The sequence below is a fragment of the Heterocephalus glaber genome, unplaced genomic scaffold, assembly GCF_053883595.1.
Source record: "Heterocephalus glaber isolate CG9 unplaced genomic scaffold, H.glaber_assembly_v1.0 deba00000546, whole genome shotgun sequence".
Lineage (NCBI taxonomy): Eukaryota > Metazoa > Chordata > Mammalia > Rodentia > Bathyergidae > Heterocephalus > Heterocephalus glaber.
Window position 1 is genome coordinate 155,012 of NW_028258147.1, and position 131,010 is coordinate 286,021.

General features: G+C 48.0%; 1 protein-coding gene and 2 pseudogenes across 6 annotated transcripts; 1 reads left to right on the forward strand and 2 right to left on the reverse strand.

The window, feature by feature from the left end:
• The first annotated feature begins 3,780 nt into the window (after positions 1-3,780).
• Mindy4 (MINDY lysine 48 deubiquitinase 4) lies at positions 3,781-120,284 on the forward strand. 6 transcript variants are annotated; one of them, XM_021237565.2, is made up of 20 exons: positions 3,781-3,952; positions 16,729-16,848; positions 20,262-20,497; positions 23,770-24,013; positions 29,345-29,772; positions 65,126-65,184; positions 69,721-69,827; positions 72,552-72,668; positions 73,940-74,028; positions 81,131-81,232; positions 82,748-82,811; positions 83,858-83,923; positions 88,367-88,480; positions 88,949-89,016; positions 101,490-101,553; positions 104,552-104,713; positions 110,455-110,635; positions 111,187-111,259; positions 119,884-119,949; positions 120,083-120,284. In XM_021237565.2, exons 1-19 carry the CDS (start codon positions 3,890-3,892, stop codon positions 119,930-119,932), a joined length of 2,406 nt encoding a protein of 801 aa, XP_021093224.1. In that variant the 5' UTR covers positions 3,781-3,889; the 3' UTR covers positions 119,933-119,949; positions 120,083-120,284. The 6 variants fall into 6 exon arrangements, with proteins under 6 accessions (XP_021093224.1, XP_004856341.1, XP_004856344.1 ...); XM_004856284.3 differs by having other exon boundaries at positions 119,884-120,284; XM_004856287.3 differs by having other exon boundaries at positions 20,306-20,497; positions 119,884-120,284.
• LOC101711348 (spliceosome-associated protein CWC15 homolog pseudogene) lies at positions 38,936-39,687 on the reverse strand (annotated as a pseudogene).
• LOC101710982 (BTB/POZ domain-containing protein KCTD9-like) lies at positions 58,305-60,665 on the reverse strand (annotated as a pseudogene).
• Positions 120,285-131,010: the final 10,726 nt, after the last annotated feature.

Sequence of the window (131,010 nt, forward strand, 5' to 3'; positions counted from 1 at the left end):
ATGCTGTCTGTAACTGTTATGGTTTGGTTCATAAATCTCCCACCCCCAACCCCCAGCTCATGTGCTTAAGGCTCGGTTATCAGCCTGTGGTGCCACTGGGGAATGATGGAACTTTAGGAGGCAGAGCCTAGTGGAAGGAAGGGAGGTCACAAGAGATGTGTCTTTGAATGGGGTATTGGGATCCAGTCTCCTTTCCTCTTTGTTTTCTTCCTGGCTTCCACGAAGTGAATAGACTTCCTCTGCCACATGCTCCTGCCATTGTGTACTATACTACAAAGCAACAAGGCCAAATGATCATGGACTGAACCTTCTTGAAACCATGAGTCAAAATGAACCTTTCTTCCTTATATGTTGTTTGTCTCAGATATTTTGACAGAGTGATGGAAAGCTGACCCACACAGATATTTATGAAGACTTGAGTCCTTATTTGGATGACATTGTTATTTGTATCTCCAGTGTGTTATTTATAAGGAGTCATCCTTGAGGACTTTACCTCCCTTTCACCTTCAGTTGGTGAGAATGTTCCAGCTCATAGGAACAGTGTGGAGAAGTCAGGATGCCTTGGAGGGAAGCTTCGAGAAAGAATGGGACATATATTGTAATCTGGTTTCCCCAGATTTCTGTAAGGATACCTTTTGCCTTTCCCATACTGGCAAGATTGGCCCTTTTTTTTGGTACCTGGGATCAAACTCTGGTCCTTGCGCTTTCGAGGGAGGCAGCAGAACCACTGAGCTAAATCCCCGACCCCAAGATTGGCCTTTTTACTTGACACTTTAAGGTTATCATATCTCCAGGAGTCAGCTATGTGCTTGGAAGAAGAACTCACTTCTGCATCTCTTGCTTAACCATTCCACTCCAGTGTGGTAAAAAGTTTCAGAGCCAGGAGAATGTCTCACACACACACACACACACACACACACTCACTCACACACACACACACACACACACACACACACGCTCCGTATCTCTGGACTAAATTTTACCCTGATTACTAATAGTTGCAATTGTCTTAATTGGTCTCCCTGCTTCCATGCTTGTGCCTATACATGCTGTTCTCAACACAAGAACCAGAAGGGTCCTGTCAAACCTAAGCCAGACCTTTTCTCTCTTCCTCTCTCAAGGATTCCCAGTTCAGAGTAAAAGCTAGAGTCCTGATGATGGCCCTGTACAGGCCTACACAGGCAGGCCCTTGTTTCCTCAGTCTCACTGCTCCCCTCTAGCCTTGCTGTTTCACACACAGTCATGCTAGTCCCATCTCAGGGCCCTTGCATTGGCTATGTCCTCTGCTGCCTGGGGTGCTCTTCCTCCAAGATGCCTTGTCTTGGTTCTTTTTCTTATTACTGAGGTAAAATATCCCACACCTAAAGTTAGAGGAAGAAAGCTTTATTTGGCTCACAGTTTGTAGAGGCTTCAGTCCCTTGTTGGCTGGCTCCAAGGCAGGGTGGCATGGCAGAGGGGCATTGCAGAGGAGAAACAGTTCAGAAGGCAGCAAAGTAGCAAAATAGCAACAAAAGCAACCAAACCTGCCTTTATATTTCCCCCAGGCTACTTGTCCTTTGGGTGGTATCGCCCACACCCTGGGTGGGACATTCTTAATCTCAGCATCACACACTTAATCCCAGCATCACACAAGCTACATCTGGCCACCTCTGAAAAACCTTACCTATGACCACATGAGGCTTTGGGGGGACATCTAGATTTAAGCCATAACACTCTGTACGGCCCACATTCTCTCTTCCTTCAGATTTTTGCAAGGATATTACTATATGTAATCTCACCTGATGCACTTTAAAAAATGTTATTTCTATCTCCATCAAAAACTCGCTAACACTTTTGTATCTTTTTCTCTTAAATTATGATGTTTTAAAATGTCTATGACATGTTTTTAAATGTGTGTTTAAAAATTTTTATCTGTATCTCCCTATTCCCACTGACCTCCATGACTCTCCTTCCATGAAGACACAGATTTTACAGTGTTAAATCCACAGTACCTGAACATCTGAAACCCGGAAAGGCCACTACATATTTATTAATGGATAAATGAATGGATAAATGAATGACTTTTGTCTCTTTGCCCCAATTTCACTGTGATCTGCCTCCATGGGTGGAACTTTATCTTTCTTCTGACTTGTTACATAACACCTAGTATGTATGTATGCCATCTGTTACTGGACGATAATTCTGTTTTGTGTCATTTTTTTTTTTGGTACCAGGGATCAAACGTGGAACCTGGCGCTTGTAAGGCAGGAGGCAGAATCACTGAGCTAAGTCCCTGGCCCTGTTTTGTGTCATTTTTAAATTACTACACATCCATTAGTGTGTTTGGACCTGCAACAGAGCATCCCCTGTGTAAGGATCAGGTTGTCTCCTGCAGCTCTGTACCTCCACTCAACACATGTGCATAGTCTCACAGGGTACTGAATGCTTAAAGGTGCCTTCTCAGAGAACTGTGGTGGGTCAGAGGGAGAGGATGCTCATCGATTATAATGCATCATGTAACAGAGATGTCCTCAGGAGACCGTACAGCATTGTACGATTGCTGCCCAAGTGTGGCATGTGTGCCGCTGGCATGAGATGATTTTTCGATGCATGCATTCCTTTCTGGTTTTGTATTTGTTTTAATGTATATCAGAGATTTATCAAGTTCACTAGATCTATAGCTTTGTGGATATTATTGCTTGGGAATCCTTTATTTTTTAAAGAAAATTTAAAACATGGATGTCAGTTTAAAGAAAATAATAGTTAAGTAACAATATAAGTGTGATGGGCTGTGTTATGTTCCCTAAATTAATGTTAAAGTCCTGATGCCTGGTACCTCAGAATGTGACTGTATTTGGTGACAGACTCTTTAAAGAGGTGATTGAGTCAAAATGAAGTTATGATGGTGGGCTCTAATCCTACATGACTGGTGTCTAGGATGCAGACTCACACAGAGGGAAGCCCTTGGGAAGACACAGGAAGAAGATGCTAATCTATAAGCAAAAGAGAGAGGCCCTAAGAAATAACCCTATGACACATTGATCTTAGACTTCCAGACTCCCAAACTGTGCAATAACAAAGTCACTGTTGTATGTTGTTGTGATAACCCTAGCAAACTAACACAATAGGTGAGGTGCAGCTGTGGCAGAGATCGTGAAAGTGGTACCTAAGTGGCTGAGTTTGGTGAAATGATCCCAGGTAAAGATATCATCTTGGCTGGAATCCCAGCTCCTGGTTGCATGGCTTCCAGGAAAATCTTTACCTTTCTGAGTCTCAGTGTCTGGTTTTAAAGAATAGGACCAATAATGTCCACAATGCCTAGAAGCTGTAAGTATTAAAGACAGAGTCATATGTATTATATAAAGTCTCCTGAAGCTCAAAACATAGCAGTCACATTGTGGGAAAGCTGTCACCAAGGGGGACAGGAACTTGTCCTTTAATTCAGTACTCCAGAAGCAGAGTCCAGGCTACCCAGGCCAGTGGGTCAGTGAGCCCAGAAGGGGCTCCGTGCTCTGGGTGGACCATAGGGGCCACTTCACTGTGACAGTGGTCCTCTAGGAACAAGGAGGCAGGTATGCTTCCCACTTTATGTCTAGGGAAATGGAGACTCAGATTGCATCAGTAACTTGTCCTGGGGCCAGCGGATTGCAGCAGTGATTTGTCCTAGGCCCAGGTCTGGGGCCTGTACCCTTGGTTGCCTTTTGCCTCTGCCTTCTGTACTGAGAAGCCGCGTGTGAAGGAGGCTCCTCCCTTTGCCTCCGCCCTCACCGTCTGCTGGCTACCAGGGAAGGGGAGGAGCTCTCATTGGCTCAGATGCCACCGTCGCCACGGCAACGCGGCCATACTGGGCCCAACGGATTGAGGGGGCTGGGGCTGTGACGGTGGAGGCCTCGTGGGCAGAACTGGCAGCATGGACAGCCTCTTTGTAGAGGAGGTGGCCGCCTCCCTGGTCAGGGAGTTTCTCAGCAGAAAGGTAATGCTTCACCCCTCCAAAGCCCAGGTCTTGGCTCCAGTGCTGGGAAGCAGTCTGGGACTTTGCTGGCATCTTTGGGGAGGGAGTGTTCCTGGCCTGCTTCTGCTGCCTGCTTCAGAAATGCCCTCACCGGAGCTCCGCTTTCTCAGGATAGAACTACATTTCCCAGGAGCTATTTGTCACAGGCCCTGGGCACTTCCGCAAAGCTTGGTGGGGAGGTACTCCCTGTCCCTGGCCTTTCTGAAGCGTCTGCTCTCAGGAGTGGTGGGCAGCAGCCAGCTGGGGAGGGTTCTGCAGGGCAGAGCTGAGTGTTCCTGGCTCCGGGCAGGGCAGGAAGGCTGCAGCCTGAGCTGGGTTACCGGCCTCCAGGGTTACTTGCCCTAGGACCACTGGGAAAGGACTTCCCCCAAAGATCCCAAAGAGCTGAGAAAAGTTCTTGAGAGTCAAACCTTTACTCATTTTAATCAACGATGGGAGTCCCTGCTGTAGTACTAATTTTTGTAGGAGAAATTTATAAATTCTCCTTTTGTTTTTGTCCCAGAAGAGTTTTAAAGCATTTACACAGCTCTGGCAGTGATGGGGTCCAGGGTGTGGAAGGAGCTGGCTGGGGGTAACGGACAAGAGGTGCTGGGAATCATTCATTTATTCTATGAGAAGTACCTGAGGGCTATTTGCTATGGGTTCTGTTTCCCTGTGATGCACTGTTGAGTTGGGGCATTATCTGAGGTTGAACCTCCCTGCCTCCCCCCGCCCCCTTTTTGTTACTTGTTTTTTTGAGTTGGTCTCATGGTGATCCTCCCGCCTCAGCCTCCTGAGTGCTGAGATTACAGGTGTGTGGCACTATGCAGGGCTGCCACCAACTATTTGAATGGAGGAGGTTCAAATATTTGTTACTAGTTTGTAATGTGAAAGTGTAAGCTTCTGCACGTTACTCACTGCCTTAATGTCTATCTCTAAAACAGGAAAAATGAGATTCACCTTCTGCAGATTTGAAATGATCATTAATAATAATACAGTGTATGGGTAGCTCCCAGGCATTATGTCTGACACAGATAAAGTGTGCACATATGTATTAACTTTATACTTGCTTACCCATTTCTGACATACACCTGTTTTGAAAGTGTTTTTCTATGCATTTTACATTTTCTTTTTTTTGTATGTGTGATAAGAGGATTGAACTCAGGACCTTGTGTACATTTATATTTTGTTTTTATTTTTTATTTATGTATTTTTAAAAATTTTTTTAAATTAAATTCTTTTATTGGTACATTGTAGGTATACAACACAATTACATTTCTCATTGGGAATTGTACCTTTACATGATGCATCTTGGTTCTTATTTTTTCCCCATTCCTAGCCCTCCCTTCACACCCTCCACCCTTCCCTATTTACAAAGACTTTATTTCCATTTTTTCCATTTCTCATCATTTTTCCTTTCCCTTCTTTCCTTTCCCCTGCCCCTCCCACTACCCCTACCCCTTTGGACCTTTGCTTCCTATTTTACATTATCAATTATTCATTCTAATCACTGGTACATTTTAGGTATACAATACAATGACATTCATCATTGGAAATTTGCACCTTTACATGATCTCTCTTGGTTCTTATTTTTCACCCTTGCCCAGCCCTCCCTTCAACCCCTCCATTCCTCCCTATTTACAAAGATTTTGTTTCTATTTTTCCATTTTCTCATATTAATCCCATTCCCTTCTATCCTTTCCCCTAGCCTTCCCACTTCCTTCCCCTTTACCCCTTTTCTTCCTATTTCACATGACCAATTATACATTTAGTCCTTATTTACACTTTCAGTTTCTCACACCAGAGAAACTATTCGGTATTTATTCATGTGTGTCCTATTTATTTCACTTAAGAGTATCGTCTCAATGTGCATCCACTTAGCTATAAATGTCTCTAATTTCTCATTTTGTATGGCTGAGTAGTACTCCATTTTATAAAAAAACCACATTTTCTTAATCCAGTCTCCAGTTGATGGGCATTTGGGCTATTTCCAAGTTTTAGCTATTACAAACTGTGCTGCTATGAACATGGGTGCACATATATCACTGTGGTATGATTCTTTTAATTCTTCGGGGAAGATCCCCAGCAGTGGAATAGCAGGGTCAAATGGGACTTGCAGTCCTAGTTCTTTGAGGTATCTCCATACTGATTTCCACAGTGGTTGCACCAGTCTACACTCCCACCAGCAGTGGAGCAGGGTTCCTCTTTCCCCACAGCCCCGCCAGCATTTGTTATTGGTTGATTTCGTGATAGCAGCCATTCTTTCTGGAGTGAAGTGGAATCTCAGTGTTGTTTTCATTTGCATCTCTTGAAGGACCAGTGATGTTGAACATTTTTTCATGTATTTATTTGCTATTTCTACTTCTTTGTCTGAGAAATGTCTGTTCATTTCAGATGCCCATTTTTGGATTGAGTCTTTAAATTTGGGAGGTCTGATCTTTTTAAGTTCTTTATAGATTCGAGATAGTAGAACTTTGTCTGAGGAAGAGCGGGTGAAGATTTTTTCCCACATTGTAGGTTGTCTCTTTACACTGCTGGTGGTTTCTCTTGCTGTGCAGAAGCCTTTTAATAAGAAGAGATCCCACTTGCTGATTGTTTGTGCTAGTTCACAGGCAACTGAGGTTTTGTTCATAAAATCTTTTCCTACACTGATGCCTTCAAGGGTTCTACCTAACCTCTGTTCCAACTGGTTCAGAGTTTATATTTTAATATTTAGATCTTAAATCCATTTTGATTTTCGTTTAGTGCATGGTGAGAGATACAGGTCTAGTTTTAATCTTTGGCAAGTTGAAGCCCAATTTTTCCAGCACCATTTATTAAAGAGGCTATCTTTCCTCCAGTGAGGGTATTTGGCTCCCTTATAGAAGATGAGATGGCTGAGTGTGTCTGGTGTTGTTTCTGCATCTTCTAATCTGTTCCACTGGTCCTCAGGTCTGTTTCTTTGCCAGTACCATGCTGTTTTTAATCACAGTAGCTTTGTAGTAGAGTTGCAGGTTGGGGATTGTGATACCCCCTCCTATGTCTCTGTTACCTAGAATTGCTTTTGCTATTCTGGGTCTCTTCTTGTTCCAAATGAATTTTTGGATTGTTTTCTCAAGGTCCATGAAGTATGCTGCTGGGATCTCAACTGGAATTGCATTAAATCTATATAGCAGTTTTGGAAGTATGGGCATTTTCACTATATTAATCCTTCCTACCCAGGAGCAGGGTATGTCTGTCCATTTTCTGATATCATCTTCAGTCTCTCTTTTCAGAGTGCCATAGTTTTCAGAGAAGAGGTCTTTGATGTCTTTTGTTAGGTTGATTCCTAGGTATTTCAGTTTTTTGGATGCTATTGTGAAAGGAATTATTTGCCCTATTTCTCTCTCAGTGAGTCTGTCATTGGTGTAGAGGAAAGCTATTGATTTTTGTGTGTTGACCTTGTAACCAGCTACTTGACTGAATTTGGTTGCTAAGTCTAGAAGACTTTTGGTGGAGTTCTTGGGGTCTTCTATATAGAGTATCATGTCATCTGCAAATAAGGGCAATTTGACTTCTTCATTACCTATCTTTATTCCTTTTATTTCTTTCTCTTGTCTAATTGCCGTGGCTAATGTTTCCAGAACTATATTGAACAAGAGTGGTGATAGTGAACATCCTTGTCTTGTTCCTGATTTTAGTGTGAAGGATTTCAGTTTTTGACCATTTAGTATGATATTGGCTGTTGGTTTTTCATAGATGGGTTCTATCAGTTTGAGGTAGAGGCCATCTATTCCAATTTTTTGTAGGGTTTTTATCATAAATGCATGTTGGATTTTGTCAAATGCTTTTTCTGCATCTATGGAGATAATCATATGGTTTTTGTCCTTGGTTCTATTGATATAGTGTATTACATTGATTGATTTTCCTATATTGAACCATCCCTGCATCCCTGGAATGAATCCCACTTGATCAGGGTGTATGATCTTCTTGATGATCTTCTGCATTCTGTTTGCCATTATCTCATTAAGGATTTTTGCATCTATGTTCATTAGTGAGATTGGCCTATAGTTCTCTTTTTCAGTTGGGTCTTTCTCTGCTTTGGGGATCAAGGTGATGCTTGCTTCCAGGAATGAATTTGGGAGTATTGCTTCCCTTTCAATGTCATTGAAGAGTTTAAACAGTAGTGGGAGCAGTTCCTCTCTAAATGTCTTGTAGAATTCAGCAGTGAAGCCATCAGGGCCCAGGCTTTTCTTAGTTGATAAGTTTTTAATTACATTTTCAATTTCATTGGTTGATACTGGGTTGTTCAGAATTTTTAGGACTTTCGTTCAACTTTGGTAATTCATATGTATCTAGGAATCTGTCCATTTCTTCTGTGTTGTCCATCTTATTGGTGTATAGGTTCTGGAAGTAGGTATTGATGATCCTCTGGATTTCTGCTCAGTCTGTTGTGATTTCACCCTTTTCATTCCTAATTGCATGGATTTGGGCCTTTTCTTTCCTTTTTCTGACAAGGTTGGCTAAGGGTTTGTCAATTTTGTTGATTCTTTTGAAGAACCAACTCTTGGCTTCATTGATTTTTTTGTATCGTTCTCTTAGTCTCCATTGCACTGATTTCTCCTCTGATCTTTATAATTTCCTCCCTTGTATGAGCTTTGGGATTGTCCTGCTCTTCTTTTTCTAGAAGCTTGAGGTTCAGCATCAGGTTGTTTAATTGGGCTCATTCTGTTTTCCTAATATGCGTATTCACTGCTATGAATTTCCCTCGTAAGACTGCTTTCATTGTGTCCCATAGATTCCGATATGTTGTCTTGCCATTGTCATTTAATTGTAGGAAGTGTCTGATTTCTTCTTTAATTTCCTCTGTGATCCATTGGTTATTCAGAAGTGTGTTGTTCAATTTCCATGTGTTTATGAAATTTTTTGAGTTTCTTTTGCTATGGATCTCCAATTTCATCGCACTATATTCTGATAATATACAAGGGATAACTTCAGTTCCTTTGCACTTACTTAAACATGTTCTCTGTGTGAGTATGTGGTCTATTTTGGAGAATGACCCATGTGCAGCTGAGAAGAATATGTATTCTGATTTTGTGGGGTGGAACACTCTGTAAACATCTGTTAAGTTCCTTTCTTCAAGAGGTCCATTGAGTTCTAGTATTTCATTCCTTATTTTTAGTCTAGTTGATCTATCTATTTGTGACAGTGGGGTGTTGAGATCCCCCACTCCAATTGTATTAGTGCATATATGACTTTTCATGTCCGTTAATATTTGTTTCATATAGTTGGGTGCACTAGTGTTTGGTGCATAGATATTTATGATTGTCATCTCTTCCTCTTGGATTCTTCCCTTTACAAGGATGTAGTGTCCTTCTTCATCTCTCTTAATCAATGTTGGTTTGAAATCCACTTGACCTTCAAAGATTATAGCTACTCCTGCTTTTTTTCAGGTTCCCGGCTCATGGTGTATTGTTTTCCACCCTTTAACTTTCAGTCTATGAGTTTCCTTTTGAATTAAGTGTGTTTCTTGTATGCAGCATATTGTTGGATTTTGCTTCTTAACCCATTCTGCCAGTCTATTTCTTTTGATTGGTGAATTGAGACCATTAACATTGATGGTTCTAACTGAAATGTATTGACTTGTCATTGCCATGACTTTTTCTTTTTGTTGGGTTCTCTCCCTTTACATTTAATTTCTTGTCACGCCAGATGGGTTCATTCTGCTTTGCTTCGTGGGGTTGTGATCCTCAATGTCTGTTCCTAGGCTATTGTGTCAAATTCTTTGGAGTGCTGGTTTGGTATTCACGAAGTTCCTAAAGTGCTCTTTGTCATGAAAGTATCTTATTTCTCCATCCATTTTGAAAGGTAGTTTTGCAAGGTACATCAATCTGGTTTGGAGGCTGTTTTCTTTTAGGGCTTGGAATATGTCACCCCAAGCTCTTCTTGCCTTGATGGTTTGTGTTGAGAAGTCTGCTGTGATTCTGTTGGGCTTTCCTTTGTATGTGATTTGTTTCTTTTCTCTAACTGCTTGGAGAACTTTGTTCTTCTGTTGTGTTTCTGGAATCTTAACAATTATATGCCTATGTGTAGATTTTTTTTGATCAAGGCTATTTGGAGTCCTATATGCCTCCCTTTTCTGTATGTCAAGCTCTTTTCCCCTGCTTGGGAAGTTTTCTGCCATTATTTCGGTGAAGAGATTTTTTATGTCATCTCCACTCTCTCCTGTTTCTTCATTGAGTCCAATCAGTCTTATGTTATTCTTCTTTGCATCATCTAGCAGCTGCTGGATTGATTTCTCATGTTCCCTTAGAATTTTGAAGCAATTTTTCTTTTCCTGGTCACTAATTGCAGTCTTATCTTCTAATTCTGAAATTCTGTCCTCACATTGGCTCATTCTGCTGTGTAGACTTTCAGTGGAGTTTTTCATGTCCTGGAAATCTATTTGCATCTGTTTTATGGATTCCATTTGTTTCTTATGTTGGGATTCCATCATGTTCCTGAGCTCCTCTCTAGATTTATTAATCATGTCTTGCACTAGGGGCACAATTTCTCCTGTTATGTGAGAAATTATTTCTGATTTCATTTTTTCAGATCCCCTTTTGTTCCCAGTTCAGTGCGTCCAGGTGGTTGAGTATCAGAGTGTTCCATCTCATTTCCCTTTGGGGTTGCTCTAGGTGATAGTCTGGTTTTGAGACTTATTTACATGTTTTCTCATTTCGACTGGCGCGGGGGGCTGTTAGCACCTGCACGGATTACCTCCTCTGAGCTGGGAGAGGTGGGACAGGGGCTGGGAGCAGCAGTATGGATGATGGCCCAAAAGCCCTTTCCTCTGGGCTGGGAGCAGCAGGAGGGATGGTGGCTGGGAAGCCCTTTCCTCTGGGCCAGGAGCAGCAGGACAGAAGGTGGCCCAAAAGCCCTTTCCTCTGGGCTGGGAGCAGTGGGAGGGATGGTGACTGGGAAGCCCCTTCCTCTGGACCTGGAGCAGTGGGTCTGCAGCTCAGAAGCACCTACCTCTGGGCCGGGAGCAGCAGGACTCAGTACCGTGGTCTGGTGTCCTTTGCATCTTTGTAGTGTGGAACCAGGTAGCTGACTGTCTGCAGCAGGTTGATTCGGCATCTTCCATGTGACTCGGGAGGTCGGTAGGGCATGCACAGACCTGCCTGTCTGCAGCGGGCTGATTCTGTGTGATCTGCACAGCTCGGGACCTCGGTAGGGTGTGGGCAGGCCTGCCTGCCTGCAGCGGGGTGATTCGGTGTCTTCCACTCGACTCGGGACCTCGGTAGGGCGTGCACAGCCCTGCCTGTCTGCAGCAGGATGATTCAGCATGTTCCCTGGGACTCGGGACCTCGGTAGGGCATGCACAGCCCTGCCTGTCTGCAGCGGGCTGATTCAGCATGTTCCTATATTTTGTTTTTATTCAAAATGTTTTAATCTATCTGGCTTCCTCATACCTGCCTTGACCTTCCATCACTGGCCCCAACTACATTGTGGGCATCAGCAACACACCCTGGGAGGCTGACCACTACCAGTGTTTCCTTTATATCTGAGCATCAGGCAGAACTCTCAGTGAGGGCTTCCTCATGCCTTTTCTTTCTTGGACACAGACAAGATCAAAGTCCTTGCAGACATCCATGGATGCCTGACAGCACAACCCCAGCTTACCATCCCACCCTTTCTTGCTTCTCCCCTATTTTTTCCCCTGATCTACCCAGGCCCACCCCAACCACATGCCATCTCCCAGAGCCCTCAGATGTCTCCAGCCTGAGTGATCCTTGACTCATCTTGTCTGTGTGTGCTCATTGGTGCTTCTGTTACAGTTAATACATCCACCTGTGTCACCGTCCACACAGGGCCTCAGAGCTGACCCCTGAACCTGGCAGCACCTTGGAGGCTGCCTTGTCCTCTTGGCCTCCTCTGCCTCCCATGTCTCATCTTCACACATGAAGGTCTTGAGAGTAGAAAGAAGTGGCCCAAGTCACTCAGGAAGTCACAGAGAGCTGGGTGATACCGGTCTCACTCAGCTCAGTGCTTCTGCACAGGCTTCACATGGGCAGGTACTCAGCAGTCATGAGCAGAATTCCCATCATGGCACCAGGCACTTGCTGGATGCTGTCTGTTTTCTCAAATTCTTGTAAGTGTCCTGAGAATTAAGTATAATTTCATTGTTCATTTCCACATGGGATGATTGTGAGACTAGGAGGCCAAAAAACTTACCTAGGGTGAGCAGGCCAGACCATATCACTACCCCTCTCCATCCTCCTCTGGCTTCCCATCACTATTTGACTATGAGGTCCTTCAAGACCTGGCTACCCTCTAGACTTCCTCTTCTGAAGCAGAACTTAAATGGAAACAAGTTTTTCCAGCCTTGGATCCCCCAACTATAACTCCTTGTTCTGGTACAGATAAAATTGGCAACTATGTCCTATACACAAATTTTATGTCATCTTATTCTCACAAGATTCACAAGGCTCTGCCTTCTTTCAAGGCTAAATTACAAAACTATCTGCCCTTGTCCTGTAAACTCTCTTGCTACATCACTAGAAAGACCAACTCCTTTGACCGAATGTATAAATTGGAAACTTTCCTTTGTTCTCCACTCAACCTTTGGATGTTAGTCCGTTGAGTCGGTGTTCACCTAAAACCTAAATGAATCTTCCTGTTTCCCAGTGGTCTCTCCAGCCTCTTCAATCCCACACACTTCCACTATGGCTTCTGTATTCCTCTACCCTCCAGCCACAATGGTGTCCTTGGACTCACTAAGTGTAGTCTGCCTTCAAGGAGACTCCTGAGAAGCCTCTGGTGATGTCAAGGTTCAGTGACTCCTCTGGTTCGATGGCCTCTTGGTTCTGTGATTCCTCCTGCAGCGATCCGACCCCCATCTGACAACCTTTCCTGGGGTAATGGCCTAGGCTTGTTCATACTAGCACTGTAACCTTTTTGTGATCTCAATTCCAAGGATCTCACCTTTCCTATTTCCAATACGTCCCTCTTCTCAGCCCCACACAACCTATTCTTTAACCTTATCTGCATGTGCATCCATTGTTCCTGCCAACTTTTCAGTCCCCCAGCTCACACCTTACCCACCCATTGTCATAATCACATGCTTCATAACCTGCTCCATAGTCTTGCCCTTTTCTCCTCTTTCCCTTATTCTCCTCTGAGCCGGGTAAAAGTCAACTCAGCCTACTCCATGTCTGCCTCTGCAGAGCTGAATGAGATTGCAGAACATCACCACCAAGCTGACGGCATCACTTTAAGGTCATGGGCACTCAAACTGTGGTTTCCCAGAGGTGCCTGTATACCTGGTCACACCTGTTCAGCCTGATCACTCTCTCAAATCCTGGATGGCCATCTCACACCTTCTCTTTCCTCATGCCAAAGCTCCTTTCTCATCTAAGTTCACTGAGAATGCAGAAGTAGTCATGAGAAGTGAGAATGGTCCAACAGGCTCCCACACCCTCATGTATAAACCTTTCTGGGCCCAAGCCAATCACTTCATCCCAGCTTGTGTTCCTGGGAGATGAATCCTCTGTGCCTGGGTCAGGCAGCCTGTGTCCTCATACATGCTTTGGGGCACATCATGTGCCCATGCCCTGCATGCTCCCCTCTCCACTGGGGTATTCTTATCAGTACGTATATGGGCTCCTACTGCACCTCAGCTTGACCTGCAAGCCCTGTGGCTACGAGACTTTATTTCTTCCTTGTACAGCCACACCCCATGAAAGAGCTAGCTGTATACTCTGATTCCATCTCTGCCTCCAACTTTCTCAGGCTCATTTTAATTGGGCTTTTGTCTCCACATTCCTGGGAGACTGCTCTTAGCAAACTCATCATTGATCTCTCATTTTCACTATTTGCTCTTCTTGAACTGAGAATTGTGTTTGTCACAGATGATTATGTTCTTCTTCTTGGCTCCCAGGTAACATTTGCTTTTGGCTTTCTCTCACCATCTCTGGTGGCTCCTTCTCAGAGTCTTTGTCCCTCACCCCTTCCCTGATTTGTGCTGTGAATGCTGGTGGTGTCAAAGATTCACTATATGGCCATTTTCCCTTCTACTTTCCATCTATTCTTTAGGTATCTCAGCCAGTCTTAAGGGTTCCGGTATCATCTATCTGCAGATTATCCTAAAATGTCTATCTCCAGCTGACCTCACCCTGAATTGATCTCTTTGAGTATGCTATATTCCCACATGCATGTCTAATTATCATCTCTACCTGCCTCTGATAGTGGCTCAACTCACAATATTTATGGCACCAAATGTGCACCCCCCACCCCATAACAACCAGGTTTCCAACACTTTGCACACCAGCTGAGTGTCCTACAGTTCAACTCAATTTTGACACTACCTAGAGTCAGCACAGACCCTACAGGTTAGGGGCTCTTTTCCTTTTTATGCACCTACATGCAGTCCATCAGCCAGTCTGCTGGCTTTACCACCAGAGCACATACAGAAAGCAGCCACTTCTTACCACCTCTGACCTGATACATGTCACCCCTGTCTGTTATGTGAACTGTGAATTGTTCAGTGGACCCCTAAGTGGTTTTTGCTTAATCACCCACCTCCTATATTCTGTTTTTAACCTAGCAGCCAAATGATCCTTTAAAATTATGTTAGTCCCTCACCTACCTTTTCTCAAATCCTCCTGTAGCCTTTCCCACTTCACCAAAGCCTATTTGCTTTTTCCTTGTCAGGCCCTGGCCCACCTCTCTGACCTAATGTCTTCTCTTTGTCCCTTGGCCATAAAGCTATAGATGCACTGGCTCTTGCAATTGCCACAGGTCCTTTGAACTTGCTGTTTCTTGCCTGGAACACTACTCTCCCAAGGTCTGTCTGGGCTGCCCCTCATTTCCTTCATGTCTCTGCTCATTGTCACCCAATCAATGAAGCTTTTCCTGACCATTTTTCATAAAATAGCATCCCTTCCCCATACCAGCTCCTGAGTCTCTCTGTTTTCCTACCTTGCTATATATATCTTTCTCCCCACAGCATATTAGACTTGTTGTCATTCCCCTATAGAATGTAAGCTGTAGGAGGATGGGACTTTGATCTGTTCACTCCTCTGCATCTAGCAGCTGGACTAGTAAATGAGTGGTTCATGCCTTTCAACTCACAAATGGGGAAACCAGAAGACAAGAGAGCACATGGGTGATGCTGAACAAATAGCTGCTTATCTAAAATAGTGCCCCATGTGGGCTGGGGATTTAGCTCAGTGGTTTCACCACCTGCTGCGCAAGTGCAAGGACCCAAGTTCAATCCCCGGTACCAAAATAAATAAATAAATAAATAAATAAATAAATAAATAAATAAAATAGTGCCCCTTGTCTTTGTATTTGCTTTCCCTGTATTGTTTTCCACAGCGGTGCATATTAGCAGCTGCAAGACTGAATACTTACCATTGATTTATGGTCTGATTTCCCCAAAGAATGTTAGCTCTTATTCTTTCTGCTTCCCCTACATCTACAACAGAGCCTGAAACATAGTAGGTATAGGGCAAAGGTTTGTGAGTGAAGATTGAGCGGAATGGATGGGGCTGAGGGCTGGTTGACTCCTGAGAACATCCTTGTAAACTTCCTCAAGTGCTGGTATCCTTCACATGGAGGGGGTGTTAAATGTACCAACACTTGGTGATTGGAGCTATTGATGAACTTACAGATATCCACCAGAGAGGGAGGATCCTTCTATATAGACTATTCCATAACATATGTTAGGTGGGAAAGCCGTGGTTAAGCCCACATGATCCACAAGAGGTTGCTTTTGAGCCCTACCTCTCCTTCCAGTTGACTCTCCCCAATGTACCTCATCCACCTTTCTCCAACACACACATCCAGTTCTTTCTGTGCCCTTTCTTGCAGAACTCCTTTTCACTCTCTTTGGTTCAAGGCCATGTGCATTCTTCTTGTTTCTCAAATGAACCTTCTTACCAAAATTCATGGCAGACAGTAGGTTTTGTCTTGTTTTCTGAGCAGCTAGAGTCTCTACGAAATTCTGAATACAAAGGCTAGGGGAGAAGTCAAGCCCTGTCCAGCACTGAAAGTCTGGGATCCATCTGGAACAAGGAATCCCTGTGACATAGGCTGAGTGGTTTGTGAGGCATCTTCTCATCCTGCGGACATTTGAGAACCACAGTGGCTCCTAGGAGTATAGGCAGCAGCTCCTGGGGTTGTTTTTCCAAATAGAAGCCAGGTGCTTGTGATAGGAGAGTAATTTCCCAGTTTACCATTGTCAGGACCTCAGTCTTTGGGCCAGGGTGGGATGAGGGACAGTGGCTTTTCTGGCTACCCACTACACATTTACCAGGGGCTCCCCATGGGTCAGGGTCCCAGAATCACAGGTTCACAGGCTGGAGTGGTCAGTTGTGTGATTCTCCTGTGTAGCTGGACAAACCCTCCTTGTCTTCTGGTTTCTCCATTTGGGAAATGAAGGGAATGAATATTGGCCTTGTGCTTATTTTTTTCTTTTGTTTATTTTTAAAGCTTCATACTCCACAGCCCCAACTGTAGGGCCAAACTCCTGGCCTCAGAGCTGGCTCTGGGTGTCCAGGTTCCCTGGATTTTACTCCTTGCCTATACAAAGGGCTGAGAACCCCAGCCTTAGCTGACCCCACAGGGCTGTTGTAAAATTCAGAACAATTGTGGAGGTGATGTCAAGTGTAAGGTTTAAATAAAAATGAATTCTTAAGTCAGTGTTTGAGAATGATCATAATGAAGCACATCGGTTGTCTCTTGTTTTCCTTGCGTCAGAAGACAGAAGGTTTTGATTTAAAGAAGGAAACAGTAATTCAGACATCTTCCTTCAGGGCCTAAAGAAGACATGTGTGACCATGGACCAGGAACGCCCTCGCTCTGACCTCAGCATAAACAGCAGAAATGATCTCCGGAAAGTTTTGCATCTTGAGCTTCTCTACAAGGAGAACAAGGTGTGTACTTACTAAGGTGGGGTGTGGAGTCTGGAACTGAGTCTGCAGCACCCATGGGGTAGGTGCCTGGAGTTGGGCTGCCCTAGGGATTTCCTCTTCTGCCGGCTCTGTGCTTCTGGTTGGCATGTTACGTGTGGAGTTGTTTTGTGTTTGATTCAAACCCCAGCCTGTGGCTGTGCCCAGCCTCCCACTGTTGTTCTTGTGTGCTCTCCTCCCTACATGAGGCTATTTTTAGTAAGATTCTACTTAGGAATATAATATTGTTATACTAAAATTTTCCATTTCCTGCCTACAGAAGATTTTCCTTCTTCTGCTCTGAGTAACACCTTGGTCTTAAGTCTGCTGTGACATATAATTCAGGCAGAAGTGGTAATTGGGTTCATCTTACCCACATGCTTTGGAGTCAAAGCAAAAGGAACACACTTGCTCCAGTGGGGGCGGCCTTCCCCGATCCCCAGGCTCCATCCACTTACAAGCTGTTACAGGTTTTCACGGTGCCTGATAGATTTGTCACATTTGTAATAGGATATTTATATGATTGTTTAGTTAATATCTGCCTCTCCCATGAACTTGGATGCTGTAGAAAGCTAGAGACAATCTCTCTTTTGTACACTCTTGTGTCCTTATAATTAACTTATTGTCTGGTGATATAGTGAAGCATCAGTATGTTTTTGTGAAATGAATGAGTGGCTGAATGAATGAGTATATGAATGAATGAAGCTATAATTACAACTTAATTGATCTTTCTGTTAGGAATACAGAATTTTCTAATTCATTTATAGAAGAATTTCCCTAGCACATGTTGCCTTGTGGTTGGGCATAGTGTCAGAGTCAGAAAGAAACTCATGATTGCCCATGTAGTTCTGCATTTACCATAATTTAAAAACCAAGGCAATAAAATGATATCTCACACAGAACTTCAGTATACAAAACAAAGAAAGGAGGATGCTCTATTGGAAGTAGGGACAGGGAGATGGTCCTGCTTACTTGGCCTTCTGGGACAGTCCTCAGGGCCCAGTAAACCAGCCTTTAAACCACTGATTTAATGAGACCCTCCCTGTCCCCAGAGGGAAGCTGTGAGCTGGAGCATTGTGGCTGTGTGAAGTCTCAGTCACTTACAGGGTAGGGACTCAGATTCCCAAATCCATCACTGTAATAGTGATCAAGCTTATTATTTGTCACTCTTTTTTTTTTTCCGTACTGGGGATCGAACTTGGGACCTTGCGCTTGCAAGGCAGGCGCCGGAACCACTGAGCTAAATCCCTGGCCCTGTCACTCTGTTTTTAAGTAACATTTCAGCAGATTATATTAACAAAGAAGTGAGACCAAGGTTATTTCTAAGATACCCAGAAGAACCTCCAAACCCCTTGAAAACCATCTAATGGGACAGAGAGGATCTTAGGCCTGGTTTCGAGTCATAAAGTGAAACAGAATTTCAGGCAAATCTGTAAACCTCAACCAACAGGTCCCCCACCCTCCTGGTGCTCTGTGCTTGCCAGAAACCCTTGTGCTCCCTGTTCCCCCTTGAGGAGAAAAAAGTCGAGGCAGCCAAGTGAAGTCATCTCAGAGGCTGGGTAAGACATCACCCAGCTGGCCTTGATCCTCTGGGTCTGGTGTGACACACTACACCTCCTTTTCCTGAGTGCACTCATGGACACAGTGCTGGAGGAGGAAGACCTTCAACCCCAGCAGCAGATACTCGAACCTTCTGTCTGGTAGATTCTGAGGCAGGAGCATTGGCCACACTAATTAGGGATATTCTGCACAGGGAGTAAGATAGAGGCCCAGAAAACTTAACTAACCCTTCTGATCCATTGAGATTTTATGGAAAATCACCTTTACCTAGGTTCCAAGAAGTACTTTTGCCATTCAAATTATATTTATTTCCTTGCCATAATATAGTATGTTATCTTAAAATACCTAAGATATTTTCATTAGCCCTTGGTAAGTGCCCTGATTATTTAATTTAAATAGTAGTTATTAGCTGTGACACAATAAATTGGAGCCTGTATTTAAAAGAAACATGGGCTTATTAGTCCATTTATTGCATGATAATTTTGTCATTCACTCAGCCCAGGCTAGTATGATCCTAGGAAAGTCCTGCAATTTAATGTTAATATTTCTAGTAACTTGTTTTTCCCTATGAGGAATATGGTAAATCTAAATGCCTAAGTAAAATTGAAGTTTTGAAAAACAGTATCTAGATTCATATAAAGGCTGTGTGCCTGCTGTGAGCAAGTGATATGAAAACCATTAAGGTATTATTCAGACAGTCCAGGGCCATACATCTCTCTTACTGAGAGAAAAAGCAAGAAATTGAAATAAATTCTATAATATCTTTCCCTTGACTCTCTTCGTTGTAAGCTTCAGACTTAAGCAAAATTGTCTCTTTTCTTTTCTTTGGTATCTTGCGAAAAGAAAGTGTGCAAGTGAACAAATAAAACTGCCCCTTGATCTTATCTGATAAGGCTGTTGCATTTGGTCACAGTCCCTTGGCATGGTCTTGTTCTGAATTTTGTGGTCAGATCAGAAGAATAGCAGGGGAGGGACTGGGCACATGCTGAAGACTGCTCTGCCCCAGGCTCTTTGTTGGATGCTTTACTACTAATAGATTGCAGAATCCCTGAACGCCCCTTGTCTGGCCACAGCTCAGCAGAGCTGGGGTATTTGCAGGGTCTTGGGGTGGAGACTGATGAATAGCAGGTGCCCGAGGCCAGTCTGTTTGGATAGCTATGTCTGCCCAAATGACTGGGGCAATTTTATAATCCTGACTGCCTCTGTATACTTTTCATTTTTTGAAACAGCACAACAGTTTCTGGCAACCCCCTTTTTTGTTTGTTTGTTCGCTTTGTAATTCAGACTGGTCTTGAACTCACCATGGAGCCCTGGCTGGCCTTGACCTTGTGGTGATCCTCTTGCCTCAGCCTCCCAGATGCCACCATATCTGACTGAATTCTAGGCATGTGCCACCATATCTGACTTTTTATGCTTTTCATATTAACTTTCTGCTTCATGTGGAGGTCACACATTAAGAAAATATTCAGGCCCCAAATGTTTCTAGATCTACAGAGTTAGTGTTTTCTATAGACCTAAATTTTTTTTTAAATGAAAGGATAGGTATTTTATAGTTATTCCTAGGAGAATTTGCATATAGAGGAAATTTGCTTGGGAACTCCACCATTCACATTACATAATATTGTAATTGTTCACTGGATTGCCTGACCCATGTTTTATGTAGCAGTTCTTTTAGGGTAGAGATTTTTGTCTTCATCTCTGTATCCCTATACAACACAGCACCTGGCTTATGCAATAGCATTCACTGAAAGCATGTATGAATGAGTGAGAAGTCAATAAAACTTATGTCAAAGAATTTGTATCTATGATTAATGATTTTTCCCAACTCCCAATGATAGGCAAAGGAAAAGCCTCTAAAAACAAGCCTTGAACTCATTACTAGATACTTTTTGGATTACTCTGGAAATGTGGATAAAAATTTAAACCAAGAAACTCCAATCCCTGCACTCTCAATTCCAAAGAAAGATAACAAATTGCTGGCAAGATGCTCAGAGACCACGCTGGTGAATATATATGACCTTTCAGATGAAGACACAGGTTGGAGAACATCACTGGCAGAAACAAGCAAGGCCAGGTATCTCTTCCCATTTACTCTGTATAGTAGCTTCCTATGCTGCTCTAACTTAGTGGTTTTATCAGCAGGTGTTCTCCTGAGAAATAGAATCAGTAGCATATACAAATGCTTTTTGACTTGTGATGGTGTTATGTCCTAATAAACCCATTGTAAGTTGAAAAATCATGTTGAAAAAGCATTTAATTCACTTGGCCTGCAAAACTTCAAAGCATAGCAGCACCATACACTGTAGAGTACGGATTGTTTCCTGTTGTGACCCTGTGGCTGACTAGATACCAAAGCTTCCTGCTACTCACCAGCATCCAGAGAGTACTGTATTACACGTCACTAGAAAAGGTCAACATTCAAAATTCAAAGTATGGTTTTGGTTGAGTGTGTATTGCTTTCACACCATTGTCAAATTGAAAAACTGTAAGCTGAACTATTGTAGGCCAGGACTGCCTGTGTATGTAGATGTGTGCACACACATACAGGTAAGTATATATAAAGAGATTTATTTTAAGGAGGTGACTCATACAATTGTGGGCGCTGGCAAGTCTATAGTTTAGGGCAGGGCCTGATGGCTGGAGATTCAGACAGGATTCCTGTGTTATGGTCTTGAGGAAGAATTACTTCTTCTCTGAGAAGCCTCAGGTTTTGCTCTTAAGGTCTTCAATTAATAGATCAGGTCCACCTGCATCATGGAGAACACTAATCTGTTTTCCTTAAAGTCAACTGGCTGTAAATGTCTCTTATAATGCAAATTGATTCTGGAGGTCCTGAGTCCAGACACAGTCCCACCGCATAGAGGCGAGGTGTCTGAGGGCCAGTCCATTTGAGGTTTTGCTTTGAGGGCCAAACCCACCACCTCTCTTTTCTCGCCTCCTAAGGGCCTGCCTTCCTTGGCTCCTGGCCCCTTTCTCCGCCTTCGGGCATACCCCTCGAGCTTGCCTTGTTGCATCGCCTAACTACTACTAAAAGAGGTTTATTTTCTTTACTACTTTCATCCTCCTGTCTCCTTCCAAGAAGGACCACAGTGATTGCACTGGGCCCACCAAATAATCCACAATGATCTGCCCAACTCAATGTGCTTAATTTAACCATGTCTACAAATTATCTTTTACCATGGAAGGTGATATAGTCACAGATTACACAGATCAGGACTTGGACATTTTGGGGGAGTCATTATTCAGCTTCCTATACTCTGTGTTTCACAATCTCTGCTGTGGAGCCCCATTATTTTCTTCTAGAGGTCATGAGAATGAAGCACTTTGTGATGGAGGACACTGATTATTAAAATTGTATATTTTATATTCTGAAACATCTAAGGTTCAGGGTCCTGCTTTGTTTGACTTTTTCAAGAACAGGAGTATAATATTGTAAAAGGCAATGAAACATTGTAGAAGTGGAGAAAATCTGAAAGATAAAAGTCTATGGAACTCTCAGGAAGAAAATGATTAGGCATTCTTAATGGAACCTCTATTATCTGGAGAATATTAACTGACAACCGTCACACCCTACCTTACCAGCAGTCCCCCATACAGTCCCCCATAGCGAGTTTAACTTCTGGGGAAAGGGTCTTTTTTTCCCCCACTGAGCAGAAAAGCATCTCATTTCCTAGGGCAGCTGAAGCTCAGGGCCTGGATGTCAAACTGCAAAAGGATGGGACCATTACAAATCATTATCTCAAGTTATGAAGAAGGTGGTTCCTCCTTCAGAGGCGTTTACTTGCCTGAAAAATTAAGTATTTCTGAGAAACCAAAAAAAAAGTAGCACTGCAGAAGTTTAAGCCCAGCACTTGGGTATCTTCCCTTACTCTCCTCCTTCCCTGTCATTTTCTGTTTCCTTGGGTCTTGTCAGCTCCCTAGTGACACCTGCCATTCCACCCCACCCTCTCTTCACTGCTGCCAAGGGCCTCATTCCCACCCCCACCCTCATTCCCTGTGCACCTCTTCTTAAATCCAGCCCTCACACAAGATGGTGGGAGCTTCCCACAAAACAAGTCTGGCCAGGCTGCTCCTTCCCAAAAGACTGATGGATGGACATTCCTTGCAGCTTTTAGGAGAAAAGCCAAACTCCTTAGGTTAACTTGCAAAGCCCCATGTGAGACCAGTGCCCCCTGCTTGCCTGGGCATGTCCTGCCTTACAGGCCTGTCTGCTCAGCCCGGTGCTGTCTCTTGGGGCTTTCTCGCCTGGTCAGTCTCTTGATACAGGGCACCTTTCACTGAAGCCCTGCTGGCACTCGCCAGGATGGCTCCAGTCCCTTCTGCCTGACGTGCTCCCATCATAGCACACGTGACTGCTGCTCTCACGTGTGACTCAGCCCTGGAGGGTAGTGTGGCAGAGAGCAGGTGTCAGTGTTCATCCACGCCCAGGGGCACAGCAAAGCTGGGCCGTCAGAGAGTGCTGCCTCTGCGCAGCCCCAGGAAGGCTCCACTTCACCTGAGTCTCTTGCTTCATATCTTGGGCTCTCTTGATCTTTTTTGCTACTTGCTTGTTTTCACTCTCAACAACTTCCTCTTCTTCTTCTCCTTCTTCTTCTTCTCCTCCTCCCCCTCCCCTCCTCTTTTCTTCTTCTTCCCCTTCCCTCCCCTCCCCCTCCTCCCCTCCCCCCTCCTCTTCTTCTTCCTCCTCTTCTCCTTCTCCTCCTCCTTCTCCTCCTCCTCCTCTTCCTCCTCCTTCTCTCTCTCTCTCACACACATACACACACACACACACACCACACACTCATACACAAACACACATGAAGACATTGGCACACCTGTAAAACTTTCCTGGATAGGCAGGGAATGCTAAGTTTGCCATGGGTTTTATCCACCACTCTCAGGTGGGTGCAGTAGAGCCAAACTCCACACATCCCAGGCTTGTACTGCAGGATTCTGTTTTTCCTGGACCACTCAGGTCTGGATAAGCAAGGACTTGAGGGATGCTATTACGGACCCTCATTTCTGATTTTGTTTGCTTGTTTTCTGTGTCTGCTTGTTATTTTATAGGCTAGAATGCTCTGATACCAGAGTGTTGTTTTTTTTTTTTTTGCAGTACCAGGGATCGAACTCTGGTCCTTGCGCTTGTGAGGCAGGCGGCGGAACCACTGAGCTAAATCCCTGGCCCTACCAGAGTATTTTCTGTTACTTACCTTTCATCATATCACACTGGTTAGGAGATATATATATATATATATGAATTGGATTGATCTGAGTGATCATGGTTGTGGGATTTATTATCATAATATATTATCGGCATTACTGATTCCTTTTGGGGAGTGTTTCAATGGAGTTATTTCTTTTTTACAGACAAGACAGTCTTGATGGAGATATACCTGGTAATTTATCATGCAAAAGGCCCCCACACAAGAGTAAGCCTGGGCACATAGTACCAGATGGAAGCACCCCTTTGGCATCTGCATGGGAGAAGGTGGACAAGCTGCACTTGCTGGATCCTTGCACTGATGTGAAGAAGGCAGGAGAGAAGGCCAGACCCAAGTCTGGCCTGATTTTCCGAGGGATGATGGCTGGACCCATGGACAGTTCCTCACAGGTGGGGCCACTCTCCCTTGCTGTGAGATTGGGGAGTGAGAACAGGGCTAGAGCACCGCCTGCGTTTATTGGGTGCCCCCTGGACAGAAGGGGGATTCTGAGCATGGGAAGAGTACTTGCCTGTTTCTTCCCTGGCTCTCACATCATCAATGCCTGGGCCTTGGACAAGCCTCATCTCCTTCCCTGCCTTCAGTTTACCCTTTATATCAATGAGGTGTCATTGTTTTATATTTCTTTGTGGATTGGAAACACATTCCAAGTTTGTCTTTGCAATTCAGAAGTAGGGGACCTATCCAAATCTGGAGAACATTTAAAAAAAATTTTTTTTAAAACATGATAGTTAAAGGAGAATACAAACCCTAAACTTTATAGTCTCACTTATTCTGCTTTTTGTCTTTTAAGAAGAATGTGAAAATTTAACGTCAGTGTTTCCTAGTCTTTTTTAAGGAGAGACTATGGTATGGTCTCATTAGAAGGGGAGATTAAACCAAATGGAGAAAAGTGCAAAAGGAGTTTACAAAACAATAAACTGGAAAATGAAGCTAAATTAAACACAGAGCATACAGTGCAACGTCAGGAGCCTGAGCAAAGCTGAGAGAGATTGTGTGAGATCTCGGCTGCCACCGCACTCATACTTACCTGCATATGTTTGATGAAGCGTGGGTGCCGGCCCTGTTCTCCTAACTCATTTGGGATCAGGACAGAAAGTGGATTGTCTCCCTGCTTCTGCATCTGTCCTGTGGGGTCTCTGATCCAGGTTTTATTTCTCTTGGCTTTGATATCTTTGGTTAGGTGATTGTCTAAGGCCCTTGGGGTCTGGGTTGTCCATGCTTTTGTGATCTTGCATCTTTGTGTCCAGATCAAGGCAGAGAGAATCTGCTTCTCATTGCATAATTCAGGCCACACCTTGATGCCTTGTCCTGTCCTAAGTGTCTCATTGTTGAAGGACATTCATGAACTAACTAGACCATGTCCAGAAGAAAGGGTGTGGGGAGGTGAATAGTAGAGACAGTTGTAAGATTTGGAGATGTTTAATCTTGTGAAGAGAAATCTTGCTGGCAGAATGTAAGGGATTTCTTCAAACATGGAGGTAGGAATAGCTTAGTCTCTGAGTGGCCAAGGTGGGCTTCCTGACTGCCTCTCTCATGCTGTGCCTGTGGCTCAGTGCTCTTTTTTTATCAAACCTGGATGGGATTTTCAGAACCTCCTGGGTACCCTGAGTGGTTGCTTCTGGTGGGTAGACTGGAGTGGCATAGGGACTCCTTTGGGCTTGGTTTGTAAGCTCCCTGAGAGCAGGGATTATATCCTGTTTGTGTGTAGAACATGGTGTGTGCTTGCTAATCTTGTTGGATTGAGTGATATAGACTTGCCTAATGGCTCCAGAAAGCACAGCTGGCCCCCATGCTGGAGTGAGTCAGAGCCACTTCAGCAGGAGGACAGGTTGTTTTGGAAGGGACAGGACTAGCTGTGTCAAAGAGAATCGCCATCGACTGGGGACATAGTGGAAATAGTCCTGTGTGGTAGAGAGATTACAGCAGCAGCTCTCAGGGTTTATAGTCTCAGGATCTCTTCATACTCTTAAACTTATTGAGGAGCCCAAGAGCTTTTGTTTGTGTGGATGATGTCTATTGAAATTTCCTGTATTAGAAATTAAAAATGAAAAATTAAAAAACATTTACTTTTTAAACCATTAAAATAGCAGTAATAGTAGTAAACTCATTATATTTAACAGAACCTATTTTAATAAAAAACCTCTACATTATCCAAACCAAAAGAAAAAATAATTAGTGAGATGAGTAACATTGTTTTACATTTGTTTTTCAAATGTCTTCACTATCTGGCCTAGTAGAAGTCAATTCAATTCTCATTTTTGTTTCAGAATTTGGTCTGTTGCAATATGGTATTTTGATTGAAGTGCATGAAGAAAATTTGGAAAAGTATTTTAAAAATATTAAAAAGTGCTTTAACACAGGCTTTTCAGAAAACTAGGGGTATTCTTCTTTGATACCACCCTAAAACTAGACAAATTGTAGTTACTTAATGTGGAATCTTAAACCACATCAGCAAACTTCTGTATTTTATAAATTTCCACTGGTCTCTCTTACACTTTGAGTTTTTATCCCTGCATAATTTATTAACATGATGAATTGATCATTTGGAAAATATTGGTTACTGAGTTATATACATCATCCAAGTATGAACACATTTCATTTTACGAAAAAAAATTCTCATCTGTTGATGTTATCATCCAACTTATCATAAAAGTTATTAAGTACTCCAAAGCTGTCAGGCTCACAGGATATGAATTCTCAAATTCTTATTTTTACTCAACAGCTTGTATTTTGTTACTAATAATAATACACCATTTGTTTGCCTTGACATGACAGACTCAATTTATTTTTAAGAAATTCATGCCCATAACCCAAGTCTGAATCACCATGGTTTGTCTTTCAGTGGTTCCATGAAAATAACAGCAAATTTGCTCAGAATTTAGATGGTCACTCAAGTGCTTACCACCATCCTTCCCACTCAGCAGATGTTGAGCCTAGATCGAATAAAGTTAATAATTCTTATGAGTCAGCATGGACATTCTTGAGTGAAGTAGGCTTTTTATTCATTCGTTTTTATTGCCAGGTTATAACAGTGAAGAATACCTTAAGCTTTGGCAAAGTTTGGTACCTGTATTAGGTACTTGTCTTGTTGCTGAGGTAAAATACCCAACACCCAAAGTTAAAGGAGGAAAGGTTTATTGTAGCTTACAGTTTGTAGAGGTTTTAGTTCATAGTTAGCTGGCTCCAAGGCAGGGTGGCATGACAGAGGGCATTGCAGAGGAGTTCATGGCAGTTCTTGGCAGGCAGAAGGCAGCAAGGCACCAAGCAGCAAGTAAGCAGTGACCCTCTTTCTATCCCTTATAGCCTATCTAGGCTACCCACCCTTAGGGGGGGTAGCATTCACACCCAGGGTGGGGCAGCCTTAATCCTAACATTGAACCATGAATCAATCCTAGTATCACATGCTTGACCCCAGCATCACACACCCTAGACCCAACCACCTCCAAAAAGCCCCATTTATGACCACATGAGGCTTTGGAGGGACATCTAGATATAAGCCATAACAGTGTCACTGCCTTGATTCACATTCAGAGCCAATAGTTTCCCCCGCTATTGGTTTGCGCAGAAAGCAAACAACATGAAAAAGGCAAATTGTATAATTACTGACTAATTTGGTTTTTCTGTTGCAATAACAAAATACCTAATTCTGGGTAAAGTATAAAAAGAGGATTGTTTAGCTCATGTGAAGGCTGAAAGTCTCAGATTGGAGGCCCCATCTTCTTGGGCTCTGGTGAGGGCCTTCTGGCTATATCACAATATGATGGCATCGTGGTGGCAGTACATGTAGGAGGGCCAGGATGTGTGAACAGAAGAGGGACTCAGGGCAGGTGCCAGACTCCTTGTAACAACCCATTCTTATGGGAACTAACCCAGTCCCACAAGTCCTGCATTGATCCTTTTCAAAGATGGTGCCTCCATGACCCCATGCTTTCTGCTAGGCTGCATCTCTTGAAGGTTTCATTGCCTCAACACTACAACATTGGCAACCAAGCTTCCAGCATGTGAACCTTTGAGGGATATACTCAAATCATATCTGAACCATAGCAATGACTATGAAAATAGTTTTTAGTTCTCTAACATCTAGGAACCCCAAGCGTTGTTGGACCACACTTTGAGAACCAGTGGACCAGATGAACACCAGAGTCCTGTCTTACCATGACATTCTAATTATTCAGTGTGTGCAGTTGAGAATGCCTTCATAACTGTGGTGTAAGGAGGTGGTGTGAACCTGCCTTACTACCAAAGGTGTTGCTGCAAACCTCTCCTTTTGGTAATTGAGGAGCTAAAGTTTACCCCTGTGGCACCTGAATCCTGTGAAAGAGATCAAAGGGTGGGTTTCTGTAAATTTCCCTAGATTTTCTGGAAGATATTTTGTGCTTTGGCCATATCTATTGGTTGCTCAAGAGAAAGGAGCCAAAGTTTGCTAGGATTTCATCAGTTTTTACCACTAGATGAGCACCATTCTTAAGGACGAGGTAAGAGATTGTGCTCATCCTATGCCCGAAATTTGAGTGTCCTTGGGAATGGTTGTAATGTTTTTCTTGCTCTGGACAGGGGATGCCCTTCACAGCTTTTGGAGCAGGTTCACAGTGCCTAGTAATTTCCACTAGGCCAGAACACTATGAAATTAGCTCTCCTTATTCTATCCTAGGCTTCCATTTGGCTCTGAATTATTTCTGGAAAAGCTGAATAGTCCTGAAATTTAAACCATGGAGAAGCTCAGTAGGTTTATTTTTATCCTTCTGCTCTCCCCTGCCCTCTGTGGAGTAGTAACAGGGGTTCCCATTTCCTCATTTAGTCATTGATTGGAAGAGAGCATTCCAGTTGGCTCCTTTGGGATTCTTTCATTTCAAAAACTACGCAAATCTTGACTGCTTATGCAGTATAGGCTGCTGAGCTGGGGGAAGTGCTGTGGACACTAGAGATGAGTGTAGAATGGCTTCTGCCATTACTTGGCTACCATGGGTGGGGAGGGCCATATGGCAATAAAAAGGGGCAAGTAAGTGGAGCAGGGACCATGTTGACTGCTGTGGTGTGCCTGGCTAACACCTCACCATGAACTTGCAGGAAGTAAATACCACAGGCTCCTCATTCCCTTTGGGGCCAGATGTATTTTGGAAGTACTTTGACTTCAGTATATAAGTAGAGTGCATAAACCACATAATGCTTGTAGCAGGGTTTGTAGTAATCTCCAGTAAGCAAAAGCATAAACATGAAAATATTCATACTTTATAAAGACTAGAATCAACCTTACCATCATTTAAAAGGATTTACCACAGGAATTCAAAGGGATCCCCCCCCACCCCGCCCCGAGGTTTGGGTGTTTAGAAATGGCAGACGACTGAACTGTGGTTCCATTACCAGGTGAGGACATGAGAGACAGAGAATTTAAATAGCTGCCACAGATGACCCAGCTGGTAGGGGGGTGCAGGACTTAGAAACTGGAGCAATACTTCTTCTACCACCTACACGTGCTCTGGGCAGGGTCATGAGAAGTTGTAGGTGCTCTGGGGTTTTTGTGCAGGTGGGTGCACATCAGCCAGAGCATCTGTGTTGGTAGCATTTGAATGGCTCCCCATAGACTAGGTAGGATTTTAAGGGAAAGAGTTGGGGATGGGAACAGATATTCCTGGGGAGGGGCCACCATGGGCAAATGAATAATATATTTCTCCAGCTTTCCCAGAAGGGGATCCTCACTATTTCTGTCCTGGCCCCCACAGGATTCTTTCCACAAACGCTCTCTGAGATGGTCCCTGACCTCAAGCAGCAAGACTCAACGCCAGGAGGAAGAGAACCCCATGGTGCCTGACCTCTCTGGTGGCACCCCAGCACGTCTAGCCCCACAGGTGGTCCCTGCTTCCAGTAATGACTCCATCTCCAGGAGCCCCCTAGGCCAGCTTAGCGAACCATCCAAGGAAAAGCAGAAAACCACCCCCAGCAGCCCTTCCCACCTGCCCAGCAAAGGGCTGCTCCCACGAGATAGAGCACCATTCAGAGGTCTTTCAGGGGATGAGCCAGCAGTGGATGGCCACACAGAGGGGGAGAGGATTTCCCCGAAGTTGTACTTGCCTGGTGGAAATCCCAGGGTGATCCAAGAGAGGCTGGAAAGAGCGTTCAAGCATCAGGGCAGCCAGCCCTCACCTCTCAGGTGAGCTTGCCAAGGTCATGGCTTCTTATAGAGAAGCACCACCTTGTCCAGGCCCGAATGGCTCCTTAGTCTTTCATGGAAAGCCTGTGGAGCAGGGATGCTCTGTGTCAGTCACCAAGAGAATGGAGCCCTGAGGTCACATATCCTGGAAGCTGCAGGGAACCTTCCTAGTCCTCACTCACTTCTTTCCACAGCTGAGGAAGGCATTAGCAGATAGTCCCAAAACATATCTGGAGCCACATAGCCTGGCTGGCACGGTAACACATGTTTCCTGTGTTTCTAGATACCATGGTGAGTCAGCTCCCACAGAGCTCCTTTTGGCATTTTTATTTTATTTCTTTGCCTTATCCTTACTTTTATTTTTTCGGAATAGATTTGGATGATTCCTATGCTGATTGATTTTGAATGTAGAACCAACCTTATGCTTTGGGATAAACTCCACTTGGCTATGATATCTTATCTTTTTATATATCATTGGATTTATTAATATTTTGTGCATAGGTCCACAAATTGGCTGGCAAATTTTCCAACGTGCACCATCCTTGCCAGATCTGGCCTCCACATTATGCAAGTTAATATGTTATATATTCATATAACTTAGTTAAATTCTTTTATCATTCCTATTGTGATTTCTTCTTTGACTTATGTGCTATTTAGCTATATATTGATTAATTCAAAGTATTTGGAGGTATTTTTCTGGTTACTGTTTTGTTTTTGATTTCTAGCTTATTTCTACTCTGGTTATACTAAGTGTGACCTAAAACTATAGTAAAAGTTTAAATAAAAACTTGTTGCAATAAGGTACATTTCCATTAATCTCCCTCAAAATACTCCCCCTTCACTTTGAACATGCTATCTCATTGTCCTTGTCACTTTCTGAAGCAGTTCTGGAAGTCCCCTTTTGTGAATGTTGTTAGTTGTGCTGTCAGGGCTCCCTTGATGTCCTGAATTGATTCAAAACATTTACCTTTCATGGTCATTTTGACTTGAGAGAACAGCCAGAAGTCATATGGTGCCAGATCTAGTGAATAAGGTAGATGAGGACACACCTTAATGTTTCTGTGAGCCTGCATTTCCATTAGGTAACAGTAGGCAGTAGTATTCACCTTATTTTTCATCACGACTCATAAAAACGAGAAAGAGTATAACTGCTTCAGAAAGTGGCAAGAATGAGGGGATAAGTGTGTTTGAAGTGAGAGAAGTACTTTGATTAATGGCAATGTGTCTTACTGTTATCTATTAAAAATTGTAAACATTCATTGTATATTTTGATATGGCGGGGGGGAGCTTATGTATTCTTTTTCTTTTCTTGAGATGTGATCTTAACAGGGTATGTTGCCCAGGCTGCTCTTGGACACCTGACATCTGTCATCCTCTTGTTACAGGCAAGTGCCACTGTACCTGGCTTGTACTCTTTGCTGTGTCAGTTTGCTGAACTGAAATGGCTTATGGTGTAGTATATTTACATCTTATCAGCATCATACATTTGAATTTTTAATCTACTGTGATGGTTTTCTTTTTTATTGGAATGATTATTACATTTACAAAGAACTCCCTTTAGTATTTTTTGTAGCAGGTGCATTAAGCTTTTAAACCAGTTTTCATTTGGAAATGTCTTCATTTTACTTTTATTTTTGAAGGTAATTATAATGAGTATAGAATTGATTGGTGGTTTATTGCTTTATCCTTTTAGACATGTCATTCCTTGCTTTAGAGTTTCATTATGGCTCTTTATAAGTCAGTCCATAGTTTTATTTTTGCTCTTTTAAAGGGAGTGTATCCATTTTAAAAAGCCTCTGTATGCTTCCTCACCCCAGCTTTTTAAAATACTTTTTGCTTTCTTTGATTTCGACTGGTTTGGTTATGAAGTCCCTACATGTAGCTTTCTTCTTTTTTTTTTTTTAATTAAATTCTTTTATTGGTACATTGTAGGTATACAACACAATTACATTTCTCATTGGGAATTGTACCTTTACATAATGCATCTTGGTTCTTATTTTTTCCTCATTCCTAGCCCTCCCTTCAACCCCTCCACCCTTCCCTATTTACAAAGGCTTTATTTCCATTTTTTCCATTTCTCATCATTTTTCCTTTCCCTTCTTTCCTTTCCCCTGCCCCTCCCACTACCCCTACCCCTTTGGACCTTTGCTTCCTATTTTACATTATCAATTATTCATTCTAATCATTGGTACATTTTAGGTATACAATATAATGACATTCATCATTGGAAATTTGCACCTTTACATAGACTCTCTTGGTTCTTATTTTTCACCGTTGCCCAGCCCTCCCTTCAACTCCTCCATTCCTTCCTATTTACAAAGATTTTGTTCCTATTTTTCCATTTTCTCATATTAATCCCATTCCCTTCTATCCTTTCCCGTAGCCCTCCCATTTCCTTCCCCTTTGCCCCTTTTCTTCCTATTTCACATGACCTATTATACATTTAGTCCTTATTTACACTTTCAGTTTCTCACACCAGAGAAACTATTCGGTATTTATTCATATGTGTCCTATTTATTTCACTTAAGTGTATTGCCTCATTGTGCATCCTCTTAGCTATAAATGTCTCTAATTTCTCATTTTTTATGGCTGAGTAGTACTTCATTTTATAAAAAAACCACATTTTCTTGATCCAGTCTCCAGTCGATGGGCATTTGGGCTGTTTCCAAGTTTTAGCTATTACAAACTGTGCTGCTATGAACATGGGTGCACATATATCAGTGTGGTATGTTTCTTTTAATTCTTTGGGGAAGATCCCCAGCAGTGGAATAGCAGGGTCAAATGGGACTTGCAGTCCTAGTTCTTTGAGGTATCTCCATACTGATTTCCACAGTGGTTGCACCAGTCTACACTCCCACCAGCAGTGGAGCAGGGTTCCTCTTTCCCCACAGCCCTGCCAGCATTTGTTATTGGTTGTTTTCATGATAGCAGCCATTCTTTCTGGAGTGAAGTGGAATCTCAGTGTTGTTTTCATTTGCATCTCTTGAAGGACCAGTGATGTTGAACATTTTTTCATGTATTTATTTGCTATTTCTACTTCTTTGTCTGAGAAATGTCTGCTCATTTCAGATGCCCATTTTTGGATTGAGTCTTTAAATTTGGGAAGTCTGATCTATTCTTTATAGATTCGAGATAGTAGACCTTTGTCTGAGGAAGAGTGGGTGAAGATTTTTTCCCACATTATGGGTTGTCTCTTCACACTGCTGGTGGTTTCTCTTGCTGTGCAGAAGCCTTTTAATAAGAAGAGATCCCACTTGTTGGTTGTTTGTGCTAGTTCACAGGCAACTGAGGTTTTGTTCATAAGATCTTTTCCTACACCGATGTCTTCAAGAGTTCTACCTAACCTCTGTTCCAACTGGTTCAGAGTTTCTATTTTAATATTTAGATCTTTAATCCATTTTGATTTTAGTTTAGTGCATGGCGAGAAATACAGGTCTAGTTTTAATCTTTGGCAAGTTGAAGCCCAATTTTTCCAGCACCATTTATTAAAGAGGCTATCTCTCTTCCAGTGAGGGTGTTTGACTCCCTTATCGAAGATGAGATGGCTGAGTGTGTCTGGCGTTGTTTCTGCATCTTCTAATCTGTTCCACTGGTCCTCAGATCTGTTTCTTTGCCAGTACCATGCTGTTTTTATCACAGTAGCTTTGTAGTAGAGTTGCAGATTGGGGATTGTGATACCCCCTCCTATGTCTCTGTTACCTAGAATTGCTTTTGCTATTCTGGGTCTCTTCTTGTTTCAAATGAATTTTTGGATTGTTTTCTCAAGGTCCATGAAGTATGCTGCTGGGATCTCAACTGGAATTGCATTAAATCTATATAGCAGTTTTGGAAGTATGGGCATTTTCACTATATTAATCCTTCCTACCCAGGAGCAGGGTATGTCTGTCCATTTTCTGATATCATCTTCAGTCTCTCTTTTCAGAGTGCCATAGTTTTCAGAGAAGAGGTCTTTGATGTCTTTTGTTAGGTTGATTCCTAGGTATTTCAGTTTTTTGGATGCTATTGTGAAAGGAATTATTTGCCCTATTTCTCTCTCAGTGAGTCTGTCATTGGTGTAGAGGAAAGCTATTGATTTTTGTGTGTTGACCTTGTAACCAGCTACTTGACTGAATTTGGTTGCTAAGTCTAGAAGACTTTTGGTGGAGTTCTTGGGGTCTTCTATATAGAGTATCATGTCATCTGCAAATAAGGGCAATTTGACTTCTTCATTACCTATCTTTATTCCTTTTATTTCTTTCTCTTGTCTAATTGCCGTGGCTAATGTTTCCAGAACTATATTGAACAAGAGTGGTGATAGTAGACATCCGTGTCTTTTTCCTGATTTTAGTGTGAAGGATTTCAGTTTTTGACCATTTAGTATGATATTGGCTGTTGGTTTTTCATAGATGGGTTCTATCAGTTTGAGGTAGAGGCCATCTATTCCAATTTTTTGTAGGGTTTTTATCATAAATACATGTTGGATTTTGTCAAATGCTTTTTCTGCATCTATTGAGATAATCATATGGTTTTTGTCCTTGGCTCTATTGATACAGTGTACTACATTGATTGATTTTCCTATATTGAACCATCCCTGCATCCCTGGAATGAATCCCACTTGATCAGGGTGTATGATCTTCTTGGTGATCTTCTGCATTCTGTTTGCCAGTATCTTTTTAAGGATTTTTGCATCTATGTTCATTAGTGAGATTGGCCTATAGTTCTCTTTTTCAGTTGGGTCTTTCTCTGCTTTGGGGATCAAGGTGATGCTTGCTTCCAGGAATGAATTTGGGAGTATTGCTTCCCTTTCAATTTCATTGAAGAGTTTAAACAGTAGTGGGAGCAGTTCCTCTCTAAATGTCTTGTAGAATTCAGCAGTGAAGCCATCAGGGCCTGGGCTTTTCTTAGTTGATAAGTTTTTAATTACGTTTTCAATTTCATTGGTTGATATTGAGTTGTTCAGAATTTTTAGGTCTTTTTTGTTCAACTTTGGTAATTCATACGTATCTAGGAATCTGTCCATTTCTTCTGTGTTGTCCATCTTATTGGCGTATAGGTTTTGGAAGTAGGTATTGATGATCCTCTGGATTTCTGCTCGGTCTGTTGTACTTTCACCCTTTTCATTCCTAATTGCATGGATGTGGGCCTTTTCTTTCCTTTTTCTGACAAGGTTGGCTAAGGGTATGTCAATTTTGTTGATTCTTTTGAAGAACCAACTCTTGGCTTCATTGATTTTTTTGTATCATTCTCTTAGTCTCCATTGCATTGATTTCTCCTCTGATCTTTGTAATTTCCTCCCTTGTATGAGCTTTGGGATTGTCCTGCTCTTCTTTTTCTAGAAGCTTGAGGTTCAGCATCAGGTTGTTTAATTGGGCTCATTCTGTTTTCCTAATATGCATATTCACTGCTATGAATTTCCCTCGTAAGACTGCTTTCATTGTGTCCCATAGATTCCGATATGTTGTATTGCCATTGTCATTTAATTGTAGGAAGTGTCTGATTTCTTCTTTAATTTCCTCTGTGACCCATTGGTTATTCAGAAGTGTGTTGTTCAATTTCCATGTGTTTATGAAATTGTTTGAGTTTCTTTTTCTATGGATCTCCAATTTCATTGCACTATGTTCTGATAATATTCAGGGGATAACTTTAATTCCTTTGCACTTACTTAAACATGTTCTGTGTGTGAGTATGTGGTCTGTTTTTGAGAATGACCCATGTGCAGCTGAGAAGAATGTGTATTCTGATTTTATGGGGTGGAAGACTGTGAAAAAATCTGTTAAGTTCTTTTGTTCAAGAGTTTGATTGAGTTCTAGTATTTCGTTACTTATTTTTTGTCTAGTTGATCTATCTATTTGTGACAGTGGGGTGTTGAGGTCCGCCACTACAATTGTATTAGTGCATATATGACTTTTTATGTCCATTAGTATTTGTTTTATGTAGTTGGGTGCACTAGTGTTTGGTGCACAGATATTTATGATTGTCATCTCTTCCTCTTGGATTCTTCCCTTTACAAGGATGTAGTGTCCTTCTTCATCTCTCTTAATTAGTGTTGGTTTGAAATCTACTTGATCTGCCAAGAGGATAGCTACTCCTTCTTTTATTCGGGTTCCTGTCGCATGCAGTATTGTTTTCCACCCTTTAACTTTCAATCTATGAGTTTCCTTTTGAATTAAGTGTATTTCTTGAATGCAGCATGTTGTTGGATTTTGCTTCTTGACCCATTCTGCCAGTCTATTTCTTTTGATTGGTGAATTGAGACCATTAACATTGATGGTTCTAACTGAAATGTATTGACTTGTCATTGCCATGACTTTTTCTTTTTGTTGGGTTCTCTCCCTTTACATTTAATTTCTTGTCACGCCAGATGGGTTCATTCTGCTTTGCTTCGTGGGGTTGTGATCCTCAATGTCTGTTCCTAGGCTATTGTGTAAAATTCTTTGGAGTGCTGGTTTGGTATTCACGAAGTTCCTAAAGTGCTCTTTGTCATGAAAGTATCTTATTTCTCCATCCATTTTGAAAGGTAGTTTTGCAGGGTACATCAATCTGGGTTGGAGGCTGTTTTCTTTTAGGGCTTGGAATATGTCACCCCAAGCTCTTCTTGCCTTGATGGTTTGTGTTGAGAAGTCTCCTGTGGTTCTGATGGGCTTTCCTTTGTATGTGATTTGTTTCTTTTCTCTGACTGCTTGGAGAACTTTGTTCTTCTGTTGTGTTTCTGGAATCTTAACAATTATATGCCAATGTGTAGATTTTTTTTTTGATCAAGGCTATTTGGAGTCCTATATGCCTCCCTTTGCTGTATGTCAAGCTCTTTTCCCCTGCTTGGGAAGTTTTCTGCCATTATTTCGGTGAAGAGATTTTTTATGTCATCTCCACTCTCTCCTGTTTCTTCATTGAGTCCAATCAGTCTTATGTTATTCTTCTTTGCATCATCTAGCAGCTGCTGGATTGATTTCTCATGTTCCCTTAGAATTTTGAAGCAATTTTTCTTTTCCTGGTCACTAATTGCAATCTTATCTTCTATATCTGAAATTCTGTCCTCACATTGGCTCATTCTGCTGTGTAGACTTTCAGTGGAGTTTTTCATGTCCTGGAAATCTATTTGCATCTGTTTTATGGATTCCATTTGTTTCTTATGTTGGGATTTCATCATGTTCCTGAGCGCCTCTCTAGATTTATTAATCATGTCTTGCACTAGGGGCGCAAATTCTCCTGTTATCTGAGAAATTATTTCTGATTTCATTTTTTCCAGATTCCCTTTTGTTGCCAGTTCATTGGGTCCAGGTGATTGAGTATCAGAGGCTGTTAACACCTGCATGGATTACCTCCTCTGAGCTGGGAGAAGTGGGACAGGGGCCAGGAGCAGCGGCAGGGATGTTGACCCAAAAGCCCTTTCCTGTGGGCTGGAGCAGCGGGAGGGTTGGTGGCCGGGAAGCCCCTTCCTCTGGACCAGGAGCAGTGGGATGGTGGCTCAGAAGCCCCTACCTCTGGGCTGGGAGTCGTGGGAGGGATGGTGGCCCAGAAGCCCCTTCCTCTGGGCCAGGAGCAGCGGGACAGAAGGTGGCCCAAAAGTCCTTTCTTCTGGGCTGGGAGCAGCAGGAGGGATGGTGACCAGGAAGCCCCTTCCTCTGGATCAGGAGCAGTGGGACGGCGGCTCAGAAGCCCCTACCTCTGGGCCGGGAGCAGCAGGACTCAGTACTGTGGTCTGGTGGTCTGGTGTCCTCTGCGTCTTTGTAGTGTGGAAGCAGGTGGCTGCCTGTCTGCAGGGGGGTGATTCGGCATCTTCCGCAGGACTCGGGACCTCCATAGGGCGTGCACATACCTGCTTGTCTGCAGTGGGCTGATTTGGCGTGTCCTGTGCCACACGGGACCTCGGTAGGGTGTGGGCAGACCTGCTGGTCTGCAGCAGGGTGATTCGGTGTCTTCCACGCGACTCTACATGTAGTTTTCTTTGATGATTCTGCTTGGGATACATACAGCTTCTTGAAGTCATGGGTTTTGAAAAACTATTGTCCATCGTCTTTTAAAATATTGCTTTTGTTCCCTCTTATCTTTTTTTCTCCTGGCACTCTAGTTACATATGTAATGGATCTTTTCATTCTGTTTGTATTCTGTAGTTTTAAATATTCTTTCCCATTTTTCTCTCTGTATTTCCAATTTGGATATTTTCTCTTCATCTATTTTCCAATTCATGTTTCTTCTCTTCTATCATGTCTGATATGCTGTTAAACTTATTTAATGAATTCTTAATTTTATTTAATTTTTCTATTTTAGAATTTTTATTTTAACCAATAGATTTCAGTCCTTTTTGAAATTCTCCTTCTTTACTCTTATTTTCTTGAGCATACTATTGATTATCATTTTAAAGTCTCCATCTAGTAACTGATATCTGGATCACCTGGGGGTCTGCTGCTATTATCTTTTTTTTTTTGGTACCAGGGATTGAACTCAGGACCATGTGCTTTTGAGGCAGGTAGTGGAACCATGGAGCTAAATCCCCAGCCTGCTATTGTCTATTTTTATTTTTATTTTCAATCATTCTGTCCTATTTCTTTACATTCCTGGTACTTTTGACTAAATCCAGACATTATGTATGGATAATTGCATAAGCTTTGGTTAATGTTGCCTCCCTTAAAAGAGTACTTAATTTCCTTTCAGTAGATATTGATTTCTTGTTAGTTTTAGACTTTGTAAAATACCCTTTCTCATTCTTCATTCTGTTACTTTTCTAACAATTTTGTTTCTCATGGGTTTTTTTAACATAAATTCTTTATTTTGACATAACTAATCTCTCTTTTGGCATACTATTTACATTTTTTAAAGTTTTCTTTATTATGTTCTTGATTTTAGTTTTCAATGATACTTTCCTCTTTTTTCTATTAACTTTATAGTCCTATCTTTCACATTCATGTATTTAATCTATTGTATCTGTTGAGATGATTGTTGAGATGTTGTTTTTCTCTTTTAGTAATAAGACAGTTTTCTCAGTGACATCTACTCTACAATCTGTTCTTTCTCCATTGATTTGTGAAACCACTTTTCCTCTTCGCTAAGTTCTCACATAGACATATGGGTGTCTTTGAGCTGTCTGGTCCATTTCCTTGATTTCCCTCTCTCCTTTTTTTCCTTTCCTTTCTTTTTTTTTTTTTTTTAACATTTTATAGAATTTAATTAAGCACATAAAACTGTACTAAATATATTTCTCCATGAACTTTTTGTAAAATTCAGATAACAGTGTATCATTTACAAATCTTTTGTCTTTCTTCTGATCATGTACACCTTTTGCACAATTCTTGAAGACAACATCATCATCCCACCTTCTTTTAACTTTGAAGTTGGCCTGCGGCTGGGATGGACCAGTGAGATTAAGGGGAGGATTTCCACTAAGAATGTTTTCCATACGAATCCTTTTGTCTTCAGCTTTTTGTTCTTGTTCCTTCCTGGCCTGCTCTTCAGCTCTTTCCTTTTTAATTCCTTCCAGTTTTGCAAGAAGAGCTGCAGTATCATTGTCATCACTCTCCTCCTCAAAATCTTCATCTTCCTCATCTGTTAGAGGATCATCTGCATCAAGGTTGGCAGTAAGAATCTGGTCTAACCGAGACTTCTTTGACACTGAGGAGGAGGTTGTGTGTTCTCAGGTTGGATGATCCCTATTTTTCTCTCTTGCAGCAGCTCTCTCTCTCTCTTCCAATTCTCTCCTAAAGTCACGATTATGAACCTCTTCAGGGGGATCCTGAGTAGTTTGTCTGTATTTTATCTTTGTATGAGAGGGAAGGTCCCTACTTGAATACTGTTTTGAGAGTTGGCTCAAATCACCTTCTCCTTTTCCTCTTCCACCTCCTGCAGGTTCAAAAGTTGGCTTGGCTGCTGTTGTCATTTTTATGCCCGTATAAGGAGAATATATCGCAATCCTCTTGCTGCATACTTGGGCTCAAATACAAAACAGCAGCTTCTGTAGATCATATAAACACCATGGCTATGCCTGGCTCCCAGCTTTCTTTCCTTTCTTGAAACCACATTCCTATGGCCTTACCTCATTCTCCCCTGTTCTTTCAGGGTGGGCCTAGCTATCTACAGGTCTGTTCTTTATATCAACCTGTTTTGTTTCTGTTGACTCAACCCATCTTGCTTGTACCTGCATGAGAGCAGCCTGCTTGACCTCTTTGCTGCGTAGGCCCCATTGTTCTCTAATCATCTCGCCACTGTCCATTCCCTACCAGTCAGAAATTCTTGCTCAGAGTGGTTTTCTTTGACTAATTCACCTCCATGCTATCATCTCCATCCTGTTTTATTGTTTTCATAGCACCCGTCATTGCCTGAGATTCTTTTAGTTATTTACTTATCTATTATTTGTCTTTTCCATAGTACATAATAAGTTTCCCCAAAGCAGGGATCTTTGTATTCTTTGCAGGAAGAGCAGGGCCTTATCACAGAAGACAGTCAGTGAAGATTGCTCCATGCCAACGTTATTGCTACTAACACCAACATTAGCGGCAAAAAAGATAAACTTTTGATATTAGCCTATTTTTAAAAATAAAACACCATTCTAAGTCTTTAGGTAAATTTATTTTAATTTTATAAATTTTCTGTGAGAGCAATATTATTATAACTCATTTTACAGATGAGGAAATTTAGAGAAGTTATTTTATTTGCCCAGGTTTAAAAACTTCGTAAGGGACAGAGCAGGCATTTGAACCAGAAAACCAGCTCTAGAGTCTGCTGAACACATGAACAAATGGTGTTTCCTCCAGCCCTTAGGAAAAGTCCTCTCCATAGCCTTTAGGTGATGACTGGCCTCAGCTTGAACAACTCCAATGATAGGGAGCTCACTTCTACAGCACCATTGCATGTTTCTGACTGTTAAAGTCTTCTTCACGTGGAGTTAAAATCTGCTTGCATCTAGTTTGATTGAGAGAGTCTTGCTTTTTCCTCCAGTGCTGGGACAAGTTTGCCCTAGAAAAGTGAAATTATCTCAAATGAACCATGAGGGTGCATTCTGGGCTATAGTAGTCTGGTAGAGTGACCTGGAGAAGTTGAGGAGGATCTACAGGACCAGGTGGCCAGGGGTCTCTAAGCCTCCTGTGTCTTCACTTTATCTTCACTCACTGATTGACTCTGGATTATGATGTGGATTTGCAGTGTTTTCCAAAGGCCATGTGTTGAAGGCTCTGTCCCCAGTTGATGGTTCTCTTGAGAGATGATGGAACCTTTAGGAAGTGAGGTCTAGTAGAAAGAACTGAGGCGTGCTCTCACAGGGGATATTGGGACCCCAGACCCTTCCTTTCTCTCTCTGCATTCTGGGCTCCATGAGGCGAACAATTTTGCTCCACCCCATACTACCTGCCATGATGTTCTGCTTTACTGCAAGCTCAAAGCAACAGACCAAGTGACCATTGACTAAAACCTCTTAAATTGTGAGCCAAAATGAACCTTTCCTCCTCTTAGGTTGATTTTTTGCAGGTATTTTGTCACAAAAGTGAAATGCTGACAAACAACCTTGGATTCGTCATTTTCTCTGTGGGTTTCAGTGCCCTTGACTATCAAACTTGACCACTGTGGGAGATGATTTCCAAGCATCTTTCCAGCTCATACATTTCTCTGGCTAAGATTCTTACTTCCAGAGTTATTCTGTACTCTATTTGTGAATTGCCAGATACTGACTGAGAACCTACTGCTTTTGTTTTGAAAATTTTTATTTTTCAGTACTAGGGACTGAGCCTGAGACCTTTGGACCAAGTTACAAATTATTTGAGACAGGATCTTGCTAAGTCACTAAGTTTCCCAGGGTGGGGTCAAGTTAGTGATCCTCTTGCCGCAGCCTCCCAGAGTGCTGGGATTACAGATGTGCACTGCCACATGGGTCCTTATTTTTAATAGGTTCTAGAGTCTAATGGTCTGAATTAGCAAGGCTGCTCTGCCCTTTCTAACTTCTGCAGCCTTGGACTGGTTATTATACTTTGAGAGGTAGTAGGAACTTTGCCTTCTAGGAAGAGGGTAGCAGGTAAAAATGCATCCATATCCCACTCCCTGTCAATATCAGGTAAAGCATAACCAGTATGCTTAACATATGTTTAATAGTGTTGACCTTTATATTGGTCAATCAACATACATCTCTGGCCTGCCCCTTCTTCTGCTGCTTCTGCTTCACCTATGACTTACTCCCTGTTTGTTGGGCACCATACTAAGTGTATCTGTTATCTCATTTGTTGTTTATAAGAACAATTGAGGCAGATATAATTGTTGGCTTTTTAAAAAGGCAGCTATGTTGGCTGAATCCCCCTCAGGCTGCCATTTGTCTGATTTGCTCCCCTTCTTCCCTCTTTCACATATAAGGACCCTATAATGACACTGGGCCCCCCCTGCATAACCCAGGCTGCTCTCCCCACCTCAAGGCCAGCTTATTAGCAACCTTGATCCCATCTGCACCTTAATTCCCCCTTGTCATATAACCTAACATGTTCAGGGCTTCAGGGATTAGCATGGGGACATATTTAGGGGAGGAAGGGCTTATTATTCTGCTTACTACGGAGGGCAACCATTTCTTTTTTCTTTTTGGTATAGGGATTGAACTCAGGACTTTTCGATTGCGAGGTAGGCACAGCGCCACTGAGCTAAATCCCCGGCCCTGGGCAACCATTTCTTGCAACATTAAAAATTTCTTTTAGTCTCACTATATGTTTTAAAATGTTCATCTTCTACCCTCCCCATCTCCCTTCCTATCACTCTCAGAAGGATTTTTGTTATTTTCACCTTTCCAGGCATTTTCCTCTGATTGTCCCACCTATCTTTTTCACCTGGGCTCTGTGTGGGTAAGGAAACAGGAAACTCACAGCTGTGTGATCCCCACGGCCAGCAGGATTAGGCCAGGGGAGGTGTCTGGCTACAGGGCCTGCCATGGTGGGTCTAGGGAGCTCTGGGTAGTTGTTAATTCTGTGAGTATTTATGGATTTCACTTTGAGGAAAGTGGATATTTTTTCAGAACAGAGTAGAACATTGAAGTATGACAGAGTCCATGGAATGAAAGTTTAATTTAGTAAAATTTTTTTCTTTGAACAATTTTTAAGTTGGGTGTTTCAAAAGGCACAGTGGAAGAGATGCTCCTTTAAGACTCATTTGAATTCAGTGTCATAGACTGTCAGAGCTGGGAAGGTCTTTGATGCCTAGCCCTTTACACGGTGGACAGGACAGCAGCCCCGAAGGGCAGGGGATGGCTCTGGGGCCCTTGCAAGTGAGGTGCGGCCACTGCATAAAAACTATTCCCACCTTCCAGGTAGCCCTTCAACTTGGGCTGTCACTGTTTATGTTCCTCCCTGTGCTCATTAAGTCTTTGTCACAGCTGTCATCAGCCACATGTGATATCCTGTTCTTCATGTACTATTCCCTGATTTAGGGTAGACTTCTTTCAGATCCTCAGTTCCCAAGCAAGAGGAAATCAGAAAGGGTGATAGGACAGGGGAGATGCTTCATGAAAAGTAGCTGGGGAAAGCTTTTCTGCTAGGCAGACCCCTGGGAGAATCCAGAAGGAAGACGAGGACAATCCCTCAGAACTCTGGGAGAGAGAGCAGGCCCTGTGGGGCAGCACAGTGCTTGTTTAAGGCTGGCATGGATGCAGGAGAAGGGAGGGAGTGAAAGAGGAAGTCAGGACTTGGTGTAGAGCCTTTGAGGCCACTGAGAGTACTGGTGTTTACTTTAGGACACGAGGGTCCTTGGGGCTGAGCAGAGGCATGCTGTGATCTGACTTGTGTTTCCTTAGGATTCCCGGGGCTGCTGCCTTGAGAATGGACTCAAGGGGGCAAGTGTGGATGCAGGAAGATCAATTAAGAGGTGATTAGAGTGGTGCAGAAGGGAGTTAATGGTGGCTGCACTCAGGGCAATGTCAGTGAAGGTGGTAGGACTCAGGCTGGGGTAGATAGGAGATATTAGAGTTTGCCTGTGGATGAGATGCACAGTATTAAAGAAAGATGGGCAGGGATGACTCCAAGGGTTTTGGCTGAGCAGCCACAGGAAGTGGGTAGCTTTTCCCTGAAATGAGAAAGACTGGGGAAGCAGGTTTAGGCCATGGTCACAGGGCCACAACCTATACCTCTGGTCCACCATGCTACTTCTATTGGGCCAGTGGGTTTTTTGTTATTGTTGTTTGGCCTCCCTCTGGCCTGTGGTCTGCACACATGTGCTTGGCACCCATAGAAGTGAGGAGTGAGCTGCCCCATGGGCTGTCTTTCAGGCTCTGTGACAGGATGGTGGTTCCCTTCTGGCCTCGGTGTCCTACTGAAGCCATTCAGGGTTGTCTTTCACCCCAAGACTACTCTAGAGCCCCAGTTAGTAGGATTTTTGTGTGTCTCTTCTCTGATGGCAGCAAAAGTGCCCTCTGCCTTGCCTTTAAGCAGAGAGCTTATTTTTCCTCTGCCTGCAGGTTGGATTCTGCCTTGATGAGGGCTCCAGAGCTCCCAGGACCTCTGTGGTGTTGTCTGCAGGTGAAGGTTGTGGAGGGACTGCTCTTCCAGGGGGTCCTCCCATGCTGACATTCTCACTCTATTTTCTACACACGGGCTAGGATGTGCTCAAACTAAATTGCTGACCTCCCTGTGAGCTGAGAATGACAGCCCATTCACCTGACTTTTGAGGCTCATCCTGTGTGAAAGACGAGCATATTACTCAGGGCCCGTGACTATGGAGTCCCTCAGATGCAGGATCCTCTTGCTCCTATAGATGAAAAGTACAAGAATTTAGAGCTCAGCATCCTAGAATATCCCCCAGGATAGAGCATGTGGACATGTCTCTGGAGGCCTGAGGTTCTAATGTTCCTGGCTACAGGTGGCTACAGGAGCTGGGAGGTGGACTGACACGTGCAAGGTCAAATTCTGCCATCTCTAATCTCTTTGCTTGTTACTGATTGGGTGATTTCTGTCTCTGGTTAGTCTCTCAGGAACAGTGACTCTCAAACTGTAATCCTTGTGCATAGCATTTGCCTTACCTGGGAACTTGTTAAAAACACAGCCTGTCTAAGCAGCTGATCAAGAATTTTGGAGGCACACCCAGAGACCTGTGTTTTCACAAGCCCTTCAGGTGGTATGATGCATGGTAGGCAGAGTTTCTAATGCACATACTTTCAGGACTTGAGGATATACTTTCAGCACAAAGGGAGAGTAGACAGTGGGATATGCAGGAACAGGAGCTTGGCAAAGATATGGGGTCTCAGGCTAATTCTACGGGGCGACGTGGAGCATAAATTGTCCCCTAGGTGGTTCCACTTTTAAGTAAGGGGTTGACTTTTTGTACTCTATGCCAGTCATTGGCTATGAGCTGCCCATCACGGGGAGGGCAGGCAGTGTGCCACCTCCTAGGTGAGTTTGAGGAATGGTAATTCTCCAGAAAAGGGAACAGCTCTGGACATTTAGCAACTGAGATTGATAGCATCTGAGATGGTTGTGCCCAGTCCCAGGCATCGTGGCGGGCCATGGTTTCCACGTCTGTTCTTATTCCTTGTGCATTCATCCACCACTTGCATGCTACAAGAACAGTTAATAGCCTGCAGGGCCTGTTTATGGATATCAATTTGATGTGTAGGGTATACTGCTGAGGGAGGCCAAGTAGGGGTCTTTCACAAATAAAGTACAGATTCCAAAGGGGAGACTGGAACATTTTCTAGTACATTGGAAGGTTCTCCTGTCATGGCACTTACAGTCTTCTTTGGAAGAGTGTGGTGTTAATGAATCACTGACTTCAAGTCTGGGGTATGTCCAACTGTGTCAACTAGATGAGGTGTTTCTTGAGCCCCTCTTGGTGTCCCAGGGCTGCCAGGGCCTTGGGATGTTGAAGGATGAGCCAGCTCCCTGCCTCTGCAAGCCCAGGGCCACTGTGAGACCCTCTGTAACTCGCCGTTAAATTGTGGCCCTCACAGAGGAGGGAAGGTCAAAGAGCACTAGAGAGTGCAGTTGAGGGTGCAGGACAGCTTGGGTTTGGAGTGGAGTATTTCCTACAGAAGACTTCATGGTGTACCAGTGACATTTGGAAGTGACTGTGAGTTCAGTTCACAGATACAGGTGTGAACAGACTAGTGTAACTTGTCCTGTGTGTGGGAACTCTTTGCAGTCTTGAAACCTTGCCTTCAAAAGCTTAGTGCCCCACTTTGTCCAGACCAGTGGATTCTAAGGATTTAGCTTTTCTAACTTGGTGGTGTCTGGAAGGTTTTGGGGGTTTTGCAGGAGAATGAACAGTAGGCGGCAGCAGATCCTCATTCATCTTCCTGACTCTTGCAATGTAGTGGGTCTGGTAGCTTTTGGTATGTAATTTCATCAGAGGCCCTTACCAGGCATGTTTCATAAGCACTCTGGGGCAGTTGGGGAGCGGGAGATGAGTCCCTCTCAGGGGCCCCCAGACCAGGCTCTGAGGGCACAGACACAGATGCCTGTCCATGTCCTGAGAGGGAATGAATAATGCCAGCTGGGGCTTGCCAGAGGTTTAGCAGAGAATGTGGCATTCGAGGTTTATTGATTATCTCTTGAACTGGAGCACCCTGGGTCTGACAGCATCTGCAGCACGTGGGACAAGTAATGGATAGTTTCCATTTTAATTTGTCTCTACACATTTGGACTTTACGTCTGACTCTGGAGGTTCCAACTGGGTTGCCTCTTGAGACCCATACAATGACTAGATGCTTTTCTGCTGGTCATCCTGTGCGACAGGGACCTACTGGGGCTTAGGCTCACCTGTATAACCTGTTCTGGACACCTGTCTTCTGTGGCCAGTATGGCTCCTCTCCACACCCACCATCCATGCCCTTAGCAGACTCACCTTCCTATCTCTCAGTGTGGGGCCACATTTTATCCAATTCATGTGTCCCAGCCCACAGCAGAGCACCATTCCCCTCTCCTTCCCAATGCCAGCCTCTCTAGGCTTCTTCAGTATGCAGATCTTTGATCCCATGCATCTCTCAGAGGAAAGAGACTTCTCATGACTCAGATTTCCTTTGAGATCAAGAAAGTGTGGCTAAAGAGTGTCCACATGTGCTAATCCTAAAACTGGATAAAGATAATAGAAGAAAAAAGTATGAACATAGATAGAAATACTCATCACTTACCTCACTTTCTTCCAAGCCTCAGATTTTCCAGGAAAGATTGGGTTGAATCCCTAAGGTCTCATTCCTAAAGATGAGGCAGCTATCTTGTCCTTTCTGTGCCCTGTGTTGGGTTCTGCTGCCTTTGGAGATATGTGTGGAGATATGTATGGATGGAGGTGTGCATCATGATGGGTCATGGATCCTCCTGAGGATCAAAAAAGGGCACTGATTTAGGAAAAGTCAGCATTCCTGTTCCCATTGTGAGTCTCACTGATAGGCTGGATGCCTTGGGGGCTGGAGTAGACTGAGCGAAATTTAGATCCTGACAAATTTCATTCAATTCTGTTGGAGTGGATACCTTCCCTCATGTTTCCCTAGATGATTTTCCCAAATGTATGGTGGAAATCTGCTGTTACTCACTCAGGGCTGGTGTCCTCACTTTGGAAAGGTGGCCTTTGAAGCTGAGTTCTGTCAGGCATTTTGGGCAGAGTTCTTCAAATCGCAAAGATGATCTGCCAGGGCAACTTCCTGTATAGCTAGATTTCGTGTGTGTGCCTCATTCCAAAAAATTCTACTTTGTTTTCTTGTCATTCCACAAGAAGTTACTAAAGCCATGGGATTTCTTTCATTTCCTGTTGAGGCCAGTTTCGTGGCCACGGGTCTTTCAGAAGTGAGGCCTCTTCCTGATAGAGTAAACAGTTTTTGATCTCAATCTAAATACATGGTATTTCATTTTGTTCAGCTCAACAAAACATTTGTAGCGTGTCTCTTCCTTGTTCAAAAGGTGTTGGGGAGAGTGATGCTGAAGATGAAGTGCCTGCCAAGAGGTTAAGACATCTGTACAAATAGGTACCACAGGATTAAGAGGGAAGGAAGAAAAGATGAGTGACAAGAGACACCACAGAGTGCCACGAGACACCACAGAGTGCCACATGGAGGGGATAATTAAGCTGTTGATATTACTATGTACTCACTCTTTGACAGGCTCTGTTGTAAAAGCTTGAGTGTCATTATTCAACCCTGACAGCAACTTAGGAGGGTTATAGGTCCCATTTGACAGTTGGGAAATTGAGGCACTGCATGACCAGTGTGAGTTCACTATCCTTAGGCCCTGCTAAGAAGGCCTGTGGAGGTGCAAAGACTCAAAGGTGGGTCTGATAATTCATGGAGTGGAGAATCTCAAGCTGGGGAGGTAGTGTGAGCAAGACAAAAGGGGCAAGTTGATATAGCTGGAACACAGGGCTATGTGGGAACTACAGCAGAGAGAGGACTGGAGGACTGACTAGTCAGATGTGTAGAAAGCCAGGCTCCCTTCTCCAGGCAACAGAGAAATAAAAAGTCTCCTGCACGTGTAGTTTCTTTTTAACCGAGTGAGCCATGCTTCAGGAGGATTAGTCTGGGGGTTCAGGAATGAGCAGTGTGGCTGGCCCCAAAGCCCCAGCCCAGGAGCAGACTCTGATCTGACTGTGTCAGAGGGGCAAGGAGCCGAAGTCTAAAAGAAACAGTAGAATGTGGGTGCAAGGATGGTTATGGGCCTCGAGATCCAGGGGTTTAGGCATGCAGTTAGGGAGACACTGTCCCTGCTGGTTGGGTAAAGAAGATGAGGAACCTATTTCTGGACACTTCCAGTGGAGCTTTTGTTCCCACAGTCAAGCGCAAGGCCGAGGTGCCATTCTAGGGAAAGTTTGTTGAGAGGCTGGGGGAGAGGACATCAGGGAGGCAGATGAAGTGCTTGGGTGGACATGGCCAAGAGTGACTGAATCCTGCAGGAGAGACCACATGCTTGGTGTGGACAAGGAAAGGGTGTGTCCAGAGCAGAAGGAGGATGGAGGAGCCCAGCGCAGCCCAGAGGAGTGCAGAGATGGTCTCCAGAAGGCAAGAGGCTGAGGCACTGGCCACCTCGGAGAGGTCAGGAAGGTCGCTGGGTCTGGTGAGGAGGGTGGGGTGGGTAATCCTCTGTGGCTTTGAAGAGCACACTTTGATAGAGTGCTGGAAATCAGAAGGTTGACTGTGAGGTGTGGAGGAAGAGGAGGGATGGAGTCACACGAGAATTGGGAGCTCTTCTGAAGGAAGATTGGAAGTGTTGGGAAACATCAGGACTGGTTGCCACTCAAGGTGGTGGAGAGTTAGGGAACCAGGTCCTTCTTCATGTCGGGTGAGATGTGAGCATATGTGCCAGCCAGGAGCTGGGTGCTAGCTGCAGGGAGCAGAAATCCATCACCACAGAGCCTCTGAAGGAGGCAGCTGGGCATATGCCGAGGTTGGGCTGGTGATGAGGGCAGCACTGACAATATTGTATTCATTTTCTTCCATGCTTTATGATGATAATTGATGTCCATAATGATGGGCCTGGGACATTACAGTTTCCCAAAGTCCCCTTTAAATTCCCAATGAAAGAGTCAATTCTGCTCTGGAGAGTTTTTGAGCAACTTGAAATTCATTTCAAATAAGCAAAGCTTTGTTAAGTAAAGTTGTTAAAAATTGCTATTTGGGAAACATTGCTTTTATTGTATTGTGAGCCTTTGAAACTCAGCTCACAATCTTTAACATATTTAGTAACTCTTGGCATGATGAGGTTGAAAGGGTCTTGGATTTAGAATCAAATAGATTTGAGTTTAAATCCCAGCTCTGCCATAAGCTAACAGGATGATCCTGAGCAATTTTTTAAAGAACCTCTTTGTAGGTTAACTTTTTCATCTAGAGCGCTGGAACATGTAATGATAACTGGCAATGTAGCTCAGTGGTAGGGTACTTGCCTAGCATGTGAAGGCCTTGGGTTAGACCCGAGTACTGTAAAAAAACCCCAAAACAATAATAATACCTACCTTTATGAGATTATTATAAATTTTAAGTAAATAATGTATAAAATATTTGGTCCCAATAGTTACTTTAATGAAGGTTAGTTCTCCCCTCCACTATTTGGTTAAACAAAGCACTTGTTTTTTTAAAAAAGAGATGATATATTCCTGTACCCATAGGACTTTTGTGAGGAGGATGGGAAGTAGGGCTGGTGTCAGATTATCAAAGACTGTTCTAGTGGCAGAGAAATGTTCAGACTCAGTGTGAGGGCTGTGGGCAAGGGAAGAGGAGTCTGAGGTTCTGTTCTTGTGACTCTGGGCAAAACTCTCCCAAGGGCCTAGGAACACAGTAGGCTTCAGACGCATGTGTGGATTGAATGGATTTGCCCTCCCTTTGCAGAGAAGGTCATGGGGAAGCTGGGTCCAGCTGACAGCTCTGGGCGTGGTGAACACCGGGCCCACAAAGTCATGGTCCTCCATCTGCCTTACTGCTTCTGCCTTGGGCCCAAGACAGATGCAGTCTTTGAGAGGTAACTGACATTCCTAGAAGTGATAACGTGGCTCCTTGTGGTCACTGGGTCATTTGTTCCACCTGTCACCCTTCCAATAAAATTTCTTTTGGATGGGAAGAAAAGATAATGAAGCACCCTAAAAACCTCACTGATGGAGAGCAGATCAAGTCCTCTGCCCCATCTGAGCCCTGGAGGCTCTATTATTTCACATCCACCTCTGCACAGAGCAGAGCCACATTGAGTGTTCAACTTCCAGAAGCTACTCTGTGGGTCAAATGAACTCACAGGAGCATTTTGCTAGGTGCTCAGGAGCCAGCCCTGAAGCTGCCAAGGATACGGGACCATACCATAGACTTCTACAGCCCAGAGCCTCTCTTTCCCCTCACCAGTTCCTCGACAGATCTCGTCACTTCTCAGTCTAGATGTGAAGGATCAGAGGTCTTTAAAAGCTAATACTCTACAGGGGGCTGTGAAAGGAAGAAAAAAGAAACGGAAAGTATCCATTTTAGATAAAAAGGCAGATATGGCCCATTTAATATTTAATAAAGACATTACAGCTGATTGCTTATTCTTCTTCTTGTTGAAGACAGTAACTCCAAAGGGGCATATGTCCCAGATGTAGGGGTCTGGGAGTGCTTAGATAAGGACATTGGTTTTAAAAAGTGTTGTCATACAAATGTAGCCCATTCAGATTATGAAGGTGCAAGCCCTTGTTCTGAGGAGAGGCAGGCTGGAGTGTTTAGTGGTGGTGTGCATGGTGTGGCAGCTGGCTTTCAAATGGTTCAGCAGCAAGGGAAAAACAAAACAAAAACTGCAGAGGGGTGTGTGTGTGTGTGTGTGTGTGTGTGTGTGTGTGTGTGTGCATGCGCGTGCCGAGAGAGGAAACTAATTCGGCAAATGTTAACTGTCATTATAAGCACTTACCCTTGTGGTTTAACAGTTCTCAGAATAAGGGGAAATATTAAGCACATGGACCTGATAGGGAAAAATTAATCATTAATGGAGTCTGTCTTTTACCTTTGGAGAAAGAAGATCATAAAGGAGTGTAACAAGGTCATAATGTGTGTCATAAATGCTGGAATTTGGGTCAGGTGATGGCATACCCCAGGAAACCCAAGCCCCTCCCTTTGTGACACATGGGCATCCTGAAGCCTGTGACCAACCAAGGGCTCCAAGGACCCAGAGGCTCTTACAGAAGTGACAACTGACACTTATTTCCAAATTCACAGAAAGCACCCTGTTTTAGGTTGTCCTGTGGGCCCTGGGAAGCTAGTTCCCCTCCACCCGCCCCAGATCCATCACAGTTTATCCACCCTGCTAGGACTGGAATCCTTTCCCAACCCTCTGAATGTTTTCTTAGAACCCCTGATCTTTTGATTACATCCACATTGTGAGGCTCAACGTGACATTTCCAACAGGAGACTGCCTGACGTGGTTCTAGCTGCTTCAGATGGTTTTGTATTTGTTCTGGAAAGAGCTCCAGATACCTTTGGTCAAAGCTCTTCCTGTTGGCTGCATTTCTGGGGCCACTTCTTGCCCACATGATCTGGAAGGGGCTGCAGCCTGTGGGTCCCTGCACGCCAGCCCCACCCGGAAGGGGGAGATGGCAGGAGGGTGCAGTTCAGGGAAGCCAGGACTCAAGGGGATTTGGGAAGAGTTATGCTTTCAGCCACAGGCCTGTGTTACTTAGAGTCAGATCCTTAGAAACCAGAGAACCCAGAGCTCTGCTAGAGGGCTTTATGCTGCTTCTGCAGAAATTTCACTGTTAAGGAGAAAAGCACTGGGCTGTTAGGTTTGTTTCCCCTGACTCTTACAACCTCATGTGAAATACTGTTACTCTTAGGGACCTAGAGGGGAAGCTTCCCCTGCACTAATATTTTAAATCCTCATGTCCTGACTTCTTGGTGAGGTGAGGCTTGTGCTCCACTGCTTTGGGGTTCACGGAAAGTTTCAGCATTGATTTCCTCTCTTGAGTGGCTGGATTCTCAGCCATGTCCCTGCTGCTCAGTGCATACCCTGACCTGCTGGGCTCCCACCCATGAGCTACCCACTGGAAGAGCTGGGAACCCTCATTAGAGGCAGGAAGCTGCTCTCCAGATGAGCAAGGAGGGAGACCCCCAACACCAAGTTGGTACCCAAGGACCTCACACCCATTTCAAGTGAAAGCAGCTTCCTGGAGGGCCCAGAGGAGGACTCCCTGGCTCAGGGACACATCTAATTTTAGCCAGGGTGTGCTGGTCCCAAGTAGGGGCTGGCTCACTCATGTAAATTCCACCACTCTCTGGTTTTATGTGTATGAGTGGTGTAATGCTCAAAATGTGTAAAACTAACTTGAATTCAAAACAACGTGTTTCTTTTTCCTTTTTCTAAGAAATGCCCAGAAAACTGCAGTCATCTGTGTTTTGGGGAATAGGTCAAAATTTCTTGGATATTCTTTTTCCATGAGGGCAGTGTTGGATAGAAGGAAGAGTGGCTGTAGGAGCCAGTCTTGGCATGGACTTTCTTCTGTACAAACTAGAGCAAGACAGACAATCCCAGGGTCTCTGGGTCTGAGGAGTCTTGGGTCATCCACCTGGTGCCGTGAGTGAGTCATGGACACTAGGGATGGATTCATGTGTCAGTAAAATATATTAATTAAAAAGTACTGGAGAATCATTTCAGGTTCACAGGCAGATCCAGACCCATAGTCTGAAACATATACAATCTGGGTGGCTTCTTTAAGAGAAATAATATAAAAGTATCTCATTTTTGCAAATTTCCAGAAATACAGGACCATATGAACACATTTCCAGGGCCTCTTGGAAGGGAGAGTCCCTAAAGCTTAAGCCCCATTAACTTCATGGCAAATCAGGCACTATTCAGGTTATTATTATTTTTAATGTCATTAATTTCAAAAAGTTAGGACAGATGTAATCTTGAAATAAAATGGACAAAGTAAGCTTTTGGGAAACATTTCACGGTATTTTTAGTTTCCATATGTCACCATGGACCTGTGTGTTGTGAACAGGTTTGCAGTAGACGGTTGACAGTCTTCTGAACCTCAGTAAAAATAGGGCTAAAAAGTCCCTATGCTGCTTCCCACACAGAACTTTTGTAAGAATTAAATTTAGAAATGTGCTTTGCAAGTGTTTGGGAAAGTAGAAGGTACTTTCCAGATAAGCCTTACTATTGTAAGGGCAAAACTATAGTATATTTAGAACCCCAGGAATGTCACAGAAAGGGAAATTGAAGCCCAGGAAAGGTACCTATTTACCCAGGGCCACTTGGAGAAGGTCATGAGCCCCCCAAATAAGTGCTTTTAAGTGTGAGCACCTTCAGCTTTCTAAAAGCAATGCAACCCACATTTCCCTCTTTCCGAATGGCAGTGGAGTTGATCTTGGGCCCAGACAGTGCTGCTTCAAACATGATGCTCACAGATCCTTAATGAATGCTTATGGAGAGGAATGTTTTGTGAGTTTAGAATGAAATACTTCATTTGAATAGTTGTTTCACTCTACCCTTTGGCATGTTTAACCAAACATCCTAAGTGGATTGAATATTTGATAGGCTTGGGAGAAAGTCATCCTGACTCCTTGGTGTGGTTCACTTCCACAAGGTGTTGGTTGGCCTTTTTTGAGACAGTTAAAGGCAGGACTGCCCCCAAAGTGGCTTTTCCTAAAAGCTGAAAAAAAATCACATAGCTTTCCAGTCCAGCACGGAACCCAGCAGCAACTCTTACATAATGCCTTTTAGGTGGCCTTCCCTTTTATAACTCCAGCAATGACTTTAGGATTCTTGGGGCAAGGCCAGGATTGTAGATGTAATCCTTTCCATACCAGTCTTAGGGAGTCAGAGATGGACCTTGTCCCTGCTATAGTCATTTCCATTGTGTTCTCACTCCCTTGAAGGAGAGGTCAGGCTGCTGAGTATCCCTGGTCAGAGGCAGCCTCAGTGGTCCTCTGGCTAGCTGTGCAGTCTGGGCCCTGCTCACACTTGGGACCACCATGGGATGGGCCAGGCTTACATCTTTACCACTGACATCTCCTGGTGGGTTACCCGGATTCCTGTGCCAGTGCACAGAGGGGCAGAGGCAAGACCAAGATGAACCCATGATCCAACACCATTATGCTTGGTGAACTGCCTGGCTGAGGAGGGAGAATGATTGCCCAGTGAACTTGGCCACATTGCAGGGATGAACTCCATAGAGGCCACTTTTCTCTTAAGGAGATATTTGTTCCCTGAAGTAACATCACCTCTGCACACATTCTTGCTGTCTTTTGAGCAACTCCTAATCATGCCACTTCAGCCCCAGAACAGGCAGGGAGATCTGTCTTGGGAGGATAACGAAGTCCTGCTAGATTGTGTCTTCCTGAGAGAAAAGCAACCTGTCCTAGTGCATTTTAGATTTGAAGCAAATGCAACCAGTGCTTCTAACATCCAGATGGGATACAAGCAAATGACCAAACTGAGGGTCTGCAGCCTACAATTCCATGTCTGGCTTTACCTACTACCCAGAGGGCTGCAGGGAAAGCTCTATCCCTCTTGAAGCCCCTACTGGATTACCTGGTTGGATCAGTTATGGTAAACCTTTCAGTTATACAAACAGCCCACTGTAGCAGGTGTGCCATGGATTCACACCCACTGGACTAGGTGGTCTGGATTAGCTTTCTAGCCTTTCAAGCCCACAAGCTGTACCCAGGTGAACTCTGAGTTCTCCTTGGTTTCCAGAGGGAGCATTCATTAAAGACCAGTTGTATGCCTAGGCCTTGAGCCAAATTGGAAGATTAGCAGAATAATATTGGGGAAGGTCATATGTAGTACAGTTTTGTTTTGCAAACTGTGTGCCCTCGAAGGAACCCTCTGAATCTGAGACTAGGGTAAATTTATTTGCTGTTCCTGGAATGTTCCAGAACCCAGCGTGACTCATGGAGAAGATATACAGGAAGGAGCAATGTTGGACATGATTTTGGATCCTGCTCTGGCTCTGCATGCTTCTTGTCCAGGGTTTGTGCCAAGACCTGTTGGGAGGGACACATACGGAAAGAGAGTTAATAGCACTGAGAAATCATCCCCAAAGAACAATGGTTCAGGAGGCCGGGGTACAGCCTGTGTTCTCTCCAGGCCACCAGCCCAGCCCAGTGGCTTTTCCAGGAGGATGTAGACCATCCGTGGCTCCACCCCCAATCCATCTTTACCGGGCGATCCCTATCTTTCCAATCTTCGTCATCATGGACCCTGATGAGAGAGAGCTGGGAATGCAGCTCAATTCCCAGTTAGGGATTTTCACTTGTATCAGGAAGATAGTTTATTTGGGTTGAATTGTTAAAGCAGGTTGTTTTTACAGTATTCCAAGCAGAGAACTTTCTTACAGGAAATGTTAGACCGGGCAATTTTAGTCAGGTTTTCCACATCCTTGAGAGCAAAGGAGAGAGAGAGAGAGAGAGAGAGAGAGAGAGAGAGAGAGAGAGAGAGAGAGAGAGACAGACAGACAGACAGAGAGAGAGACAGAGAGAGAGAGAGAGACAGAGAGAGAGAGAGACAGAGAGAGAGAGACAGAGAGAGAGAGAAACTGGGGTTTTTATATGTTGAAGGTCAGTAATTGGAGAACTGGGAACTGCAGGGTATAAGCTGAGAACTGTTAAAGTCGCTACACATTGTCACGGGTAGTGCACACAATGACTTCTCCATAATCCAGTCCCCCATGAGACCTCATGTTCTTGTGGCTTAATTTTAAAACTGCCTGCCTATCTGGTGGCCGAGGGAAGTAGAGGAAGCCCATGCAGAGGCCTGAACCCCTCCCATCCGTCATACTGAACACAGAGGTGAAGACACTGGAAACACTCCCTTCTGTCCCCAAGAGCTCGCTTTCCTTGTCCTTCATCCGTGACACCAGTGATTATGCCAGGTGACCTCCCAGTGCTGCCCAAGTCTGACCACACTTCTGTACCTCATCTTTCCCTCAGGGCTATGGCTGGGAGTGCTCCATAGGAAGCCCAAGAGAAATGGGGAGCAGGAAAGTGAAAAGAAAAAATATTTTCTTTTGTGAAGATTTCTTCTTTACAAATCCCTTAAAAAAAATATTAGCTTGCTCTCAGATGTGTAGCTTGCTCTCAGATGTGTGACTTGCAAAGACTTACTGCTGCTGGGGGCGAGGGTCAGTCTGTAATAAGCGCCTTCAGTGCAAGGGGGTGCGCAAAGACACTATTGGGGATTGGGGAAAGAGCACCACACGGCCACCTCCAGAGTGCTTGGGGTGGGACTGGGAGTCCAGAGGGCTGGGATCACCAGATGTCCTTGTCTCTTCAGCTCTGAGTCAGGCTAAAGGGAAAGTGAGATTGAATGAGCCGATTGGCAGGTGGTGTTAATCTCTGAGCTTCGCTGCTGTGTGGGTTGTTTGTCCAGCTCCTCTATGTCAGGGGACCTGGACACTGCCCCTGGGGTGGTCAGGCCCTGTTGTCTTGTTACACTGCCTGTAGTGCAACTCGAGTCTCATGCTGTGTACTGTGGGTGGATGTCGGACATGCTCATCTTGTTACAGTGTTAAGTAGAACATTCTGTACCATTTGAATGCATGTCGTAGGGAAGAAAAAAGCCTTCCCCTATCTACCTTGAGCTTGCTAAGAGTTAATTTTTAAACACCATCTACAAGTATTTATTTTTTTAAAGGCTTTCTCTGCATAGACTATTAAGATTATTTTACGATTTTTTTTTTTTTGGGGTACCAGGGATCGAACTTGGGTCCTTGCGCTTACAATTTTTAAACTCAGTAAAGTATTTGTGTGCATTCTAGGATTGAGAAAGGCTATATGTTTTAAATTAATGTTTTAAAATAGGTATTTATTTATTTTGGGGGACAGAGTTCTTACTGTGCTGCCTAGGCTGGTCTCAAACATGTGGGCTCAAGTGATCTTCCTGCCTCAGCTTCCTGATTATCTGAGATTATGTGTGTGTGCCATTATGTGTGGCAAGGATTTTTAAATTATGGATAGTTTCAGATTTTCTGTTCATTCTTTTTTTTTTTAACATTTCATAGTGTTTATTAATGCAGTGTACCTTAGATCCAAAACCTGCAGTTTCTAAGTACACCATATTAAGATCTTTCAGATCTTTCTGCAATTTTAGATTTGTCTACGGAGGTACCCTTCAGCAAATGAACAACACATTCTGTAATTATGGAGAACATAGTACAGAGTGAAATGATTTAAATATAATTTAGGCACATATTGATTATGAAAATAGATATCTCTCAATACAATACTTCTCTGTCTTGGTAAAAATAATAAAGAAAATAATTCATTTCTAAAGTTGCTTTCCTTCACCTGTAAAGGTCCAGTCCCCTCCCACTGTGCATAAGTGCCCTTTACTGTTAAGGAAAGCTTTGCATATGTAGATATAGAAGAATAAGCTACAGAAATACTGGAAATACTGAAGATATGTCATTCTCCCAGAGGAGACAAAAGTGGTTTTCAAGTGGATGAGTCTGTAGGATTCAGAGCCCATTTGGATGCAGCTTATGTCCCTGCTCTTGGACATGAGGACGCTGGGATGTGAGTAGGGAAGTAAAGGCCCTATCTCTGCTGCTACAGAGAGATAATGACTCACGGAAGTTGGGCTAAATTTGACAAAAACCAACAGAAAAAACAAGGAAAAGAGCCACAGGTGCTAACTGGTATTATGAATCAGACCAGCCAAATTTATTCATATTTTGTGGTTATAATCATTCTGTCAATTTAAAATTCCGCATTTCCCACTGTAAGGTTTGAGCTGCAATTATGTCAACTGTTAAAAGGTGACTTTGCCATGCTTACTCATATGGCTTTAACTGCAGTGGATTTGGATTTAATGCCTATTTCTTTTTTTCTTTTTGTTTGTACCAGGGGTCAAACTCGTGACCTCGCGCTTCCGAGGCAGGCAGCGGAACCACTGAGCTAAATCCCTGGCCCCTTAATGCCTATTTCTAAGCTGGCCAGGTTTAAGCCATTTGGCATTTGAATTAAATGCAAATTAATAATGCACTTTGGGTTTTTGGTTTTGAAGTATCTTTCTGTGGTTATGTTTTACATGAGAAAACTAGACTCACAGTGTAGACAGAAAAAATTGCCTGGTCTGGTATTGAGAGGAACTTGCCTAGAATGAAATTCTGATGAATGTTCATTTAATAGTTGTAGCTACAGGAAAATTTTCTGTCCATCTGGATAGTTCCAATGTACCTTCAGTATCATCGTGATATATACAATGATATTTTTTTCCCACTCTGTCTCAATCAATAAGAGAGGGATATTTCTTAAATTTAGTTACTGTTTTGTTCTAAAAAGTAAACGTATAAAGATGAACCTGAATAGAGAGCCTTAGGGAATCTGACCTCACCATATTCATATGGAGCAACAGATATTTAAAGAGGGGAGGCATCGCTAAAGCTATCTATGAACCTGAACAATCTTTTCAAAGTTTCATAAAGTTTATCAATTTAAATATCCATACTGCATCTAGATATTCAATAAATATAGTTGCATATTTTGTGCTTTCCATAAATTAAAATTCTCGGGCTGGGGATGTAGCTCAGTGGTTCTGCCTCCTGCCTCACAAGTGCAAGGTCCTGAGTTCGACCCCTGGTACCAAAACAAAAAAAATAACCCCCCCCCCCAAAAATTAAAATTCTCAATTGCATCTTAGACCAAGATGGTGTTTCAGCATTGTGCCTATTTAAAAGCAAATATAATAGATACTATTCCCAGTCACAAAACCAGGCAAATCCCCTTACCCCATTCAAACGGCAGCAATATAATCTACTCTTCCTACATCTATTAAATGAGTCCTTTTCTTTTACATTTTCTGTGGGAAATTTTCAATTTTTTCCCCCTATGCACCTCTGAGAACAATCATAATCCTCTAAATATTTTTTAAATTCCCTTACAGTGTTATATCTTCTAGACAACTGAATGGGTGGAGAAACAAGATGATAAGGAGAACATTTCTCATCTCGGACATCTTCCTCTCTGAAACTCTCATCTGACACTCTGTGATATATGTAGTGGCATCAGCATCTCTTCAAACATGGCCCTTCACGTTGGAACCTCTCAGGTTGGCTTCCTGAAGGTCACAGCCAGATAAATCACAGTTCTCTAAGTCAGTTCCATCCAGAGTGGTTACAGTTCTTCAACGTTGCATTTTTTTAAAGTGGCAACTCTCAGGTTCATCCCTGTCATCTGACTTCCTTCCATACCCACACCTTTCAGATTAGTACCTTCTAAACTGGCTTTAAGACCAGAAGGATCCTCAAAGTTACACAGCTTCAGGGATGCACCTTCTGCATTAGAACAGAGTGTCTCTACTCCCTGGAGATTTGCACAATCAAGCACTGATCCAGAAAGATCAGCTCGTTCAAGATCTGCACAGCAGAGATTTGTGTGTGCAAGGTTGCAGCGGATTAAATTGGCCATTTTGAAGTTAATGTGTCGAAGGTCCAAGTGGGAAAGATCAGCACCACTGAAGTTTAAACCCTAGCGACTCAATTCTGACTTAGTTGGAGTTGTTAGCAGAACTCAAACAAATTCCTTTCGGGATATTGGTGAATGATCCTCTGGTGGTTCAGAATTCTTTTTTTGTTGTTGTTTTTTTGTTACCGGGGATTGAACTCGGGTCCTTGCGCTTGCACAACAGGCGGCGAAACCGCTGAGCTAAATCTCCGGCCGGTTGAGAATTCTTTATTGGTACTTCTAGGCGTTCAATCAGTGAGTCAATTCCAAAAAATCTGGCTTCTTCTAACACACCCAGTAAGTTAATGCCATCATTTACAATGAGCTGTCCATGATGTAAGTGTTTCAAAATGGGTTCAAAGTACTTAGAACTTCGATCAGTTAAGAAAGCTCCTCTATGATGTTGCTTATTTCCCCAGACACCTTTATCCTTGAACATGTGGGCCAGCATACTGCTGGGTTCTTTTTTTTTTTGGTACCAGAGATCGAACTCGGGTCCTTGCTCTTGCGAGGCAGGTGACAGAACCGCTGAGCTAAATCCCCAGCCCACTGCCAGGTTCTTTATTCACTAAAGTGCTCCTAAGAATTCAGGGAAAAAACTTGATTTCTCCATGTGTCTTTACAAACAAACATATTTAAGTCAAGAGTATACTTGATTTCAGCTGTTCTTTCAAAAAGATGCATGCTATAACCTGGTAGGAGTAATGCGTGTAGTTGTAAAGTACTGCCCTCCAACATTTCATGTTAGCCAGTCTTTGTGAGATCCTAACAATCCTTCAGGTGGTTTAGAATCTGTCTGAGGATCAATAAGTGGCTCTCCTTCACACACAAACATCATCAATCCTGATCAGAGCAATGTCATCAGTCAGTCTGCCCTTCCCATTGTACATGCTGGTGGCTTTTATCCCGAGTTTACTGCTGGCCACAGAGAACAAATCAGATAAAGTCCCATATATAGCAACCACCTTGCCATACTTGGGGGCTGCCATTGAGGAACAGGGTCATCCGCCGCATCTTGCTGCCCCCATCGTCCGGAGAGAGCTGCCACCCTCCCACTTGGCCCTCCTCCCACCTTCTCCTCCTCCTGCCCTTCCCCTCCCTCCACCCACTCGGGCTGTCCTCCCTTCGCCACCTTCCTCCTCTTGGGGACACACAGAAGTCACACTCAGTCCCACACCCAGGGTTGGCTGGTCCTCTTCTGTTCGCTCTTGAGTCAGTTTTGTGACCTTTCCACAAAATAGTTTAGTCTGTCAATTTTCAAACGTATTACTTTGAGCTCACTTGTATTGCTTTCTGCTTGCTGAAAGAATTCTATTTATAAAATTTAGTCTTATCCCTCTCTTTTATTCTTAATATTGTATATCATATTCTTTCCTTCTGTCTTTGTCAGTTTTTCCAGAATTTAAAAAATTAGTCTCTGCTATTAGTCTTTTATTAGTTTTCAGAATTATTTATTCTACTTATTTAAAATTTTGTGGTCTCACCAGATACCTCCTTAGAGTTAATTACCTCTCCATTGAATCCAATCTAAATTCTTAACTTTAAAAAAGCTCAGTCCTGCAGAAAAGTTGGAAGAATGGCATAATGGACATTTGTACATCCTTCACCTAAATTGAGCCATTGCTAAGATTTTGTCAGATTTGTTTTTTCTCTTCTCTTCTCCTCCCCAGTAAGTATTAATTGTATTAATATACACGCACATTTTGATGATGCTTTTGAAAGTTAAATTCAGACATTACGGTAACTTCCAGAAGACCTTCAGAGCCCCTTACTGGTCATGTGCCATCGGAGTAGAAATACCGAGGCTCCTACAACAGTGTAGAGAGGAACTGGCTGCTCACAGAGACTGCATGACTTCCCCAAGGCCACAGGGTATAGGGAAGAGCAGGGACAAGGTCTCCCAGTGACTCTTTCTGCTGATTGAGCCAGGGAATCAGCTGCTTAGAGGTTGAGTCCTGGTCCTTCACAGCCCTGAATACAGTGCCCTGGTCCTTGCTTTCCCTGTGGGGTGTGGAGAGAAGCTGGAGTGCAAGGTAGAGGTCTCACTCAGAGCAGGTACGCTGGATGTCTACTGCTCGACCCCATGGATTCATCAGATGCACACTTTCACACGTCTCTCGGTTCATACTTTGAAAAAGCATTTTGAATCCCTTGATTTATCTTTTTATCATTATTGTTCATAATAGTTTTCACTCAAAGGCAAGAACATGTTTTTAAGCTGACCTTTTAAACTTTGCAATGCTATGTCACAAAGGGACACATGAAAGGAACAATGAGCACATTCTCGACATGTGACCCTGCTTGAAGTCTCCTTTGGTGAGGACATTGATGGGAAATGGGTACAAAGCATCTAAGCTGCTCCTACAGCTGATGGATGGTCCCCCGGGTGGAAGTCCCATGACCAGGGAGAGGACTGGCTGTTCCCTGCTCAGTGGGCACATCATCCCCACCCTGTCACTGTGGCTGACAGCCACCAAATTGCCCTCAGGAGGTGCTGGGAACACTCAGAAGGACTGGCCTTTGTCCTGGCTCCCAGGGAGCCATGGAGGTTTCAGGACAGGAGAAGGATGTATAAATTTTAAAAAAGATCAAAGTACAGCATTTGAAGCCAGTGGCCTGTGTCTTAGTCCTGGCTCTGGCACGTCTAAGTTGTGTGACCCTGTGTAGGTCACTTAGCTTCTGTGAGAGTCACTCTGGCATTCAGCACCTGTTTATGGAGCACTAGGCTGCACACCCGGGGCATGACAGATTAGGAGAACCCCGTGGTCCTCTCTTTGCCCTTAGTTACCACTCTTGCCAGGTGTGTCACTTTTCCTTTGCTGTTTGTAGGTAATCTACCTTTTCCCTAAGACTTTTCTCTTTCTCTTTGGTATTCTGGTAGGTCCAGTATTACCAAAGTCAGTGGCTTAAAACAACATGAATTTATTATCTCACAGTTCTAGAGGGCTGAAGTCTGAAATCAGAATCAGTTCCACTGGGCTAAAGACAGGAGGTTTCCAGGGCTGGTCTCTCTGGTGGCTTGGGGGAGAGTCTGTTTCCTCATCTTTCTCATCCTGTCATGCCCACTGTATCCTTGGCTGTGGGTCTTCCTCCATCTGCAGAGCGCTCCACTCCAGTCTGCTTTTGTTACCACATTTCCTCCTCATCTGTGTCCTTCTGCTTTCCTCTCATAAGGACCCTGTGACTAGGTCTTACTTGGAGAATCCAGGAGAATCTCTCCTTCTCAAGATCTTCAACTAAATCCCATTTGCAAAAATCCTTTGCTATATAAGGTGACATTTGTGGGCTCTGGGGTCTAGGATATAGATATCTTTGTGGGCCAGTTTACCACCTCATGTCATGGATTTTATGTTTGTTTATTATATACATATAATCGTCCTTTGCACAGGAGTGAAGCCTACTAGATAACCCCACACAGGTGCTAGGTGAGTGAGTGAGGAAATGAATAAAGGCAGACTTTGAAGTTGAGGGGGAAGGAAGGTTTTGGTTAGGTTTTGGAGGATTAGTATGAGTTTGTCAAAGGATACTGTAAATGGAGCGAGCAGCTTATGAAAAGTTAGAGGTTCCTTAGGCTGAGGTGTTCGGCACAGGAAATGCAGATGGAACACAAGGGCCTAGAGTGAGATAAGCCTGAATGGTGGGTGTCCAGCTCAGGGGGAGTCCTATAGGACACTCGAATGAGCCTGGCTTTTCTTTGATAAGGAATCTGTATGTGTTGTGGTTGCTGCCATTATCTTTGGAGTTATGGCTGCTGTTTAAATTTCTGTGCTGACATTTACTTGCTGTATTACCCTGGAAAAATTTCTAAACCTCTCTGAGACTCAGTGAAATAACTGCTTCCTAAAGGTGTTCTGAGAAGCAGATGACATTTAAGGCTTGCAGGGCACTCTGCACAGTACCTGGAATGGTCAAAGGAGCCAGAGGGAATTTGTTGTAATTACTGTTGTCATTTTTATAAATATGATTATTGTTGCCGATGATGGTGATAGTGGGGATGACAGGGAACATTTGAAGACTTGCCACCAGGCGTCAGAGTCATGATCAGACTTGCTCTGTAGAAAGGTGACATGTGAAGGTGTGGGGTGCCGAAGGGTGGCCATACTGGAAATCGGGAAAGCACTAGAGGCTACTGAAATAATGTATGTGTGAAATGAGGAGCCTGAGAGCGGAAGAGGGTTCAGGAAAGATGCTGATGAACATAAGTGTTTGCAATCTGTTTTTGCCCCTGCCTGACATGGCTGATGATAGATTGTAGAGGCCATCTACCACCCCCCAGTACCTCCACCCTCATTTTTCTGATAGAGAAGAGAGAGGGGAGCGCAGGTCCTTATCCTCTGGGCAGAGCAGGTGGAGCAGGGCAGGTGTGGCCTGGCAGAGGCTTCGGAGGAAAGTGTAATTCATCCCTTCCCAGTGGGGTGCTCCGATTGGCTGCCCTTCCACATCCTTCTCCCCATCCTCTGAGCTATGACTCCTTTTCAGCTCATTCTTGCACCATTTCCCATGAGCACACCTGTAGAATCCTGGAGGGGTCAGACTCAGGTGGAGGAAATTCTCTGTGGAGTGGGAAGGACCGGGGAGGTGGAGCTGCCTAGGAGGGAGGCAGAGGAGCTTGCTGTTCTGGAGCCAGCAGAGCAACTGAGTGCAAAGCAGCATGTGATTGCACGTGGGTTGAGTACTGCACGTCCCCCCACAGTCTTCCACTCACACCCTTCATACATCTTGCGGGAGGAAACTAATTCAATGGAGTGCACCGTGGCAAGACTGCAATTGTTGCTCCAGTCCTATCTTACCCTGCAAGTATGTTGGAGGAAAATATATTTCAATGCCACATTCAAAAGAGCTGTCAGTTTTTAACATAGTAAATGGGTTTCCAGAGAGTGATGTAATATTATTATTTTTAATAAGTGGTTTTCAGAAAGTGATTTTCCTTTAGATTAGATTGATGCATGCTGGAGGAGAAAAAGAGGCTAAGGGGGCCACTTTAAGTGAGTTCTGTGTGCACACACCTGAATTTGCAAATCAGAATCACAGGGCAACTTTTCAGATAATGGGAAGATACAGGACTGGTTCCTTTAAACATACAGGTGCATTTTAGAGGGCTCTTATAAATAGTTGCTGATGGTTTTACAGGGAGGCTGGGAGAGGGGAAATAAGCAAAGAAAAAAACTCTTGGAGACGAAATGAAAACATCTTGTGCAATGACCACAAGAACTTGACCTCTTTGTAAGTGTCTCCCAGCATTACAGCAGTGACACCAGTGAAATAATTGGCATTCAGTGACTGACAGGTGTCAGACTACAGAGTTCAGTGTCCAACAGTGGCTGGTGTTTGGCTTCCTTGTGAGGGTGCAGCACTGACAGGTCCCTTGGAGACCATTTGTTCTCTTCCTATGTGAAGCCCTGGCTGAGAGAGGGCCACTTATCCAAGACACATTCTGCATGGCAGGGTCCAGCAGTACCACCTCCAGACTCTCATTCAGGGCCCCTCCCAGTCTTGTCTGCTGCTTGTGTTCCTCTGTCATGCTCCTCTGGCTGACTGACATTTTCTCTTTTCCAGAAAGAGTCAATTGCCAGCGTCTGACAAGGTGGATGATGAGCTGGGTGCCCTGCGGCTCGGTAGGTATAGCCAGTGCCTCTGTGTTGTGCCTGCAGGGTCCCCTCAGCTGCCCCCTCTAGGAGAAAGTGAGTGGTGGGCACTTTCTCTTAGCTGGGATGGGGGGCTCTTTTCCTCCTCCTTGACCTCAGGAAGCAGGGGCAGGCTTCTGTTTTCTGTCGATGTATTTTCCCACTGCCTGTCTTTTTCTCCTGGAGAAGTGCTTCTAAGCAGTCTGGTCATTTCAGGATGCACACTAGGGGACCAGAGGAACTCTCTCTGCATTTGCAGTTTTTTAAGGACCATTCAGACACTGTGGAGGTTTTCAGAAGACAGTTCTAGGTCAAAATACCAGTGTATCTCTTCCAGGGAGGTCTATCCTTTTTGAAAGTTTACAAACATTATCAAGGTGTAAAATACAAATGTGTCATATGGATACATCTGAGGAGCTACTCTCTAAGACCAAGATAGAGAACATTCCATTTCACTCTTTAATTTTGAAGTAGTTTTTGTTCCTACCTGCAAATCTCTGCTGCTCAAAGACCAAGAGCTTGGCAAATGCAGGTGTAGAACTGAGGATGCTGGGCCAGGGGTGGGACATGAGAGGATAGACTTGAGCACTGTTGACATTTGCTCCTCTTTTGGAAGATAGCCACTTACCTGCTGGCATATGAGAGCTGTTCACATACTTTTCTTCCCCCCCTGTAAACGTTCCTTTTTATGCTGCAGGAAGAAAGCAGTGCCCCCTTGGAAGTACCTTGTATGAGATGTGAGGCCCCATGGTCTGCTTTGATCAAGTTGAGAGCAAGGGCCAGGGCTCTGAACAGCAGAGATGGGGATTGTTTATGCTGCTTAACTCACTTCAGTGGTAACAGAGCCTCTGAGTCTTAATCAGGAGAAATGGCTGGTAGGGCGATCTGGCCCTACCCAGGAAGGGCAGGTTTCTATCCATGACTGCAGAGTAAAGGATGGAGCCAGGGAGCCCTGACATCCAAAGGTTTCTGGGAGGCTCTGCACTTGAAGACTTCCGATGAAAGCCATTCATGTTTGGGCAGAAAGTAAGGCAGTTCCCAGCCTTCAGAACCTAGAGAACTTCTATTAAAAGGAAGGCTTTTAGCAATTCTCAGAAGCCAACTATTTGAAGTGTGTGTGTGTGTGTGTATGTGTGTGTGGTGATTTGGTAGCTCAGCTAACTATTTAGAAAAGGAAAAAGAGATAAAGGGTAAGAGCCCAGGGCACACAGTCACCAAGAGTTTAGGGAAGAGGGAAGAGCAAAGAGTAGTCTTGGGGGAAAGGGGACACAGAAGTGATGCAGCAACAGGCATCAGTTTGGTTAGAGGGGCCGCACCCCTCCCCTCCTAATCCAGGTTCCTGTGGTTTGGTTCAGTGACTTTTGTCAGTGGGTCCCCACCAGGCATAGGAAATGCTCTGAGACATAGCAGATGAGTGAAGGAGGGCAGATCTGGGGGACAAAGGAGAGAGGGTGTTCTTCCATGGCAACACACGAAGCATACGACTAGTGTGCCCAACTGCTTTGAGAGAGTGGCTGCTAAGTTCTCTGGTGGTTTCTGGAAGTTTCCATAGCAAGGTGGCATTTAGCCTGGTCTTCGAGGGATAGGCAAGGTCTTGCCAAACAGAGATGTGGAAGGAAAGGCATAGGCAAAGGCCTGGAGTGAGAGAGGCAGATTGGCTGGAGGAGTGCAGCCTGCAGGAAGTGAGGAGCCAGGGGTATGAGGCTGGGGCAAGGGCGGGGCTGGCAGTGGCCTGGGCGTGCTGCATGAGAGGGTTGGACGGTGAGCTGCGGGCAGTAAGGGGCCCTGAAGATCTGCACCGGGGTGATGCACCCAGGACTGGCGTAGGGGGGTTTTAGGGTAAGAGCCTGGACATCGGAGGCTGTGAGGGGGCCTTGGGATAGTCCAGAGAAGCAATGATAAGGCCCTGTGCTTTGAATATTTCAGGGGCCTGCTCAAATACCACCTCTATAGAACGCTTCCCTGACCTTGTATGGCAGAATTCATTGCTGCTGAGACCTTTGCACTGCTTCCTATTTCTGCACTCACTTATTGTATTATAATTTGTCAGGGACTCTGTCTCCTTCTCTGGGCAGGGAGCTCTTTGAAGGCCTTCATTGTCTTTCGACTTTTTCTGCTCCATGTCAACCCTGGTACATCAGTCAAGGGTGCTCAATAAAGCACTTGATAAGGGAATAGAAAAATAATGCCACACCAGTGGGGGGGGGCAGATATGAGACATTCTGGAGGCAGCATAAGCCTGAGGGTACAGCAGCATTCGGGTGGGAGAGGACTGAGTTTGCAGCCTGGGATGGCCCAGAAAGATGGGTGGAGGGAAAGGCTTTTATCAAAGTGGAAGCCTGGAGAAGTGCTGAAGACATTTTGGGGTTAGTGGGAAATACTGACCCACTCATAAAGATATAATATTCAAATAGCTCATGTGGAAAAACAGCTATTAGGCCATTCTCCTTGTGGACTCCTGCTTGAAATGAAATGCTCTCTCTCTCTTTCTGCTTGTTTCTTTTCAACCAGACATTTATACGAGTACCTTAAAAATAGCATTCTCAAACCACTGGCATTTGCAGATGGTTTTTTCTTCTTGGCCAACATGTCATTCTGGAGCATTCTGTTTTTCCCTTGCATGGCGGTCTCACCACATCTGGGCCCGAGGCCTGCTCTGTGGTCCTAAGCCAGCTTCCTGCACTAAGCCAGTTCTTCCCCAGGAAGCCCAGGAAGGCTGCCTGTACCTGGAAGCTCTCCTTCCTATGCTTCCTGGGCTCCTGGCCTCCACTGGGGCTCACTTTGTGGGGTTGGGCAGATCCTGCTCCCTCTCTGACAATATGAGACTAAAGAGAGACCTTTGAATAGGCTTAAATACTGTCCCGCCTGTGCCTCCAGAAAATGCTGCTTGGGGCCTGGTAGAATCTCAGGTTACTGCAACCCTTAGTTTGGGGCCCAGGTGGAATTAATCCTGCATCTCTGCTCTTCTCAGCCAGTTCTATCAGTGTGGATCTTTGCAAAGCCTGTCTCTTCCTCCCTCTTCCTTCCCTTCCTTATTTCCCTTCAGCCCCCACATTCCCTGGACCTTCTTCCTATATAATCAGCCATTCTCATAATTTTAAGATGAGTCCTTTTGCCTGCAGATGTCCTTCCACACATGTAGTATTGTTTGTTTGCATGTATTTTGACCTAATGTAAACAGTATTGTGTTATACACCTCATTTGATTTCTTACTTTCTCTACTTAGTGCCTTGTTTTTAAGATCCATTCTTGTTGCTGGGTGAACATCTGGTCTTTATTTTCAGTTATTTTTGTAAAGCTAGGTCACAGGGTAGCTTTTGCAGGGTTTCTAACCAAGAAAGATTCTCATTTAAATTCAGCCTTTTATTTAAATTCCAGACTTTTCTTCAGCCTAAAGGTAAATCACTCTCCTAATTCATTGGCCTGAGTCCCTAGTTTACCTTGTGCTATGGCTGGATCTTTCCTAGGAGAGAAAAGGAGGGTGTAGAGTAAGATATGAGCTGTGTGTCCTGAGGATGTTGACATCACTCGTCCCAAGCAGGCCCACTCTGGAACCTCCTCTGGGGAAGCTACAGCTTAAGGGCCTCTGGAGTTTCAAGGCTGTACTTTTGCCTTGAAATTGTCTCCCTTAGGTCCTTTTTCTGAATGTTCTGGTAAATGCCAGGGTGGGAGAATGGGGAGGGCCTAGGCCAGCTAGGAAATTGAGGGCCAGTGCTACCAAAGACTCCAGTGGAACCTCTCTGGGCCTCAGTTGCCCAACTATAGAAGGGTGGTATCTGGAAAATGACTTAGCATCCCCGTTGGCTGCCAAGGAGAGGCAGGATGGCAGAGAGATTAGCACTCAGCCCATCTCTGCCACTTTCTGTTTGGCTGACTTGGGGCCAGCCACTGTGCTCCCCTGCACCTCAATGTACTCATCTGTCAATTTGGGTGATACAGAGACTCTCCAGGGATGTGGCTGTAGCTCAGAGGTAGAGCACTTGTGTAGCATGTATGAGGCCCTGGGTCCTATCCTCAGCACTGCCAAAAAGAGGAAAAAGAAAAAAAATTCTCATAGGGCTATTGAGGGGTTGGGTAAAGCAATCCAAGTGATCAGTAAATGTGAGCTACTATTGTTATTATTTTTTCAGAAGTGGGCACATTTTCTTTCCTAATTCTGTCTTCTTCATGCATGGCCTCGGTGACAGACCTATGCACCATGCCCCTTTGTCAGAAGTGTCTCTGAGCCAGGCCTTTCTGCACCTGGGTCCTAACACTTAATTCATATGGCACTTTCTAGTGGCCCAGTAGTAAATCCTAGCTATCAGCATCCCTGTGACATAAGAGGAGAAGGGTCATCATAAGGAACTTCTTGACCTGCTTTCTTTCCTTCTGGTGAAGCACACTGGGCCCCAGAGGAAAGGCTGGGGTGGAGGTGGGAGGAGGCTTCTTTTGCTGAAGCTGCCTCTGAACTTGCCAGTGTCTGTGGTGTTAATGACTTCCTGTTCCATTCTCCATGAGTCTAACCTGGTCACGGTTTTCTTCCAGAGGACGTGGAGGATGAGTTAATAACGGAAGACATCATCCTGGCCCCAGCTCCATCAATGCTCAAGCTGCAGATAGTGTCAAAGCCAATTGACCTCTCAGCAGCCAAGGTAGGTGTTACCTCAGAAGTAGAAGGAGAATTCCATGTTAAATACCTGCTCAGGTGGGCTCCAGGATGTAGCTCAGTGGCACCGTGCCTGCCTGGCAAGTGCAAGGTCCTGAGTTTGATCCCAGGTACAAAACAAAAAAAAAGTGGTCATGTGGATGGCATGATTTTGGCATTTTTGGCCCAGTCCATCTCCTTGTAATCTCTTGGTCATTGTTGAATTGAAAATTTGGGTGTAATGTCAAAGAAAGCTCAGCCAAAGGACAGGAGAACCGTTCTGGTCCTGGCAACTTTCTTTCCCTCCCCAAGACTAAGGGGGTGAGAGAGGAGGGTGTATTCTCCTCATCCAAACACTTTTTTCTTTTTCTTCTTTTTTTTTGAGTCTTGCTCTGTAGTCCAGTCTGGCCTTGAACGTGTGATCCTCTGCCTCAGCCTTCTGTATGCTCAGGCATGTACCATTGTGCCTGGCAAGGACCCAGTTCTTTTTGTGGCTCAGAGCTGGTTCATCACATTCCTACCAGGCACTGTGCAAAGTGTGATGACAATGGGACTTTGGTCCCTGTGAGACTGGCTGTGCTCCTGCAGTGGCTCCTGTGCTGGACTTGGGCCCAGTGCAGCAAGGGAAGGACAGGGAGGTTAACAGGTGTTCAACATTACCCAGGTTTGCACCTGTAGCCCCCAAAGGGACCCATGGTCACAGGATGTAGGGAGGAGGTTCCTGGCCTTAGCAGCCTGTTCTCTAGGGGTGTCTGGGATTCTCCACTGCTCTCAGCTCCCAGGATGGCCTTGCTCTGCCCTTGCCCAGAGATTCCTGCAGGGTGGAGTGTCATTTCTGCTGTCCACCCCTGGCCTCTCAACCAGGATCCAGGAGAAAGCATGGAAACTCTTGTGGACATAGTCAGCCTCCTCTTTTCACCTAATGTGTATTTACTTGGCACACAGATCAACAAGTACAGGACTTTTCTAGAGGCTTTGTCCTTTCCTTCCCCTTCTCCCTCTTCTTTTTCCTTCTCCTTTCCTTTCCCCTTTTAACCCACATTCAAGGGGACCAAAATCTGGAGGCACTCACTCATTTTAGCCATTGTGGCCACAAGGCTGGGCTTCTTTATAAAGGGTATTCCTGTTAGCCCTAAAGATGGATCAGCAAAAGCATTCACAAAAGCATCCAGAAACAGTGAGGCTGGCAGAGAGAAGAAGGGGAAAGTAGAGCCCAGACTTCCAGGCTGTCCCCTGCACTGCACCTAGCCAGTTAGTTGTTAGTTTGTGGCTAGGATAATAGAGATGGAGTAGGGCCAGCAAATCCAAATCTCTGTAGTTCTAGGCTCTCAGGGGAATGCAGTTCAAACACAGGAATGACTGCATTTGGCACAAGAGGAGGAGCTGAGCTGTCAGATGAATTCACACCTCCAATGTGCCACTGGCCCACACTTTGATGACACAAACACTTCTGACATAGAGAGATTTCCTTATACTTAAGGAAAACAAAAAGAGAACTGATTCTGGTGGAGAGTAATGGGAAGCAGTAGGAAAGGCCTGACGTGAGAGGGAACCAAGGGAGGGGGCTACAGAAGAACCTGTTGGTCCTGGGGCTCACTTGAGGCTTCAGAGTCCCCGTGGATGTAAAATCATGGTGCAGAGAGGGCTGGCTCATGAAGTGGAGCACGGGGAGAGGTCCTGCCTCCCTGCCCGGGGGCTTGCTGGTGGGGAGGGCTTCACTGATCCTGGGGCCCTGAATGGTGGTGCGTGGGCTGATGGGAGATGAATAGTGAGGGCAATATCATCCGGAGGTCTAGAGAAGACAGCTCTGAGAAAATGGAGGGGCTGCTCTGAGGAGGCAGGGTATCTCAGCAGAGTTCATGGAGAGTCACTCACAGGTTGTGTCACAGAGGGAATTCTTTTTCTGTTAGGGGCTAAGCAGCATATTTTCAGTTTTGCTTGCCCTGGGTCTCTGTTGCAAATACTCTTTGTTGTTGTAATGTAGAAGCAGCCATAGACAATATATAAATAAATGGACATTGCCCTGTGCTGATAAAACTTTATTTAAAAAATAAGTAAGGGCTGGATTTCATTCATGGGTCCTTACTTGTCAGCCTTGTACCAGAACTCTGGGCCTCAAACCTGGCTGCAAAGTGAAATAACTCAATTTTTAAACTCCTGTTACTGGGGCTGGACATATAATAGCTTGATGCTAGCACTTGCCTAGCATGTGCAAAGTCCTGGATTAGCTCCTCTTAACATTGCAAAAAACCCAAAACATGAAACTAATGATACGGGAATCTCACTCTAAGGAATTGGAATTTAATTGGCCTGGCTGGTGACCTGAGTATCAGAATTATTTTTAAGAGCTCCCTAGGTGATTCTAATGTGAGGTCAGGTTTGAGAGCTTCTAGTCTCTCCTATGGAGGATCAGAGGACTGCTAAGATCCTTTGGAAAACTAAAGTCTCACGTTTCAAGGTCTGCATAAGGAACCTACAAAATTTTGGCTCTTGTTAGCCCAGACTGGTTTGGTTTTCAGACGTTCCAGAGGTAAGGCCTTCAAATCTTCAAGATTTCTCTTCTTCAGATATAATAATCATGGGCTTTCAGATAAAAAGTAAAGAGATGACCCTGCCAGAAAACACACTGCCCTGCTACAACTCAAGACCAAACCCTGAAGGGATGTGCATGCCGAGCGTGGTACTGTTGTTTGCTTTGAAAACAACCAATAACATGCTCTTCTTTCCACAGGAAATCAAGACCCTTCTGTTTGGTTCTACCTTTTGCTGCTTCAATGAGGAATGGAGGCTTCAGAGCTTTTCCTTTAGTGACATACCCTCATTGAGATACGGCATCGTGCAGAGCAAGGCAGGTTGCCTGTGTGCTTGGAGGTGGGGTGCCCGCTCACTGTGGCTCTCCAGGGCTGGCCAGCCTCATGTTTGCTGAGTCAAGGGGCAGACTTTCTTTGTGTGGCTGGGGATGGAGACCCTCTGCTTTGGGGACATTCTGTTGGAACACCCACTTGCTGTAGGTGCTGCATGTGTAGGATGCCTGGCTAGGGGGAACAGAAGGCAGCTCCTAGTGTGCTTAGGGCGCTGGAGGGGCCCTCAGGCTGAGCCTTGAGAAGGGCCCAGATTGTGTAGGTAAAGCAGGAGAAGGAGCATGCTAGGCAGGCACTGGGGAGGCTGGGAGAAGTCTAGAGGCTACAGGGGAAGGCTGAGGTGTCAGTGTACAGTGAAGAGGGTGGAAGAGAAGCAAGAAAGACAAGCAGAGGTGGCAGGCTTTGCACATGGCTTGGGCATAGTTCCCAAGACACATGCGGGAAGGCCCAAAGATACTCTACCCCTGGGTCCAAGGATCACCCCATGGCACAGGGCAGCTCAAGCACTTTCCATTCCTTGGGCTCCCCGGCCTCCTCCTACCTCATGCTGCCCAAGGAATAGCACCAAGACACTGGCTTCAGCCACTGCTTCACATGGCCACGCTCAGCCCCTCTCCCTGCACCCTACTTCAGGGGCACCTCTGGCCTGCTAGACTGGAGTTGGTGCTGTTCAGCTCCACTGATGTTTGCTGATGTGTCCTAGGGACCAGGCCCTCTGCCAAGCCTGTTATGTGCAGGGATGGGCTCTTCCAGGATCTCTTGTGTTACAGTGTGAGAGCGGACAAAGACATACCTAGTGCGGTGCTGAGGTGGCCCCCAGGGCGGTTAGGAGAGAGCTCCCACAGCAGATGCTGCTGAACGGGTTCACTGCCAGCTGAGAGTCAGAGAAGGCTTCCTGGAGAAGGCCGGTAGGATGGGTGTCGGGGCTGGGTACATGATTGATACTCAGCCTGTACACACTGAAACATTTCCCTATGGTGGGATCTGTGCTATTGTTGCTGGCTTTACATGTGACTGGTTGTGAGTAGTCACTTTCCTCCCATGAGGCCTTGCAGACTCACCCCTTCCTTTAGGGATGGGCACTGGGGCCTTGTCACCCCTTCCTTCTTCATGACTCAGGGCCAATGTACTGTAGATAGTCACTATGCCAAGACCCCATTGGTGAAGAAGTAGCGCAGCAGGGCTTGTGCCCTGTAACCTGGGACTAAGGCTCTGTCCCACCCTTGGCGCTGGTGCTGACACGAGTTGCTCTCTGCAGGGTGGCCCCTGTGGGGTGCTGGCGGCCATCCAAGGCTGTGTGCTGCAGAAGCTCCTGTTTGGAGGCGAGAGTGGAGCCAACTGTGCTGTGTAAGTCCATGCTAGCTCTGCTAGTACGCGCCTTTCCAGAGGCAGCTGCGGAGTGTCCAGAACAAACAAGCAGGGAAGTGTGTGTGTTCCCTGATGTTTCCCATCTCCTGGAGGTCAAGATGGGAGAGGTCACAGCGCCAGCCATCAGGGCCAGTGCTGACCTGTGCACAGTGGAAACACCTACCTTCCTTTCTGGGAACAGGGAGGGCTGGTGGGCACTGTAGTCTTAGTTAACGGCTGCCGGAAGCATCGAAACTGAGCCCACTGCCCTGTCAGAAGGCTGCATAGCAGCTGTGATGCCTTCCACACCCATGTTGGCCTGCTGAGCCTCTGGCCCAGGATAGGTCTCCCCTCCTTTCCACATTAGTGCCCCTCTGCCAACAAGCCTGAACCCTGCATTCCAGCACATTGCTTCCTCTCCAGGCAGCCACGTATTTTCCACTTCACACCTTAAGTGTCTGTGGGCAGCGCATGCTCCTACAACGTCTCTGTGAAGAGAGCAGGGAAGCAGGAAAAATCAGATACATTCTCTCCTTCCCAGAGACGCTCTGAGAGGTCCGGCGACCCAGAGAAAGATGTAACCCCAGTGTGGTTGGTGCCAAGATAAAATGTGGGGAGGTGCTGCAGGCCAGCAAGGCCTTCCCAAGGAGGCAGGCTTCTTTCTTTTTCCTCCTTGCATGCCCATGTACCCAGTCATCCTTAGAGCTATAGAACCTCTGGCACTCGTTTTTTTCTTTTTAGTTGAAATATTACAAAAATTGCATATCCATGAACACATCACCCAGGACAAGAGAGAAAATATTCCCAGAACTTAGGAGAGTCCCTTGCTTGTCCCCTTTCCTAAAGTTATAGCTAAACAGGTTCTAAATCCATAGCTGAGTTTTGCCAGTTCCTGAACTTTATTAAAAGGCACTTACTTGTTGTTTAAAATTAGTATTTTGAAACCTTTAAAATATGCCCAGATGTCGTTAAGACAGCAAGGCCAGCTCAGTATGGAGATGCTATTCTCTGGAAATAGGACAGGGATGGGGGTGGTACCAGCCAAGCTTGGTTTTCAATAGGACACTTCCTAGTGTACATGATTTTGCTTTAGACAGGATCTGAGCAAAGGTAGTTTTTCCTTTTTGGCATGATTTTTAAAATCGTTTTATAAGATAATAATCAGGTTATGGATAGACCAAAAGATGCTCCCCATAAGACCAGCAGGGTGACATTTCCGTACCTCAATCTCACCTTGTCCTCTCTTGTTGCTTTGCTTCCTGCCCTGGGTCTGTCCAGGGTCACTTTCTTCTATTCAGGGTCACACCTCCGCATCCTCTGGAAGGCTGGCCCGGGGTAGTGATAGAGGTTTGACTTTAATGTTGCGGGCAGAGACCCCGCCCTTGACTCCTGGTGAGGCCAGCACGCTTGGTGCCCAGGAGCACTCTTGACGGAGTGGCGCGTGCTAGGTGAAGAGCCCCTGGCTGCCCTCAGAGGGTGCACAGACTCTGACCACATAAACGTCTCCCTCCCTCCCTCCCTTCGTAACATGCATGCACAAGAAGCATGCAGGGTGTGCGTTCCTGGGTGCTTGGCATGCCTATGGGGCTGAACAAGACAGATGTGGCAGTTATGACTGAACAGGACAGGGGGTGACATGCAGACTGCCAAGGGTTCACCCACACCCAGCCATGAAGGCCATCGAGGGCAGGCTTCCTGGAGAGGGCATTTTAACCTCACTGCTATCCAAAGAAGGAACAGAGCCCTGATTCCCCTTCATGCACATCTTTGCACACACTTGTTCCTCCCATATTCTTTTTCCTCTTCCCAGATAATACCCTCAGAGTCTGCCTAATGATAGCTCCTCTTAGCACACATCTTCATGGAGCCCTTCCCTCATTTCCCAGGGAAGATACACCTGGCCCTGCCTCTCCCCGCCATGCTGCACTTGTTCTTCAGTGGACTCATGTCCATGTCTGCCCCTCTCCCTACAGAACACAAGCTCCATGAGAAAAGGTCCTTTCCAGGATGCCTGTTCCACAGCCATGTTGCTGGCAGCCAGCTGGATCCTTGGTCCACTGGAGAGGCCCTCAGAATTTTTGTTGAATGAATGTATGGACAAATGAATGAGCTATCCAGACAAACAAGGAGGGGAGATAGAATAGTATTCTAGTAAAGAGAACAAAATGTGCAGAGGCCTGAGGGCAGGGGGGAGAGTGGAGTGGTGCTAGGGGTGGCCAAGGCTGCATTTGGAGGGGCAGGTGTGACCTGGGGCCTGGAGGTGAGGTACGGCCAGGCTACCAGAAGGGCCTCAGGCCTTTCAGGACCACCAGCTCCTCTGAGCAAGCTTGGCCCTTATGAGAGATGTCTCGTAACTCATTTTAGCCCACAGCTGAAGAATTGCTTTTGAACTTCAGCTTTGGACTTTTGTGGAAAGTTGTGGATGGTTTCCCAACAATCAGGATGTAGTGTTTACATTGTTTCCATTAAGGGCTGATCCTGCCAGGAGCACAAGGCTGGCCTGGCTCCTTATTACCTACCAGGCCACCCTACTAACGGATATAAGGGGCTTTTACATCCCTGTGTAGTCAGCTTTTTGTCACTGTGACCAAATACCTGAGAATATTGATTTACAGGAAGAAAGGTTTATTTTGGCTCATGTTTTCAGAGATTTCAGTCCATGGTTGGTTGGTTCCATTGCCACGGAGGAAAGGTGTGACAGGAAGGCTGCTCACCTCACAACAGACTGGAAGTGGAGGGAGGGGAAAGGGCTAGTGAGAAAGGGGCTGGCACCATGGCAGAGCTGAGACTGGCACCTGACACCCTGTTTGTCACACCATGCTGCTGGGCCTTAGATGGTTGTGTGTTTGAAAGAGCCATTCACTGGGCACCCTCTGAACTCTCACCCTCTAGACTGAGGGCAGCTCTGTTTAGAAACAGCTCCCCTTCAGAGCCACTTCTTTGCCCTAATTTAGAAAAGTTTGGCACAAAAGAGTACAGAGATATGAGCAAAGGGCACATACAGCTGGAGTGGGTGTGCACGGACCACTTCCACCCAGCTCCTCAGTGTCTGTGGACTGACCTGAACATCATTTACGTCGATGGGTTGGGTTGTGAGTGCTTCTGCGCAGACCATGGGCACTGGGTTGCTATGAGACTGCAGCACTCCTTTTGGCTCTGAAATTCCAAGGTTTCAGAAATGATCTGGCTTTTTAAAACAGGAGGCGCAGTCCCCTGTTGTCTGCAGGAACACCTCAATGCCCTGCTGCCAGCCAGCCTGTCACGCCACACATCTGCAGCTCACAGCCCCAGGCTGGCCTTTTCTTTCCTGCACATGGAATCTAGGGGCCTGGGCCAGGGGATGTGTTCTGTGAAAGCAGAGTGCAGGATGCAGTGCAGGGAAGTTGTGCTGAAATGAAGGCTGCTTGGCAGGGGCAGTGTTTTTTCTGCAAGACTGTCTGGCTTCATTAGTACTCATTCCATCAGGCAGGCAGCCTGCCTCTCTTCCATTGGCCTGGCAGGGCCAGGAGTCAGGCCACAGTGTTTTTCCACTTGAGGAGGGCTTATGCCCTTGGCTATTGGACAGAGCAGAGGAGCTCTTATTCTCCCTGTAGGCGAACAGAGCCCTAGGTCAGGAAGGGCCCTCAGGGGCTGGCTGGATGGGCACAGGGAAGATCAGAGGTGGTATCCTGTTACCCCCCCCTTCCCTTCTGAAATTGGGGTACTCAAAACTCAGTGGAGAGGCTGTATTGCGATACAGTGCTGAGAGCAGAAGCACCTGTTTGCTCTGAATCACTTGGGCAAATGCAGGATGTAATATTCCCCGCCCTCCCCCTCCCTGGACACTTTTCCTTGGAGGAATTGGACTCTTAGAGAAACTTCTCCTGTTCTAAGAGCCTGGCCAGGTGCCCGAGTCTTGTCTGACCCTAGGCAATATGGAACCTTCACAGTCACTGAGGGGCCACTGGTGAAGGCTGCTGCTGAAGCATTTGGTGAAGGCAGAGCCTGGGTGATTCTTTCCTCCTTCCTCTGTTGTCTCTGTGGGACAAGCATGCAGTCACATTTGTGCACACCGCCCTGTCACCTCTGAGGCAGGTGAAAGGACAGAATGGCCAGTCTGGAATGAGGGCAAGGGGCATCTGACTCAGCACCTGTATTCACAGGAGGGAAGCAAAGACCAGGGAGGACACAGGGCTCCCCCAAGCCTGTGAGTCGGGAGAGGGGCCAGGCTTCTCAACTGCCTGACCATTGCACTTTCTCAGCCGCTCTGTATCCTCTGAAAACACATCTCTGGAAGATGGAGGTCCAGGGAGGGGTGGGAAGACTGGGGAGTTGCTACACAGAAACGGCTGGAGAGATGCAGAGTCTGCAACTCAGTCCACTTGATCTTGTCACACAGTGCTGGAAAGATGGACTCAGGGGCAAAGGGACTTTGGTTCCTAAAACTGAGTGCCCTAGAGAGTTGGTTCTACTTCCCCATGCTCTCCTTCCTTCCTCAATGTTTTTTTCCCAGTTTTTACTTTCTCAGTGTGACCTTGGATAAATTGTATCCATGCCTCGGTTTCCCCACTTAAACAGTATAATAGTGTCTTCCTCATGGCATTGTTTTCACAATGTGATAAAATGATACATATAAAGTGCTTATCACCAGTGCCTCACACGTGATCAGTACTCATCACAAATAGGCTTTTTAAAGCTTATTGGTCATACACTGAGAGGTTTCCAACCAAGGCGTTCCTGCTTCTGTAGGTGGTAGAGCATGGTGTTTGGTAGGGTACTCTCTCCCCATGTATGCAGATTTTCCAACACAGGCGCCCTAAACAGGGTACACAATCTAGGCATCCTCCTGGTGGTAGAGGTTTCAATCGGGGAGCGCTGTGGGGAGACACCCTTCTACCCTGCACACACAGGTTCTGTTTTGGAGCCTGGAGGTGGTCAGAAGTAGAAAGGCAGGTGGGGAGGCCTGGCTGTAACAGCTCAGGTGAGGATGGGGGCGGAGGAGCATGGGTGTAGGAAGCAGGTTGTCCAGTGCATGGGACATGGCCATCTCTTGGAGGGGGGCAGGGCATGGAACAGGGGCTGTGGGGGTGACAGAGACTTACTTGTGGATTCTGAATCCCGAGATAAACACCCTGTCCTTTCTCCTTCATCTAACAAGCTCTGCATTCCAGGCCCCCATAGTCCTTGGCATGGCCTCTCCTGAAACCTTGAGCGATGTTTTCCTAGTTAGTGGTATCCCAGGTCAAGGCTCCCAAAAGCTTGCGTTGTTTGGTTGGGCAATAGGATGGTAACCATTTCCTCTGAAGAGCAGGATGGCTTCCTGAGCCTGGAGAGGGTCAGGCAGTGTGCTGGTTTGTTTTCTTAAGAACTTTGAGTGCTTGCTTCTTGTCTCATTGAGTCGGAAGGTACCAGTTTCACACCAGATGTTGGGAGCGCCTTTCTGAGGACTGGAGGTTTCCACAAAGACAGTAGTGATAGGAGCCACTGATTGGACATTGACTGCATGCCAGGCCCAGGCCACGGGCCTAACAAACATCATCTCGTGACAAGCTTCCAATGCCAGTTTCTGGATGGGGAAACTGAGGGACCTTTTATTTTAAAGTAGTGGGACCACAACAGCCTGGGTGTAGATCCCTGGCTGTATGTTCATCCCTGGGCTGTGAGCACTTGCTCCTCACCATGGTGGCTGTATCCTGGTCTCCCTCTTCCTTTCTCCTGCCATGGAAGGAAGGATAAGTTCCAGTATTTGGGTGTGCGTGCATGTTTGCGTTTGTGTGTGCGTGCATGCGTGTGTGTGTGTGTGTGTGTGTGTGTGTGTGTTCTTCATTTGTTTGTTTTGTTTTTTGCCTTTTTGGGTTTTTTGAGACAAAGTCTTGCTGTGTAGCCAAAGCTAACCCTCAACACAAGATCCTCCTACCTCAGCCTCCCAAGTGCTGTGATGACAGACGTGCACCACTGTACCCCCAGAGAGCTTTCTTTCTCCCTTACACGTCTCAGAATGGATCCAGGCGAACTGGAATCCTCTGCGTTCCTTGGACCCCCAGCAGGATCTTCATCAAGCCCTTTTGTCTGTAAAGAGAAAAGACTCACTCAGTCTAGCTTTGAAAATTAGAAAAAAAATTCACAGAATGCAGGGGAAGGCAAGAAGTGCAGCTCTAAGGAGCCCTGGAAATGTCACACGGAAAGAAACATCTATATTTGGCAGTTTCCCTTCCTCCCTGTCATTCTCTCCATATACCCAGAACCTCTTACTCACCATTTTTATTGCAAGACAGCTCTCTGCCACTTTTGATAGTGCTGCCTGCCTGCGCTTCTTAAAATTCTTTTCTTCCTTGACTGTGTCTCTGCCTGCTGTCCTCATCCTGCTCTCTTTTCGACCCTGATACCTCGGAGGTCTGCAGGCTCCCCCTGGGCTAGCTGCTGCTCTGCGCTTTCCCATCCTCTCTCTGGGCAATCTTTGCCCAGCCCCAGCCCTCTCCTGTGATTCCCATGGGTCCTGTGGCCTCCCTATGTGCACCTCAAGCTCTGAGTCTGAGGTGCAGCTCTTCATCCCCACCCCAGCTGCCTCCTGCAGCCACACACTCCTTGACTCAATTGGTGACACCACCACGTGCCCCCAAAAGGCCCGGGGGTCATCCTTGAGTCCTTTTTCCTCTGCCCACGCTCCGTATCTGCATCTGAGTACCCAGCCAGCCAAGCTGCTGTCCCCTCACACCCTGTAGTGGTGGCAGCAAGGTACACCTGCCTAAGCTGTTGCCTCCAGGGCCTGGATGTCAGGACTGGTTGAGGCTGTGCCTGGAATGATGGCAGTTTCAGGGCATACCAGGCTCCACCTTGGGGACTCTCAGGAGTCTATCACCCTTGTCAGCACGCTTCCAGCCTGCCAAGCCTCCAGCGTCCCCTTCCTCTGGTGGGTGGCCTCCTCCATGCTTCCCTGAGTCTCCTCCCTTGGCCTCCTCAGGAGAGTGCTTTCTTCTTCAGGCTCGGCCATGGAGTCCCTGGCTGCAGGTGACCTCCTGAGGGCCAAGGGAGAAGGTGGGCTACCTGAACACACTCCAAGGGACTGTGTCTTCCCTGCTGAGGGTCCCCACAAGTGTAAATGTGTTTCCTTTCTTGTCCGCAGGCAGCTGCAGCCTTCAGATGCCCTTCGCACCCGCTGCCTGGCCCTGGCCATTGCAGATATCCTCTGGCGGGCTGGGAGCCGAAAGCGAGCTGTGGTCACCCTGTAAGTGGTTCCAAGGGCCCTGTCACCACTGCTTAGCCTCTGCTGGCACAGCTGCTGGTGCACTGGCTGTGGGCTCTTCTGACTTTAGCTACAAGGGCTGCGTGTGCCAGGCAGCCCAGGCTAGGAGAGAGGCGGTGCTGGGACCTGGGTTCCAGCTCTCCTCTTGGAAGATGTGTTCCTGTCTGTCCTGTCCTGCCCCCAGAGTAACCCCAGGGAACCCTCTGAGAACGCTTTGATGCTCAGGTGTACCCTTTAACGTGTTGTACTGCTCCACCACCCCACCCCACCCTCACAGCATGCTCACAACTGCCCTGTCTCCTGGATCCCCATTCCATGCAGAGGGGGAAGCAACTGGGGTGCAGCCAGCCCTGCATTCTGTCTCCCTGACCCTCACCTCCTTCCTGCCCCATGGTGCTCCATGCTCATGGTGCTCTGAGGAGCATCCCTTTTTCCCAGCCATGTGGCTGAGCCTTAGTGGAGGAGGTAACTTTATGGCTAACATTCTGGGGGACCCATGGGTCACTGCAGCAGATTGCCCAAGAGGAGCGGCTCTCTGAGGCCTGCATGTTTTTTTCAGTCCTGGGGATTGAATCCAGAGCCTTTGCATTAAGCTGCATCCCTACCCCTCCACTTTTAAAAAACAATTTGAGACTGGGTCCCCTGGAGTCACTAAGTGAGGCCAGTTCTGGAAGCCATTGCTTAGTGCTTGTGGTGTTGGCCAACTGCCTGATCTATTCACCTGTCTAGAAAGTGAGGATGATAATGATTATTTAATGAGGTGATTGTGAGGACTAAATGAGTCAATATAAATAAATGATATGTAATAAATGTAATACTGTTACTTAGCTTGAATCATTCATTAATATAAATAGATGATAAATAATAAATGTGTTTAGGATGGCATCGGTCACATACTTATTAACCCTAGCCCTTAGGGTGGACACAGCCTAAGAGCAGATGGGGCAGGAATTGAGTTTCTCTTTGTTTTGAAGATTAAGAAATAAAAGCTCAGAGAGGGAAGGAGGCTGGTCCAAGGCCACTCAGCAGCTAGTGGCTCAGCAGGTCCCAAACCCAGGCCCTACTCCTAGTCTGTGCCACAATGGGCTGCACACCCAGAAAAGCCATGGGAGGAGTCACAGTGGGGAGGATTCAGAGAACTGGGGCCCCGACCCCTCCATCTGTGAAAATGATGCTGAGCCAGTGCTCCCTTGTCTGGACGTACATTTGCCAGTGTGGGTAAAAGTCAGACGTCTTCCTACTGCCAGGTCTTGGGTTTGCTTGTTCCAAGCTCACCCTCTTCGTTGTGTTTTCCATTCTTTTTTTCCTGCTAGTGAGTTTTCTAGACCCAGGCTTCAGATGACTTCAAAGCAGGGGAAACAAGAAACCCTTGGCTCCATGCTTTCCTCTGGAGCCACCTTTTTATTTGTCCTTTCATGACACATGTGGTTTTACCCTGGCTGGAGGGCAAGGCTTTTCTCCTGGCAGAGGATTCATGCACCTTCTTTTCCTTTTTAGGGCTTCTGGAACACAGCAGTTCAGTCCAACAGGGAAATACAAAGCAGATGGAGTCTTAGAAACAGTACGGCTTTCTGGAAAATTATCATGCAAGCTTTGGCTTTGTTTGGGCACTGTCTCCTTTCATATAAGTAAATCCACCCCCAGCCGGGATGGGCCACCCTCCCTGCAGCCCAGGCCTGCAGTCCTCTCCCTGGGGTTGCAGAGGGGGCAGAGGTGGGTGGCTTTGGAGCTGGACTTCTGCCAGGGCTGCTTTGTGCTCCAAAGGCCCAGCAGCTCTTCGTCTCCTTGAGGATGACAGGGCTGAGCTTCTCCAGCAGTCTATGAGATGCCCTTGGCTTAGTCCCAGCCTTTAGCATCTTCTCTAGGATTCTTAAGGGAGGGTGGGTGGGCAAGAAGGGAGGAGAGGAGTTTAGAGAGTGGGGAAGGACTTTGATAGCCTGGGCTCCAGCCATAGTCAGACCTGGTAATACAAAAGGAGAAATGGACATTTCTATATTTTTGAAAATGTAGATGCAGTGGAGTTTTCAAAACTTTCCACCTCTTCACTGAGAATTGTTTTAACCATTTTGATTTATTTGTCGTAGGTTGGGGAGTGTGTGACCTCGGGCCATTAATTAATGGCATTGCTTGGTTGATTTTTTTTTTTTATTCAAAAGTATTTTTTTCTTGACCTGCCTGAGAAAGCACAGGGAACCTGATCTGCCGCTTCTCATTAGCTCAGGACTGTTCTCATTAGCTCAGTGGCGCTTTGACCCAGCCTAGCTCGTGTGATTCGGACATGGTGCCAGCTGCCTCCAGCCCCTTCTCAGACATGGTGACTCTCCATGGGGTACAGCCCTCTGGTATGGCCATGCAGGATGCAGGATTCTACGCCTTAGTCACATGATGTGGGACTCCTGGGGGCTCTCAGGTGGGCCTAGGGCTGCTGCAGGGCAGGCTGAGCTAAGCTGTTTCAGGTGTGAGGTGGTACTTAGTGCCTCTGCTCCACACAATCTGTGCTCTGCCCAGGGACATTGTCAGTGGGGTTCAGGCTGCAGGGGCTCACCACGTGGGATGCAGTCCCGGATCCCGGGCATGGCAGCTCACTCAGCGTGTGTCTTTTCTCAGCTCATGCTCCACAGTGTGACGTGCTATGAGGAGCTGGTGACTTTTCTCCAACACACTGTGCATCAGGTATGAACAATGATTTATTTTTCTGCCCTATGCATTGTTAAGCTTTCTCATTTCATCATGCAAGAGACAATGGTGGGCTAGAGTTGTCCTCCCTGTCATCCCTACCCTGGGTGTGATGAGGAGGCTGGGAGGAAGCCTGTGCCAGCCTCTGGGCAGCAGGGAGGCATGAGTTTAGGGCAGGGGACCCAGTCTCTCCATTGCATCTGTGCAGACTGGTCATGGACACAAGGCTCAGGAAGCAGCTGCAGCTGGGTGTGCAGAAAGCAGAGCTGGTCTGGGCTGGGTCAAAGGGAACGGAGGCAGCCATTAGACAGTGGCCACAAGAGTCAAACAGCTGCTTCCGGAGGTCTGAACTCTGTCCATGGAGGGCGTCCCAGGACTAACCGAAGGATGGAGAGGAAGTGGCTTCCTGGGTGGAGTTGGGGGCTGGGTAGTGATGATGGAGACTCTGCTGGCTAGCATCCTGGGGCTGCTAGAGGACCCTGCTAGAGGACAACTGTGCACCCCCTGCTGGCAGTGTGGTGGGCGGAATGGACCAAAGTGAGTGTGGGTCAACCAGAGGCTCTGGAAACTGTGAGTAGGGCTCCACATGCTGGCTGTGTGGAGGAGGGGCTGGCACATTCTAGGACCAAGGACCTGCTTCAGGGCTATCAGGCCTGGCTTTGGATCCAGTTTATGGCCCTGAACGGCTAAGACCTCAGGCAACATACTGAGCCCTTCTGTCCCTCTCTTTCCCCACTTGTCAGACATGTATAACAACAGTGTCTGGAGCAGGGCATTGTGCAGCGTGCCAGAACAACAGGCTTCAAGCAGTGTTCCTGTTCATTGTTTGTGACTATGGCTGGTGGTGCAGTCACCACAGTCATGGTGATTTAAGGCAACCTTGAGGTGGGTTGTTGTAAAATCAAGAGGGAAACAAGACAAGGAGAAGCAGTGTGAGACACATGACTGAAGGTCCCAGCCACAAGGGCTTGACATCTGTGAGTCAGGTTGGAAGGCCAAAAGAAAGGCTGAGTCCTTTTCTCCTGGTGACATGCTCTCTGAACCTCCCCTGTGCTCCCTGTAGCCTTCTGCATGTGCAGTCTGCTCCCTTATCCCCCAGGGAAGGCCCTGGAGGTTTGGGTAGTCAGCAGGGGCAAATTCAGTGCAAGTGGGGCCAGGCCTAAAGCTCCCACTGTCAGAGACCCTCCCCCAGCTTTCACCCTCCAAGGCCTGCAAGGTCTGGACATCCTGACCCTGACTGCACCGAAGGTCCCTTGGGAAAGAATCAAGCAGAGACAGATGCAGTGTTAGCAGAGGCACCAGTGTACCTGAGGCCTTTTCGTCCCAGGGCTGTAATCTTGAGTGATGACTTGGCTCAGGAAAGCCCAGGACCTGCATAGTGACCTAGATTCGAATGACTCCCTTTCCATGTGGGCTGCTCTGTCTGGCATGTGTGTGGGAGTCCTGGCCCAGGAGTTGGGAGCCCTGGGCCGGATGCCACTTGCCCCCTGAGCCTGACTTTCTTGAAATCTTCCCTAGAATAGCCCAAAGGGCCATCTGCCAATGCTGTGTGTCCCCACCCTGCCTAGAGCAGTGGGAGGGCCTGACCAGATGCCCAGAAGCCTCCTCTGGCTCATTGCTTGGTCACATGCAGCCTTGGGAAAGTCCCTGGGCCTCAGTTTCCTCATCTGGAAGATGGAGCAATTATCAGATAACTTCCAGCTCCAGTCTTGGTTCTCAGAGAGGAACATGAGGCCTGTGGGGAAGAAGCCTTTCCAAATGAGGTGCAGATGGTCTGCACCAGTGAGCAGGACCCCCTGTGAAATCCAGGGTGCACCTGAGAGATGGGAGAGCCTTCGGCCTCAGTGTGCTGCGAGGCCTGAGCAGGTTGGAGAAGGCGTCACACTGCCAAGAGAGGGATGAGACCGGTGGAGCTCTGGAGGACAGAAGGGGGCCTTGGGGTGACCCAAGGTTCTGAGGCCTGCTCACTGCCCTGATGGTCCTGGGCTGGCCCCTCGCACTGAGGGCCTTGCATCCTGGCCCTTGAGGGGGCCTCACCCCTTTGCCTGTAGCCCAGGGTTCCCATGAAGCCTGAACATGACAGGAGCCATGAAAGGGATCCAGAGGGTGGGCCCCTCAGCTGGCCAGGGGCCGCTTTCCTTCAGTAATGCCTCTGGGCTCCAAGCCCTGTTTTCTGTCACTGGCTGCAGCTCTTGGCTGCCACCCCTCAATACCAAACCCCAACTTTGGCACGCAGGTCCCACCCCCCTGCCCCATCCCAGTTTATGTTTTTGCTGGAAGTGGTGGTGCTGCCTCAGCACTGGGCTCACCAAATCCATTTTTCATGGACTGGGCCTAAGGGGCTCTTTGTGCCAGGCCTGGAAATGGACATGGCGCATCTTGGCCCAACATAAATAGCCCCCTTGCTGGGTTTTCATGACCACTCCCCTTCAGAGTGAGGTATCTGGCAGCCCAGGCCAGCTAGGGATGCACCGCCCCTGCCTCCCGTGGAACCCCTTGGTGGGCACCCGTCTCTCCAGGGCTACAAGATGTGCTGGAAGAATGGTCCCTTCTTCCCAAGTGGTCTTTGACATTGTTCCTGCCCCTACCAGTAGTTTACGGCCCAATTCCCCGCCGGGTTTGCCTTTTAAGCAGGCATGATGCCCTGTAGCCTCTCATGTCTTGACAGTTTGAACTTGATGAGATAATTTTAATCAATGCTTTTAAAAGCAAAAGGTTGATTCAGCTGTGTCCAGCAAGGGCAAGTCACCCCTAGCAGGGCTCGTTTCTCCTCCCTCTGCAGAGGGCTCCGGGGGGAGTGCCCGCCAATCAGGGCTATCAGTTCTCCATGTGGGCAGAGTGAGTTAGGGCTCCTGGGTGGGGGGGGCCTCCTGTGTCCCTGACTCCACTGTGTCCAGAAGTCAGTAGACATTGTATGAAGGGCCAAGAGGAGTTGGACCTAGATGGTGCTAGGCGGAAGAGACAAGGCGGAAATCTGTGGCAGACACTGGTCAGCATTCCAGAAAGGGAACAGAGACTGAGAGCCCTGTGATTTCCCTAAGGCAGCATCGACATCTGTAGTTGACCTGGGACATGGTCTGTGAACATGTGTCCCCACTGTGTGGGGACCTAAACTTCTCTCTGCGATTGTCAGAACACTCCACAGACATTGCCACAGAGAATGTGTGCCATAACCCAAGTACATATGCAGAGGGTTATCTTTATTTTCTTTGTTTTGCAAGTGGGGAAATTGAGGGCAACAGAAGTGAGATAGAAGGCTGCCTTGAGATCACAGGACTAAGATGAGGTTGACTTAGGGTTGCTGTACATTCATGCCTTTCACTTATCCTCCACAGTAAGACTTGAGGCTGGTTGTAGAGTAAAAAGTGGTGTCCCCAGGAGTCTTCTCGGTCGGGCCTAGTAAACTTGCGGGCTCTCACCTCCAGGCCTTTGTACCTGCTTCCTGTGCCTGAAGGAGTGGTCTCTTCTCCCCCATCCCTGCTGCCCCTGGGTTTTGTGCAGACATTGCTCCTCCAGAAAACTCCCCTTGGCCTCTCCTTCCCTTCCTGTGAGTTTTCAGAGGATCCCGCATGTCCATCACAGCCGAGTCCTTCCCCACACTTTCCAGTTGCTTGTGCTTTCTTCCTTGAGTTGCTTTCCGGAGAGGACAGATCCACGTGTGCCTTGTGCACAAATATAGCTCTAGCAGGGACTGTCCTCTTGGCACAGAAATTTCACTCAGCATAAAAAAAAACAACACTAGACTGATGAACTTAGTAATTGCATAACTGGAGAACATAAAGACTGTATTTTGAGGAAAAGAAAAGATAACTGTATCAGCTTGAGATGCAGTAGTTACCAAGGTGGAACATGATATTTGGCCCTGAGCTTCCTGGAAGCTAAGGCAAAAATAGAAATATGATAAATTGTATAAATTTCACTGACTATTCTAAGAGAAATAAACTGGGTTTTTTTCTTTCTGGTATTCAGTCCAAAAAGAAATTGATCATACATAGGGAATGCTGACTATTGCAATAGGCTGTTTCTTCAAACATGGTCCACCATCTCCAAAGTGGGATGAGTTGGGCCTTTAGATTGACTTGTCTGATTGCCCAGGCCCTATTCTAAGTGATGTTAACTCCGTCTTCACAATAACATGCTGAGGGTAGGTACCATAGTTCCTGTCCTAATTACCATCGAGACGATGGGAGACAGAGGAGCTAAGATATGTCCCCATGGCAACCAGACTAAGAGTAACACAGCCAGGATTGAAGCCCAGGCAGCCAAGCTTTGGCACATGCCAGGGTCGGGGCTGGGGGAGAAGGTGCTGGCTTTGGGTACAAAACTTAAAGGGGTGCAAAAATTTAGAGATGAGCACAAATGACATCTTTTAAACATCAAAGTTAATCAAAAATAACCCTGATTAAAAAAGTCAAATACTTCACATTTTAAATATTCCAGAATAGTGCAATTTACAAAGACGACATCCCTTTGGGCAGCGCAGCCCACTTCTCCCACTGCACCCTGATCCTGCTCCTGCTCCAAACCTGCTCTCTGCTGCTCTCCCTGCATGTGGTAAGGGGTTGGTGTTGGATGGGACCCCAGACACCTGCTCCAATACCTAGGAGCTTCTCGACCTCAGGCAAGCTGCTCGGTCCCTGAGCCTCTGTCCCTGACAGGTAGAGGGCAGTCATCACTGCACTCCTGCTCCAGTGTGTTGGGGATTAATGTGACAATGCCCATGAGAGACACTGGCACAAAAATGGAGTCTTCTGTGACTACTGAGGTCTTGCCAATCTGGAGGACACCAAGGTCATGGACATCTTCCATGTTGTAGTATATGCTCTGTTCCATGCCCACTGTCACTCAGGCTGGTGTCCTTTAGGGGGTCTGGCTATGTGATCTGCATAAGATCTTCCCTGTGGCCACTGGGTGATGCCCAGGGCCAGGCTGGAGGACTGGAGATACCGCCTGGGTGTGGGCCCCAGCAGAGGTTGCGGCTGAGTGGAAGGAAGTGTCCCTCACTCCTTTCTCCTCTTGCAGTTCGAAGTGGGCCCCTACGGATGCATCCTTCTTACCCTGTCTGCCATCCTTTCCAGGTCCTCGGAGCTGTGAGTATCTTCCTCTTCAACTTCTGGGCTGGGGGTGTCTGTCTCCTTTCCTGACACCTCCTAGACCCTCTGCAGTGGCTGACCATAGTGAAAGCTCAGGGGATGTTGCTGAAAGGATGCATGAGGTGGTGGCAGAGGAGGAGGGGACAGTGTACTGGTGGGGAGTGACAGCAGTGATGAGCCATGGGTACCCCAGTCCAGGGTTTCCTTCTCCTGGGTCTCCCAACATATGTGGGGACAACTCGGGAAGCACCTCCCCCACTCAGCGAAGGCACATGTACTTATTCCCCTGCTACACGTGCTGAGGCTAAGACCTCAGGGGTCCTGGGGCCCCAGTGCTCTGGGCAGGGGCCTTGCTGGAGGGCAAGGCACACAACACCTGCAAGGAGCCAGCCTCTGGGGGGAGGGTGTCAGGGCGAGGAGAAGGCTGCTGGTCCTAAGTGTCCCCTGCTTGACTCTTGATGTCAGAGAACCCCCCACACTTCTATGCACTCTGATCAGTGTGGCTGCTGAGGCTGCCTTGGAGCAGAGGTCCTCCAAACAGCTCATTCCGAACTTGGAGGTGTCTAGGTTTCTCGTCTATATTTGTCACTGGGGCATTATGTCACTAGGGAGTGCAACAGATTAATAGCACATGAATGGTGTGTAAAGTACAATCCATTCCCCAGTTCCCTTCCAAGCAGAGGCGGATCCCAGGTTCCTGGAGCCCTGGAGTGACTCTTACTTTGGAATGGCTCTGGGGGAAAGATTTGGGAGCTCCTCTCAGCAGGCTAGGAAGAGGGGAGTTTCTGAGCAGCTTGAGGTACACAGGGGCAGGTCAGGGAGGCCCTGGAAGAAGGAGATATTTGCTCCTCTTCCCTGGTTGGGCCCTGCCAGGCCTGTTGCTGGCTGTTTCTGGGCCTCTGCTGATGGGAGGGTATGGCAGGGGCTCTGTGGCCTCCTGGACTGGCCTGCCTGCTGCTTGCTGCTACTGACCTTATTAAATTGGTGTATGCACAGCACTCTGTAATGGCATTTTTCTTCTAATCCTGCCATAATGATATGATTCATTCCCAGCACAGGCTCACGTGCATGGTGACCATAAGCCGCACTGCCTTCTCCCCAGGCCTGGTTTGTTAATCCCCAGGTTGGAGGGTGTGTAAGGGTCTTTTGGCCTTGCTGAGGGCAGTTATGCTCTCAGAAAGGCAGGCCTAGGGGTGCCAGCCTCAGCTTCTCCATCTGTGTGAGGGGTCCCTGGCTTGCAGGCTTGAGTGAATGCCTGGTGCAGGGGTCACTGGGACACACACGTGCTGCTATGTGTCCCTGCCCAGGCAGAGGCTCCTCTGTGCCATCAGTGTGGGGAAGGCTGTCCCAGCATCGATGGGTCTGCAGGCTGCACAGCTTCCTGCTAATGGGGCTAGAGTCACAGCACAGGCCTGCCAACACACACACACAGCTACATGCAGACACACACACACACACACACACACACAAGCACACAGCTACATGCAGACGCACACATCTGTACTCAGAGACACGCAGACACACACAGATACACATGCACAGACAAGAATCCAGTGGTTCCCCGGGGCCCCTGAGGACCTTCCTTGGGCCCTGCAGGCAGGTGTCTCAAGGCCTCCTGGGACAGGAGGGGCCACACAGAGGCCTGTTGTGGTGCTGGCGCATGACTCGGGCTTGGTCCTTCCCGCTTGTCTCCCTACCCCTTTCCTTACAGGCCAGTATGGAGGGACATCCCGTGGGCAGTGAGAACATGGCCACCAGCATTTGTGAAGCTTCCTGTAGCGTGGTTCCATCTTTTGCCTTCACATTTGGCCCAAGCAGCCCCTTGAGTCCCCACTACAACCCAGTGAGGGGTGCCCCTGTGGCCACCATGGCTTAGGGACTGAGGGGTTAACAGCCAGGTTATCACTGAGCAAAGCTGGCCCAGCCAGCTCTTCTGTGTTGCTGCTTACACACCAAACTTGGATGAAGGTGCACGTGGTATCAGCCCCTGGGCTGGAGCTCCTTTCCCCAGGCACAGGGGGTGGATTTCTGCCTCCCAGGTGTGCTCGAAAAGGCTCCTCCTTGAGCACACACCTCAAGTAGTGGCCGCTGCCGTAGGCTGCTGCCTTTTCCTACCTTCTGGTTTGTCTGGATAACCCGGTGGAAGCCATGCAAACTCCTCAGTAAGCATAGCCACAAGGATGTCCTGAAACACTGTGGACCCTCTGTGGTCATGTTGACCCTTAGCAGGCACTTCGTGGGCAGCAGTGTCCCCTGAGCAGTTATGTCGTTTTGGCTGAGGTAAAGGCCAGGGGTGAACTTGAGGAGACATCCTCTGTCTGCTCTCGAGTTCAAGGAAGTGGGAGAATCAGAGCACCATAGGCTGCCTCTGGGGCCTTCTTCAGATCTATGGTCCCTCGTGACCATTGTGCACTCTCCCAGGGGGCTGCAGAAACCAGAGCAACCTAGGTCTTCCTGGGGATGAAGACAGGAATGACAGTGAGGATAAGAGCAGCCCAGGCAGTCCTGGGGCTGCCCAGACCCTGGGAGCCACACTGATGGGCTTCTCACGGCATGTTAGCACTCGGCTAACTCTTCACTTCACTTGAAGTGAAGGCACTGACTCACCCTCCAAAACAGAGCCCCTGGGAGAGTCCCCTTCCCTCACATGCCATCGCATTGCACTCCAGTGGTGTGTCCCTGGGCCCCTTGTCTCTCTACTGGGCTGTGCTTGGCTGAAGTTGTACTGTGGTCCCCTGGGCAATGATGACAGTCCTGGGCCTGGGCCTGGAAAAACCCACCTGCCTGCCTGCTGCCTCTGGGATTAGCAGGCCTTTCTTTAAGGACATTTGGACATGCAGGTGCAAGTGTCACCTCAGAGCAACACCATTTAGCCTATCCAGGGCAGCCCAGAGGTGACAGGTCACACAAAAGCATGCATGGTTAGCTTTGATGTAGCATCAGGACACCTGGGTTGCCTTCTCAGCTTGGCTGCTGACAAGCTCTGTGATTGACCCAGCCTAGGACTTAGGTTCTTTGTCTCTAGCAGGACAGAGTTGGGCTAGTACTCTCTAGACTTCTTTGCAGTGAAAATAAATCTGATTTGTTTTTCCAGAAACCTATTTCAAAGCTTGGTATGTAAATCAGAGGCAGCAAAATGACCTTGACCAGTGCAGAGGTGGTGGGGATGCGAGGGTCTCTCGCCTGCCTCTACTCTGCCTCTGGATCCCCAGACGTGGCCAGAAACTCCTCTGGAGGAGCCACAGCTCTGCCAATGCTGCTCAGCAACCTCTGAGTGGATGATCGCCCATGGCTCTCCTGCTCTGGGGTTCGGAGTCAGCTGTGCCAGAGAACCCTTTGATGTCACTCTTGTGTGGTCTGTTACCACTTCAGACAGTGGTTGGAAACATGTCCTGGGAGCCCAAAGAGATAACAGGATCCTGAGGTCAGTGGTGGGCCGGGAAGACCCACCCAGCTGGTTCTGAATGCAGTGTGTGTAGGTGTGCGTCTCTGGTGGTGTTGGGGCATGAGAGTGTGTGCAGGAAGGATCTGTGACATGGTCCAACTGGGTGGGAGGTGATGCAGGTGTTGGCGATTTGTTTGAGATTGTGTGAAGCATGCGGTGATTGAGCATGTGACTGTGAGTTTGAGTGTGACAGAGATGGCGCAGGGTCTCTCCCTCCTGGCAGAAGCTGCCTCTTGAGGCCCGGGGCAGCCCTCGCACCAGCCACTGACTCCTGTTGTAGGCCGTTCCTAAGGTAGAACAGAGCCGCACGGAGGCTGTGGGCAGATCCAGACTCAGCCGAGCACAGCCCAACCACTCCAAAGAACAGTCAAGTCACGGGCCTTTGAGGTTTGTTTACCCCAGGCTGTGTGCAGAGCCTTGCAAAGGTTTTCTTTTTTTCTCCTTGATTTCAAGCCCTTTATTTTCTTTCTTAAGATCTCCAGTTGCTTACAGTAAATCTCATGCTGGGTTTCGTGCTCTCTTTGCTCTGAAGCTTTCCAAGCCTCAAGGCTAGAGCTCTCTCTAGGGAGCTCTCACAAGTCCCAGGGATGCTCAGGGACAGCTCTGAGCCAGGCCCAGGCAGCCCCATGCCTGTGGAGGCTGCACCCCATGGGGAGGGTGCAGGCCTGGATCACAGTAGGATGAGGCTTGCCCAGTGGCTCCAGCCCTGCGGAGGAAGGTGGGTGGGGAAGCAGTGTGTGAAGAAACCCTTTGCCTGCAGCAGACCTTTGGTGTTCAGCACAGTGGGCACTTCAGCAGCCCAAAGGCAATCTTGGAAGTCCAGGAGAGATGCTAGCTTGTCACTGGCTCAAGTAACTTTAGAACAGCACAAGCCAGGTATGGAGGGTAAGGGGCCCCCCACATAGCATCCCCACTGTGATGGCTCTCTTGCTTTTGAAACTCTCCCGAAGAGATTAAAAACAACAGTGGCAACACAACAGTTTCTTTCTTTGAGAAAATAGCCCCAAAATGAATGCCATCCCTGAGTGTTGGTTGGAAAGGCAAGTGAAAGAAGTTCAGGTCCTAAACAGAAAACAAAGCTAGTAGCCCATTCCTACGAAAAGCCTGGGCTTTAGGTGTGGCTGGGTCCAGGAGCTAGACACTGTCTCTGTCTCCTCACTCTTCTCTCCTGGTTCCCACCATGAGGGACTCCAACAGCTCCACAGCCTTCTCTGTGCCAGATGTCCCTTTCTGATGCCATCAGCGTGATCAGGCCTGGGCTGCACCCATTCGTAGAGCATGAGAAGACAGAGATGTCTGCAGAAGGCAGTCACAACCTACAGAGGTCCACCACACTGGCTGGGAACAGGGTGCCCAGAGTCAGGATGTAGAAGTGTAGGAGGTATCCAATAGCAGGGAACAGATGTGGGTTCGGGGGTGGCCTTCAGAGGCCACTGAAGGCCTTCTCTCCAAAATGGGGCAAGTGATTACAAGCTTTCATTCCAGCATCTGCAGGCCACACTCACCCAGCGAGCACCTGAAGAGAGATGGATGGTGGGAGGTTTGTGTTGTAAGGTCATGAGCAGAAGCAGCTCTCCACGGTCCCAGATGTGCTCTTAGGAAATGCACAGGGCAGGCACGGGGGCTCTGCAGTGCTCTGGACTCCACCTCACTGCTTCCAGCCCAGAACAATGAGGCCTTGACAAAAACCAACCAGACAGGAGCCCCAGTCCTGGGGTTCTCTTCTCTGCAGGGCCCTGAGCAAATCGCTGGCCCTCTTCAATCTGGGTCTCCCGAAAGACACATAAGCCTGGGCAGGACAAGTAGGGGCCCTTCTGTCTCTACCTACAAGATCTCTTGACTATAGCTGGAAACAAGAGGAAAGAATCTTGCTCAGTGAATCCCGATTCCACTGTAGTGCTGCATCAGATGAGGGTGGAGACCAGGCTAGTGAACATATACCTGGGGACAAAGGAAATGGAGAAGGGGGACCCAAGGACTTGTGGCACCCATGTCATTCAACTAGTAAATGCCCCACCCAGTTTCCATGCCCTTCCAGTGGTCCCTTTCTTCCTCTGTGGTTCCTTGCCTGGGAACCACCTGCCCTTCTGCTCCCAGGCAACACCATGGGGCACCAAGATCTTATCTGTAGCCCCCGGGTGGCTTCTTCTGGGCCCCCTATGAGGCTCCTCTCCCTGAGGAGAGTGAATTTGGGGTCTCAGTTCTGCCAGAGATGGTGAAGAGGAAGACAGGGCCCTCACTACCACCTTGGGCATTAGAGTCTCGTGGCAACCTGAGGGAAAGCCTGACAGGCCTGGAAACTTATTCAGCTTTACAGATGCAGGAACTTTGAGAAGTACAGGATGAAGTAGTGGCACAGCTGGCACCATCACCCCAATTTCAGGCTCCCTATCTAGGATCCTAGGCTGGAAACACCTTCCCTGAGTAAGGGGAGAGGTGACAGATGCTGCTCAGCTGTGTTTGCCACTCAGAAGTGGTATGTTAGTCACTTTCTGTTTCTGTGACAAAATAGTTGACATAAACAACTTAAAGGAGGGAGGGTGGCTCCACTGCTTTTAGGCTTATGGCAAGGCAGAAACATCAAGGAGGAAGGGCGTGGCAGGTGAAAGCTGCTCCCCTCATGGCAGCCAGGAAGCAAAGCGAAAAAGAGCCAAAATGCCACAGAGGAAGGGACCCGGGACAAGATATAGTCCCCAAAGTCATGCCACCTTCAGTTGGCTGCCTTCTAAGTCTTCATCACCTCCTAACAATGCCATCCAATTATAAACACATCAATGGATTCATCCACTGATGAAATGGCCCTTGTGTTTCAGTCAGCTCCTCAAAGCCCATTAGCTGGAAACTAAGCCTTTAAGACAATGAACCTTTTGAAGGAACATTTTGGACAACAACAATAACAAGTGGAAAACAAGGCCCCAGATAGGTCCATGGCAGACTTGGTGCTTGACTGTCTGCTCTGCTCCTTGTCCAGGCTTAGCTGGCATGAGGGGCCTACTTGGCACAGTGGTTCTGCCCACAGACACTGAACCTGAGGACAGTGTGGAGGGGCTCACCTCCTACAGCAGAGAAGGGGACCAAGCCCAGCTTCACTGTGGGTAGTGGCAGAGGTGGGGGCTCTCCTGCCCTCAGACCCCAGGCCACCCTATGTGGAACCAAGGGGAACTCATGGGGGGTGCTCCAGGAAGGGCCCAGGTGGCCAGATGACAATCACAGGCCTTGGGAGAAGGTAGCTAACCTTCCAGAAGTTTCTTCTGCTAAGCCAGCCTCACAGTGCTGGTGGGCTGTGCATTTCCACTGTCTCCACCATGCCTTCTGGGACCTAGCTTCTCCCCAGGGGCTGTGGGCAGCTCAGTGCTCCAGGGGCCCATTCACTGAGCACCTGCAGGGTCCAGAGCCCAGTTCTAGGCACCGGGGAACAGATAGACACAACATTACCGTCTTCAAAGTCCTTGCTGCCTAGGCAAGGCAGACACAGGACAGCAGTTGGAGTGTTCTTTTGGCAAGGGGAAGTCCAGGGAGAGGAGAGATGGAGGTGTTGCTTTATGGAGGAAGAGACATTCATTTAACCGGACTTTGTGGATGGGCTGGAAGAGTTTTGACACAGCAGGAACAGGGTGAGCAAACGTCACCAGTGAGGGTTGGCAGGGATCAGAGTTTCAAGGGCTGGTTAGCAGGAATGGTGCTGAACATCGGGGAGGATGGGATGGGCGAGCGAGGCCAAGGGCAGCTTGGGAGGGGCTCTGTCAGTGGCCAGGAGCACCGGGTCCTCTGCACTCTCCTCCTTTCTCCAGGCACGTCGTTCTTCCTCCAGGAGGCAAAGTCTCCCACCAAGTTTGCCTGGCCTCTGTGGCCCCCCACAGCAGCCCCTTCCCTCGCTGCTTGGAAAAGGTGGTGACATGGAGCCCTCCAGGCGTCCTCAGAGCTCTCTGCAGTTTTCAGGGCCTCTCCACGTTCTGTTCCCTCATTCCAACAACCTGTGAGGTGGCTTTCATTATCCACTTAACGAATGACATATCCAAGGCTGAGATGGAAAGCACTTTGCCAAAGGCAACCAGGACAGGAGGCAAACGGGGTCTGACACCCAGGGCTGCTGATTCCTCTCCCTCCCACTCGGCCTCTCTGGGAAAACAGGCAGTATCCGTTCTGTCCAGATCCTTTGTAGATACCCAGAGCTACATCTCAACCTCTTGGGGGGCCTGGTTTTATTCTGGGCTCTTGGCTATAAGACGAATGGTTGAGGCTCCAGGAATCATGACCTCTTGGTCATTGTTTTCTTGTTTTTATTATTGTTATCGTAGGAAAAAGGAAGTGACATTTATTGAATGCCAGATGCTTTATATAGCTCATCTCGCTCAGTTCTCACAGTAACCTGTGCTTGAGGAGATGTCATTGCACCCATATTACAAGTGGGGAAACCGATGTTAGGCAGGGGCCAACTCGCGAGTGGCAGCAGTTGGGTTGAGACCCAGGGCTCCCCAGCTTTGGAGCGGTTTTCTTAGCTATATCACAGCTGCACTTTCCATTTCTGAGTTGTCCTTAACACCAGGAAAAACCCCACCACCTGCAGGAGGCTGGGGAGTGTGGTCCAGGAGCCTCAGAGAGGGCCAGGCAGGAGCTGGCCCTGGGGACACACATGGTGTCCCAGCTGTGGGCTGTTGGGGTGCTTCTGGCCATCTGAGGCTTGACATTTCAGATTAGATCAGGGACCAGGGTCACAAGTTCACCTTCAGGAAGTTCCCTAGCGATCCCTGGCCCCAGGCCATGGTTGTTGCAAATAAGGACTCACCTGAGAGAGAGGTAGGGACTTACCTGAGGTCACGTGGCTAGTCCTAGGCTGAGATGGCCTCTGACGTGTCCCAGGGTCAGGTGAATGGCTGATTATAAATTAGGGCCATGTCTTTAGGCCACGTGGACATATTTTCCTTCTTATTCAGAAACTTCTGTGCCACATAATATGTTCACACAGGGAGGCTTTTACATGAAGGGACAAGCTGGCCAGAGCCCTGAACAGTAGACCCTGAGTGTGGCCCCCTGGAGCTGGGTGGCTAGGGTGATGTTTGACACTGTGTGATGTCGGTGGTGAGGACACAGCCTTGCCCCCGTCGGTTGTGTGACCTCAGAACCACAAGGTCCCTTCTTCTCAGTAAAGCAGAGATGGGTGTTTTGCCCTTCTGGCCTAGCAAGGCTTTTGAGGGACCAATGCATTCCAAAGTATCTGAGACTGTGCAGACTTGAGGTTTTTGGGTCATCAGCCCACACCTAGGAGAATGCCTGCCTGTTCACAGATGTATGCCAAAGGGAGAACAACAGCAGAGTTCTGGACCCAGCTTCCAGCCCTGATAGATCTTGGTGTTTGCCTATCTTGTCTCTCTGGACATTTGTCTTCCCATTTGCAGAACACTGAGCCCTAAGGGCCTCTTTGTTCTATTTCTTGGTATAGCTTGGTGGCTCAACAGCCTCTTAATGGTGGGCAGAGTTGAGAGTTCGTACCATTGGATGGCCCAGGACTGCCCCCTATGCCTAACTCACCCTTGAATATTTGGTCCAGGATGCTGGTCTTTGGCTCCCAGATGCTGAGGAGATAGACAGCAGGGCAGCTGGGCCAGGCCTCCTTGTTCGTTTCCATGCCCTGGTCAAGTTCACTCAGGCTTCTCTAACTCTCTGCTTCTTGGATTCAAAGTCCAGGCAAGCTCTGCTCCCCTGTGGGTTCCCCAGTGCAGGATGCCTTGCAGGGACCTGTTTTAGGTGGGCCTAGGCCTCCTGACTCCTTCATCCAGCTTGGTGCTATGTCCCTCAGCTGTGCCCAGGGCTCCCCAGCCCCCAGGAGAACTGTGGAAAGGACAACCTTCCTACTAGATTGGATGGGTAATTTGGTCCTTGGGAAGGGGCTGTCGTGGCTGTGACTCAGAAACCCAGAGTTCGGGAGCCCCTTCCCCAGCTTCAACCTCTGCTCCAAGGATACTCTGTGCTCTGGGAGCCCAGGGCTCCCTGAGAGGCCACAAAGGCTGGTGGAGGGAGACAAAGATGGGGCAGATCCAGTGGCTACCCACAGCTGGAGCAGCTGGGCTTCATGAAGCAGATAAGTTCCACATACAAGGCTTCCTTTAAAGAAGGGCTCTGAGTCTAAAACAATGTTGGAAGTTGCTCGTTCCAGATTCCTAGGTTGGTCACAGTAAAGGGCCACAGAGTGGGCAGCTTGACACAGACACTTCTCACAGCTCTGGAGGCCGGAGAGCCAAGATCAAAGCACCAAGGTTGCTCTCCTGGGCTTACAGATTGCTTCTTGCTGTGTCCTCACGTGGCCTTTCCTCTGTATGTGCACATCCCTAGTGTCCATTTGTGTGCCCAAATTTCCTCCACTTATAAGGACACCAGTCTGGTTAGATTGGGACCCTCCCTAACAGCCCATTTTAACCTAATATAAATTGAGAGACATAATCCAGCCCAAACACCTCTCATCTTGCCCAAGACCCTCATGTTCCAGAAGGGAGACTGAGGCCCACGGAAGGGGGTTTTGCAGTCCCACAGCAGAGTGAGGCTCTAGTTGGGTTCTAGGCCAACCTGAGTAAACCGACTTTCTCTGGGCAGAGCAGAGCAGAGGCTGTGAGTGTTTCTCTGCCCAAGGACTCACAGCCAGCCCCAAGGGACCTCCCCTGGTGGGGAGGTCTGGGGATCTCAACTTGCCAAAGTTGTAAATCTCTTAAGCCATAAGCTGCTCCTTGTCGTCTCCCAAGTGCGCTAATGTGAAATACAGATGGTCATCCCTTTTAAGATCCAAGCATGCTTCTAAATTTCCCATCATGTTTGCACCTAAGGATGCAATTACCATTTCCTCCCATTGTCCTGTCTGCTTGTCCCTCTGCTCACGGCTGACGCAGGCTCCCAAGCCCATGGGGTGAACACGCGGCTACGAGCTTATGAAGATCAGGCTGCTTCTGAAATCTTTGGGTGGCTCGTGGCCAGTGATCCTTATCAGTCCACTCAAGACTGCTTTGAGGTTATTTTCTTCTCATCAGAAGATGCTTATATGTGCTGTGAAGAACATTTCCATCAATTCTTCTGCCTGAGCAAGTGCCAGCCAAGTGCTGTGCTCTTCTGTGAGTCACCCCCACTGGCTCCTTCCCAGGCCTGCTGGGCTGTCTAGGGATGAATCCTGCAGGCCTTCCCAGAGGACCCTAAGCCTTTGTGGCTCTCTGCAGGCCCCAGAGATGGTCCTCCCATCCCATCTCAGGTGGACCATTAACCTTCCCTGTTTGGTTTTAAAAACCACAGGAAAGCATTTTCCTTACATGTATGACAGGGCTTGAATTCTTAAACTGGTCTGGGAAGGATACAAGACCAGGGCAAGTGTTTTTGGCTTTGTGAGTTTACAGCAGGTCTTTGATTTAATGGGTAAATTGAGACCAAGTTCCCCTTCTCTTGCACCAAAAGGAAATGTGAGTGTTCTGATTGCTAAACCCTTCCTAGTCCTGGGTGCTGTGCAGTGCACACTTTAGGGGTGGTGAAGGAAGCAGACCAGGCCCTGGGCACAGTGCTAGGTGAGTGGCAGCCCCCAGGGCATGCTTAACCCAGACCCCAGCGGCCACTCCTCTGAGCTTCTTTCCACATGTATAACACAAAGATAGTAATTCCCAATTCCCTGGGCCTGGAGGATTGAAATTGTTTGCTGTGCTCAGTCAGTAGATAGTAGCATCTTTGCTGCTTGCTGGTTATATGGCTCTGCATGCAAGAAGACTTTAGTTTCCTGGTGGGATTGACTTTGGGGTAGCTGACAGGAACAGTGTCCTGATGGTGGATTATCTAGCTGAGGAGGGTTTTCAGGCTCAGGGAGGCCTTGTTGCACCTAGTGTTCATCTCCCCACCCCTCCCAGGTGACAGGGTCCCCATTATCTGGGACTCCGAAATGTTCTGTCCCTAGCACTGCACAGCCCTAAAGCCTATTTCTTTGAATTTGAGGAATTTCTTTTGGTAAAGAGGCTTTTCATCTTGTGCCATTTGAGGCCCCCATTTCGAGGGTGGTGACTCAGTGGCAGGATAGATGGGTAGGAGAAGGTGGGCCAGGCTTGGAAGCTGGTGGGTAGGATCTCTTACCAGCCCTGAGTGCCCTTGGGCAGACAGCCCCTTCTCTGAGCCTCAGTTTCATCCCAGGTCTTAAGGTGTGATGCATGTATGGTACCTGGAACAGACACTGTGATCAGGGGGCATTGGCTACGTTTTTAGAAGTCAAGGATGCTGTATTAGTCCATTTTCTGTTGTCAGTAAGTTGTGACAAAAAGAGTTTATTTTGGCCCATGATTCTAGAGGTCCAAAGTTGAAGGCCCACATCTAGTGATGGCCTTCTTGCTGGCAGGGTCCTGAGGAGATGCAAGGTATCATATGGCAAGACCCTAGGGGCACATGCGTGACTCTTCTGGTCTTGATCTCTTTTTATAGAGGCACTATGATGATCGTACTTAACCCGTCACCTCCTGAAGGTCCCTTCTCCAAATACCATAGTCAGATTCTTACCACTTCACAGACATCTTACCACTTCATGATGGGGATTAAATTTCAACACTTGAACCCTTCCAAGATTCGGTCAAACCGTAGCAGACATTAAAGTGCATTCTTCCCATTCAAAAGACCAGTGGACTGGGGTCCAGAGACGGGAGAGGATGACCTGCCCTCACCATTAATAGCAGCAGGTGGGATGTGAGTTCAGGACACTGGATTTCCAGCCCAAGGGCCTTTCTGTTGTGCCATGTGTCCCTCCACTCACCGTATCTGGTGTGGCCAGAGGCCAGGGAGGCCAGAGTGGAGGCTATTGCCCAGAGAATGCAGTGCTTTTAACTTGAGCAGGCCAGGGCTCCAGTCCCTATTCCTTTGGGGGTCGGAGCCTCCTCCTCAGAAAGCATAGAACACTGAAGCATCAAGGTCCCACCAAATAGGGAATCCTGAGGGAAGCCCTTGGTCATTGGCAAGGTTTGCCCAGGTGGCTAAGGTCAGGCAGAGGCTTACTAATGCTACTTCTTTTTGTGTTTGCCAGTGTCCGCCAAGACTTCGACGTCCCCACCAGTCACCTGATTGGAGCACATGGATACTGCACACAGGTTGGGGTGCTGTGGGGCAGCCAGGCTGTTCTTCTTTTCCTCTGTCCCTCCTCTCTCCCTGTCCTCCAACAACCTCTCTAGGCATCTTTCCATGTCCACCCTACTGGGCTTTGCTGTCAAGGAGCACTAGAAAGATGGCAGAGTTTATCCTCTGTTTCTGGAGTACTTGCCAAATGCCGATCTCTGTGCTTGGAGCCATATGGGATGCAGGATGCAGAATAGGTGGAATGCAGATCCAAGCTCTGCACCATCTGGAGTCCTGACTGCAGGGGGTGTGGTAGCATCTGGGAACCCTGGGTCCAATTGGGAACATTGGTCACCACAGTCTTTATGTTGGCATGGAGCATTGTCTTTACAACCACTGTCCCTTCTGCATCTTTACAAAGGGACCCCCCTCATCAAGGGGCTCAAGAGACCCTGAGCATAGTTGCTTGTCCATCATCATTGAGACCTGGGGGAAAATCCCAGCCTTGACTTCTATCCAGTCCTTTTCCGGCATGGGAAGGCCTCCCAGAGCAGCCAGGTGGACCACAGTGAAATCTGACCCTCGGTACAGACAGGCAACCAAACTCAGTCTTCTGGACCAGTTAAGGACCCAGGTGTCCTAGGGTCTTGGCTCACATGTGCCCAGCTCTGGAGACCCACCAAGTCCTATGCAGAAGCAAGCTCCAGACCTGTGGCTTGTGGGACACCCACAAAGGAATGAAGCCTTGGCTGCTTCTCACCTTCCTGGGAGAGAGTTGAGCGAGCCATCACTCTTCTTGCTGCCTGAGGTGGCCATGATCTCACTCTGAGAAACTTTCTGCCCCAGGGAAGCTTCCCTTTGTAGAGGACAGGGCATTATGTTCTCAGGGATGAGTGACCATCAAGTGAGGGGAAGAGGACATCAGGCCAGAGAGTGGGACTGGATTTTTCTTTTTTTTTCTGGGGGGGAGGGGACTGGATTTAAGACTTGCTCTCTGTTGCACTCAGAGAAGGAGCTGGGCCATCTTCTTCCCCTCCCTGGGCTTTTCCTCATTTGTAGAAGAAGGATTTGTTCTGGACCAGAGCTGCTTATGCTTTGGTGTGTTGTGCACACAATTCCATTTGAATAGGTTCAGATTCGGGGGTTCTGGGCTAGGGGCTGAGATCCTGAATTTCTAACAGGCCATTCTAGAAGGTCAACATTGCCGGTCCAAGGACCACACAAGCAAGGGCCTAGGTGATGGCTAAGTTTGCTGATGTGTAATTTTGCATCTAAGAGGGAGAGATGCCTGGTGCCTCTTTTCCCTATCTCAAGAAGGTCTCCTGCAAGGAGGAAGGTCCTAGATGCACCCAGATGGAGGAATAGGGCTTTTTTCATTTAAAAAACCAAATGGAAAAACTCAAGCCCCCTTTGAAAAGGCTATACCGTTTTTAGTTCCACTGCCCCTGAGGTGCCGTATCTTAGAGCAGCTATTTCCTCCAAACTTTTCTCTCATTTCCTCTGCAAAGACACAGTGACCCCCTCTAATGGGGGCCCTTTGTCGGCCATCATCAGAGGCCTCTTTTATTGTCACTGGGGCAGGGGTATTGGTGTTAACAGAAGAATTTATTGACCCTGGACATTGTTTTCACAGTTCAAAGGAAGACTCTTCCATCAACTCTGCCCTCCAAGCGTATGCTGGGGAAAGGGCAGCTTTGGCCATTCCCATGGGCTTATTTCACAGGCAGTACCAGTCTCTGGTGAGGTGGATGACACAGAGGAACCTGCTATCTGAGTGCTAGGGCTAGGCTCACAGGAATCCTTCCCCAGTGGGGCAGCAGACCTTCAGAGGCCACCATGCTTCATCTTGAATCTGTGTCCAACCAGAGGCTGCTGTGAATGTAAGAAGGGAATGAGAATTAGGAAGGAAACCCAGAAAGATGTCTGGAGCCAGAAGATGTGAGTGGAGGTTCAGCTCTGATCCTCAGTGGCTGTGTAGCCAGGGAAGTCCTTTCTCATCTGCAGGCTTGATTTCTCCAGTCCTAACAGGAGGCTGGACCAGGGCTGCCCAGCATAAGGAAGGCCCCTGACATAGATGTTCCTCTCATAGAAGTGTCACAGGTGAAGGAGCTGCCAGAGAAGTGCTGAGCTCCATGCGGCACCAGCTCCAGGTTGCAAGGTCGCTTTCTTGTTGCATTGTCGGGAGTGTGGCATGCATGAGCCGTGGGGTCCCAAATGCCTACTTCCATGGCAAGAAGAAGTGGACTTTCTGTCCCCTCTCTGTTCTGCTCTTCCTGCCCTCCATTCCCCACAGTACATTTCTCCAGGCTCCTTCCTCCGTTAAAGCCCACTGTTGTCCCCGGTAAGAACTGAGAGAAGCCTGGAGTGCGGCTGGTGCTGAGCATGACTGTTTCCTGGTTTTGAGCACGTATTCTGGTCCTGTGAGATGTTATTTTTTTGAAAAGCTGGGTGAAGAGTACACAGGAACTCTCTGTACTATTTTTACAACTTCTATTGAGTATAAAGTTATTTTGCAATTGAAAGCTACTTTAAAAAAGTAAACCACCCTTCAAGACTCAGAACTTCGCAAAGCCTGTCCGACTGTCTCCTAGTCATGTGTGACTTTGCATCCCTCTAGACCCTGGAATGGTCTCTGTGCACATTTTTAGAGATCCAGACACATCCTACAGTGCACTTCAGCCTCACTGCCACATACCTGACCCCCCTACCCTGGAACTGAGCATGGAGCCATGTGTCACCCACCCCAAGGTCCTTGTGATAACCTGGGGCCTAGGACAGGGTCCTGTATACAGTTGCTACTCCATGAATGCTTGTGGAATAAAGACCAGTGAGTGCCTGCAATTGCTTTGATGAGAGAAGCTGGCAACTTTCCCTTGGGGCTTGTGGGAAAACGAAGTTTCAGTGCCTCTGGCTTCTGCCTCCCTCCATCCTTGCCTTCTTCCGTCCCCACCCTTTTCTGTCTTCCCAGTGTCCTCTCCACCCTTTTGCAGCTGGGTCAAACTTGCCATGGCCTTCCCCTTCTCTCATCAACAGGAACTTGTCAATCTGCTGCTGACTGGGAGAGCTGTATCCAATGTTTTCAACGATGTGGTGGAGCTGGATTCTGGGAATGGAAACATCACACTCCTCCGAGGCATTTCGGCCCAAAGTGACATTGGTTTCTTATCCCTCTTTGAGCACTACAGTGTGTGCCAGGTACCCACAGGGTCACAGTCTCCAGACCCCGAGGAGCCTGGCTCCCTGAGGGACCTCCAGGGGAAGGAAGGTTGGATTCCTCTTCCCAGAGCTGGCCGGAGCTCAGGTTCAGCCCAAACCATGGGGAGAAGGGTGGCTTCCTTGCCTTCGAATACAGACTTGTAATTCAGACTGAAGCCTGTTGATGAGAGGATCCTGGGGGAAGATGGTCAAAAAAGGACTTGTAGGGACTTATGGTGTGATTGTGGGTCAGAGTGGCTGTATCTGGGTGTGTGTGTGTGTGTGCGTGTGTATTGGCTCAGGAGGGCCTTTTTACCCCAGAGCAGGGACTAGAGGTCTTAGGCCTTCAATGTAGTCGCTTAAAACAACAGAAATCCATTCTCTTGCAATCCTAGAGGCTAGAAGTCTGAGATCTTGGAGTCACCTGGGGCCAGGCTCCTCTGAATCCCACAGAGAGCGTTCTTACTTATCTCTTCTGGCCTTTGGCATGTTCTGGCATCTTGGTGTTCCTTGACTTATTCGTGCATCACCCTAGTTCTGGCCTCCTTTGTCACATGCCATTTTCTCTTTGTGTGTCTCCTTGTCTTCTGAGGACCTGACTGAAGGAAGGGCCCACCCTACTCCAGGATGACCTCAGCTTAGCTAATCCCATCTGCAATAACCTTATATCCAAATATGGTCCCATTCAGAGGACTGGGAGATTATATGTTCTCCGTGGGAACACAATTCAATTCCTGATGGGACTGACTTTGTATGTTTTGTGGGCATGGTCCCTCTGCCTCCTCCTCAGTGCAGCTGGGGTCTCAGGAAGGGCAAGTCTTCCAAGTAGAGCTGGGTAGGACATGGTAGCTGTACCTCTGGGGAGCATGAGCAGGGGCTGAGGCAGGCTGGTTGGGGACGCATGGACCCTGACTGCCTGTCTAAGCTGCCATAGAACCTTCTCTGGGCCTCGCTTTTGGTCCAGGGAGTCTGCTGTTTTGTGATTGATTATATGGAAAGCATTGTCCTGAGTGGCAGAGTGAGAGCTTTTTCTGTGGTGGCTAACCATGTACAGATTGTTGGAAGGCTTTGATGAGGCTTCATTCACCCTGTGTTCCAGAGCCAGGACACACTCACCTGATTGGGCAACTAGAGATCACTGGGTGAGTGGATTTGGAGAATGAGAAGGGTCTGGTATTTTCTTCTCATCCTTCCCACATGGCCACATGTGCTGTCCCTTGCTCTTGGACCTTGGGGTGCAGCCCCATCCCCATATTCCCTCTCAGGACAGTACCCATGGTTCATGCAGTGCAGGTGTGTGGGTTCCAAAGATTAGGGAAAGCGAGGGCTGCTTCCCTCGCCCATGTTGTGCCAGCATCAGAAGGGAACCCAGGAACGTGGCCACATGGCCGGTGAGGAGCGCCAAGTCTCTTGACCATAAGGCCCTGGGTGAGCTCCAAAAGCCTTCAGCCTGAAATTCCATGGGCTGAAAAAGGGAACCTGGGCCTGGCTTGTAGGCTTCCCAGGCTTCCCATGAGCCCTGATTTCATTCTTGTGTCCAAGGTATTGATCAAACATAAACTATTTTCCTTCGGTCAGTGGAGGGTAATTGATGTGAAGATGAGTGGAGGTCATCCTTCCCCTGGAATAAAATGACTGATGAAGAATTTGAGGCCCCACAGCTATGTTCCCCTCTTGGAGTCCTTGGATCTGAGCAGCCATAGCCCCCTTTGCTGGCCTAGGCTTGGCTATGGCCTGGGCTTGGTTGTCTCCTTGCAGGAAGAGGATGCTGTCCTCTGCCTCACAGCCCATGTTTGCTAAGGAAAAAGCTCTGATGCCACTTTCCCTCTCACAAGCCCACTGAAGGCTGGGCCTTGGCCTCTCTTTCCCCTGAAGGCTAAGGAAGGGCCTGGAAGCCAAGAAAAAGTGCTCCCCTTCTTTAACATCACCTGCTGTCCCTTCCATCCCTGAGTACCTAGTTCCCTGCATGGTTAGACACATTGGATCTAGGGCCCTAGACAGGTTCAGCACCCAACCCAGACGTGGACTCAGAGCTAGCATCCCTGCTGTGGTCTGGCGTGTCATGCTCCATTGAGGGAAGAGCTTGCATTTGGAGCAGCTTGGATCTTGATCCCGCTGCAGACATAGGAGAGGCCCCAGGTTTGCTTCTTGCTCACAGCCTGTCTCCAGGCTTCTCACTGCAGCCTTTGGCCAGAAGCCAGGTCCCAAGGCTCTCAATGAGTGTGTAGGTGATCAGGGATGGGATGTCCTATCTATAGATGAGCTTCTCAGATGGCCTACACTCAGGATGTGCCTGCGGCAAACAGGAAACTCTGGACCAGAGAAACATGCTCCTTGCTGTATGAAACTGGCCTCCTGCCTCAGTCTGGCTGTGTCCTGTGCACATGTGATCCCCCCTGGGCTAATCTTGCCCAAGTAACTTCTACCTCCTTTCCTGCACTCCAGAGTTTGCTCAAGGCGAGAGTCCCCAGTGAGGGTCGGAGTGTGCTGCAGACCACAGCTGGAAGGCCAAGTTCCCAAGCTGTGCTGGTGAGGGTGCTGAGGGACCAGGAAAGGACAGGGTGCTTCCTGTCCCCAGAGCTTCTCCTATGATCTGCAAGCCATGTTTATTGCTGTCTTCCTGAAGGCACCCAGAGGGAAACTGAGCTTGACAGAGGTCTCCAGAAAGCCCATCCTCCTTGATCATCCCCAGCCCAGCAAATGCTACCGTCCATCCACTTACTCAAGCTAGTGCTTTTCTAGTCCTGAGAATGTTATGAGCCGAATTGTGTTCCCTTAAGTTTCATATGTGAAGTCCAAGGCCTCAGTACTTCCAGATGTGACTATATTTGGAGACAGGGTATTTGAGGAGGTGATTAAGTCAGAATGGGGTCACTAGAAAGGGCCGGGGATTTATCTCAGTGGTTCTGCCGCCTGCCTCACAAGCGCAAAGTCCCAAGTTTGATCCCCAGTACCTAAAAAAAAGAAAGAATGGGGTCACTAGGATGCCCTTAATCCAAATGACCTGCATCATCATGGGAAGAGGAGATTAGGACACAGGCACACATTGGAGGAGGACCATGTAACAACACAGGGGGAAGACGGTGTCCACAAGCCCAGGAGGAGGCAAGGAGTAACAGAATGGCACCTTGATCACATATTTCCGGGCTCCACCACTGGGAGCCAATCATTAATGCTGTTTAAGCCTCCCACTCTGTGGTATTTATTTGGCAGCCTAAGCAAACTAACACAGAGAGTAAAATCCCAAACTCCCTGAGCTCCATAAGGCCCTCCCAGACCTGTCCCTGCTTTCCCCTCTCACCTGATTCCCCCACTCCGCCCCCTTAGGGACTAGGCTTCAGACACTTATTTCCTCTTGAGCTCTCCCTCTGGGCCTTTGCACATGATCTGCCTGTCACAGGCCCTGCTTTTCCTGCCTTCTTCGTCATTCTAAGCAGGACCCTCTTCTTGAGGTCCCCTCCCTACCTTGTCAGTCTCCACTCAAATTTTCTTTCCTTCGTCTACTGCTTCTTCATTTAAGTAGCACATCTCATTACTTTTAAGGCGCAAATTTTCCATTTGAACATTTCTGAAATTGCAATGCATTATTCCAGCGGACTTTGTCCACTTTTTGTCTTTCTGAGTGATACAAAACAAAACAAAACAATGGTGAGCAAAAACACATGATGCATTCAACTGAGTGCAGTACCGGTGTATTTGTTTGAAGACTCTCTGTCATCCCTGTTAACCTGGGAAGTCCCAGCAGTCCAAGACTCTTCTCACTCCCTTCAGGGTTGTGTCTCCACTGCCTAGCATGGTGCAGGGGACGAAGTATCAATCATGCTGAGTGTTGCCCTCATAGACAAGACCGTAACTGTCTGCAGCAAAACACTGATTTATGTAAACAAGCACTCCTGACTTGGCAGTCCAGGCCAGCTGCAGGTCACTCACAAGCCCTGCAGATTAAGCCTCACCACTGAAAAGCCATCCATCCCTGGTCGTGTGGGGTGGTCCTGATCTGGAGGAGGCCTGGATTGTGCTGAGGGAATGCAGCCTCCAGCCCCCCTCATCCCAAGCCTTTGGTTGCTTAGGAGTCCAAAGGAAGTGAGTTTTGTCTCTGGAAAATGTCACTCACTTGGAAGGGGCTCCTGAATGAGAGAATTCATTTATAAACTCCCTGGGCAGCTTCCCCCCCGCCTGCCGCCGCCTTAATCTCTCGATTGTTACGTTATTTATATATGGCCTGCTGCCCTTGTGTCCCTCTGTTGGAAAATCCAGGGTTGTTGATTGTGTGCAGGCCTGCTCCCCGGCTGGCTTCAAGGCTCTTTTGCTGCCACAAGGCTCTCTGTCACAGGCAGGGACATCCCCAGAAAAACCTCTTTGGGGCAGAGAATGAAGCCAAGTGTGCCACGAGGTTAGGCACCTCCAGCCCCGTCCTTTCAGACATCAAAGTGCCTCACACCTCAAAAAGAGTAAGCCCTGAATCACACTTGAAATCACTCGGGGCTGGCGAGGGCCCCAGTGGGGTGAGGCAAGAGAGCCCGTGAATAATAAGAAAGTGATGAGCCCATTGTAAAGATGGTCCTCCCGCTGGCCTGCTAGAGGAGCCCACTCTCAAGGGAGGGTCTCTCTCGGGACATTCTGAGCCGGGCCACTCTTCTGGGATAGGCCCTGGAGAAAGTATGCCCACTGGAAAAATAATTCCCATTCTTTCCTTAATCCACAGGCAGTGGCTGCAAATACCTGAGCGTGCAAACATCTCCCTGGGGCTGGTGGGGATTAGGCCAGAATCAGCCTGGCCCATGGCACGTATATAGCTGTGTAAACCAGGGCCCCTGGTGGGGAGAGATGCTGCCCAGGGGACTTGTGGGGCACATGGGGAGAGCGTATAGAGCAGGCCAGGTTTGAGGGGCAGAACTGACCTGGCATTCGGGGCCCCTGGGTGAGCCTTCTCTCCATCACAAGCTGAATGGTGGCAGCGTACTGAGGCCCCTGGTGCCTAGTCTGTAGGATCATCTTCCCCAAACATCCTCACACACAGGATCTGGGGCTCTGAACTTTTCGGAGAATCCCTCCTCAGAAGAAGTTCCTGCTCCTTACCTGGATGCTGCCCCACCCTCTCCTTCCTCGCTCCTTCTGTTGAATGCCCCACTGTGCCCTTCATTTCTCCACCTATTCATTTATTCCTCTCATCACCCCAGGCTGCTCACCTGCCCCTTCCCTCCTAGCTGTCTGTGGTCCCCAGTCCTACCTGTCTTCAAGGCGCAGCTCTAGTTCAAGGCCCCATTTGTTCACAAGGGCTTCCATGCAGCACTGCTGTATACCCTGGGCTCTTGGGGCTGAGGTCATGGGTGTCATGAGCAGGGGATGTGCCGTGGTGCTGTGGTCCATGGGGCAGCTGCCAAGTGCCCTGGGAACTGGATTAGACAGTTTAGGTGTTGTGGCTCTCCAGGGGAAGGAGACTCCATACCATGGACAGAGAATGCAAAGGCCTAGATAAGCGGGTTAGGGTGGGCACACAAGAACCCCATGAGAAGTCTTGCCCTGGTCCAGGTGAGAAGCATAGCAGACCTGAGGAGAGGGGCCAGGGTGAGGGGATTGTGGACGTGGCATGGGTCTCTCTAGGAACAATTGGGTGAGTAGGGGAAGCCGAGGTGATGCCTGGGATCCAGGTATGTGCAGGAAGGGAGCTGGGAGCCCCGGGTGGGCAGGGCAGCTCTTGCCTCTGGACAGCAGGTTCATCAGGCCCTTCCATCCTCCAGGTCGGCTGCTTCCTGAAGACCCCAAAGTTCCCCATCTGGGTGGTGTGCAGCGAGAGCCACTTCAGCGTCCTCTTCAGCCCGAAGCCTGAGCTCCTCTCCGATTGGAGGGCTGAGCGGCTCTTTGACCTGTACTACTATGACGGCCTGGCCAACCAGCAGGAGGAGATCCGGCTGACTGTTGGTGCGCCACCCCCAGCTCAATCCTCAGGGAGTCTCCAGGCCCCCAGACCCCAGCCTTCATCTGCCCTCTCAGCAAGCCAGAGGACAACATAGACTCCAATATCAGGACCCGGTGGTCAGAGAGCAATGTTTGCAGGGCATCCTGGAGGAGGGGTCCTAGAATGACCCCAGAGCTCCTATCGGTCTCAAGGGTGTAAAGTGAAATTAACACATGGCAAGAGCCCTGAAAACTTGGGCTGACATGTTTAGATTTATTCTTCAGGTAATAGGGAGCCATGAAAGGTTTTGGAGCAGCGGAGTGCTGAGGTCAGATGTGTTTTTAGAAAGAGTATGGTGGTAGCAGAAGCAGGGCACAGGAGTGGGACAGAGGCTGAAGATGAGAGACAGTGAATTATCCGAGTGAGACTCTGTGGCTGGGAGTGGGGGTGGGTCCAGTTGAGATGGAAATGAGGGACAGGTTCTGGGGTGGGGGGGGCAGGACTTGTGGGCACTGTGCTGACCCCAGGTGAGTGCAGAGCCCCGGGATGACACGTGTGCTGCTCTCTTTCCCAGACACCACCCGGACCATCCCTGAGGACAGTGGCAAGGACCTCATCCCTCCTCTGGAACTCTGCATCAGGACCAAGTGAGTCGGGCCAGCTCTGGCTTGAGAATCTCACCCTGAATGGCCGGGATGTGGGGCAGGGGGGTATTGGCCTGCAGGAAGAGGATGGGGTCCTGGAGCCTCCATCCCAAGGGTTGTGATGAGGCGATACTGCACCTGGGGCTCCTGCAGAAGGCAGTTTCCCCATCTTCACTGTGGCCCATGTGGTGTGTGCCTCACAGCTCTGGGATGTCCCCACCGCAGGGTGTGCTGTGCCCTGTCCAGCAACCTGTGTGTTGAGTGCTGTTGGGCTGAAAGGAGGGACACTGCTGGCTTGGTGGGAACTGGAAGCTGCAGCAGCACTGGAAGGCAGGAAGGCTGGCCAAGCCAAGATGAAGCGGGAGGTCATGGTGGGAGCAACAGCACCCTCTGTGTGGAGTAGAGGCAGAGGGGATGCCTTGGCCACCCTGAACACTCAGCAGAGGTGTAGCCCTCAGAAGCTGGTGGGGAGAGGGGAAGCCCACCAGCCTCCCTGGGGGAGCCAGAGCCCACTTCCCTCAGAGTTCCCCATTGGGCCCCAGGCTAGGGCCACACTCCGCAGGGCTGGGAGGGTGTCACTGTCAGGAACGCAGCTCCAAGCCTGGCTGGTGACCCCCTGAAGGCCACAGCATTGCCGGTGGTAGAAGAGGACGGCCTGGGGAGGCAAGAAACTGGGATTCTCTTCCCTTCCTCCAGGGCAGCAGTCAAAGTTGCAACAACTATGAGCCTGGGTGCTGCTCAGGCCGAACCCCGGCTCTGCTGTGAGCCATTGGACTTCATCTACTCGTACCTCCCTTTGTCATTTGCAAAATGGGGCAGTGGCAGTTCCTAGCTCCCAGGGATCTTGAGGAATGCTGGGACCTGACCACCCACTCTGCTACCTTAGCTCTCATCGTGAGCCACTCAGCTACTCGGGATTGGGTTGGCCTGAGGCGGAATCTCCATTTTCCTGCCTGTGAAGGGACTGGGGCCAGGTGGGGCTGTGGATGCCCGCCCAGGCCCAGTTCCAACTCCCTGAGATCCAGAAGGCATAGCTGGGCCCAGGTCCACTGCCCACCTGCAGGCGGGCGAGCCCTGGAATGGGCTGAGAAAGACCACTGAGGCAGGGGAGTGGGAGGGAGTCCAGACAGCCTCACTGCACCCCCCATCCCTGTTCCTGTCTGTTCACTGCCCTCCCCCGCAGGGACGCAGCGTTCCTGCAGGGTCATGTGTTGGGACTGTTTTCATCAGGGGATTAAGGGCACATGCAGGCCGCTGACTTTCATGTACAAAGGGCCACTCATTCCAGGTGATGAGAGAAGGGCCGCAGTAGGGAAGGGAGGTGACACCAGCCGTGGCACCTGGTGTAGCACAGCACGGAGGCAACGCAGCATCCTTCCTGCAGGGCCCTACAGGGCTCGGACCACACCCTGGGTACAGGCTCAGCCTCCTCTGGGCCCTGGGGCCTTCGCTAGGGCCTTCATCTGGCTCTGTGCCTCTGGGGCCCTCCCAGGGCTACCCCTGACTCCCCCACTGTTCACTGTGGGTAGGGAACGAGGTTTTCCCCAGAAAATCATTCTATCTCAGGACTCAAAGTTCCTCCCAGCATGGGGCCCAGTTGGACTTCCGAAGTACAGGCCCAGTTGGCAGGTGTTTGACTTTGGGCTCTGGCCTATCTAGGAGGCAGCCCGCTACCCAGAACCAGCATGACAGGGAGCTCAGACCAGACTCCTGGAGGGTGCACTCGGGGCTCTTCTGTCAGCTGCCACTGTCTCACAGGGCCTCCCTCCCCACTCCATGTGGCAGATGACAGGTGATGGGGGAAGCTGGAGAGGCGGCTTGCCTCAGGGAGTGAGCCGAGGGTCTGGGGACAGATGTCTAGGCTGGGGCCTGCCCTGCCCTGGGCTGAACCCTGGCATCCCCAGCAGTGTCTCACAGGGCTTGTGGGGAGCACATGGGCTTTGGGACAGCAGGCCTGGGAACTATGCCCCAGACCCTGGCCAGCTCCCCGAGAGAGCAGGAGAGAGCTGGGAGAGCCCATGCCTGTTTATGGCTTGCTCCAGTGCAAGGGTCTTCAAGCTTCAGGGATATCCAGATGCTCTGGAGAATGTGTCAGAACACAGGTCTTTGGCCACCCAGGGCTCCTGCTGCAAGGCATCCAGGGCAGGGCCTGGTTTTATCTTAATAAGAAGTCCTTAGAGCTGTTGGTGCTGCTGATCCTAGGGCCACACTTGGAGGAGCTGATCTGATGACTGCAGAGGGTCAGGCCTCCTCCTTCTCATTCCCACCATGTCTACCTTGTGGGAGTCAGTTATCAAGTGAGGCTGTGACCTTCCAGTGTCCACCCTGCTTGACACGCTGGGCTAGGGGCTTTCCTCCAAAGCCCAGTCTTTTGCCCATTCTACTGGCCCATTCCCCCACCCCCACAGTGGGGCTGCCTGGCCAGCTAACGTGGTAGGACTTTCCCAGTGTTATTCCCAGAAAAGCTGAGTGGATGAAGGAAGTGTGGGCTTGCTGTGTCCGTTCCCCTCTCCTCATCAGATAACATAGCCCTGTAATGGGAAACAGCAGGCATAGCCCCCTGGAATCCTACTCCAAGGGATTGGATTACAAAGGCTTTGCATCTTTGTCTTCATCCCAGATTCTCAAACAGCTCAAAGGAGTGACTTGGGAAAGGGGCCTTCGAGGTCACGGGGAGGACCTGCTGGAATGGTCTTGTGTCTGGGTGCTGTGGCTAGGGGCCAGGGTGAGTCATGCTGCCTGGTGCATGGCTACGCTCAGGTCATTCCCCAGGCAGAGTTTGATTCCAGGCACTGGGTGAGATTCGGCTAAATGCTCATGCTGTCCTGTCCATCTTGCTAGATGGTCTGGGTGGCTGGATTGCTACCTGGTGGACAGATGGGTTTTCCCTCCCACCACGTCTATTCTCATGAAATCCTGAGCTGAACTTTATGGAAGCAACAACTAGATAAGAACTAGTTCCCATTCTCAGAGACTTTACGATCAAATAGAAACCAAGTTCAGAATCAACCCTGTTCTAATCCAGGGGAAGATACACCACCTACCCTTGGCCTAGCTCTGCTGCCCTGCAAGAAGCCCTGGCTCACACTGACCCAGCAGAGGCCACACCACACATCTGGCCAGCTGGCACCTTGCCTGAGTCCACAGAAAGGTGCAGGAACACCACTTGGTGTGGCCCCTTCTTTTACAGAGAGGCGTGGGGGTGTCTCCAGAATGGAGCTCTTCCCCAGCAATACCTCCAGTCATGAGCAGCTTAGGCCCTCACTGTCCCAGCCCAGAGGAAGGTCACTGAGAAGACAGTGTGACTTCCTGACACCTGGCTCTGTTGCCATAGAGACATTGCACAAGCCCAGACTGAGTTTTGCCTTCAGAGAAGAGCATCCTAATTGGAACCATCCCCAGGTTCCTGTGTTGTCCTTACTTTTTGGGGTGATGAACATCTCGGCCTCAGAGAGTCTTTTGTTACTGTTTCTGTGTCAGGGCTTCGGGGTCTGCTCCCCTTCCCTCCCCTGTCGAGTTCTCTAACCATGTCAGCCAAAGCAGACCCATCTTGGGTCATTTCCACACAGGACACACACAGTGACCCCTCCCATGCTTCCAGCCTAGCTGGAGTGAGAAAATGAAAGACTTGTCAGCCATCCAGAGAGAAGAGGAAAGAGCTCAGAACCAGGCCTGGAGCTGGGCCCACATGTTTCTGTTCGGAGTCCCAGACCAAAAATTAAAAATGCAATTCCAGCTGGGATGAGTGCCTTCGGGGGCCTGGGACAGAGTGCCCACCTCTCTCAATGGTATCCCCTCCCTCAGGAACCCCCTCTCCCACATTTCCTGCTGGCACCCTTGCCGGGGCTCCTTGATCATGATGCCTCTCATCCATGATGTCTCCACCACCTCCCTGCCCACACCAAGCATGCCCACCTGGTGATCTGCTACCGATCCACATCCCTGACTTCGCTCTGTGGTTGTCATGTGTGGATTCTGCTCCTGGCCTAGTTTTCCCCATACATCACCTGAGTATCACCATCCTTTCCCTGAGCTATTGTAAGATCAAAAAAAGAGCTGCAGAAAGCAGTCCCTCTCCTTTGGGGAACACAAGGAGTGTGGTATAGGGGACAGTGGAAGACTCGGGTGATGGCAAATAGGGTAAGGGTCCAGAGGGGAGTGGAGAGTTGGGGTCAAGAGACAGTGACCATGGCCACGGGCAGGGGTTCATAACCACTTGTTCAAAGGGAAGGAGAGTGAAGTGTGACTGGAGAACGAGGCTTCCCTGATGGGTGCGTGAGAGGGCAGTGGGCTCCAGAGCAGGTGTCCAGGGGAGCAGCTATTATCGAGGGGCATCCTCATGCCACAGTCCCCAAATGACAGGGGACACCAGCTCTGCTCGGAGCCTGGCCCAGGTGTTAAGGGGCCCTCAGACAGCCTGGCAGCCGGACACCACTTCTGCCAGGAGGAACCCCAGATCTGATTCTGAAGGAGGGTGGGCAGGGCAGGAGGATGGAGAGCACAGCAAAGCTAAGACCACAGGTAGGGGACGCCTTTCCACCATGAAATAAAGCAGGTTCCTCAGCCTTGCAAATCTGTTGAAGTAGGGAGTGATCCAGCAGTTGCAGTGATCGCCCCGGGTGAGGAGCAGGCTCTGTTTGAGGCCATGATGTGGGTCTCTCCATGACGTCAGGGTTGACTTTGGGCTCCAAGGACCAGATATTTTCAGCCAGCTCAACCTCTAAGCCAGTGGGATGATTTTACACTCCCGGGGATATTTGGCAGAGACATTTTTAGTTGTCAGCACCAGGAAGAGGGTGCTAAACCTCCTGCAGTGCAAAAGACACCCCCCCCACAACGAAGACTTAGCCAGTCCCAAATGCCAAAGGTGCCTAAGCTGTCAGGCTGCTGGCTGTTCCTGAGTTAGTGCTGGGGAGTGAGCCCAGGGCTTTGATGCTGCCTCTCCCACTGCGCCCTCAGAAGCCTTTCCATTTCCTTGCTCTCATCGCCACCATCACTAATTGCTGTTGGTTGCATACACAGAGCTCTTTTCACTCATCCTCATAATTGACTCAGACATTCAGAACAACACCCGTTCTATCTCAGCCCTTTCATTTTTAAAACTGTCTCTGATTTTCTACCATCATTACAAATTGCCTCCCTCTGGTGCATCTCCCTTTTTGCACCTGTTTGCTGGGATGGGCCAGTAAGTTACCACTGTAAATAGCCTCAGAATCTAGCACAAATCAGATAGCATGACAGGGAGGCTTAGAGATTGGTACTGATATGGATGTTGTCTAGCAGCTGGTGGGTGTGACTCACTCCTGCACTGAAGCCAAACTCCATTTCTGCCAAGATCTGGGAAGTTTGTAAATCGGGGATCATGGGAGGAACGTGGGCTTGCCTGTGAGAATGGGGAAGGTAAAGACTAGGTGGTAAGGACCTGGAGACCAGGCTGAGGGCAAGAATGTTGCTCTCCCTTCTGCTGCCCCTTGGGGACCTGAAGTCAAGAGTGTTCATAACACCCAAGACTTTGGGGCTTACCCAAAATCTTAATACAACAAGAAAAGCTTTTTAAATTATATATTTCAAAACTGCAAAGACAACAAAGGGAGAAAAAAATTGAAAATGTGAAACAGCATGGCAGGCCCCATTAAACACTGCATTACATTGCTGTAGATGGCTCATATACTATTTACCTGGTCACTGCATTGACCGGACCAGCCCCAAGGAACCAGGGATCAGCAGGTTGCCTTCCCAGATTGTCTTACTTCCAGTCTCTCCTCAGTTGTGTAAGTCAGAGTAGTGAACATTTTTTCTGCTGGTCAGACCTATATTAGCTCCCCTGGGACAGCATCAGACTCCAATTTCAAATAGTACCAACAGTCATCAACTAGGAGCAGACTAACTTCTCCATGGCATGTCAAGTTGTCTCCAAACAGAGTCTCAGTGTCTCTTAATCAAGCAGTGAAGATGAGTGTGTGATGCGGATACATTCCATCAAAGTGGCTCAACCCCAAAACATCTGATCAGCCTGACACGCAGAAGCTTGAGAAAGAGTCTAATTGTCTGGTTAAAGCACCCGGAGCCCACAGAATCGCTTAATTATTTCATGTCCAATGGAATGAGTGATGCTGCTCTTTCCAACACACACGATGACATTTGACAGTGAAGACAGGCAGTGCTTGCCGATGAGTGTTATCATGCATCTCTTGCCACACATTAGGCTGGGAAAAGATTTCTTTTTAAAAATATATGCAGATACTTTTGAATATCCAGATCTGTCTCTGAGCACTTGTGCCCTGAAAGATCTAAGGAACCAGGGGTCAGGTAGGGAAGTAGTATTCCCAGCCTTGCATGCCGGAAGGAAAGACTGATTGCTCAAGGGCCACACAACCCCACCTGGGTAAGATCTCTGAATATTACTGACTATCAACACATAACACTGAAAGGAACACAAAGATAATTTTAAAAAGAGTCCCCTAAAAACAATCATGGCTCAGCAAGTTTTCCAGCATCTACCCATTTCAGCCTTGGTGCAGAGCATTTTAACAAGAGGATACAAGTCAGCACTCGTGTATAGATAACAGTCTCCAGCTGTTGATTGGGGTGCACAGCAGCAGGCAGAGCCGTGTCTTCTGTCAAGACTGTGATGAACCTGACATTCATACATTCCCCCCTGGCTGTGGGAGATGTGTCCTCACAGTGCCCTGGATGGAGTGAGGAGGAGAATGTGATATTAATTGTTCCCAAATGCGCTGTATGCAAACACCATCTTCTGCACCGAACATTTCTATGGGAGCAAGATGCACAGCATTGACATTAAAATTTTGTCTCCAAATATCAAGAAATCACCTTGCTTCTTTGAAGGGACATGAAATAGTGTGAAGTATAGAAAATATGCAACAAGGGAAGATATAGTCTTTACAGCTACCAGGAATTTGGCTGTAACCAACAGGAAAGCTAGTTGAAAGATCAGACTGAGCACGAATCCTGCTGCTTCTGGAAGGGTGTTGCTTCCAGCCCTCAAATGAGAGATGAGACCATCAAAGCAGTGCACAGGGCTGAAGAAAGAGAGCGGACACCTGAGAAAGGAAAGAGGAGAAAAATCAGTGGGAGATGCTCATGTAACAAAGATGGAGAGTGTTGGGTTTAGGATGATATGCTGCAGTTGTCCCTTGGTACCTGGAGAGGGTTGGTTCCAGGATCACCAAGGATACCACATCCTGAGGATGCTCCACTCCCTTCTATAAAATACTGTAGCATAGTATTTGCATATAACCTACCTAGTCCTCTTTATACTTTAAATTGATGATTGGTAAACTATAGCACACATGCCCCAGTGGGCTGTTTGTGTCATTGACAACTCTACAAGGTTTGCCATCACTGCTTTAAATCATCTCTAGGTGACTTAAAATACCTAATAAAATGTTACATAAATAGGTGTGGTATTGTTTAGGGAATAGTGACAAGAAAAAATTATGCACATGCTCAGTACAGATGCATTGTTTTGTAGTTCCGATCCATGATTGGTTGAATCTGTGGGTACAGAACCCACAGATGAGGGGGACCAGCTGTACTGGAACCACTTGGCGTTCCTGGGCCTTCCACTGAGAGATGCAGCAGTGTTACTTCAGGACAACCTGTTTGATCCTTTATTACAGTATTTAGGGACACTAGACTTTCCCAGGCTGGCAGACGATTAAAGGCAGGGTAGCTTTCCTTTTGTATTACTACATGGCAGTTAGAATTTTGACTTCAGTTCTGAAGAAAAACTTAAGGTTTTCAAAGTGGATTGTAGGCTCCCTCCCCAAGCCTTAGGTTTGGAAACCATTTATAAATCTGTCTCCAACTCTACATTGCTACAAAGATGTGCCACATCCATGTTCTAGTTCAGTCTTAGTAAACACAGATATAGAGAGTATACCTATTGCAATATTTCCATAAATTCTCCATCTGCTGCCAATTCCCATTTTACAAAATCAGCACCATGTATTAAAATCAAGTGCTAAGAAGTTTCATGGTCTTATCTATAGTAACTTTTATGTTGGAACGGAGCTACTGTTAAGTTGTATCTTACCCTGGAATTTAATTCCACTCAGTGCTTCTTATGGCTGTATAAAGCAGTTTTTAGAAACTCTGGCATACCCTTCACTGGCCCCCATGGGTCTTAGAGAAAAACCCAGAATCCTTGTGATGTCTGCTTGCCAGCACTGCCTGTACATCTCTTCACATCTTTCATTGTTTTTCAGCCACTGTCCTTTTCCCACACTTTGGACACCTCAGGGTATCTACTTTCTTAGTCCTGCACAGGCATCACTAAAGGGTCACAACCAGACACCTCTGGAAAGCAGCTGGGCCAAAATATGCCTGGGTCACTCACACACGAACAGAGGGCCTGGCACGGGGTCAGCCGTGGCACAGATGGATAAACCACCTGCCCCCTCTGCCTCCTCCATTGCTATCAAAGGTTCTGGTGTATCTGTTGCAGGTGGTGTGTGGGTTGTATGTCCATGTGGAGGGGTGAGTGGGTAGGATGGAATTGGAAATCCTCAGTCGTCTGAGATGAGACTTCTGGTGAGCACGGGGAAGACAGTGTTTCCGCGTGGGCCCCCACAGCTCTAACTCTCCTGTTGCTCTGCCCTTAGGTGGAAGGGGGCTTCGGTGAATTGGAATGGCTCAGACCCCATCCTGTGACCCTGGATGCAGCTAAGGTTATGGCTCCATGCTCATCCCTGGGGTGACCCCTGAGCCCCAGGCCTCGGGGGAAGTCTCCAGGAAGAGTTCACCCCCACCTGAGCCAGCACTGCTACAACTGAGCAGAGCCTTCCTGCTCCTCCTATGCAGGTTCACCAAGGCTGAAACAGGGGCCTCCCTGCGGACCCTGACTGCCAAGGATGGGAAAGAAGCCACCACCAACTCTGCTGCCTTTTGTTTGCATCCTTCCTTTATTCCCTACCCTTGGCAAGGTCTCTGAAATGGTTGGCCCTGGAGACCCAGAGCACTGGTTATTTCTGGTAGTTTTCTGTAAAGCAAGAGTCAAACCACACTGAAGATGGAGACTTCTTTGTTCTACTGGTCCAAAAGGAGCATGCAGCCTGCTCTGGGGTGAGGTGGGGGTGGTGGAGGGCCTCAGAGCCAGGACAGCTGCAGGCAAGGATAGCTCCTAGCTAGGGGCTCTGCAGACAGGCAGTGACCTCTGTCCCTGGTTCCCTGGCCTCTTCTGTCTTCCACTTGACCAGCAGAGGCCTACAACACCAGGCTACCTCGTAAGCTATGCATCTGGGTTCCTCTGGCCCCAGGTAGCCTCTCAGAGCACTGGATTGCTCAGGGGGCCCCATGAAGATGGAGTGAGCTTGGCTAAATGATGAGAGGAAGAGTCCTCCAGGAGGGCTGTCTTGGTCAGAGGGGCTAATAGGACAGGGATAAGCAGAAGAACTGGGTTGGTCCCCCTCTGTGGGTGGTAGGGGGCATATGGGGAGAGAACTGTCTGAAAATGTGGGTGGGCAGATCTTTGGAAACCTTCATGTCCCAGAGTGAAGGCAGAGGAGGATGGAATGGGAAAAACATTATGATAACAGCCTGAGCCTCATTTATTCTGTTCATTTATACTATGGGTTTCATAAGGGAATAGGAGAAAATGCAGTAATGCAATTGGAAGCTGGCAAAGAAGTAGGTGAAGAGCGATAGGGAAGGCGAGGAGAGAGAAAGGGAAAAAGTAATTGTGTCTTTTTGTAAAAGCCAGAGTCCACGCTTGTAGTCCCAGCTACTCAGGAGGCTGAGGAAGGAGGATTGCAAGTTTAAGGCCAGCCTGAGAAACTTAGCAAGACCCTTTCTGAAAATAAAAAGGGCAGGGAATATATAGCTCAATGGCAGAGTGCCCCTGGATTCAATTCCCAGTACAACAAAAACGAAACAAAGCAAAATAAGACAAAACACCAGAGTCCTGGGCTGCTCTGCACTGGTTCCATGGACAGGGTGGGCAGAGGGACCTGGAAGCAGAGCACTCATCCCTAGGAGTTCTTGTCATGTGGGTGTCCATGTGAGAAGCTAAGAAGAAGAAGATAATGGCAAAGCCGCAGGAGTCACTGTCCCCGTGGCCGACACTTCCCAGTAAGCTTCTTGGCTGTGACTTGGGGGTCCTGCAGAGGGGTGTCCGCACACGGGGGCTAGGGCTGCATTCCTACTGTGCCTGCCACAGCCCAGGGGGAGGACTAGGAGAGTTAGGAAGGCTGGACAGCAGCACATGCTCGAGCCTCCATATGCACCAAGGGCTTAGGATGCAAGTCATGCTAGGAGTGTTTATAGTCAGTGTTGCATAGCTGTGACAAATACATTAGGAAAAAAAAATTAAAGGCAGGAAGATTAATTTTGAGCTAACAATTTCACAGGTTTCTGTCCAACCTGTTGTCCCTGAATCTGTAGTGAGGCAGAACATCATGGCAGGAGGGCATGGTGAAGCAAAGCTGCTTGCCTCTTGGCAGCCAGAAGCAGAGAAATAGGGGAAAGGCCAGAGAGGAAGGGGCTGGGGACAAGATATGCCCTTCAAAGGCATGTCCCCCATGACCTGCTTCCTCCAACTGGCCCCAGCTCTGAACATTGCTGCACTGGAGGTAGTGCCCCCAGTACATGAGTCCTTGGGCAGTATTCTATATTTATGCCGTAACAGGCTGTGTCCCGCTGCAGGACTGGCTCCCTTCTTTCTGGGAGCCAAGCATGTAGGGGTGAGGCTGGCGTTCAGTAATGACAGCCACACAGCTTGTCTTGAGTTCTTGTGGTTGGGCACAACCAGTGGACTGACTGCCACTCTTCAGGGAGAGGCAAGGAGGAGCCAGCCCTGCCAGCAGGGAAACAGAAGGATGAGGACTGCTTTATCCAGACTGTGCCGAGGTCCCAGTGGGGTTTGCTGTGTAAACTTCAGCGGCCATTCACAGCAGGCTTCCAGCAGAAATGCTTCCTATATATCTCTGAAATGTTTATGCATTTGTTTTCCTTGGCCAGGGATGGGCCCCTCCAGCTGAGTGCCCCAGGGAGGAAGTTGGTTTCCCTGCACAGGCCTTGTTTATCAGCCTGGGGAGGAAAAGTGTGTCTTTTCAATGAAGCTCACTTAACCTTCTGGCCAGGGGCTCTTCGGCAGGGCTAGAGAAAACAAACTACTCCCAGCATTGCTTGAAGAGACCAACTCCAAGGAAGTCAAAGTGCTTACTTCTCTCAGAGCTGAGAGGCAAGTATGTGCAGAGTGTGATGCCCTGGGAGGAGGGGAAGCACAGTACAGCAACCCATTTCACAGACCCCCATGTTAGACTGAACCAACCCTAGTCCGACCAAGCCTACAGAAAGGGAATATAGGCCACACCTGCTCACGCACTCCTGGGCATTCTCTCCCTGTGTACATTGTCGAAAAATCTTTTGTGTTAAAGATCCATAGCCTCCCTTATGGCTTTGAATTTGCAATAGCTTCCCTCCAAAAAGCCTAAGAGCTGTGTCTTAGAGTTCATTGGCTCCTCAAGGGCCAGGCCTGGGTCCAGCCACACCACCTCTGTGCCCCCACATGTACAGGCCATTTATAAAGCAAGCAGATCACCTCAGGCTGTCAGCTTTATTCTGGAGAAATTTGCTTTATTCTGACTCCTTACTTCCCATTGAGTTCCTTCTTTCTCTCCACTGTGTCTCAGTCTCTGGGAAGCCGAATGGCAAGCCGAATCCATTGATGTTCACCTGGTATTATGAGCAGTAGGAGACTGGTCTATTGGCCACTTAACACCAAGCTTACATCTGTGTAAAGTTCTCCACCCCACTGTGGCGGCCATGTGAGAGAGGGAGTCCTGGCCGGCTTGGTTTCCCTTTTTCATCTGAGATTTCTCCAAGTAGAAGTGGGGCACGAAGATCTTACCTGTGTGGTGCAGCTGTACAAGCGCTGCTCTGCACCCTCTGCCAGGCACATGCAAGGCTGGTTGTCCTTTGCTATGGGAACTTTCCATGCTAGGGATCTCTCTTGGGTCAGGGGATCATCCTCTGCCCATTGGCTGCTTATGGCAGCTCCCTGACCCTCTGCTGGAGCCAAGTTCCCCTCTACCTCCTTGGTAGACCACGCAAGTGAACCATGCAAAGTACCACACCTTTGACCTCTGTACCCTGAGGTGGAGGTGGGACCTTTCCACTCGCCCTGTGTGCTCAGACCCCCTTGGAAACAGCTTCTCACAGCACCCTTTCTCACGCGGAGTCAGCCACCCTTCCTGTGAGCTTGTTGCACATTGTAGGGGCACATGGTGAGCTTTTAAGCTGTTTTCTTGGCACCTCCCTTGTCTTTAGGGGAGGAGATCGAGCTGCTCCTGTCCCAGTGGTTGAGGGAGGGGCCAAGCATGTGTTGCTTCTCTCCAAAGGCATCCTCTCTAGCTGCAGGCTGTTCACCTGCCTTCTCCACCTCTGCTTCTGGCCAGGAGGGCAGTGACGGGCCATTTGACTGCCCTCTGTGAATTTCCCACAATGGCAGTACTGGTAACTCCAGTAGTTTCCAAAAAGACTGCAAGCATTCCTTGGGGACAGAGTTGGGCCAGAGCTTTGGGGGTGTCCTAAGACAGGGGTGCATTCAGACTCCACCTGAGGGCTCCACAGGGTCACCATGTCTGAGGCCCAGGGGGAAACAGGATCAGGGTCGGGAGCCACCCTCCAGGGCCTAGCCCTGGAAAGGAGGCAGCAGGGCCCGATCCCCTGTGAGGGTTATGAGTGAAGGGACCCACCTGCCAAGGGCCCAGCTCTGCTGAGGGTGTGATGGCAACACAGGACCTTTCTACCCTGCTCTGGGCGCCAGCTTCACTACTCAGTGCGGTCCTTAGCAACATAGCAACATCGTAAGCACCATCCCTGAGCTCTGCAGAAAGGCTGAATCTCGGGCTCCAGCCCAAGCCTACTGAATCACAATCAGCATTTGAACAAAATCAGTTGAGTCAGAGTTCAAATTTGAATAGCTCTACCCTGATTTTTGCAAAGCCCAGAGGAACGGGCAAGAGGCACACTTTATGTGCACACAAAGAAGAAGCTACAGGGATCAGAGGGCCTGAGATGAGCCTGACCCACTGCTTCCCACATGTGTTTCCTTGGGCACTTGCTTTAAGCTCTCTGGGTCTCAACTGGCTCCTCCGAAGAAACACAACCTCCCATGGCTACAGTGGGGATGCAGGGAGTTAAGCATAGAGTAGGGAGAGGCACATCACTCTTGTTCACTGTCATTCTTTCCAACAGGAATAGAAGAAGATTCTTGGAGAAGGTAGCATTTAATCCTGGCATTGCAGGACATCTGAGCAGGATCATGAGCTTGGAGAGAACATCTAAGTGCTAGATGTCTGTATGACCCATCCTGGGTGAGCAGAGAATGGGAGGCCAGGAGAACCCAGAGTGGAGGCAGAGAGCAGGTGAAGGCCATAGGTGATGGGCCGGGGAGAGTCATTTACCCTGAGGGAGAACTGCTCAGAGCTCTGCTCTAGACGTCTCTCCTTGCAGGGGAAGGGGTGCAGGAGAGAGACAGGGGGCCCATCAAGGGGCTACTGTGTCTGCCCTGGAGGACAGTTCAGGGGACAGGTGAGGAGGGATGCAAAAGAAAGATGGCTGACAGCCTTTGCCACTGCAGTCACTCAGGAGGCTCCTTACATGGCTATTGTGCACTTAGGGGATCCTAAATATTGCGGGAGGCAATCAGGCTGCCAAGTCTTTTTGCAGGTATTTCTCTCCACCCACCAGTATTCCCTACTCCCTAATCCTGCACCAATCCTCCTGGGGCTGTGGGAGCTGTAATTATCAGGGAAAAATGCCAGGCATTTGTGATAACAGAGGTTGCTTAATGCAGTCACCTGAGTGAGGGGCTGGGCTGCCAGAAGAGTGGGGGAGTGGCAGGCAGGCTGCATGGTCCTGTGGGCTGGGGTAGGGGACGTACGCTCCTAGCAGCCCTGTTAGACACAGAGAGAGATCAGGACCCCTCTGGGCAGCTTGGGGTCTCAGTGGTCATTGAAGCCCTGGAGGTAGCCATTCCTTTTGTGCTGTCTCACAGTGCTTCATCCCACTCTCTGGCCTGCATTCCACAAATACCCATCCTAACCTGTTCCTCCAAGGAAGTCACTGAAGGCCTTCTGTGTCTCTATAGATGAGGACATTGAGGCCCAAGCAAGAATTCGGAGCTCTCTAGAGGCATTTCTCTTTTATGGAGGGCTCTTGGAGATCAGCCCCCGAGAGGGTCTTTGGGGTGGAGGGAGTGGCTCTACTGCAGGCCAGGGGAGTCCGACCTGCTCTCTCCAGCTTCCTTGCAGCTCCACAAAGGCTCACCCACCCCAGTTCACAGCAGTGGCTTCCCTGAGAGCCCCTTGCTGCTGAAACTTCCCCAGTGTTCTCTGATGCCCCAGGTCTCTACCTGCTGGGTCCCATGTCCATCTGTCCAACCTACCATTCCACAGGGCCATCTTTAAGGCTCCTCCTCTGGGAAGTCCTCCTGGACCACACAATGGAAAAGGTCAACCTACCTCAAGCACCTGGGGGACTCAGTTAGCTCCTCCCCACCACTGCAGATCCAATGAGTGTGGCCTATTGATCACAAGCACACAAACACACATGCATATGCACAGGTGCCCATCTACACACACACACACCTCTGCACAGCGCTGTTCCCTTCTCCCTGGGCCCAGGGTTGGCCCTCCCTCCTCCCCCAGGTACTTGTCCCTGTCCACACCTCCTAGCCCCACCTACAGGCTGACACTCACAGAGCAGGGGGTGGGGAGGTGCAGTCTGAAGTTTCTAAACCGTTGGTTCCGGGTGTGGCTTTGAGATTAAACCTGGCTCCTTTCCTGTGTCTCTAGATAAGCGTGATCCTGGGTACTTATCTGGCGTTTTCCGTTTTAGGGCCTTTTGACGTCTGTGAGGTTCAGCAAAGTCCCTCCTCTCTGCAGAGCCTTTAGAGCACCGGGCGATAAGCACAGGGCTCAGCCACCTCCCTGTGCCCTCCTGCACACTCTCAGGCACTGGAGACACTTGTTGTCAACACCATCCCTGGGCCCTGCCTCTCCTTGTCCCTGCACAAGGACAGAACCTTGGAGGGTGCTATTAATAATGGCATGGAGACAACTGTGTAAACAGTGACTGCTGTGCAGGGGACCCTAATCTAAGGAAGGATTGTTGGAATATTGATTGACCTCCAGCACCCTATCCCTCAATTCCTGGGCTCAGATTCTTCTTGGTCTTGACTTGAGGCACAGAGCTCAGAAGAGGGGGCCCTGTGGAACTTCTTGGAGGGGGAGGACTGAAGGCAGTCCCTAAGGAGAGTAGGTAGACAAGAGGGGTAGAGGACACCACAGGTGAAGTGGACAGGGCTGTGGGGGGAGGGGACTGGGAAATTGGGGCGCTGGGATGGTTGATGTCAGGATTGCATCCTGAGGGCTTGGAACATCAGGCTGAGATTGAGCTTCCTCCTGCGAGCACTGGGGAGCCACAGAGGGCTCTAAGCTGTGTTCAGAAGACTGAAAAGTCAACAGGTGATCAGAGGGAAGAGGTCGACATCCCAGTGGGCCTACAGAGAGCAGGAATAGGTGGGAGAGACCCTAAGGTCCAGCCTGGAAAGCCAGGTGGGGCCACGCACTGGCCTCAAGCACCCTGTGTCTCCCTGCTTCCTGGCAGGCAGAATGGTGCTCCGCTGCTCCTCTGGTTGCACCACTGGTTGCAGCTCTCCTGGGAACAGTCTGTAAAACATCCCTGCCTCATGCTGAAGCTTCCTCCGCCCACCTGCCTTGGCAAACCATGAAGGAGGGGGCCTCAATGTGAGGAAGTGCCAGGCCTTTGTTCTAGCTCCGGCAGTGGCTGGACCCAGTGCCCATTGTTTTCCATGCTGTTGATGACCTTGGGCCAGCTGGCCTGGGCTGCCTGGTTCCCTGGTCCCCAGCCACCTCCAGGTGCTCTGTGGAAGAGAGCCAGGCCAGCAGGAGGGTTTCAGTCCATTGGTGGCCCTTGGGCAGAGCCCTTTCTCATGGGTAGACTTGGTGTCCCCATCTGGGTTCTGGGGGTCTGGTCCCACCTGCAGGCACTCAGGGGTCTTGGTGGGCATCTCTTGAGGCCCAGGGATTTCCATCAGGCAGGAAAGCACGGGCCATCCATCTGCTTCACTGGCTGTCTTGGACCTGTGGGTGAGAGGCTCGAGTCTGTCTGCTGTTGTCACTCTGCTGTTGCTTTGGGGGATCCTTGCTGTACCTGACACGGGATGTGTGCTGTGAAAAATGGGATATGGGCAAGATGGCGGAGTGGAATTTAACTAGAATTTAAACCTGGTTTAGATCTTAGCTCCGCCTTCTCAGTTGTGACACCTTTAGAGTTGCGTAACCTTTAGAGCTGCACTCAGTCCTCTGGTCTGTAAAATGGCGATCATAAGAGCCACACCTCACGGTCTGTCACCTGGTAAGAGCCCGGGAGCATTGGCTCTTGTCCCGAGACTGGGGGAGGGCAGGGCAGCCTCACTTGTACTTGAGAAGTGTGGCCCTGTGGGAGGCCATGATGTAGTGGGGCCAGCTGGACTTTGTTCATGTTGGCTGACCCCTGGACAGGGTTCCTGTCCCCATACCTCCCCAAACCCGCCCCCGAGGGGCGAGTCCCTGCTCTCCCTCCCCAGCTCTCATCAGCCCCATTGCTGCTCCTGCACTAGCCTGAGAAATGCCCTCCTCTCTGGTCAGCCCATCGAGCCCTCCTCCACACTCCAGCCTTTGTCCCTCATTTGTGGAATGAGGTGACCTGACAAGGTGACCTGAGCCACAACTGGTCCCACATCCTTAGTGGCGACTGAGCCTGAGGGCAGCAGTGGCAAGTGCTGCGCGCAGTCCCCAGCAGCCTAACATTCAAACCTCCCTGGTGACAGAAAAGGAAACTGGGGACTCACACAGGGGCCAGAGGCAAGTGGCGGCAGAAGCCCAGGTGTCCCCTTGGTGCTCAGTGCTCCCCTGACTCCGGAGGAGGTTCTAGAAGGCCCTGGCAGCCTGAGGGGAGGGTGGGGCTTCCTGCAGCCCCTCCTCTCCCATCTTCCTTCATTTCCTGAGGCTTTGGGGGCTCTGGAAATATCTGCAGAGTGCACCAAACTATTGTGTGCAAGCCCAGCCTTTCCTTCAATTCAGCCTCCGGAGGGTGAGCACCCAGAGAGATGGGTCAGCACCACTGTCTGGCCCGCCCAGAAGGAAGGCAACAGCCGGCCAGGGCGGGCAGCACTGCAGCCCCAGGGCCTGCTGCAAACCTACTTCCTATGGCCCCGGAGCAACACAGAAAACACCAAGTGCCTTTTTCCTTCTTCCTGGCAAAGGCAGGCACACCTTGGGTTTATTTGTCTAACGATTTTCCATTTCCTTTTCTGGAAAATAATCAGGGTCCTGCATGCTGCTTCTACCAAAAGCCAGGCTGGGAAGAGAGGGTGTGTCCCCAGGAAGGCCCCAGAGAAGGGAGGCTGAGAACCTGGAACCCATGGGACCAGTGTGTTCACCCACACACCCCGCTCAGGCCACCGCTCAGGCCACTGATCATCATCAGAACATACCTGTTTCATGAGTGAAAAAGCCCAGGCTGGGGCAATGACTTCCCCAAGGCCTCTCAGCATGGAGCTCCTCGGGTCTCCCCTGTTCCTGTCCTGCCCCAGATGTGCCACCATCAGACCTGTCCTGCTCTGGCCAGGCACACAACAGCTTTCAAAGGCCTAATAGTCCAGGCCCTGCTTTCAGCTTCAGTTTTGACTCCAAATGGTCCAGGTGGGTGTGGAGCTCCCCAAAGACAGAGCCTATATATTTTCCTCTCCTCCTCAGCCAGGCCTATGACTCCTGGTCTGGGGAGTGGGAAGAGACTCCCACGACTCTGAATCAGGTGGTAGAGGTAAGGCAGGCTCACACAGGGACATCCTGGGGAACACTGGGAGTGGCAGAGGCAACCCCTCCTCCACTAGCCCTCTCTGAGGGTGGGGAGAGGGCCTGAGGGACACTCCCCTGCCCCTTCCAGTGCCCTCCCTGCCCCGCCTCAGTTTGCCTGGACCTTCCTCTCCCCAAACTTTCCTTTCCTTTACATAAACAGATATGCCTGGCATTCCCTCTTCTAGAAAGCCTTTCCTGCTTACTGAGAAGGGGCAGGGCTCTTCCGATGCCCACAGATCCACCATGCCTCTTCCTGCAGAGTAGGCCTGGGTCCCAGCTCCTCTCTCCCTAAACCCCTAGGGCTGCATGGTGGAGCATCACATCAGCAAGCTTTCAACCCAGCCAATACATGGCAGATGGATGGTGTCCTAGGGGCACTGACCCAGGGATAGGCACCAGGGATGCTGTGTTATCTAAACCATGAGTCTGCATCAAGACTTCACCTTATGGAGGTACAGGGTCTGAACCTCCCATAGAAAGCTCTGCTGTGTTCCTAAAACCCAGCCTGCTTTCCAACTCTCCTGATACTAAGATCTACCTGATCTCTTCCCTGGACAGCCAGAATCAGGAAAAACTGGTTCTGCCTATGGTTATCTTTGGATAAGAGATGGTAGACACTTCTTTCCCATCTTGTCATGGCTTTCAGGAAGCTCAGATGGGAAGTGATGCGAAGTTGCAATCTCTCTGGTACTATGAGCAGCTTCCTTCCTCTCCTCAGTTTTGTTTTCACTGGACTATGACTACTAGTCCCTTCCTGACCCTTCCTTCTCAAAGTGTGGTCCTGGAACCAGCAGCACCGACTCAGAATGAGAGAGCTTTTCAGAAATGCAGAACTCCTAGGCCTTACCCAGACCTAATGGATAGAAAACCACATTTTAACAAGTTCCTGGGGAATTCATGTGCCCATGAAAGTCTGAGAAGCACTGGGGGCATCCTGAGGTGCTTTTGGAACAGATGTGAGTGTTACGTGCATTAAGACCTGTGATATATGCCTCTCCCCTCCCCTGACTTCCCAGCCTGCATCTGCCTTCCAAAACCTGCCTTCAGTTCTGCTCTCTGGAAGGTCAGGTTCCTGATAGACATGGGACTTGCTATGCTCTTTGTGTTTTCTGTGGGGGTGAGGCCTTTCAGGGGCTGCCTGTCTACCCCCCCACCCTACCCTGGAGGACTCAGCTCACCCTCTTACAGCACTGTTGTGACCAGGCCTAGGCCCAGCCTCTATACTGCCAACCAGGGTAAGACTGGAGAAGGAGGCCCCTGGAGACCTGGAATGGTCAACTTGAGGAGCTGTGGCTCCAAGAAAATGGGTCCTTGAGTCCTTGCTTCTATTCCTAAATGCTGTCACTGGGTGGAGGATACATGACATAGTTGGTCTGTGGCCCAGAGGGCCAGCGCTGGGAACAATGGCAATGTTGCTGGGAAGCAATGTATAAGGAGCAGCTTGAACTCTCAGAGCTGCCCTTCGATGGAATGGGATAGGATAGGCTGCCTGAGAAGGAAAGGATGTCCCCATTAGGGGCTGCACCAATGCAAGGCATTAGTGGCTGGTGGCAGGGATTCATCAAGGGGATCCCTGAGTCCTATGATGTATGATTTTAGGCAGCCTTTCAGATCCCAAGATTTTATGATCCAAACCCTTCCTCTTCAGGAAGACCTCTGTGAATTTTGCCTTCACCCAGCCAGCTAATAGCCTTGCCCCTGGGCTTTTCTCTCTGCTTTATACTTGTAGTTTGGGGCCCTACCAGCCTCAGGACCAAGGCCTGGGTCTTTTCTCCTGGGTCTCTTCTCTGGGGTGGGTGGGACAAGGCAGGTGTGTGATCCCACCTAGTGGGTTCCTCTCTCCTGGCTGGCTCTGAACCTGGC

What these genes read in the sequence shown, in the direction of transcription:
- Mindy4 (XM_004856284.3), top strand. Translation starts at nt 3,890, where the DNA reads ATGGACAGCCTCTTTGTAGAGGAGGTGGCCGCCTCCCTGGTCAGGGAG. An exon ending in TGCTGCTCTCCCTGCATGTG is followed by an intron (nt 88,481 to 88,948) that starts GTAAGGGGTTGG and finishes CTCCTCTTGCAG; the next exon opens with TTCGAAGTGGGCCCCTACGG. An exon ending in AGCACTACAGTGTGTGCCAG is followed by an intron (nt 104,714 to 110,454) that starts GTACCCACAGGG and finishes TCCATCCTCCAG; the next exon opens with GTCGGCTGCTTCCTGAAGAC.